Raw genomic sequence first — 144,179 nt, 5'->3', positions numbered from 1 at the left:
TGAAGGCATCAAAACTATTGGATTTCTATAGGAAAGGTACAGATTTATTCAGCATTAGGTGGGGTATAAAATCCTGATAACAGGTTATTTTTACATAAGAAGACCAATAAAATCATTGTAACAACATAAACACTAAGAGACGCTATGTATACCTCTTTACATTAGAGACCAGGTGCTGAAAGATGAGTAAAATCTCAGCAATTAGCAGAAATATAGACATGTATATGCACATAACATGCTTTTCATAATGTTTCCAGACTTCTTCAAACTACTTCACATTTTAGGATAAGTGAAATGAACAATGGACTCACATAATTAGTGCATATTAATACCTTTCAAAACTATGCTGAGCCCACTCTGGAAAATGTTCAGGACTACTACTGAGTTATGTTCTTTACTTTATTAAATTAGAACATGCTCTTTATATATTCTCTGTGCATACCAACTGGCACAAATTGATATATACAGTATATCCTTCTACATGCTTGCTGTAATTTGTTTAGCCATTGGAAAGGTCCATCCATTCTTTTTTCATATATATATATATATATATATATATATATATATATATATATATATACACTGTACAGACCAAAAGTTTGGACACCCTTCTCATTCAAGAGTTTTCTTTATTTACATGACTGAAAATTGTAGATTCACATTGATGGCATCAAAACTATGAATTAACACATGTGGAATGAAATACTTAAAAAAGTGTGAAACAACTAAAAATATGTCTTATAGCCTAGGTTCTTCTAAGTAGCCACCTTTTGCTTTGATTACTGGTTTGCACACTCTTGGCATTCTCTTGATGAGCTTCAAGAGGTAGTCACCGGGAAATGGTTTTCCAACAGTCTTGAAGGAGTTCCCAGAGATGTTTAGCACTTGTTGGCCCTTTTGCCTTCACTCTGCGGTCCAGCTCACCCCAAACCATCTCAATTGGGTTCAGCTCTGGTGACTGTGGAGGCCAGGTCATCTGGCGTAGCACCCCATCACTCTCCTTCTTAGTCATATAGCCCTTACACAGCCTGGAGGTGTGTTTGGGGTCATTGTCCTGTTGAAAAATAAATGAAGGTCCAACTAAACGCAAACCGGATGGAATAGCATGCCGCTGCAAGATGCTGTGGTAGCCATGCTGGTTTAGTATGCCTTCAATTTTGAATAAGTCCCCAACAGTGTCACCAGCAAAGCACCCCCACACCGTCACACCTCCTCCCCCATGCTTCACGTTGGGAACCAGCCATGTAGAGTCAATCCGTTCACCTTTTCTACAAAGACGCAGTGGTTAGATCCAAAGATCTCAAATTTGGACTCATCAGACCCAAGCACAGAATGTCCATTCCTTGTGTTCTTTAGCCCAAACAAGTCTCTTCTGCTTGTTGCCTGTCCTTAGCAGTGGTTTCCTAGCAGCTATTTTACCATGAAGGCCTGCTGTACAAAGTCTCCTCTTAATAGTTGTTCTAGAGATGAGAAGGTGTGTCCCAACATTTGGTCTGTACTGTACAATAGATGCATGGATCGATAGATAGATAGAGGTATAGATGAAGGGATAGATAATAGACAGAGGCATCTATATATCATAGATATATGGATAGATAGATCGATAGATAGATAGATAGAGGTACAGATGGAGGGATAGATAATAGACAGAGGGATAGATATATAATAGATACATGGATAGATAGATAGAGGTATAGATGGAGGGATAGATAATAGACAGAGGGATAGATATATAATAGATACATACAGTTAGGTCCAGAAATATTTGGACAGTGACACAAGTTTTGTTATTTTAGCTGTTTACAAAAACATGTTCAGAAATACAATTATATATATAATATGGGCTGAAAGTGCACACTCCCAGCTGCAATATGAGAGTTTTCACATCCAAATCGGAGAAAGCGTTTAGGAATCATAGCTCTGTAATGCATAGCCTCCTCTTTTTCAAGGGACCAAAAGTAATTGGACAAGGGACTCTAAGGGCTGCAATTAACTCTGAAGGCGTCTCCCTCATTAACCTGTAATCAATGAAGTAGTTGGGGTTGATTACAGGTGTGTGGTTTTGCATTTGGAAGCTGTTGCTGTGACCAGACAACATGCAGTCTAAGGAACTCTCAATTGAGGTGAAGCAGAACATCCTGAGGCTGAAAAAAAAGAAAAAATCCATCAGAGAGATAGCAGACATGCTTGGAGTAGCAAAATCTACAGTCGGGTACATTCTGAGAAAAAAGGAATTGACTGGTGAGCTTGGGAACTCAAAAAGGCCTGGGCGTCCACGGATGACAACAGTGGTGGATGATCGCCGCATACTTTCTTTGGTGAAGAAGAACCCGTTCACAACATCAACTGAAGTCCAGAACACTCTCAGTGAAGTAGGTGTATCTGTCTCTAAGTCAACAGTAAAGAGAAGACGCCATGAAAGTAAATACAAAGGGTTCACATCTAGATGCAAACCATTCATCAATTCCAAAAATAGACAGGCCAGAGTTAAATTTGCTGAAAAACACCTCATGAAGCCAGCTCAGTTCTGGAAAAGTATTCTATCGACAGATGAGACAAAGATCAACCTGTACCAGAATGATGGGAAGAAAAAAGTTTGGAGAAGAAAGGGAACGGCACATGATCCAAGGCACACCACATCCTCTGTAAAACATGGTGGAGGCAACGTGATGGCATGGGCATGCATGGCTTTCAATGGCACTGGGTCACTTGTGTTTATTGATGACATAACAGCAGACAAGAGTAGCCGGATGGATTCTGAAGTATACCGGGATATACTTTCAGCCCAGATTCAGCCAAATGCCGCAAAGTTGATCGAACGGCGCTTCATAGTACAGATGGATAATGACCCCAAGCATACAGCCAAAGCTACCCAGGAGTTCATGAGTGCAAAAAAGTGGAACATTCTGCAATGGCCAAGTCAATCACCAGATCTTAACCCAATTGAGCATGCATTTCACTTGCTCAAATACAGACTTAAGACGGAAAGACCCACAAACAAGCAAGACCTGAAGGCCTGGCAAAGCATTAAGAAGGAGGAAACCCAGTGTTTGGTGATGTCCATGGGTTCCAGACTTAAGGCAGTGATTGCCTCCAAAGGATTCGCAACAAAATATTGAAAATAAAAATATTTTGTTTGGGTTTGGTTTATTTGTCCAATTACTTTTGACCTCCTAAAATGTGGAGTGTTTGTAAAGAAATGTCTACAATTCCTACAATTTCTATCAGATATTTTTGTTCAAACCTTCAAATTAAACGTTACAATCTGCACTTGAATTCTGTTGTAGAGATTTCATTTCAAATCCAATGTGGTGGCATGCAGAGCCCAACTCGCGAAAATTGTGTCACTGTCCAAATATTTCTGGACCTAACTGTAGATAGATAGATACATGATAGATAGATACATGGATAAATAGATATATGATAGATATATAGAGGAATAGATAGATACATGGCTAAATAGATACATTATTAATAATAGATAGATACGTACATGATAGGTAGATAAATAGATATATGATTGATAGATAGATATATAGATGTTAAGTCCGGGTGGTGGAAACACTGGACCGTACACCGGATTCCCCTGGTGAGGCAGCCAGGCAGGTTACCCCGCCAGAGGGCCTTGATGCACGGCAGCCGAAGCACTCCTGGTAGCAGGACAGTCCGTATAGAGAGCTGGGAAGTAGATGTCCCTGGGAACACAGAGTTCTAGACGGTAGTCCGGGTGACGAGGCTCAGGATCCGAGGCCGGGATGTAAGGTCAGGCGGAATCCGGAACCAGCTGAGCGAGATGGCAGGTTACCAAACGGAGCCAGGGACTGGAGACTGGCGGAACTGAAGAGGTGGTGGAACATCAGCCGACAGTCACCGACAGGAGTACTGGAGTAGACGTGGTCAGGACCGGCTGGCGTGGCAGGACAGGCTCTGAGAGACATACAGGGATTAATACTACACAAAGCAATAGGGGGACCTGAACTCCTAGCTTACTAAACACGTAGAACAGGCCCCACCCACCAGGAAGGAGAATCCTCTTATATCCTGTACCTGCCTATGCAATATCTTGTTTCAGGACGCTGGCCGTTTAAGAGAGGGTCAATGACCGCGCGCGCGCCCTAATGCGCATGCGCGAGGCCCGTGTGCCAGAAGCCAGAGCAGAAAGCGGTGCAGAAGAAGCAGGAGTGCCCGGCTGTGTGTCCTGCGTCGCAGAGGGGCGATGGGAGCGGGGAGCAGGACACATGGAGGGCGCAGGCGAGGGAGAGGAAGCAGGAACCGGAGCGGTGAACAGGGGGCGCCGTCGGGGACCGGAGAGCGGGGCACGGGAACCGATGAGCGGGGCACGGGAACCGGGGAGCGTGCCACCGGGACCGGAGAGCGTGACAATAGATAGATACAGTGCTGGCCAAAAGTATTGGCACCCCTGCAATTCTGTCAGATAATACTCAGTTTCTTCTTGAAAATGATTGCAATCACAAATTCTTTGGTATTATTATCTTCATTTAATTTGTCTTCAATGAAAAAAAAAAAATTGTCCTAAAGTCAAATTGGATATAATTCCACACCAAACAAAAGAAAGGGGTGGACAAAAGTATTGGCACTGTTTGAAAAATCATGTGATGCTAATTTGTGTAATTAACAGCACCTGTAACTTACCTGTGGCACCTAACAGGTGTTGGCAATAACTAAATCACACTTGCAGCCAGTTGACATGGATTAAAGTTGACTCAACCTCTGTCCTGTGTCCTTGTGTGTACCACATTGAGCATGGAGAAAATAAAGAAGACCAAAGAACTGTGAGGACTTGAGAATTCAAATTGTGAGGAAGCATGAGCAATCTCAAGGCTACAAGTCCATCTCCAAAGACCTGACATTTCCTGTGTCTACGGTGCGCAGTGTCATCAAGAAGTTTAAAGCCCATGGCACTGTGACTAACCTCCCTAGATGTGGAAGGAAAAGAAAAATTGACGAGAGATTTCAGCGCAAGATTGTGGGGATGGTGGATAAAGAACCTCGACTAACATCCAAATAAGTTCAAGCTGCCCTGCAGTCCGAGGGTACAACAGTGTCAACCCGTACTATCCGTCGGCGTCTGAATGAAAAGGGACTGTATGGTAGGATACCCAGGAAGACCCCACTTCTTACCCCGAGACATAAAAAAGCCAGGCTGGAGTTTGCCAAAACTTACCCGAGAGAGCCTAAAACATTTTGGAAGAATGTTCTCTGGTCAGATGAGACAAAAGTAGAGCTTTTTGGGAAAAGCCATCAACATAGAGTTGCCTCTGGCACTGGACTGCTTGACCGTGTGCATGGCATTATGAAGTCTGAAGACTACCAACAAATTTTGCAGCATAATGTAGGGCCCAATGTGAGAAAGCTGGGTCTCCCTCAGAGGTCATGGGTCTTCCAGCAGGACAATGACCCAAAACACACTTCAAAAAGCACTAGAAAATGGTTTGATAGAAAGCACTGGAGACTACTAAAGTGGCCAGCAATGACTCCAGACCTGAATCCCATAGAACACCTGTGGAGAGATCTCAAAATGGCAGTTTGAAGAAGGCACCCTTCAAATCTCAGGGACCTAGAGCAGTTTGCCAAAGAAGAATGGTCTAAAATTCCAGGAGAGCATTTTAAGAAACTCATTGATGGTTACCGGAAGTGGTTGTTCGCAGTTATTTTGGCTAAAGATTGTGCAACCAAATATTAGGCTAAGGGTGCCAATACTTTTCTCTGGCCCGTTTTTAGGGTTTTGTGTGAAATGATCAATAATTTGATTTTTGTTTTTCTCTTTTGTGTTTTTTCATTGCAAGCAAAATAAATGAAGATAATAATACCAAAGAATTTGTTGATGCAATCATTTTCAAGAAGGAACTGAGTATTATCTGACAGAATTGCAGGGGTGCCAATACTTTTGGCTAGCACTGTAGATAATAGATAGATAATAGATAGAGGGATAGATATACAGTGGAACCTCAGTTTACGAGTTACTTGGTGTGCGAGTATTAGCAAAGCTTGCTGTAAATTTGTCACTCAGTTTACGAGCAATCTATGCTGTACAAGCAAATACTCACTGCACAAACTTCCAGTTCCGTACTTTAACCGCGCTCTGACCCATTCTTGCAGTCTGCACAAACACACACAAACATGCACAAACACACACAAACACACATATTATGCTCACCCTACCTTCCGTTCCCTCGCCGGCCTCCTGGTTCTTGTAGTCCGCAGGTACAGTATGTATATCCAGTAACCATCACGACGATGGAGGAACTTCCGCTGTCAGCCGCTTCTCAAAAGCAGCCAATCAGAGGCAAGCAGCTCCTGCGTATGACGTCTGCTGCTGAAGTGCTGAAAGCGGAAGCTCCGGCATTGGTCGCGATGGTTACCCAATACACATCCTGTACTTGATAGATAGATAGATAGATAATAGATACATGATAGATAGGTAAATACTGCATCTCTTTGTGGTGAAGGAAAGAGTCAGATTCATTTTTTCCCCAAAAATTATTATAAAGAAATGAGGAAAAAAAAATACAAATAAATATATAAAAACATTTTCTTTATTTTCACAATCTTGGATTTAAACCTGCAACTTTCAAACATGCGTCCCGCAGCCCTCCTAGCTTTTCTAGCTGTTGAGCCACTAGGAATGATGATGTCAGAGGGAGGAATTTCTGTAGATGAACCTACAATGCTGCCTCTTAGGCCTAAGCCACATGGCGAGAAAATTGGTGCGAGTGGAATGCGATAAAACATCGCATTCCACTCGGACCAATTTTAGCCTGTGTGTCAGCGCACATGAGCGGTTATTTTCTCAGCCCTAATCGGACCGAGAAAACAATCGCAACATGCTGCGACTGTAATGCGAGACTCTTTTCTCTTGCACCCATTTAAGTGAATAGGGTGAGAGAAAAATCACACTGCACTCGCGGTACACCGGTGTACCGTGCGTGCAGAGCGAGAATCGCAATAGCCGGCTATGGAGGAGAGAGGGAGATAAATCCCTCCCTCCTCTCCTCCGTGCCTGCCCGCCCCTCCGCAGCATTGGCCCGCCCCTCCTGAGAGCCGGCCCGCCCCCCGCAGCTGAGGTCCGCTCGCACAGTCGGACCGCAATCGCAAGGATACTAGCATGACACTCGGCTCCTGCTGTGCTGCCAGTGCGAGCCGAGTGTCATGCGAGCATCGCAGTAGTGCCCCGTGTGGCCCCGGCCTTACACAGCAGATTACACAGGACACAGAGCTCCATTGTACAGACCAGCATCTCTATCTCTTGTATTCTAGAGGGAGAGGAAAATAATTTTTTTTTCTCTTCTAATAAAATTAATAATAAAAATTAGAATAATGTCATTTTATTACTTTTTTTTTATAAAATAATAAAGGTCACAAATCAGCAAATAACATAGATATATTTGGTATCCCTGTAATCGTAACGACCTGAACAACACAGAGATCAGATTATTTAAGGGGATCGGTAAATGATGTAAAAAAATGCTGCAATTTATTATTTTTCTTTATTAAAACCCATAGAAATATAATAAAAATGTATTATTGAGGCCGTGTTCACATGAAGCGTAAATGCTGCATTTTTTCTACAGGTGTCCGCATCATGAGCGCAATAACAATCTTCTCTGATTATTGCGTGTTTGCGGTATTTTTTATGCATTGTCCTCCTTATTTGATACATGTTTGGTGCAGACGTGAATCCTGAAGCTTAAAGAGAAAAAAACCCACCAAATCCGCACAGTTCAGCAGCGTATTTCTCCGAAGATGGAGATTTCATGACGTCTCATCTACTCTGTTTGGACATTTAGTCCATGTTCACATGTAATGTAAATGCTGCATTTGTTTTCTTCTGTTTTTTTGCACATAAATTCTGCTGTGTTTAATTATCCAAGCAAAGTGGATGTGATTCCATGAAAAGACACAGCTGAACTCTGCGGTTTTGGTGCTTTTTTTTTCTCTGGAGCTAAAAAAATGCAGGAAAAAGCTTCTCAGTACAATAAAAACACTTAAAAACGCAGATTCACATCTAAACCAAAAATACATTAAATAATGGAGAAAAGGCATAAAAAATGCATCAAAAATGGATTATGTAGTTTGGTGCAGACAGCGGCAGAGAAAAAAAAAGAAACAGAATTTATGCAACGTGTGAATACGGCTTTATAGGCACAAATAAGCAATATGTCATATAGTGACACATATAAATATAATAAAATTCTGGCTGCTATGAATATGAATAAACAGTCCGGGACATCTGCTGAATGACCCTTACTGCCAAATGGGTGTGACTAGGGGTGTGGCTAGAGCATGGTCAAAAATATCCGTGGCACACTGCATGCACTGCAGACTTTGTCCCTCTTTCTTTTCTTCAAAAGTTGGGAGGTGTGCCCCTCCAGCGTTTAGTTTTTTATTTCCCCGCTGCAGTGGTGTTTTACATCTATGTCCACCGGTCATCCTCACCCCGTAGAGGCTCTTCTACTGCCACCACTCCTGTCGGTCTCCAGCAATTTGTGATCTGTCGACGACTCCAGTGTTTTTGACAGCAGAGGTCACAACTCAATACAAGTCTATGAGTGCCTCATTCTTGCTCTCATAGAGATGCACTGAGCACCTGGGATGTAACTTCTAACTTCCAGCCAAGCAGAAGTTACGGTCAGGGCCACCATCAGGGCATTACTACTGTGCCTGGTGTAGGGGGCCCGGTGAAGAGAGGGGGCCCGGCCAGGCCCGGGGTAAATACTTATCTTTATTAAGCCCCGGCAGAACAGGCCCCTTCTCTTCACCAGGCCCCAGTCACAGCAGCAGCAGTGAGGCCCAGCGGTGTCGCTTCACTTCCTGACATGACTAATTTGCCTGCGATGAGGCGGAGCATGCAAATTAGCCATGTGGTGGAGTGGAAGCAGAGCCATTGGAGCAGAGCAGGGCGCGTCATCGCTGGGTCTTGCAGCAGTGTGGTGAGGTCATCACTCTGTGACCTCATTACACTCCTGCAAGTAACAGCGGCAGAGGTGGGGAGGACGCGGCAGCCAGCGGAGACAGGTAAGCGCTGTGAGCTGAAGACATTCGCCGGGGGGGTGTGAGGTGGTGAGGTGGCCCGCCCGCTCATCTCAGCCCGGGGGATCCCGCTTATCTGAGCCCGGGGAGGCCTGCTTATCTGAGACTGGGGGGTTGGTGAGGCAGCCCACCCACTCATCTCAGGCCGGGGGGGGGGTGAGGTAGCCCACCCGCTCATCTCAGACGGGGAGGGGGATGAGGTAGTGAGGTGTCTCGCCCGGTCGCCCGCTGATTTCAGCCTGGGGGGGCCGGCTGTGATCTCAGCCCGGGGGGGGGGGCTGATCCCCGCCAGGGTCAGCTGATCTCAGACTGGGGGGGCCTGCCGAACCCAACCCCTGCCTTGCCTCAGCTAGATGCGTGGGAGGGCGCTGATTAGCATCACGGGCAGGTGAGTATAATGTGAATCATGTGTTATGTGCTGCCTGTATGTGTTATGTGCTGCCTGTATGTGTTATGTGCTGTCTGTATGTGTTATGTGCTGCCTGTACGTGTTATGTATAAGATATGTGTGTCCTGTATAGTGTGCAATATGTAGCTGTCTGTCTATGTATACTATCTGTGTATACAGTCTGTCTGTGTATACTGTGTCTGTCTGTGTATACTGTGTCTGTGTACACAGTCTGTCTGTCTGTGTACACAGTCTGTCTGTCTGTGTACACAGTCTGTCTGTCTGTGTACACAGTCTGTGTGTAATTTTCTTAGGGAAACAACTTCAAGGGTGCTAACACTTTTGACCATGACTGTATATATATCTATATATATATATATATATATATATATATATATATATATATATATATATATATATATATATAATTTTGCCAGTATGGGGCTCTGAAATTCCTAGTGGTGGCCTGGTTACAGTCACAAGATGGCGCTGTGTGGACACGGGGCTCAGTGGGTGCTCTCGTCCACTAAAACCCGCCGCCTTTAGAAACACAGCGTGGCTCAGGGCTCATCACAACTGAATGCCGGCCTCCTTAACCGTGGGCGTAACACAACTCAGACATGGCCGGCTTTAGGCATGTGCGACTTGTGCGGCCGCCGACAGCCATGCTTCAAGGGGGGCGCCGCAGAGAGGTAAGAAGTTAATTTCCTGCCTCTCTGTGCTGGCGGCCGGGCGCCTGCCTCTCTGTGCGGGTGGCTGGGTGCCTGCCTCTCTTTGCGGGCGCCGGCTGCTTGTCTGTGCGGGTGGCCAGCCGGCTGCCTGCCTCTCTTTGCGGGCGCCGGCTGCTTGTCTGTGCGGACGGGCGGCCGCCTGCCTCTCTGTGCGGGCGGCCACCTGCCTCTCTATGCGGGCGGCTGCCTGCCTCTCGGTGCGGGCACCAGACGCTTGTCTGTGCGTGCGGCCGCTTGCCTCTCTGTGCGGGCGCCGGCTGCTTGTCTGTGCGGGCGGCCGCCTGCCTCTCTGTGCGAGTGCCGGCCGCTTGCCTGTGCGGGCGGGCAGCCGACTGCCTCTCTGTGCGGGCGACCGGCTGCCCCTCTCTGCGGGTGACAGGCTGCCTCTCTCTGCGGGCGACCGGCTGCCTCTCTGCGCGGGCGACCAGCTGCCCCTCTCTGCGGGCGATTGGCTGTCCCTCTCTGCGGGCGATTGGCTGCCCCTCTCTGCGGGCGACCGGCTGCCTCTCTCTGCGGGCGACCGGCTGCCTCTCTCTGCGGGCGACCGGCTGCCTCTCTGCGCGGGCGACCAGCTGCCCCTCTCTGCGGGCGATTGGCTGTCCCTCTCTGCGGGCGATTGGCTGCCTCTCTGCGCGGGCGACCGGCTGCCCCTCTCTGCGGGCGACAGGCTGCCTCTCTGCGCGGGCGACCGGCTGCCCCTCTCTGTGGGCGATTGGCTGTCCCTCTCTGCGGGCGATTGGCTGTCCCTCTCTGCGGGCGATCGGCTGCCCCTCTCTGCGGGCGACCGGCTGCCTCTCTCTGCGGGCGACCGGCTGCCTCTCTCTGCGGGCGACCGGCTGCCTCTCTCTGCGGGCGACCGGCTGCCTCTCTCTGCGGGCGACTGGCTGCCTCTCTCTGGGGGAGGCCAGCTGCCTGCCTCTCTGTGCTGGAGTCCGGCCGGCTGGATATCTGTCTTTGCAGTCAGCGGTGGCTGTGTGGAGCAGGGCGGTATGGCTGATGTCCCAGATGCTCTGGGTTCAAATGATGGTGTCCGGGGCGGCGCGTGTGTAGATGGAGCCCTTAGCTCAAGATCTTGTCATTGCACTGAGAGCTCAATCTGCTCCGGAGACTATTTCTTTGAAGCCCGCACCGCTGACAGAGCATCTGGGACACCCGCCGCACCAGCCTGCTCCACACAGCCAGCACAGCTTCCGCTGCCAGCACAGCTTCCGCTGCCAGCACCGCCACACCGTTCCCACCGCCGTGCCTGCCTCCTGTGACTCTGCTCCCTCTCCAGTAAGACAACAATGGAGTATAAGACGGACCCCATTTTTTTACCTTTTTTTTATTTCTAAATTTGGGGTGCGTCTTATAATCCGGCACATCTTATAAAACAAAAAATATAGTATGTGCTTTTGTTACCATCAAGGATATGTGATTGTGTTCCTGGAGTGGGCATCATTTTCATGCAAGGGGTGTTGTGTGTGTGTGTGTGTGAGTCCTTACATAGTAGTATATTAATATGCACCATTACTGTAAAATGGCACCTCCTTGAAGCATAACCACATACACTCTTTGTAATAAAATGATGCCCCACTCCAGTCCATAAAAGGTAAGTCCACTACTTGGATAACCCCTTCTCATTCCCCTTGTTTGCTACAGAAAAATAAAGAAAGCTATACACCCCTCCAGTGCAGCCTCGGTTCCAGCGATGTATAAAACTGCGTTCCAGGGACATCTGTGACATTGTTATGACACACGAGCCCCAAAAGCAATCAGCGCCGGTTTCTTATGCCCACCTTTGGACATTTCGGCAGAAACTCAGTGTAGCGCTCACATCCTGCTCAAATGTCTGAAGGCGGAGAGAGAGACACTGGGCGCTGTTTGGTCAAGGGGCCTCATGGAACGCAGCTTTAGACATCGCTGGAACCAAAGCCGTACCGGAGGGGAGTATAGCTTTATTTATTTTTCTGGGGCAAATAAGGGGAATGAGAAGGAGTTGTTGACATCCCTTTTATGGATTGAAGTGGGGCATCATTTTATTACAAAGGGTGTATGTGGTTATGCTTCAACAAATGGAATGAATAGTGGTTGTCAAATTTAGTGGAAAGCCCTTTTAAAGGGGCTGTTCTTGTAGTAAATGTCTAACCTAAGGTGTAGGTTATTATAAAGAAAATATAATGCTGTTACGTAAACACCGTAAATTAAAAAAAAAAAAAAACTGTGGGAAAAATCACTCCAAAAATGTTTTTTAGTCTTACTGAAAACACAAAAATTGAATAAAAAGCCAACAAAAGTCATATGTGAAGGAATAAGCCCTAAAAGCTCTTTTGAACAAAAAAATTAAAAAAGTTACAGCTCTCAGAATATGGTGATGCAAAAAGAAATTAATTTTTGTAAAATATTGCTTTTAGTGTGCAAACGTCGCAAAGTATAAAAAATTTTATAAATCTGGTATAGTGTAATCGTTCTGACCCGAAGAATAAATCAGTCATCACTTTTATCGCATGGTGAACGGAGCAAAAAATGTTAAAGAATAAGCGAATCGCTGGTTTTTCCTCAACAATCTGAATAAATAGCAATCAAGAACTGGTATGTACCCCATAACAGTACCAAAAATCCTCCAGCTTATTGCGCAAAAAATAAGCTTCCATACAGCCCTGGTCGCTCCAAAAAGAACAAAGTCACAATATGGCGACGGAAAAACTTTTTTCTTTTTTTTTTTTTTTTTTTATAAAAAAGCATTTTCACTGTGTGATAGAAGCCTAACAATATAAATCTGGTATCAATGTAACAGCACCAACAAAGAGAATCTGTCTCCAGGCTTTTGCTACCTCACCAGAGATTACTGACTGCATCCGTTCTGACATATTCTAAGATTTAAGATTTTAGGCCTGTTTTGCATGTCAGTGAAAAACAGACGTTTTTCCCTGACGTGTTAAAAGTGCATGTGTCCATCTGTGTGCCGTGATTCACAGCACACGTGGGTTGTCAATGTGCAATCCGTGATCTGTGATACATGATAGCACATGGAGATAAACTCACCTGTCCCCGCTCCTGCTGTCCGTGGTGCTGAACTCTCCGGTACGGCTGCATCTGGCCGCCGCTGTGTCTCCCCTCTGCAAGTACTTCCGGGTCGGCTGTGCCATGCATAAATGAATATGCATGACAGTAATTAACCGGGTAGGAAGCAGCAGCCAGCAGAGGCCGTAGACAGCTGGAGAAGTTGAATGTAAAAATCACTTTATTTTCAATGTCCATGTTTTTCTGGTACATGTTTCATGGATCACACCATAGTGTGGTCTGTGGGACATCAGTGATGCCGGAAAAAGGCGGACATGTTTCTGTGCACAACAGATAGCGTGTGAGCAACAGGGAGTACCTGCCTAAAAAAGCGCTGCAAATACACCATAGCAAAGGGACATGATGCACAGCAATTTCAAAATGATTTTGCTCTGCACATGTTCCATCTTTGGTTAATTATTTTAGCTGCTGTAGGCTTCAAAAGCCATGAAACGTCTAAAAGAAGTAACCTTCTCATTTTTGGGGCGGCTAAAATTGGAAGAAGCCACTCGCTCTATATACTTAAAGGACACAGAATACCGTCATTGCATAGACACCAGAAATGAAGCCAGTAACAACGGCGCATACATAAAGACTTTCAGGATGTTTTTTGCAAATGATTTTTATTTTTTTTTTAAATAACTAAATTGTAGTATGCTTAGGGCGAGGCTTTTTTGTCATTTTACAGTACATGAAAAAAACAAACGCAGCAGAAAAGCAATACAACCGGGCACCGGGGGTCTTGTGATCTGCAGCCAATCAGCGGCTGCTTCACTATCCCTCTTTCAAAACTGTAATCCAGAAGAAGTGAGAGCTGCTGCTGTTTTATGACTTTCTCTGGATGTCAGTTTTATCTAAAGGATGAGGAGTAAACCAGCTGCTGATTGGCTGTAGGTCGCCTGTGACATGGTCTGGGGGCACCAAAGGGTAATTTGGCACAGGGCGCCATTTAGCCTAAGGCGGGCTTTGCACACTACGACATCGCAGGTGCGATGTCGGTGGGGTCAAATTGAAAATGACGTACTTCCGGCATCGCATGCAACATCGTAGTGTGTAAAGGCTCGATGATACGATTAACGAGCACAGAAGCGTCGTAATCGCATCATCGGTGCAGCGTCGGCGTAATCCATGATTACGCTGACGCGACGGTCCGATGTTGTTCCTCGCTCCTGCGGCAGCACACATCACTGTGTGTGAAGCCGCAGGAGCGAGGAACATCTCCTACCGGCGTCACTGCGGCTTCCGTAGGATATGCGGAAGGAAGGAGGTGGGCGGGATGTTTACATCCCGCTCATCTCCGCCCCTCCGCTCCTATTAGCCGCCTGCCGTGTGACGTCGCAGTGACGCTGAACGACCCGCCCCCTTAATAAGGAGGCGGGTCGCCGGCCAGAGCGACGGTCGCAGGACAGGTGAGTCCATGTGAAGCTGCCGTAGCGATAATGTTCGCTACGGCAGCTATCACAAGGATATCGCAGTTGCGACGGGGGCGGGCACTATCGCGCTCGGCATCGCAGCATCGGCCTGCGATGTCGCAGCGTGCAAAGTGCCCCTAAGGCCGGCCCTGTACTCAGACAACACAGGGTGAGGGAACCACAATAATTAGACTTTATTGGATCCCCAAACAATTAACGGCACATAAAACATAACCAGCAAAACACACAAATGTAACAGGCAACAGAGTCTCACCCTTCCGCTGGCTCACCAGGGATTTAGAATGTCCATGCGTCAGAGGTTCCAGGGCTATTTACTCCATTTACAATCCAGCAGCAGCCCGCTTTTGGCGGGCACCCACCGAGAAAGGAATAATGCCAGATTTAGGAAGCTGTCTGAGGTCTGCAAAGTCTGTAACAGGTGACTGGCCTGTCCCAACCTGAGTGTCCTCCTTAGGTAGTCCTGGTATGATGTTACAATCCTGGCAGCCGGAGTCGAAATTCCAAGGCTGTGGATATGGTCTCCAACCGGAACCGGAGTCCCTAGATTGAAGCCATAAGATATCCTGATCCTCTAGTCAGCTCCTAGGAGCTTAGATTGGATCCATCATCATCCATCAACAACCACTGGTGGCTTAAATAAATCCCTTTTATAGCCACAGCCTTCCACTTGGATACACTGCGTTCTCATTGGATTGGTTGGACAAGATTGCTTCTCCCATTGCATGAATTTCAAGCTGCATGGATAATGTTCATTTAAATGGTGTGCATAGAAAGACTGAGGATATCTACATGAAGTCTGCAAGTCACAGACTCGACAATGGCTACTAAGGTAATCACATTAGCAATACACAACTACATTACAATGGTTACTGGAAGGGTCTGGATAAACAATAGCTAAGCAAACATGAGGTAATACACAATAGAACAATACGTCTGGCTGAATGTTAAGAAACTTTAACCCATGAGAGGCATTAGGTGTCCATGTCGTCACATTCCTCCCCCTTCTTAATATTAGCCAGACATGATAGGCTTCCGATCATCCTTCTCCTCTTGTCGGGAAAGCCCATCCGCATTTCCATGGTTCTTGCCCTGTTTATGGGAGATGGAAAAATTGTAAGATTGTAATGCCAGACTCCACCTGAGCAAGCGTCCGTGTTAGGACCAGGAGGACGGGTAGGTCCAGGAGGTGGATCCACTGGGCTGAACACCTCACCGAGGGCAAGGTGCCCGGTAGCCGGAGCACTACAGGTAGCAGGACAGTCTGTTCAGAGGAGTGGAGTGAAGAAGTCCCTGGGACCACGGAGTCTCTGAAGGTAGTCCGGGTGACGGAGCTCAGGTTCGGAGGCCGAGATGATGTTAGGCAGAGTCCGGAACCAGCGGAGCGAGGACGTGGGTCACCACACGGATCCAGGGATCGGAGATGGTAGGGACTGACGGGATGGCAGGCAGTCACCGTTCGGGGTTCGGGAGTCGTCAGGACCGGTTGGCGAGACAGGGGCGACTCTACAAGACAGATAGGTAAGTATGGCACAAGACACAAGGAGACCTGACTCCTAGCTTAGCAAACACGAAGAACAGGCCCTGCCCACTTGGAAAGGATCCCCCTATATACCCTGTACCTGATTCTTCAATATCCTGTTGGAGGACACTGGCCCTTTAAGAGAGGGTCAATGACCGCGCGCGCACCCTAATGCGCATGCGCGAGGCCCGGGTGCCAGAAGCCAGAGCAGGGAGCGGTGCACAGGAGGCAGGAGTGCCGGGCTGGCTCAGCGTTACCGATGGGCGCCGGGAGCGGAGACCGGGCTGCCTGGGGACCGCAGGTGATGGGGCATGAAGGCTGTGGAGCGGGGGACCGGGAAGCCTGGCGCGGGAGCGGCGGAGCGTAACCTGAGAGCGGGGAAGCGTGGCAAGGGAGCCGGTGAGCAAGGCAGGGGAGCCGGGGAGCATGGCAGGGGAGCCGGGGAGCATGGCAGAGGAACCGGGGAGCGTGACAGTACGCCTTCCCCCACGCCCCCCTCCCCGCAACCGGGACAGGAAGGCACGAATCAGGGGAGTACCCACATTCTCCCGGGGTTCCCAGGACCTATCCTCAGGACCATACCTAGCCCAGTCCACCAGGAAGAACTGTCGGCCCCACACGGTCTTCATGGCCACAATATCCCTTACCGCATAGATGTCATCATCAGCAATAGGAGGAGGAGCAGAACTGGCAACAGCGGAGAAGGGACCAAGGACAACCGACTTGAGCAGGGAGACATGGAAGGAGTTGGGTATCCTCATCGTGTCCGGGAGCTGCAGCTTGTAGGAGACCTCATTGATCTTGCTGATGACTTTAAACGGCCCGATGTAGCGAGGACCCAGCTTGTATGATGGTAGCTTCAATCAGACGTACTTGGAAGCAAGCCAGACCAGATCTCCTGGAGAGAAACACCGAGGATCCAGACGCCTCTTGTCTGCGTGTCTCTTCATCCGCAGGGAAGCACGTCCAAGGGACGTCTTGACAGAGTCCCAAATTGTTGAAAAGTCATGGACTACGGTATCAGCAGCAGGGACATCCGAGGAAGAAGATACAGGTAATGGGATGGAAGGCTGAAGTCCGTAAACGAAATGGAAGGGAGAGCTGGAGGAGGACTCACTGACATGGTGGTTATGGAAGAATTCAGCCCAAGGAAGAAGCGTGGACCAGTCGTCGTGATGGGTATTAACGTAGTTACGCAAGAAGGAGGTCAGGATCTGATTGACTCGTTCCACTTGGCCATTTGACTGAGGATGGTAGGCTGAAGAAAAGTCCAGAGCTACTCCCAGATGTTTGCAGAGGGCCCTCCAGAAGCGGGAGGTAAACTGAGTTCCTCTGTCGGACACAATGTGTGATGGAAAGCCATGCAATCGGAAGATGTGCTGTATGTAGGCGTCAGCGAGTTCCTGGGCAGAGGGCAATCCAGCCATAGGGACGAAATGAGCCATTTTGGAGAACCGATCCACCACGACCCATATGACTGTGTGTCCGGTGGACAAGGGTAAGTCTGTAATAAAGTCCATAGCAATGTGTTGCCATGGAACGGAGGGTATTGGCAGAGGCAGAAGGCGACCATATGGCAGGTGTTTGGGCGTCTTGTTCCGGGCACAAGAGGAGCAGGCTGAGACAAAGGACGCGACGTCCGTGCGAAGGGATGGCCACCAGTAGTGACGTACAATTGTACTCCATGTTCTCTTCTGACCAGTATGGCCTGCTATTCTCGAGGCATGACCCCAATGCAACACTTTTTGTCTGTCAGTCTCAGAGACATAGGTCTTCCCGGGCGGTATCTGGGCCAGGGTGACAGGGGCCACCGGAATGATTTTACTTGGGCAGATGATGGGTTGGGATGTCTCCTCCTCCTGTTCCATGGGCACGAATGACCTGGACAAGGCATCTGCTCACACATTCTTATCCGCAGGTCGAAAATGGAGCTGAAAATCGAGCCTGGCAAAGAACAAGGACCACCTGGCTTGTCGTGGGTTCAGTCCCTGAGCAGACCGCAGGTATTCCAGGTTCTTGTGGTCCGTGCAAATTATCACGGGGTACACTGCTCCCTCCAGAAGGTAGCGCCACTCCTCCAGAGCCAGTTTGACTGCTAATAGCTCTCGGTCACCGATGGTGTAATTGCGTTCAGGCGCTGAGAAGCTCTTGGAGTAGAAACCGCAAGTAACCATCCTCCCAGAGGAGGACTTCTGCATGAGCACTGCTCCGGCTCCCGAGGAGGAGGCATCCACCTCCAAGGTGAACTGTCGGTTTAACTCAGGACGGTGGAGCACAGGAGAGGAAGCAAACGCCTGTTTCAGGGAGCCAAACGCGGCGTCGGCCGCAGGTGACCAGTCCTTTGGATTAGCCCCCTTCTTGGTCAAGGCGGAGAGAGGCGCAGTCAGGGCAGAGAAGTGAGGGATGAACTGACGGTAATAGTTCGCAAATCCAAGAAACTGTTGGATTGCCTTCAGTCCGGAAGGAGGGGGCCAGTTGAGAATGGAAGAGACCTTCTCTGGGTCCATCTGCAGACCGGTATCGGAGATTATGTAACCCAGGAAGGGAAGAGAGGACTGCTCGAAGACACACTTCTCGTACTTGGCGTACAGACGATTCTCTCTCAGTCTTTGTAGTACCAGTTGCACGTTCTCTCTGTGGGTGTGGAGGTCCGGAGAGAAGACCAGGATGTCATCCAGATACACCACCACACAGACGTAGAGAAGGTCCCGGAATACGCCGTTCACCAATTCTTGAAAGACTGCTGGTGCGTTACACAGGCCGAAGGGCATCACACAGTAGTCGTAGTGCCCATCGCGAGTATTGAATGCGATCTTCCATTCGTCCCCAGAGCGGATGCGGACCAGGTTGTAGGCACCCCGAAGATCCAACTTGGTAAACACACGAGCTCCTCTAAGCCGATCAAACAATTCGGGGATGAGTGGCAGGGGGTATTTATTCTATATGGTGATTTGGTTTAATCCCCGGTAGTCAATGCATGGGCGTAGGTCACCCTCTTTCTTCTTAACGAAGAAGAAGCCTGCTCCGGCAGGAGAGGAGGATCTCCGGATGAATCCCCTTGCCAGGTTCTCAGTGATGTAGGCAGACATGGCCCTTGTTTCAGCAGGAGACTAAGGATATATCCGTCCTCGAGGTGGTGTAGTTCCCGGGAGTAGGTCGATGGCACAGTCGTAAGGACGATGTGGCGGCAGTACCTCTGACTCCTTTTTATCAAAGACGTCCGCGTAGGACCAGTAGGCCGAAGGCAGTCCTGGTAGGGACTCCGGAACCGGAGGTCGTCGGATGGGCTCTAAGGACTTCAGGCAGTTCTCGTGGCAAGAGGAGCCCCATCGGGTAATTTCACCAGTACGCCAGCTGACCGACGGTTCGTGTGTCCGTAACCAGGGGAGTCCCAGCAGGATTTGATGAGACATGTGTGGGAGGATGTAGAGAGTGATGTTCTCGGTGTGCAGGGCACCGATACGTAGTCCTACTGGCTTGGTGATCCACGAGATGGTGTCAGTGAGGGGTCTCCCATCTACAGAGGCAATCACGAGGGGTTGGTCGAGTGGAGTAACCGGCACCTGGTACTTGTCCACCGTGGCCTGCTGGATGAAATTGCCTGCTGCCCCGGAATCGAGGTACGCCTCGGCCGTGAACCGCGTCTCTCCCGTTGTCACTTGAACGGTCCACGTAACCGGGTCTGAGAGAGTCCCAGCACCTAGGGTGGCCTCTCCTACCAACCCTAGGCTTTGGAGTTTCCCGGCCTCTCTGGACAGGAACGTAGCAGGTGTGTGCCCTCTCCGCAGTAGAAGCAGAGACCCTTAGCGAGCCATTCTGCTCGGCGTTGTTCGGACTGCCTCAGACGGTCAATCTGCATAGGTTCGTGGACAGAGACGCCAGACGATGCCGACTGAGGTACGACGGGCTTCTGCGGAGGAGAGGAATGCCGTATCGGACGTCTCTCGCGGGACACCTCTTTGGATCGTTCCTGGAATCTGAGGTCCACGCGGGTGGCTAATGCAATTAGGGCATCCAGTGTGGAAGGAACATCGTGGCCTGCCAGCTCGTCCTTAATACGACTGGAGAGTCCTTCCCAGAAGGCGGCGGTGAGGGCTTCATTGTTCCACCCCAATTCTGAGGCCAAGGTGCGAAAGCAGATGGCATACTGCCCCACCATCAGGGTCCCCTGACGTAGCCTGAGGAGTGATGAGGCGGATGCGGCGGCACGTCCGGGTTCGTTAAAGGTGGTTCTAAACGCCTGAAGGAAGTCCTGGATGTTCGCAGTTACAGGGTCCTCCTTCTCCAACAAGGGGTTCATCCAGGCCAGTGCCTCACCCTCCAGATGGGACATCACAAACGCCACCTTGGCTTGGTCGGAGGCAAACAGGTGCGGAAGCAGCTTAAAGTGGAGGGAGCACTGATTTAAGAATCCTCTGCAGGTCTTGGGATCTCCGGCATAGCGGGGTGGAGAGGCCAAGCGGAGTTTAGAAGCTTCCGAGGTAGCCGCCACGGGAACTGTGGCCGTGGCCTGTGCTGTAGAAGCCTGAGATGCCAGGGACGTGGCAGTTGCTTGCAGCGTGTTCAGGCGGGTATCCACCGAGGACATGAAGGCCAGCATGCGGGACTGGGTCTCGCGCTGTCGTCCGAGTTCCTGCTGCAAGTTGCCCAGCTGGGCCGCTAGTGCTTCGGCGGGATCCATGGCCTGTTCTTACTGTTAGGACCAGGAGGACGGGTAGGTCCAGGAGGTGGATCCACTGGGCTGAACACCTCACCGAGGGCAAGGTGCCCGGTAGCCGGAGCACTACAGGTAGCAGGACAGTCCGTTCAGAGGAGTGGAGTGAAGAAGTCCCTGGGACCACGGAGTCTCTGAAGGTAGTCCGGGTGACGGAGCTCAGGTTCGGAGGCCGAGATGATGTTAGGCAGAGTCCGGAACCAGCGGAGCGAGGAGGTGGGTCACCACACGGATCCAGGGATCGGAGATGGTAGGGACTGACGGGATGGCAGGCAGTCACCGTTCGGGGTTCGGGAGTCATCAGGACCGGTTGGCGAGACAGTGGCGACTCTACAAGACAGATAGGTAAGTATGGCACAAGATACAAGGAGGTCTGACTCCTAGCTTAGCAAACACAAAGAACAGGCCCCGCCCACTTGGAAAGGATCCCCCTATATACCCTGTACCTGATTCTTCAATATCCTGTTGGAGGACACTGGCCCTTTAAGAGAGGGTCAATGACCGCGCGCGCGCCCTAATGCGCATGCGCAAGGCCCGGGTGCCAGAAGCCAGAGCAGGGAGCGGTGCACAGGAGGCAGGAGTGCCGGGCTGGCTCAGCGTTACCGATGGGCGCCGGGAGCGGAGACCGGGCTGCCTGGGGACCGCAGGTGATGGGGCATGAAGGCTGTGGAGCGGGGGACCGGGAAGCCTGGCGCGGGAGCGGCGGAGCGTAACCTGAGAGCGGGGAAGCGTGGCAGGGGAGCCGGGGAGCATGGCAGAGGAACCGGGGAGCGTGACAGTCCGTTGTCCCCGGCAGTGCGATTTAGCCAACTCAATGGATTGTGGTCAGTGAGGACTGTGAACTAATTGCCATAGAGGTAGGGCTGCAATTTTTTCAGGGCCCAGACTATGGCCAGGCATTCTTTTTCTATAGTGGCGTAAGCCCTCTCTCGGTCCAACAGCTTCCGGGAGAGGTACGTTATCGGATGTTTCTCACCGTTGTCCCCCACTTGGCTAAATACAACTCCTAGTCCTGTGTCCGATGCGTCTGTTTGGACAATGAATCTGCGACGGAAATCAGGAGCAGTCAGGACTGGGCTTTGGGCTAGCCGGTCTTTCAATTGGAGGAACGCAGTTTCACATTCTGGGGTCCAGATAATGTTACGGGCATATCTTTTGGTTGTGAGGTCAGTGAGCGGTTTTGCTATGGTACTGTAGTTGGGGATAAACGTTCGATAGCAGTTTGCGGTTCCTAGAAACGCACAGACCTGTTTTTCATTGACCGGGCGTGGCCACTGGGTAATGGCTTCTACTTTTGCAGGTTCGGGACGAATGCACCCACTTCCCACCCGATGTCCCAGGTATAGCACTTCGGCCATCCCCATTTGGCATTTGTCAGGTCGGATGGTGAGCTGGGCTTTGGCTACCCTCTGCAGCACCTGGGACACATGCTGAAGATGCTCTTCCCAAGTGTCGCTGAAGATAGCGATGTCATCCAAATAGGTCTGGGCATACCCCTGACATCCCTCTAGTAAATGGTCTACCGTTCTCTGGAAGGTGGCTGGGGCATTTTTCATCCCAAAAGGCATGCTGGTAAACTCAAAGAGGCCAAAAGGGGTTATGAAGGCCGATTTCTCTTGAGCGTCTTTTGTGAGTGGGATCTGCCAGTATCCCTTGCTCAAATTGAGGGTAAATATAAACCGAGACCCCCTAACCTATCTAGTAGTTCATCCACCTGGGGCATGGGGTAAGCATCTGTAATCGTGACCTCATTGAGCCGTCTATAGTCCACACAGAAACGAGTACTCTTGTCCTTTTTTGGCACCAACACCACACTGGCATCCCATGGGCTATGGAAGGGAACTATGACTCCCATATTTAACATGTCATCCACCTCGGCCTTCATCATTGCCAACACAGGAGGGGTCACCCGGTAGGCGGGTTGTCTTAGTGGGGTGGCTGCCCCTGTATTGACATGATGCTGGACCAGGGGGGTTCTACCAGGCTGACTTGTGAACAGGGTTTCATATGTTCCGAGTATGTCTGATATCTGTCGCTTCTGTGATGGACAAAGCTGCTCCCCTAGTGATACATCTTTTACCCCCATTTCCCTTTTGGAGTCCACTAATAGGTCTGGGATCTGGTCCCACTCTGGATCATCTAACTCTGGACAACAAACTGCTAAATTGGTGACCTCTTGTTCCTCGTAAGCTTTTAGCCTGTTGATGTGGTAGGTACGCTCACGAACACCTGCTCGATCCAGGGCCACGGTGTAGTCAGTATTGCCACATTTCTTGGTAATGGTGAATGGACCCGCCCACATGGCTTGCAGCTTGTTTTTCCGTACCGGTACTAGTACTAGGACCTTCTGTCCACAGGCAGCAAATTCTCGGGGTTGGGCAGTGCGGTTGTAACATCGTTTTTGCCTTTCCTGAGCCACTTCTAAATTCCCGTGGGCTAACGCCATGAGGTGCCTCATCCTTTTCCTAAACTTTTGAACATAGTCCAGTATGGGAACCTCTTCTGTGGGGAAGGTGCCCTCCCAACTCTCTCGTACCAGCTCTAGGGGCCCTCGTACTTTTCGGCTGTACAGCAATTCAAAGGGAGAGAACCCAGTGGAGTCCTGCGGCACCTCCCGGTAAGCAAAAAGGAGCTGCTGCAAGTTTTTCTCCCAGTCCTCCCCCTCGGACTCCACATATCGGCTAATGAGCTGTTTGAGCGTTTTGTTGAAGCGCTCACACAATCCATTTGTTTCAGAATGGTAGGGGGTTGTGCGCATGGGGCCGACTCCATGTTTTTCCCACAGGGTGTGAATCAGTTCACTTTAGAACTGTGCCCCCTGGTCAGTCAATACTTCCTGTGGAAACCCTACCCGGCTAAAGATGTCCAGTAGAGCTTGAGCATGTGCTCTGCATCTATGGAGGTTAAGGCAACGGCTTCTGGGTAACAGGTGGCAAAGTCTGCTAGGGTGAGGATGAATCTTTTTCCACTGCAGCTGGGGATGGCTAAGAGGCCTACTATATCAATGGCAACTCTCTGGAACGGTTCTCCTATCAAGGGCATGGGTTGAAGTGGGGCACGGCATGGGGCTCCCCCCATACACTGACACACTGGGCAAGAGGCTCTGTATTTTTGCACTTCTTGAGTGACCTTTGGCCAGAAAAAACTACGCAGCAGGCGGGCCTGAGTCTTTTTGGTCCCCATGTGCCCAGCCGCAGGAACATCATGAGCTAAACGCAATAGTTGGGGTCGGTATTGCTGGGGTACCACAAGCTGATGTACACGGGTCCAGGGTTTTTCTGGGCAGGATGCGGGCTTCTCCCAATATAAGAGGCCTTTTTCCCATCTATACACCTCCCCCTGATTTCCTCCCCCAGGTTGGGCGGCCGCACTACGGATAAGCTCTAGGGTGGGATCTGACAGTTGAGCTTCCCTGAACTCCTTACGATCTATCTTTCCCCAATCAATGGCCACAGTTGGGTCTGATGTACTCACATTTGTTGGCTCTGATGAGGAGTCTGAAGATTGAGGAGGAGGGTTCTCCTCTGATGGGCTGGAAGAAAGACCTGCACCAGGATGGTGTTTGGCTTGGCTGCGGGTGATGGCGGTGACAAACTGGCTGGAAAGTCCTTGTCCTAGGTCATTTCCCAAAATTACAGGGGTGGGGAGGCCGTCCATGAGCCCTACTTCAACCTCTCCTTGGTCAGTTCCCCAGTCCAACTGCACTCGTGCCAGAGGGATGTTCGATCGCTGGCCCCCAGCAAGGGTGATGGTCACTTGGCGGCCAGGTAAATGATGTTCTGTGGGAACAATATCTGGGCTGACCAGGGTGATGGAAGATCCCGAGTCTCGAAGTCCCTGAGCCTGTATATCACCGACCTTGACCGTCTGGATGTGGGAATGGAGGTTGGCTGGTGTACGGTGTCCGGCCTGCCGTAGGGTGTGGACTGGGTAAACCACTTCCTCAGCTATTGGTGTTTCTCGGGAGTAGCATTCCTCAGGTCTCGTTGGTTCATCTCGGCATATGTTGACTGGTAGATGGGCTCCAGGCATGGGGCCCCGGTTTTGTAGACACTCTTTGGCCATGTGTCCAAGGCGCCCACACGTATAACAGCGCCATGGGTTAGACAAGTCACCCACCCTGTTGGTAAACCTTTGTCTTGTTGGGGCTTCTGTGGGGTAATGAGTTAGTCCAGCACGTGAGTCTGGGGGTTGCTTGGATCCATGGTAGAGGTACCTCCTGGATCGGTGGGCCTATTGGGCCTCCAGCTGGGTCGGTTGGCTGTAAATTCGTCAGCCGATCGTGCTGCTTGCTCTGGGGTGTCGGGCTTCCTGTCAGCTACCCTTTCTCGGATTTCCGGGTCCATCTTCTCCAGCAACTGTTCAAGCACTATCACATCCCAGAGGGCAGCAGCAGAGTGAGCAGCCTGACCATCGAGCCAGCGATTACAGTGTCGTCGGAGTTGACTGCCAAATTCGACGTACGAGACACCCTGGCGAGACATAGTCCGGAACTTAGTGCGATGTCTCTCGGGTGTTATGGTAAAAAGGGCCAACAAAGTGTCCTTAATAATTCCGTAGTCCAAGCAGTCCTGAGGCCCAAGTGATCGGACAGCCTCCTGGGCCCGGACCGGCAAGCTTGTCCACAGGTATTTGGACCACTCATCTGTGGGCACCTGGTGCATACGCATTAGCACCTCAAAGTTTTGCAAGTGTTCATCTATCTCAGTGCTGGAATCATTAAACACTGGCACATCCCTGTAGTGAAGATGACTTCCTTGGTGGTGGTCTATCCTGGAGGTAGGTGCTGATGGTAAGGAAATTGGAAATCCAAACACAAATTGCAGAACACCAGCCCTCTCTTCCCTTGAAGCTTCAGGCCCCAATGCAGTAAACAATTCTTTGACTCAGTCTGCTTGGGTTTGGTTTGTTTCCAGACTGTCACTGGATCTAGGATGAGATACAGGGTTTACCTCCTCTCATACCACAACGGCAGTGTCCTCATCATCCTCTGCATCATTCTGGGCATCCCAACAGACTAATTTCCGGATCAAGTCTGACCGAGTGTCCGTGTTCCCGTATTCAATCTTTCGCATCTGGCACAGATCCTGTAGCATCCATTTACTGCTGCGGTCGTAACTCCTCTCTGGTCCTTGTCCCATGGCTGAGCTGGTGGGGTTGGACATGGCAGCGTCTAAAACCTGAATTCCTCCCCTATGGCTTGCTGGGTATGCTTATGTGCCTCCTAGTTGTTGAGCCCTGGACGGTGGCCATGAACACCAGTCCGCTACAGCTCCCCTGGGTAAACCAGGCTGAGTAGTATCCCACTGCTGCCACCAATTGTGGAGACACGGGGCTCAGTGGGTGCTCTCGTCCACTAAAACCCGCCGCCTTTAGAAAGACAGCGTGGCTCAGGGCTCATCCCAACTGAACGCCGGCCTCCTTAACCATGGGCGTAACACTACTTAGACAACACAGGGTGAGGGAACCACAATAATTAAACTTTATTGGATCCCCAAACAATTAACGGCACATAACACATAACCAGAAAAACACACAAATGTAACAAGCAACAGAGTCTCACCCTTCCGCTGGCTCACCAGGGATTTAGAATGTCCATGCCTCAGAAGTTCCAGGGCTATTTACTCCAATCCAGCAGCACCCCGCTTCTGGCGGGCACCCACCGAGAAAGGAATAATGCCAGATTTAGGAAGCTGTCTGAGGTCTGCAAAGTCTGTAACAGGTGACTGAACTGTCCAAACCTGAGTGTCGTCCTTAGGTAGTCTTGGTATGATGTTACAATCCTGGCAGCCGGAGTCGAAATCCCTAGGCTGTGGATATGGTCTCCAACCAGAACCGGAGTCCCTAGATTGAAGCCATAAGATATCCTGATCCTCTAGTCAGCTCCTAGGAGCTTAAGGCTGCTTTACACCAGACAATCTATCATGCGATAGATCGTCGGGGTCACGGTTTTTGTGACGCACATCCGGCATCGCTGGCGATGCCGGCCTGTGTGACACCTCCTAGCGACGCAGTATCGCTCACAAATCGTGAGTCGTGTACTGCTCGCTAGGTTCCATAATATCGTTTAATTTAGTAGTTCATCGTTTCCGGGGTAGCACATGCCGCTCCGTGTGACACCCCGGGAACGATGAACAGCAGCTCACCTGCGTCACGCGGCCGCCGCCAGCTATGTGAAGGAAGGAGGTGGGCGGGATATTTACGTCCCGCTCATCTCCGCCCCTCCGCTTCCATTGGCCGGCGGCCGTGTGACGTCGCTGTGACGCCGAACGTCCCTCCCACTCCAGTAAGTGGACGTTCGCCGCCCACAGCGAGGTCGCACGAGAGGTAAGTATGTGTGACGGGTGTTACTGACTTTTGTGCGACACAGGCAACGATTTGCCCTTGACGCAAAAAGGACGGGGGCGGGTACGATCGATTGTGATATTGCACAATCGGTTGTACCGTGTAAAGCAGACTTTAGACTGGATCCATCAGCATCCATCAACAACCACTGGTGGCTTAAAGAAATCCCTTTTATAGCCACAGCCTTCCACTTGGATACACTGCGTCCTCATCGGATTGGTTGGACAAGATTGCTTCTCCAATTGGATGAATTTCAAGCTGCATGGATAATGTTCATTTAAATGGTGTGCATAGAAAGACTGAGGATATCTACATGAAGTCTGCAAGTCACAGACTCGACAATGGCTACTAAGGTAATCACATTAGCAATGCACAACTACATTACAATGGTTGTTGGAAGGGTCTGGATAAACAATAGCTAAGCAAACATGAGGTAATACACAATAGAACAATACGTCTGGCTGAATGTTAAGAAACTTTTACCCATGAGAGGCATTGGGTGTCCATGTCGTCACAGGCGCCATGGGATCAGAGCGATTATGGTAAAAGGTGAGACCTCCAGAAGGTGAGTATTATGCAGGGGGCATAGATTTAAAGCACCATTCAAGTGAGGGGGGTTATTTATTTACCAGTTGAAAGGGTTCTTTAAATCTAAGCCCCATGACTTATACTCACTCTCTGCCATCTTTATCTGTTTCAAGTGCCACTTCGATCGGTCTTGGCGATTTGTGACCTCCCTGCAGCTCTGGTGTTTCATGGAGCTGGAAGTTACAACTCCATACAGCTCTATGGGAGCCTCATTCTGGCCTTGTTCTGGCTCTCCTAGACTTCCATTGGGAGCTTGGGACATAACTTCTGACCTCTGGGCAGGAAGAAGTTATGGGCACAAAGATGGAGACGGAATACAGGTGAGTATAAGACAGGGGACTTACACTTAGGGCATGTCCGCACGGTGCATTTTTGATTTGACAAAAAAATGCATCCTCTGGCAGACTGGCAGACTTTGACAACTGTAAACACTGTGTTTGACAAAAAAATGCAATTTTGACAGTGCAGTCCCACGGCGATTCAGCTCTGCTACCTCCCTGTCCTGTCACAGCAGCACCATAGAGCATGACTGACCGTTGACAGCAGACAGAGCCGTGTGAAGAGAATGAACTCTGGTGAACCTCGAACATCAGTGCCGCAACAAAGGCAATAGTGCGGGGACTGCAGCTGTGACGTCAGAGCTTCTCCCGAGTTCATTATCATCGCACGGCTCTGTCTCTGTGTCACGGTCTGATTTGTGGTCTCAGGTGAAGGACTCACCCGTGACTGCAAATCGCCTGAGTGAGGGCACCGCTGATCACATGGCTCACTTCAGTCACTCTGGTGATTTGCTGTCACAGGTGGAGGACTCCAGCTGTGGCCACGGGTAACCTGAGTCACATCACCACTGATAGCGCGGCTCACTTCAGTTGCTGAGTGGAGCTCACAGCTAGCGGTTGTGCTCTATGGCCGTTCACTGTCAGATGTAGCAGTACTGGAAGCGTCGTGGGACCTCGTGTGGATTACTTCGGACCTGGAAGGTTGTGAAGTGGTTAATAAAGTGGTGAAAGAGGGTGTTTTTTTGTATTTTATTTCAAATAAAGGATTTTTTGGTGTTCGTGTTTATTTACTTTCACTTACAGATTAGTGATGGGGGGGTGTCTCATAGACGCCTGCCATCACTAAGCTAGGACTTAGTGGCATCTATGGGCGGCCATTAACTCCTTATTACACTGATTGCCACCAAACCAGGGCATTCAGGATGAGCCAGGTAAAGTCCTGGGATTGTCGCATCTAATGGATGCGGCAATTCCGAGCAGCTGTTGGCTGATATTTTTAGGCTGGGGGACTCCCAATAACGTGGGTCTCCCCAGTCTGAGCATACCAGCCCTCAGATGTGTGGCTTTATCTTGGATGGGTATCAAAACTGGGGGGGACCGCACGTCATTTTGTTTTAATTATTTATTTATTGTACTGCACGATATAGACCCACCCACCGGCGGCTGTGATTGGTTGCAGTCTGATAGCTGTCACTCAGCGTGGGGGGCGTGTCTGACTGCAACCAATCATAGGCACTGGTGGGCGGGAAAGCAGTGAGTGTGAGATAAGCCTAATGAGCGAGTGAAGTGAATATGAGATGAGGCTTATGAGCGGCCAGCACTTTCAGAAGCAGGAGAGGCCGTGGGAGCAGTGTGACAGCCGCGCCGGTAATCGGTGAGAATGAAGGAGAGATGGGGAGAGGAAGAGACCGTCAGAGAGACCGACAGAGAGAGAGTCCGACAGAAAAGCCGATAGAGAGAGAGAGAGACCTGCGTTTTTGTTGACAAAAACGGATCCAAAATGCAGTGCAAGCGCACAGTTAAATATTTTGGTTGCGTTTCGACACACCTAATTCATTTCAATGGGTGGAAAATGCAACCAAAACGCAAAGAAGAAGTGACATGCTGCTTTTTTTTATGCAACAGTTTTGAGAAACATTTGCCAAACAAAGTGCTGCTTAAAAAAAAAGCAACGTGCGCATGGAATTTTCTGATTTATCATAGACTTTGCTAGGGAAGTGTGGCGCCCTGGACAAGCCGGTCGTCACAGGTACTGCAACAACACACCCAACACCCCGGCTAGGCATACCGAAGTCAGACAAAAATCCTTGTTGCCTCCCTCCAGGGGCTGATGTCCACACCAGGGGGTGGAGCCAGGCGGTTGGCCCCACCCACCGAGGAGTTCACAGTCCTGGAGGCGGGAAAAGGCAGTCAGATCACTTTTTGGAGTGAAAGAGGGAAGTGGTAGTAGAGGAGACTGACCGTGTCCGGATGCGTGGCCCGGGCACATACAGCAAGGTTGGCAGACGGTGGTGACTGTCTGCAGGCGAGGCAGATTGACGTGAACCGTAAGGACCGGGGATGGGCGGTGGCCCGCCGGTACCGGATCGGGGAGCGAAGAGAAGCCAGCACCATTCGGCAGGGCCTACGGACCCCGACCAGGCTTGGAGTCACCGTAAAACCGGTCAAATCCGTTAGCGAAGGGAACCTCCGGGGTTTCCCAGCAGTCAAGACCCGATTGAAGGCAACAGCTCAAACCGTGAAGGGAAATACAGTCACTGCCAAGGCTACAGTTCCCAGGGCCAGAGCCTGCGGGCAAAAGGGGCTCCCTCAGCATCCATCCAAGCTGGGGAGCGGGTTACCGGTGGGAAGCCACCAGAACCGAGAACACAACACAGGTGCAGGGAAAGGCAGTCACCGCCAACCTACCGGGAGAAGAACCACCGCAGCCGTCTGTGGGACCCGTTCATCCAGCCGTTTGTTTTACCGGAGACTTTGTATTCATCATTGGCTGAGTGAGTACCACTGTGCCATGCGGCACCGCGCTGCCCCCGCGACCCTGCACCTCACCAGGTCCCGTAACCCACCTGCCATCCTCCCCTCACTGGGCCCCGGGACAACCAACCCCCCTACCCACGGAGGGGAAAAACAATATCCCAGCTGCTCCCTGTCATCGCTCCCGGGATCCCCGTCCAGAGCAGCGGTGGTGTCACAACCTCACCACAACCGTGGGTGGCGTCACGGACAATAAATCCCCAAAATCATTCCCCTTTTCACTCACGGGCGAGGAGCGCCGCTCGAGTCCCCGGGATCCGGCCCACCGCTCGAGCTACCACCGAGCAGCAGCAGCAGTAGCCGGACCCGAGCAGTGGGTGAGCGCAGCGTCCCCTCCTCCGCCCGCGACAACTTGGCGTCACGAACAGGATCTTACCGCTCTGCCGTCTGGTAGAGGTGCGCCTTGTGACTGCCGGAGGTGTCCGGCCGAAAAATTTGAGAAGCCGCCATTTTCAGCGCGAAAAATCCCCGCTCGAGCGTCTCCTCGATCAGTGGAGGCGCGAAAGCCGAAACCCCGCCCCTGTAGAGGAGGAGCCGGAAAAAGACCAGGGGGGACGGAAACAAGATGTCCGCGCCTGACGGAGCCGCTGGAGGAGCGGCGGTCGCAGTCGCAGCGGCACCCATGGATGGGAATGGGCGCGCCCAGGTCCCGGCCGCACTGGCGGGGGGTGCCGCGGTCCCAGCTCTTGCTCAGGTGATGCCGTTCTCCTTGCCCTATGTGCCCGGAGCTACCTGGCTGCCGCAGTACGATGGGAAGCCTGACGCGATGCAGGTCTTCCGGAAGAAACTTAGCCCGCTATTAGAACTGTACCCCCTGACTGATAAGCAACAGGCAGCAATAGTGCTTGGGCAGCTAACCGGCGCGGCTGAGCAGGAGGCGGAGACCTGGGCCGAGGGGGACCGGGCCTCTGTAGCCACCAACTTTGAGAAGCTGCAGACTGCCTTTGAGACCCGTACCGAAGCCGAGCTGCGGATGCAGTTTTATCAATGCCGGCAACGGCCCGCGGATAGCAATCGGGACTACGCCTTGCGTCTGCAAACCGCCCTCCGCACACTAAAGCGGGTAGACACCATTAATGATGCGGACAGCAACAAAATGTTAGTTGAGCAGTTTGTGCAGGGGATGAGGTCCTCGGAGGACCGCAAACAACTCCGGCTGTGGGCCCTAGAACACCCTGATGTGGACTTTGCCGTGTTAAAGGAACGGGCCATTAAAGCGCTGCAGCCCCCAGCATCGGAAGTCCTTGAGACAGCCCCGAGGACGTCCCCTGGATGCAGCGGAGAAGGGCCAATGACTCACGGTATGGACCTCCGATTTGTTACAGGTGCAGCAAGCCCGGCCACTACTCCCGACGGTGTCCGTTAAACGAGCAACCCCTGGGGCCACGGGCCAAGCCTCAGGAGTAGAACCCAGTGGCCCCCCCGACTGGCGGGACCGGTAAATCGGAGCCCGGCCCATCATCCCCCTGGCAGTGGACAGCATCCCGCTGATGGCTCTCCTGGACACTGGATCTCAGGTAACCACAATACCATACACACTGTATCAACGATATTGGGGGAAGGACGAACTATCCCCCCCATATGGCAGCATGACACTGATTGCCGCTGATGGACTCCCATTGACCCAAGTGGGGTACAAACAAGTGGCCATGACTGTGGTACGAGCTGAACTGCAACACCAGGGGTTGATTGTGATAATGAATGAACCCAGTGATCATAACCCAAAAGTAGTGCTAGGGACTAATGTGATGGAGCACTGTATGAGTGAGGTGCTGACCCTACTGCAGCAGCTGGTCGCCAAAGCGGCGGGGAGCCGACAGAGAGCTGTGCAGCGTGAGATCCGGGCCCTGATGTATTGCCAGCATGTGAACTCGACAGGAGGAGAGATTGGAGGAGTGAGAGTGATGGATGCGGCCACTTTGCTTGTGCCCCCCAGGAGTGAGATGATGATTTGGTGTAGGGCAGCGGTAGGACCCCAAGGGCCAGACTACCCCGCCATGGTAGAGCCCATGCCCTCCGAACACTGGCCCACAGTAATGGCCGCCCGAGGGGTGGTAGACGTCAAGAAAGGGAGAGTGCCCGTAAGGGTGTTGAATTGTGGGGAGGAAGAGGTTAGGCTTCCCCGGTACGCTACCCTTGCCAAGTTGCTCACTCTAGATCCCCACACCATCCATGAGGCCATCCCCCCGATCTCACCGCCTACCGCCAGTTCTCACCCATCCCTGGGGAAGTTAGACGAGTGGTGTCGAGAGCTACACATCGGCACTGATGATACCCCCACACATCACAAGGAAGGGGTATACCGGGTGGTACAGGAGTATGAGCGGGTTTTTAGCAAACATCCTCTAGATTTTGGGCAGATTAAAGGGGTCCAACACCACATCCCTACCGGTGAACACCCCCCTATTAAAGAGAGATACAGGCCTATTCCCCCTGCACACTACCAATGCGCCAAAGACATGTTGAGGAACATGAAGGAGGCGGGGGTTATTAGGGACAGCTGTAGTCCCTGGGCCGCCCCGTTGGTGCTGGTTAAGAAGAAGGATGGCACCATGCGGATGTGTGTGGATTACCGGAAGATTAACCAGATAACACATAAGGATGCATACCCTCTGCCCCGTATTGAAGAGTCCCAGGCCGCGCTGAGAACCGCTACCTACTTCTCTACCCTTGACCTCACCAGTGGGTACTGGCAGGTGGCCGTGGCACCTGAAGACCGAGAGAAGACTGCCTTCGCCACTCCTATGGGACTCTGTGAGTTCAACAGCATGCCGTTCGGGCTGTGCAATGCCCCCGGAACCTTCCAACGGCTGATGGAATGCTGTCTGGGGCACCTAAATTTCGAGACTGTCTTGCTGTACTTAGATGATGTGATTGTGTACTTACAGACGTATGAAGCCCACCTGGATCACCTAGCCGAGGTGTTCGCGTCCCTTGCCAAGTATGGGATGAAGTTGAAACCCTCAAAGTGTCATCTGCTGAAGCCCAGAGTGCCGTACCTTGGACATGTGGTAGGTGCGGAAGGTGTCGCCCCCGACCCCGAGAAGATCACTGCCATCCAAGACTGGCCGAGACCGACCATAGTGAGGGAAGTGAGGCAGTTCCTGGGCCTGGTGGGATATTACCGTCGCTTCATTAAGGGGTACACGAAACTGGCTGCCCCCATGCAAGACCTCCTCGTGGGACAGACCAAGGATGGTAGACCCCTAGGAGCCCCATTGGTGTGGGAAGAAAAGCATGAAGAATCCTTCCGCCAGCTGAGAGCGGCTCTGACCGGGGAGGAAATCCTAGCATACCCCGACTACAGCCGTCCATTCATCCTCTACACCGATGCCAGCAATGTGGGCTTGGGGGCTGTTCTATCCCAGGTCCAAGACGGAAGGGAGAAGGTGATTGCTTATGCTAGCCGAAAACTCCGACCGACTGAGAGGAATCCGGAGAACTACAGCTCTTTTAAGCTTGAGCTCTTAGCACTGGTGTGGGCTATCACCGAGCGGTTCCGCCATTACCTGGCAGCAGCCAAGTTCACCGCTTGCACGGACAATAACCCGCTAACCCATATAGATACAGCCAAGCTGGGCGCGCTGGAGCAGCGGTGGGTGGCCAGGTTAGCCAACTACGATTTCACCATCAAGTACCGGGCCGGCCGTACCAATGTTAATGCCGATGCACTCTCCCGGATGCCCCACCTGTCAGAAGAGGGGCCAGAGGATGATGACTTCGAAGAGATCGAGTTGCCTGCGTTTCACGGGCCACTAGCTGAGAAGGTGCATGTCCATCAACAACGGGTGAACCTAGACCCGCTGCCCAGCCAGGAGTGGCAAGAAGCTCAGGACAAGGCACCTGCTGTCCGTCTGGTCAAGACCCTGGTGGAACAGAGTTCTGCTGGGATAGACTCTGCTGCCCTTGCCGAAGCCCAACGTCTGTGGCGAGAACGGACCCGGCTGTACCTACACCAGGGGAAATTGTATCGTGAGCTGATTAACTCGAAGACCCACGAGAAGGTTCGCCAGCTAGTGATTCCCCAGGCTAATGTACCCACCCTCTTGCAGGCCTACCATGATGGTGCTGGGCACTTCGGGTGGAAGAAGCTGGAGATGTTGTTGAGGGAACGGTTCTATTGGAGTGGAATGCGGGAATCTGTGGAGGCCTGGTGCCGAGAATGCGGCCCCTGCGCATTGAGAAGGAAGGACGAGGCCAGCCAGAAGGCACCCCTACACCCGATCATTACGCATCAACCGCTGGAGCTGGTTGCCCTCGACCATGTGAAGCTCACCCCTAGCCGAAGTGGGTACATGTACGCTCTGACCATTGTAGACCACTATTCAAGGTTCATGGTGGTTGTCCCAGTTAAGGACTTAACCGGCATTACCACCGCTAGAGCGTTCCAGGCTTATTTCTGTCGACCACATGGGTACCCCGAGAGAGTGCTTACCGACCAGGGTCCGGCCTTTGAAGCGGAGGTATTCCAAGAATTCTGCCAGTTGTACGGCTGCAAGAAAATCCGGACCACGCCTTACCATGCCCAAACCAATGACATGTGTGAAAAGATGAACCACTTGGTCCTGGGCCTCCTCAAGATGTTACCATTGGAAGAGCGGAACCTGTGGCCGGAGAAGCTACCTGACCTGGTCGATATGTATAATAACATCCCTTCCAGCTCCACGAAATGTACTCCAGCATACCTGATGAGAGCTCGCCCCGGCAGGCTACCAGTGGACTTAGAAATGGGGTTGGAAGCCCCAGAAGCACTCCCTTCGACAGCTGGATGGGACACCCGGCGGAGAGCACAGTACCGACAGGTCCAAGAATATGTTGAAAAGAACTTGTGCCGGAGTCGGGGACAGCAGGAACAGTGCTTCAACAAAAAGGCGCCTGCCAGTCCCTTCCAGCCTGGGGATGTGGTACTAAAGCGGAAAAGAAGGACCCACAAGCTGGATGATCAATGGGAAAGGACCCCGTATGTTGTACAGCCCACTGGATGGGAGAATGGGAAGGCCTACCAGATCAGCCGTGACCAGGGGAGGACTTTGGCCACGGTTTCCCGGGACCATCTAAAGCAATGGCCACCACCATTGAGGGAAGCAGCTGAAGCTCCAGTCCCCCAACCGGCGGAGAAAGAAAAAGAGGTGATCCATACCATGATGGGTGATTTCCCGGCAGACTGGCCTACGCAGAATGGCGCGGTGATTCTTCCAGTGATACTGTTCCCACAAGCCGTGGATGAAGAAATGATGGAAGTTATCGACCATGAGCCAGTGCCCAGGGATGTACCTGTACCCAACTCCCCTACGCCTCCGCCTGCCCCACACGATAGCAGGGAGGAGGAACAAGTTGTTCCCTCTGCCCCACTGCCTGCCACCACTGACACCAGGCCCCGAAGGTCCACCCATCCCAACCTAGGTAGACCCCCACTTAGGTACCGGGAAACTACTCTTTAAAGGGGGCATTGTGTGTTGAGTGTAGAGTTAAGAAAGTTTGAATGATAAGATGGATCAACCGAAGTTTACCTGATTGGAACCGTGATTAAACCGGCCGTTGTCAGCAACTAGTCCCCGAAGTGACCTCCTGCAACCGTTGCGTAAGGGACTTCTTATGGACAAGCCCGAGAACTTGCAGGGCAACCACAAATTGGTGGGATGTAAATAATGTTTGGCTTGAAACCGTTGCCGCCTCCGGAGAGGCTGATTTGGGAGGATGGGCCTGGAGGAAAGGGATGGCCCAGGCCCGCCACTACCGTAACCGGTGGTGATCCTCCGGGGGTTCAGGGGTCCCCATGGACACGGGTCCCCTGAAAGAGACAGAACCCGCTCGGGCAACTTGGTGCTGGACTGGGGTCAAGGGGTGCTGCCCGCTTCTTAGGGGCAGCATCAGGGCCAGGTTGTTTGGGTGGAAGAAGAGCGGAAGCCGTACCGTTATAAAATGTTTGTGATGTTTTTACATGTTTTTACCATTTTTCTATCTTTTGCAGTTAACAAAAATAAAACCGGTGATGGACGGGCAGCCCGCGGACGGTCTGCATTTTACTAAGGGGGAATGTGGCGCCCTGGACAAGCCAGGTCGTCACAGGTACTGCAACAACACACCCCACACCCCGGCTAGGCACACCGAAGTCAGACAAAAATCCTTGTTGCCTCCCTCCAGGGGCTGATGTCCACACCAGGGGGTGGAGCCAGGCAGTTGGCCCCACCCACCGAGGAGTTCACAGTCCTGGAGGCGGGAAAAGGCAGTCAGATCACTTTTTGGAGTGAAAGAGGGAAGTGGTAGTAGAGGAGACTGACCGTGTCCGGATGCGTGGCCCGGGCGGCACATACAGCAAGGTTGGCAGACGGTGGTGACCGTCTGCAGGCGAGGCAGATTGACGTGAACCGTAAGGACCGGGGACGGGTGGTGGCCCGCCGGTACCGGATCGGGGAGCGAAGAGAAGCCAGCACCATTCGGCAGGGCCTACGGACCCCAACCAGGCTTGGAGTCGCCGTAAAACCGGTCAAATCCGTTAGCGAAGGGAACCTCCGGGGTTTCCCAGCAGTCAAGACCCGATTGAAGGCAACAGCTCAAACTGTGAAGGGAAATACAGTCACCGCCAAGGCTACAGTTCCCAGGGCCAGAGCCTGCGGGCAAAAGGGGCTCCCTCAGCATCCATCCAAGCTGGGGAGCGGGTTACCGGTGGGAAGCCACCAGAACCGAGAACACAACACAGGTGCAGGGAAAGTCAGTCACCGCCAACCTACCGGGAGAAGAACCACCGCAGTCGTCTGTGGGACCCGTTCATCCAGCCGTTTGTTTTACCGGAGACTTTGTATTCATCATTGGCTGAGTGAGTACCACTGTGCCGTGCAGCACCACGCTGCCCCCGCGACCCTGCACCTCACCAGGTCCCGTAACCCACCTGCCATCCTCCCCTCACCGGACAACCAACCCCCCTACCCACGGAGGGGAAAAACAACATCCCAGCTGCTCCCTGTCATCGCTCCCGGGATCCCCGTCCAGAGCAGCGGTGGTGTCACAACCTCACCACAACCGTGGGTGGCGTCACGGACAATAAATCCCCAAAATCATTCCCCTTTTCACTCACGGGCGAGAAGCACCGCTCGAGTCCCCGGGATCCGACCCACCGCTCGAGCCACCACTGAGCAGCAGCAGCAGTAGCCGGACCCGAGCAGTGGGTGAGCGCAGCATCCCCTCCTCCGCCCGCGACAGAAGCAAAACGCATGCATTTTGTCAATGACACAATCCAGTTTAAAACGCAAGGAAAACGCAAGAAAAAAAGCACACGTGCGCATATGGCCTTAAAACACCACTCCAGCGTTGAAAACCCCCTTCACTGGATTAGTGCTTTAAGATGGAGATCGATCACATGAGCAGTGTAGAAGGGCCACATTGTCAGACTAGCCTCATCAAAGCTGTGTAGAGGGACCACATTGTCAGACTAGCCTCAGCGAAGCAGTTTAGAGGGGCCACATTGTCAGACTAGCCTCAGTGAAGCAGTGTAGAGGGGCCACATTGTCAGACTAGCCTCAGTGAAGCCGTGTAGAGGGGCCACATTGTCAGACTAGCGTCTGTGAAGCAGTGTAGAGGAGCCACATCGTCAGACTAGCCTCAGTGAAGCAGTGTGGAGGGGCCACATCGTCAGACTAGCCTCAGTGGAGCAGAGTAGAGGGGCCACATTGTCAGACTAGCCTCTGTGAAGCAGTGTAGAGGGGCCACATCGTCAGACTAGCCTCAGTGAAGCAGTGTAGAGGGGCCACATCGTCAGACTAGCCTCAGTGAAGCAGTGTAGAGGGGCCACATTGTCAGACTAGTCTCAACGAATCGCACATCAGGTGTGTACTCCTACAGATGGGTATATGCTCCATTTCTTCAATCATTTTATAAAACTTTATTAACTGTTTGTTTTTTCTCTTTGGCTGCTGAGTTATCCATTACTTTATTGTTTTATTACTTTATTGGGTAGAATTGCACATTGTTTGCTATGTATGTTTATTTTTAACAATGATCTGCAACACAGCAACTGAGCTGGACTATTAATACCCATTATAATCAACTTTATGTACTACACAAATTATATCTCCCTTCTGCTTTCCTGCTATAGCCATATTTATGTTTATGCCCTTATACATGTTCCATGCCAGTGATGTCTATTGTCTCCTTGTTTAAGCTTTTATCAATATAACTAGCTGTAGTACCCGGGCGTTGCCCGGGATAGTAACTGTCTCTCTGTCTCTCTCCCAGTCTCTGTCTGTGTGTCGCTGTCTGCCTGTCTCTCTGTCTGTGCCTTTCTTTGTCTGTCTGTGTCTATGTCTCTGTCTGTCTGTTTCTATCTCTCTGTCTGTGTTTGTATCACTCTGTTGCCATCTCTGTGTCTATCTGTCTCTCTCTATCTCTGTGTCTGTCTCTATGTGTGTCTGTCTGTCTCTCTCTTTCCACGTCTGTCTCTTTCCCCGTCTGTTTTTGTTTGTCTCTCTCCAGGTCTGTCTTTTTCCAGGGCTGTCTCTTTCCAGGGCTGTCTCTTTCCACGGCTGTCTCTTTGTCCGGCTGTCTCTTTGTCCGGCTGTCTCTTTGCCCGGCTGTCTCGTTACCCGGCTGTCTCTTTGCCCGGCTGTCTCTTTCCAGGGGTGTCTCTTTTGAGACAAGACTGGTGGTAGCGCTCACCTCTTCTTCTCCTAATAAGCTGTTTTCCAGATGTCCCAAACAATCAAAAAGGGGATTCATCTGAGAAAATGACTTTATCCCAGTCCTCAGCAGTCCACTCCCTGTACCTTTTGCAGAATATCAGTCGGTCCCTGATGTTTTTTCTGGAGAGAAGTGGCTTCTTTGCTGCCCTCCTTGAAACCAGGCCTTGATAAAGCAGTCCCCGCCTCACAGTGTGTGCAGAAGCACTCACACCAGCCTGCTGCCATTGCTGAGCTAGCTCGGCACTGCTGGTAGTCCGATCCCGCAGCTGATACAGTTTTAAGATACGGTCCTGGCATTTGCTGGTCCTTCTTGGGCGCCCTGGAAGCCTTTTTGGCAACAATGGAAGCTCTCTCCTTGAAGTTTTTGATGATGCGATAGATTGTTGACTGAGGTGCAATCTTTGTAGCTGCGATACTCTTCCCTGTTAGGCCATTTTTGTGCAGAGCAATGATGGCTGCACATGTTTCTTTAGCGATAAACAGGGTTAACTAAAGAGAAACAATGATACCAAGCACCAGCCTCCTTTTAAAGTGTCCAGTGGTGTCATTCTTACTTAATCATGACTGATTGATCGCCAGCCCTGTCCTCATCAACACCCACACCTGTGTTAATGGAACAATCACTAAAACAATGTTAGCTGCTCCTTTTAAGGCAGGAATGCAATGATGTTGAAATGTGTTTTGGGGGTTAAAGTTCATTTTCTTAGCCAATATTGACTTTGCAAGTAATTGCTGTTAAGCTGATCACTCTTTATGACATTCTGGAGTATATGCAAATTGCCATTAAAAAAACTTTAGCAGTAGACTTTGTAAAAATTAATATTTGTAGTATTCTCAAAACTTTTGGCCATGACTGTACACTCAGGGCCGCCATCAGGGCATTACTGCTGAGACTGGTGTAGGGGGCCCGGTGAAGAGGAGGGGCCTGGCTGAGCAAGGGACAAATTAATTACTTAGTTTATTAAGCCCCGGGCCAGCCGGGCCCCCACCCCATTTCACCGGGCTTCCCCCTAGTCACAGCCATAGCTGAGGATCCGGCCGTGTTGCTTTTGCCACTATACACGTGGCTAATTTGCATCGCATGCAAATTAGCCACGTGTGCTGGAGATACCGGATATGCAGCTGCATACCCGGTATCTAGGGGGGGCTGGTGCTGCATCTACCCAGGGCGCAATTGTGAGGGGGGCGCTGTCGGGCTGCCTGATGCGGCAGTGTAAAGTCTGCCCGGGGGTACGTTTGCCGCTCTGTAGAGGGAGCCGGTTATTCTCTGAGCGCGGCTGTCACGCTGACAACCGCACTCATAGAATCTGCAGCGCACGGCTCCCACTGCTCAATTGTCCTTGTATCTGTCAGACACGAGGACAATTGATGACCCAGAAGTCAAAGCCAGTGTTAGAGTGACGGCTGTCATGTGACCAGGTCAGCTGATCACACTGCTGACCCGGAAGTCAGGGCCGCAGCGCAGAGGTGGCAGAGAGCTCTGATAAGTGCTCCAGTGGAGCTGAAGACATGGAAGAGAAACAGTATGGGGTGAGAGGGGGGTATCTATGTAAACAGGTCCCTCCCCCACCCTCTCTCCACCATACTATCTATGGACAAAGTATGGTCAGAAGAGAGGATGGGGAGGGACAAATTTCTTTGGACACGGTATGGGGAGAGAGAGGATAAGGAGTCATGCATGGGGAGAGAGAGGATGAGGAATAATGCATGAGGAGAGAGGATGAGGGTTGGTGCGTAGGGGGAGAGAAGATGAGGGGTGGTGCGTGGGGGGAGAGAAGATGAGGAGTGGTGCGTGGGGGTAGAGAGGATGAGGGGTGATGCGTGGGGGGAGAGAGGATGAGGGGTGTCGCGTGGGGGAGAGAGGATGAGGGGTGTTGCGTGGGGGAGAGAGGATGAGGGGTGATGCGTGAGGGGAGAGAGGATGAGGGGTGATGTATGGGGAGAGAGAAGATGAAGGGTGATGTATGGGGAGAGAGAAGATGTGGAGCGAACTGGAAATAAATTTTGAGGACACAGAATAAAGAGTGACATAATATGAGGAGCAAGTGGCCAGGATGGGGAGTGAGGGGAAAAGTATATTGACACACAGGAGGTAGTGCGGAGACAGTAAAGGCCCTGTCACACACAGAGAAAAATGGCAGGTCTGTGGTTGCAGTGAAATTATGGACAATCAGTGCCAGGTTTGTGGCTGTGTACAAATGGAATAATATGTCCATGATTTCACTGCAACCACAGATCTGCCAAAGATTTATCTGTGTGTGACGGGGCCTTAAGGGATGAGAAGAATGTGAGGGGGCACAGAATAGAGGCTGGGTAGTGGAGGGGGGCGGTATTGAGAAGTGGCAGAATGGAAGGACAGTGGGAAGCCATAGCAAGGAGGGGGAGTGTGATGAGGGCACAGTATAAAGACTGGGCAGTATAAGGAGACACAGTGTAAAGGACAGTGTGAAGAGTAGGCTCAGTATGGAAAGAGAGGCAGTGTGGAGGGCATGTGCCATAAGAGGGACAGTGTGGGGTCATATTTTGTACAGAGAACACAATAAGAGGGGCCATTATTTATTATGGGGCACAGTGTAGGGCAGATATTTTTAAATAGGAGTATTATAATCATTCTGCTATTTTTAGGGGCATCGTGTCGGTATGTGCTGCAGAAGATTGGAGAAGATGGAAGTCTACAGAGACGAGATGTGAATGTGAAAAGTCATCATGGCGTTAGGACAAGATAAAGACTAGAAAGAAATGACTCAGACAACGTTATCTATAAGGTACCTGAATGTAAATATTTATTTGTGATACTGACTGTGTATCATCATTAGGCCTGGGTCCCACTTGTGCATTGCTTCTTATGAGATCAATAGGACCCCCACTGATCAGCTGCTCTTGGTGCAGGTGGGCAGAAATGCTTATTTCTGGATGTGGTCCGTCCTCTGATAGTGTCCGCGGCCGGGTACTGCACATCCGCCTCATTGATTTTAATAGTAGGCTGCTGCCACTATCAGAAGACAGAGCAGATCTGGAACTGAGCACTTCTGGCCACCACTGGCAAGGCACCTAGAACAGGCAATTGGCTGGGGTGCCAGATCCCGACCAATCAGACATTGGTGATCTATCCTAAGGAGACAGATAATCGCTTTGTGAGCCGAAGACAGGAGCAGGACGATCGCCGGGGGTGGTGGAGGGGCCCCGTCCCCACCTTGCTTCAGCTGGATGTGCCTTGGAGGGCGCATATCCAGTTGAAATGCATCGTGGCTCAGAGGACGCCGCACGACGTGGGAGCCGGGGAGGGTGAGTAAAATGTTTGGTATTTTTTTATTTTCTTTTTGCAGCATATATGCCAGGAGGGGCTAAGAAAGGGGACATAAACCAGGATAAGTACATATATACCAGAATGTACAAAGGAGGGGGATATAAATATATATACCTGGAGGCCCCCAGGATGGGCCATATATTCCAGGATGGGGACAAATAAACCAGGATGGGGATATTATATCGAGGGGAAGTGTGTGTGTGGGTGATATTATATATAGAGGCAGGGTGTGTGGGAGAGATATTCTACACAGGGGTAGAGTATATGTGGGGATATTATACATAGGAGCAGTGTTTGGAGAGGAGGTATAGAGCGTGTATTATGGAGCGGGGCTGTGTCGAGGGTGTTATGGAGTGGGACGGTGTAGAGGGTGTATTATGGAGAGAAGCGGTGTAGAACAAGTATTATTGAGTAAGGAGGTGTAGAGCGTGTATTATGGAAAGAGGCGGTGTAGGTGATGTGTTATGGTGCTATGGAGAGGAGCGATGTAGAAGGTGCACTATGGAGAGGGGCAGGCGATGTAGAGGGTATATTATTACTCTTCTGAGGGAAATACTTCATTTTCTGGAACAACTTCAAGGGTGCTAAGACTTTTGGCCATGACTGTCCGTATGTATATATATATATATAGTGTGTGTGTGTTTTTCCAAGAGTGGTGGCGGACTGTGGAAGGTTTGCGAGGTGGAGGCGGAACCGGGGAGGAGCCTGGGTGGAGTCTCAGGGGGGTCCCATAATTTTGCCAGTATGGGGCCCTGAAATTCCTAGTAGCGGCCCTGCATACTCTGAACTTTATATATTAGATTGATAAAGGATATACTTTGTCTGGTGTTTGTTGTCTCTTATATTTAGAAATAACCTTTTAAGATTGAGATACATCACATCTGGAGTGTGTAGTGAAGCAGCGTTATAGGACTGAACCAATACCAATGGTGGAAGTAGAACTTGGGGGGGGATTATCATCTGGGACACTTGTCATATATTTCGAATGTATGTGCTATAAATATTTCATGGATTCAGAAGCCTCTTTCAGGACTTGTTCCTATCAGGGAAATAAGGTGGTCACCCCCCACATTTATACCTTTAGAAAGGCGTCTACTGCAATCTGAGGCAGAGAAATGACACACCTCGTAACTTTCACAGACGAGAAAGACAAAAAAGAGACACTCTGAAATGCTAACGTATGAAAACCATGAATGTAAGAATATAGATATGCATTACTGCTAAAGGAAATCGAAGAAAAAATTGAGATATTTATCATACAAAAATGGCCATTTTTGTATGCTAAGTATCTCAATTTTTTTTCTTAATTTCCTTTAGCAGTAATGCATGTCTATATTTTTACATTCATGGTTTTCATGCTTTAGCATTTCAGAGCGTAAGTGTCTCTTTTTTGTCATTTTAAGTCATGTTACATTGCAGTTTTGGGAGTGCCGTCAGCCTTTTTGTCTAGATTAATGGGGGTCATGCCTTTTTGTATGCTAAATAACCTAATTTTTCCTTAAATTTCCTTTAGCAGTAATGCATGTCTATATTCTTACATTCATGGTTTGCATGCTTTAGCATTTCAGAGTGCAACTGTCTCTTTTAATGTCATGTTCAGTTATGCACCTGTTCACATTGCAGTTTTGGGAGTAATGTCAATCTTTTTGTCTAGTTTCACAGATGAGAAAGTGGGACAAACCACGCTGCATATTTTGATCACTCCCCAAACCACACTCTTCCCATTTCTTTCTATTCTGGCAGGAGATGTCAGAGGATGGTGGTGTAGCACCCACGGGGCAAGGGGTTAACTTTACTCGTTGCCTACTTGGTGATGTCGGGTCTGGAGATGTCACAGGTTGCCCTACCCGGCTTTGTGGCCCTGAGGTGTACAATAAACTAGGGGGTGATAATGGTGGTTTGATTTTGTGACTCTACCTGCGGTATGCAGCTGCTGCTGCTGTCACTGTCCCCCAGGGATGATGGTTGTAGCAGCTAAGATGTTTCAGCTCTCCAGAGGTGAAGCGGGCTCCGGGAGGATAATGAGGGTGGTAGTCTAGGGTGTTGTACACTGGGGAGCGAGGCTGAGGACACCGACAGTAACTGGATGACACAGGCTGGTAGTTTCCTTTACCTTTTACTGGTCAGTTGTTATGGTCCCAGGTTACAGTGGTCCGGTCAGCCGGGAAGCAGTGAGAAATCCCTTCTCTGCCAAGCACGTTAAGAGGCCTTCCTTAGTGCACTCTGACTGTGGGTCGCTGTGGCCTGAAGCAGCACAGTGTCCCTCTTCCTGAATGTGATTTTCCTTGTCCCATGTGGTGGGCAGCGCGAGCTGGATGTAGGGCCTGCCAGTATTTCAGCGCCCTGGGCTCTATTATGCTACTATGCCTTGGGAGCCTCTATTGGAACAGGTGGTGTGGAATCTCCTGTCCTCCGGGTTTGCTGCTGGGCCATTAGTACCCAACAGTCGAGGACCCCGGTGTCCTGATTCAGTGCTCTGTCCTGGAAAGCTTGAGCCAGCTCTCTTACAGCGACCGCTCTCTTTCACTGCTACTAGAGTTCTGAGTTTTCTCTCCCTGTTCCTCTCTCTAACCCCTCCCCAGCCCAGAATGTACAGGGAAGCTCGCCCCAAACAGAACTTGAGCTCCCTCTTCTGGCCTGGATTAGGAAGTGTTGTGTGTGTGATTGTACCTGGTATAGAGGTCTCCCCGCTGCTTCCAGGCATAGCATTGCCCCCCAGTGAGGAGAACAACGCCTCTATGACTCCCATGACCAGTAGGGTGCCACATTCCCCCTTGGTTAAATTCAGTACTCTGAGACTGAGGAAACATTTAAAAGAGAAAAACGAAGTACAAGAAATTACAATTAATACAGTTTACATACACTGTGTGCAGAATTATTAGGCAAATTGATTTTAGAGGATTTTTTTTATTATTGATCAACAACTATGTTCTCAATCAACGCAAAAGACTCATAAATATCAAAGCTTAATATTTTAGGAAGTTGAAGTTTTTTTTTTTTATTTGGCTATCTTAGGAGGATATCTGTTTGTGCAGGTAACTATTACTGTGCAGAATTATTAGGCAACTTAATAAAAACCAAATATATCCCGATCTCACTTGTTTATTTTCACCAGGTAAATCAATATAAATACACAAAATTTAGAAATAAACATTTCTGACATGCAAAAACAAAACCCCCAAAAAATTAGTGACCAATATAGCCACCTTTCTTTATGATGACACTTAATAGCCTACCATCCATAGATTCTGTCAGTTGTTTGATCTGTTTACGATCAACATTGCGTGCAGCAGCCACCACAGCCTCCCAGACTACTGTTTCTCTCCCTGTACATCTTATATTTTATGAGGGACCACAGGTTCTCTATGGGGTTCAGATCAGGTGAACAAGGGGGCCCTGTCATTATTTTTTCATCTTTTAGATCTTTACTGGCCAGCCAAACTGTGGAGTAGTTGAGTTGGATGCATGTGATGGAGCATTGTCCTGCATGAAAATCATGTTTTTCTTGAACAATACCGAATTCTTCCTGTACCACTGCTTGAAGAAGTTGTCTTCCAGAAACTGGCAGTAGGTCTGAGAGTTGAGCTTCACTCCACTCAACGCGACAAGGTCCCACAAGTTCATCTTTGATGTTACCAGCCCAAACCAATACCCCACCTCCATCTTGCTGGCGTCTGAGTCGGAGTGGAGCTCTCTGCCCTTTACTGATCCAGCCTCTGGCCCATCCATGTGGCCCATCAAGAGTCACTCTCATTTCATCAGTCCATAAAACCTTTGAAAAATCAGTCCTAAGATATTTCTTGATCAAGAATAATGTCTGGAACACCATTCTAAGTCTGAACTGGGTGCAAAAAACCTACACTATATGGAGAGAAGGTATGCACACCAGTGACTATGTAAGGGGAATATATGAAAAGCAGAAACTGCTGTGTGAATACTGACATGAAAAATCCAATAGCTATATGTATGAGGGAAAGTATGAAAAATGGAATCTGCATTACTGCCATGAACATATGGATAAAGAGAAATGTAGCTATTGAATTGATTAATGCAACAGAGCCCCAACACTACGCCAAAGTATTTCTCTATGTTGGGGTCCCTAGCTAGTGTGTGCCCTCTCATGCAGTTAAAAAACTTACTGTGTATGGGAAGCTGAGACCCAGGCTATATATGCGTATAATGTGGACTGGCAATTGGTGTGGGTGGGGCTGGGTTCACAAACAAAAAACTACAAATCAATCAAGAAATAACGTCTTTAACACCATTCTAAGTCTGAATTGGGTGCAAAAAACCTAAAAAATCTACACTATATAGAGAGAAGGTATGCACACCAGTGACTATGTAAGGGGAATATATGAAAAGCAGAAACTGCTGTGTGAATATTGACATGAAAAATACAATAGCTATATGTAAGAGTAAAAGTATGAAAAATGGAATCTGCATTACTGCCATGAACATATGAATAAAGAGAAATTTAGCTATTGAATTGATCAATGCAACAGAGCCCCAACACTACGCCAAAGTATTTCTCTATGTTGGGGTCCCTAGCTAGTGTGTGTCATTTCATGCAGTTAAAAAACTTACCGTGTATGGAAAGCTGAGACCCAGGCTATATATGCATATAATGTGGACTGGCAATAGGTGTGGGTGGGGCCGGGTTCACAAACGAAAAACTACAAATCAATCAAGAAATAATGTCTGGAACACCATTCTAAGTCTGAACTAGGTGAAAAAAAACTAAAAAATCTACACTATATGGAGAGAAGGTATGCACACCAGTGACTCTGTAAGGGGAATATATACCGTGTTTCCCCGAAAGTAAGACAGTGTCTTACATTCTTTTTACCCCCAAAAGTGCCACTATGTCTTACTTTCGGGGTATGTCTTATATTGGGCAAAATAAGCATTAAAATATACTCCTTTATTATTAGACCTAAAAAGAGCAACGTTAATTACTCTAGTACAATCAAGTCAAATTCAAAAAGCCATCACTATCTAAGGTGAAAACACCATGGCCACATAGGTTAGCCAAATAAGGACATACCCGCAAGGGGTTCTGTCTAGTGATGGCCACAAGGAAAAACAAACACAAGAAAAAAACCAAACAAACAAAACCAAAGAGTGATGTTGCTATAAGCAAAGGACAATGGTCCAATTGACAAAAAACACAACATAAGAAATAATACCTAAAAAAACAAATCAATATGCACTCATCTCACTGACAGTGGTCAGTCATACATATACGTAAATATGCAATAGACTTTTAGGTATTATAAAAGGAATGGTCTCACCCAGTCCCTTTTCATGTGAGGTCATGCAGTCTCTTGATCCTGAGCAGTAGAGTCGTCCACAATATACTGACCCTACCACTCCTTGGATACAAAAAAATAATAACTGCTGCCCCAAGCTTCCGTCCTCACAAGGACGGACCACAACTAGGTCTCAAGCTGGACCCCTATGCTGACCCTGATGACATCCCGACATCCCGACGCGTTTCGTCACTCAGACTCCTCAGGGGACATAATAATTGTCAGTCAGGTCCTTGCTGCCAGCCCTCACCAAATCATAGTGTCAGAGATTCTGGCGTGGCCAAAACTGGGGTCATTTAAACATATGAGTCATATCGTTACTCCAATCAGGAGGTACAGCTCACCTGATGTTTATTTAGTAGAGATAATGTGGATCCTACCATGTGGGTTTCAATTCAACATGTGTGGTTATGCCTCCTAAATGATGTCACATGCGTTCCACCAAGGTAACGCCCATGACTTCCAGGAGTGCTGATCCAATCAACACCCCGATAGATGTGCCACTCAGTCCGATTCCTTCCGGTGTGCATTTCACCCATAGAAATATAGACGATCATTGGGGGTGCACATCCGGAGATCCCCCCCGCGTCACTTCCGGCCGGTCACATTAATCACCCCAAGCGGGGAAACAAATCCTAAATGCACCGGCACTGGAGGGGAGGGACTTCCTATTACCCAGGATCATGTGGCCGGAAGTGCGCATCAGAGCTACAGCGCGCATCACTTCCTGCCCCGCGTCTAGTATAGAGGAGGAGGAACCTCCCATTATCCAGGGTCATATGACCGGAGGTGCGCGTCAGAGCTACAACGCGCATCACCTCCTGCCCTGTGTGTCAATCAGGAGTATGCAGGAAACGATCATACGCATACCGGAAACCGGGGGGAACCATTATATCCACGGAGCATATATTTTTTTGTTCCCCATTTAAACTCAGATTCACAGCCCAAGTAAGAGAAGATGTATCAGAACACGGAGATGCACACTCTGAATAGAGCGAGCATATCTCTCAGTCTCCCGGGTCCTGATTTAAATAGCCCGATATCCATAAATGCAGCGATAACCAAAGACACATGTTACTTTCAACCAGTGTATTGTCATCGACACATCATATCAAATGTATAGATGAAAATAAAGCCCAACAAAGGTATGACCAAGGTGGGAGGAGAAAATCACTCCTCTCCAGGCATATCAAAAATGGGGAGGGTTTGCATTTAATAAAGATAAAACTCAGTACCGAGTCCTATACACAACGGAATGTATTCCCGAATAGCAAAAACCCTTCCCCCAGCCTGGGCTCCAAAAAGGGTAACCCCACCAACATGTATCTGATATAGCTCCATTAATCCGGTCGCAGCACATAACATCGGACTACTGAAGAGGACACCTTTAAGAGATTATATCCAATGAACAAGCACATCAACCACACAGGTTTAAAAAAACAAATCAAACCCTTCAAGACTAATAAGGTCCACACAGTGTTGTTCCTTTACCACAATCGTACGTAGCTGCATAATTGACGGTACATACGCAAATTTTGCGATAAATGACTTTAGGACATAACATAATGCCATGACCTAAATGGTAAATGAAGTGGGCAAATACGATAATTCATCCCAAAATTCCATTTAGTGGGCACTAAAAGGGTATGAGGAAATTATAGAAGGCAGGGATACACCATCCGTAGGAGACTAAATAAAACTGTTGAAAAGTAGCTGCTCATTTAGACCCTTGGGGGAGAGGGTTTCTAGTTGGAAAATCCACCTTGTCTCTCTTTGCAAGATGAATCTATCCCAATCCCCTCCTCTTTTGGGTCTCAGGACCTTGTCAATTCCAATAAACCTCAGGACACGTACATCTCCACCATGTTTTTCGGAGATGTGCCTGGCCACCGCAGTGTCCCTGCGATGTTCCATGTCACCGAGATGTTCACCTATCCTCCGTCTGAACTCACGAATAGTTTTCCCGACATATTCGAGGCCACAGACACAGTCAATCTTGTAGATGACCCCCTGTGTACGGCAGTTGATAAAATGCCGGATAACATACTCTCTGGAGTTTACATTGCTTCTGAACGTCTTAGTGGTCTGAATCACAGGACACGCAATGCAACCTGAACATTTGAAACATCCCTTAACTCCTCTTGTCAGCCAATTGTCCTCGATTGACCGCACAAAATGGCTATGGACCAGCCGGTCCGAAAGGGATTTCCCTCTCCTATATGTAATCTGTGGTCTCGTCGGGAGAATTGGACACAAATCCCTGTCCATTTGTAAAATGGCCCAATGTTTACCCAGTATGCGGCGTACACTCCCCGCACCATTGTCAAATGTAGTTATAAATCTTGTTATTCCATCCTGGGTCTCCACTTTCTTTTTAGGGATCAGAAGTTCAGTTCTTGGTCTCTCCTTAGCTACCTCGTAAGCTCTCTTAATAATGGTCTTTGGGTACCCCCTCTCCTGGAACTTGGCTCCCAAGTCACCTGCCTGCGCCTGGAAATCTCCTTCTCTGGAACAATTTCTTCTAATCCGAAGAAATTGTCCCTTCGGAATGCCCCTTTTTAGATGTTTCGGATGACTGCTGTCCCACCGAAGTAGGGAATTAGAAGCTGTCGGTTTATAATAGGTGCAAGTCTGTAAATTTCCTACAGCATCTTTCCGAATCAATACATCCAGGAAGGGGAGGGAGCCACCCTCCTCAAAGGCCGATGTAATCTTTAGACCAATATTGTTCATATCTAGGCCCGCTACATAGTTAGACAAATCATCCCTTGCACCATTCCACACCACCAGGATGTCATCTATGTAGCGGGCCCAGATCTCGAAGTGTTGTGTAACCTCCTCTGTCTCATGTGTAAAAATCATCGTCTCCTCCCACCAGCCCAGGAGCAAGTTGGCATATGATGGGGCACAGGGGCTCCCCATCGCGGTGCCCCTGAGCTGGTGGTAGAAACGGCCATCGAAGAGGAAGACATTCTTGGTCAAACAAAAATTGAGGAGTCTCAAAACAAAGTCACTATGTTGTTGATATTGAATGCCCCTTGTCGAGAGAAAATATCTCACCGCCTCCATCCCTTTTTCATGCGGGATGGAGGAATAGAGAGCCTCAACATCAATGCTAGCGAGAGTAGCGTTAGGTTGAACAGTGATACCCTCTAACTTGCGTAGAAGGTCTGGTGTGTCCTGAACATGAGATTGTAGGGCCAAAACAAAAGGCCTCAAGATTTTGTCGAGGTAAATTCCACAATTCTGGGTGAGGCTATTAATCCCTGACACAATCGGTCTCCCTCTCAGGGGGTCCAGTCCCTTATGGATTTTAGGGAGACAATAAAAGGTTGCCATGACAGGGATTTTTTGGAACAGAAACTCGTATTCCGACTTGTCAATGACTCCCAGTGACAACCCCTCATCCAGAATTATTCTCAACTCTTCCATATAGGTCTTAGTGGGGTTCCCTGGGAGAACCTCATAGGCATCCTTATCACTCAGTAATCCAAAGCAGAGATCAACATATCTGTCCTTGTCCATGACGACCACATTGCCACCCTTATCCGAGGGTTTTATGACAATGTGGTCGTCGCCCTCCAAATTTTTCAGGGCCTGGATCTCCAAGCTATCCAAATTATATTTAGAGAAGGTACCAGTCACAGAATGACTCCTAAGTTCATTTGTTACCAACTGCTCAAAAATATCTATTGCTGATAAATCACCAGCAACCGGTGGAATCTTGGAGCTTTTATTTTTGAGCTTTGTAAAGGGGCCGAGGCCCCTCAAATTGGGGTCTTCATCCTCCAAACTACTCAGGACTCTTACATCCGGAAGTAAATCAGACGGGATGTCCAGATCTTGACAGACCCTGGCATCCTGCCTGAGGAAATGCTTCCTCCACCTCAACTTTCTGAGAAACAAATTGAGGTCTTTAATAGACTCAAACAAATCAAAATTGGAGGTTGGCACAAATGATAACCCCCTTTTTAATAAATCAATTTCTGTTGGACTAAGTATCTTTTTGGACAGATTGATAATCTCTATGTTGGGTGTCATTTGCCCCTGTGGAATTGCCGGTTTCTGAGAAAATGGGGTTCAAACGGGTGAGTGGGGGATGTAAAATCCACCCTTTCCCCAGATTTATAGCCACCCCTACCTCTACCTCTGCCTTTGTTTTTATTTTTCCTGGACTTCCTAAAGCCCTCGGTATCGGAAGTTTCAGTATCCGTGGAGGATGGTACTGTGGGAGGGATATCTGGGCCTGGTTGATTATTAAAGACCTGGTAGGCCCGATTATCTTTAAAGTCCAGAATATCCCTATTATACTGTTTATGTTTTCGTTCCTTTAGGTGATATTGGAACCTTTCCAGGCTATCCTGTAGTTTCTTTTCTTTATTAGTAAAATCTGGCTCACCAGAATACTTCTTGGTGACTTCAATAGATTCCTTAAGTTTAGTATTCAACTGAGAGAGAGTGGCCCTCTCCTCCTCCAACATAATCTGCATAAGTCTCAGGGAGCTATTAGTGGCCTCTCTCTCCCAGTTGGCAATAAAGGAAGCACTTTTATACCGTGGCCCAACCGACAGTTGAATTCTAAGGCCCCTTGGGACTATTCCAGCCTTAATATAGCTCTCCAGGGACTGAACCTCCCACCATGAGGCAATTTGGTCCCTATACACCTGGGTTAATTCATTAAAGCCTGCCCCATAGGAAGGTATATATTTCTTCTGTGTGAGCTCTTTATCTGAAAAGACATTTCTAGCCTCAACCAACCATTCATCAGTATTTAGACCAGTAGAAAGTAACCCTGCCATCATAAGTAGTAAATCAGCAATCCCAAATTGTTAGTGTGCAAAATAAGCATTAAAATATACTCCTTTATTATTAGACCTAAAAAGAGCAACGTTAATTACTCTAGTACAATCAAGTCAAATTCAAAAAGCCATCACTATCTAAGGTGAAAACACCATGGCCACATAGGTTAGCCAAATAAGGACATACCCGCAAGGGGTTCTGTCTAGTGATGGCCACAAGGAAAAACAAACACAAGAAAAAAACCAAACAAACAAAACCAAAGAGTGATGTTGCTATAAGCAAAGGACAATGGTCCTTGGTTATCGCTGCATTTATGGATATCGGGCTATTTAAATCAGGACCCGGGAGACTGAGAGATATGCTCGCTCTATTCAGAGCGTGCGTCTCTGTGTTCTGATACATCTTCTCTTACTTGGGCTGTGAATCTGAGTTTAAATGGGGAACAAAAAAATATATGCTCCGTGGATATAATGGTTCCCCCCGATTTCCGGTATGCGTATGATCGTTTCCTGCATACTCCTGATTGACACACAGGGCAGGAGGTGATGCGCGTTGTAGCTCTGACGCGCACCTCCGGTCATATGACCCTGGATAATGGGAGGTTCCTCCTCCTCTATACTAGACGCGGGGCAGGAAGTGATGCGCGCTGTAGCTCTGACGCGCACTTCCGGCCACATGATCCTGGGTAATAGGAAGTCCCTCCCCTCCAGTGCCAGTGCATTTAGGATTTGTTTCCCCGCTTGGGGTGATTAATGTGACCGGCCGGAAGTGACGCGGGGGGGATCTCCGGATGTGCACCCCCAATGATCGTCTATATTTCTATGGGTGAAATGCACACCGGAAGGAATCGGACTGAGTGGCACATCTATCGGGGTGTTGATTGGATCAGCACTTCTGGATGTCATGGGCGTTACCTTGGTGGAACGCATGTGACATCATTTAGGACGCATAACCACACATGTTGAATTGAAACCCACATGGCAGGATCCACATTATCTCTACTAAATAAACATCAGGTGAGCTGTACCTCCTGATTGGAGTAACGATATGACTCATATGTTTAAATGACCCCAGTTTTGGCCACGCCAGAATCTCTGACACTATGATTTGGTGAGGGCTGGCAGCAAGGACCTGACTGACAATTATTATGTCCCCTGAGGAGTCTGAGTGACGAAACGCGTCGGGATGTCGGGATGTCATCAGGGTCAGCATAGGGGTCCAGCTTGAGACCTAGTTGTGGTCCGTCCTTGTGAGGACGGAAGCTTGGGGCAGCAGTTATTATTTTTTTGTATCCAAGGAGTGGTAGGGTCAGTATATGGTGGACGACTCTACTGCTCAGGATCAAGAGACTGCATGACCTCACATGAAAAGGGACTGGGTGAGACCATTCCTTTTATAATACCTAAAAGTCTATTGCATATTTACGTATATGTATGACTGACCACTGTCAGTGAGATGAGTGCATATTGATTTGTTTTTTTTAGGTATTATTTCTTATGTTGTGTTTTTTGTCAATTGGACCATTGTCCTTTGCTTATAGCAACATCACTCTTTGGTTTTGTTTGTTTGTTTTTTTTCTTGTGTTTGTTTTTCCTTGTGGCCATCACTAGACAGAATCCCTTGCGGGTAAGTCCTTATTTGGCTAACCTATGTGGCCATGGTGTTTTCACCTTAGATAGTGATGGCTTTTTGAATTTGACTTGATTGTACTAGAGTAATTAACGTTGCTCTTTTTAGATCTAATAATAAAGGAGTATATTTTAATGCTTATTTTGCACCCTAACAATTTGGGATTGCTGATTTACTATGTCTTATATTGGAAAAAATCCCACAGCAATCGCAGCAAGTCTCCATGCAATGTACCGTATGGGGACTTGCCGCGATTGCGCCCTAAGTGTACCGCAAGTTAAGGAAACTTAACCACCAGCGGCTGCACATGAGGGCACTGAGGTTGCGTGATTTGTATGTTGTCCATGGTCCTGATGGACCACGGACAACATTACTGCAACATTTCAACATTTCTCGGTAGCCGAGCGTTCAGCTGAGCGCCCGACCGCCGGCATGTGTCAGCTCTCAGCTGAGCGCTAAGCCGCCGGCATGTCAGGGCGCTCAGCTGAGCACTTTGCCACCGGCATGTCAGGGCTCTCAGCTGAGAGCTGTCACATGCCGGCGGCATGTCAGGGCGCTCAGCTGAGCGCTCGGCCGCCGGCATGTCAGGGCTCTCAGCTGAGAGCTGTCACATGCCGGCGGCATGTCAGGGCGCTCAGCTGAACGCTCGGCCGCCAGCATGTTAGGGCGCTCAGCTGAGCGCTTTGCCGCCGGCAAGTCAGGGCGCTCAGCTGAGCGCTTTGCCGCTGGCAAGTCAGGGCGCTCAGCTGAGCGCTTTGCCGCCGGCATGTCAGGGCTCTCAGCTGAGAGCTGTCACATGCCGGCGGCATGTCAGGGCTCTCAGCTGAGCGCTCGGCCGCTGTAACTGTACTGTAAAGAAGAAAAAAAATAAATAAATACATTTTTACTACGTCTTACTTTCGGGGTACGTCTTACATTAGCCGACCCCCCCAAAACCCCCACTACGTCTTACTATCGGGGGTGTCTTACTATCGGGGAAACACGGTAGTGTAGATTTTGCATTGATCAATTCAATAGCTAAATTTCTCTTTATTCATATGTTCATGGCAGTAATGCAGATTCAATTTTTCATACTTTCACTCTTACATATAGCTATTGTATTTTTCATGTCAGTATTCACACAGCAGTTTCTGCTTTTCATATATTCCCCTTACAAAGTCACTGGTGTGCATACCTTCTCTCCATATAGTGTAGATTTTTTAGTTTTTTTGCACCTAGTTCAGACTTAGAATGGTGTTCCACACGTTATTTCTTGATTGATTTGTAGTTTTTCGTTTGTAAACCCGGCCCCACCGACACCTATTGCCAGTCCACATTATACGCATATATAGCCTAGGTCTCAGCTTCCCATACACGGTAAGTTTTTTAACTGCATGAGAGGACACACACTAGGGACCCCAATGTAGATAAATACTTTGGCGTAGTGTTGGGGCTCTATTGCATTGATCAATTCAATAGCTAAATTTCTCTTTATTCATATGTTCATTGCAGTAATGCAGATTCCATTTTTCATACTTTCACTCTTACATATAGCTATTGGATTTTTCATGTCAGTATTCACACAGCAGTTTCTGCTGTTCATATATTCCCCTTACATAGTCACTGGTGTGCATACCTTCTCTCCATATAGTTAAGATATTTCTTGGCCCAGTTTTGACATTTTATTGTGTGCAGTGAGTGGCCCAGTGGGTCCACTCCCAGCTCGCACTCCCAAGCATTACAGTTTGCACAGGCTATGGATTCTGCTGGCTCCAGTGCTTGCTGCCCTGCTTACTGGTCTGCAGCATGAGGTGGTCCAGCAGTGAAAACAACAGGTCTGGATTCTGACCAATCTGCAGTTTCTGTATACTCATTTACAAGCCTTTTCTTTACCTGCCTTGGTACTGCCTACAGTTCCTACTTCGGCAACAATTCCGGCTCCAAGCCCTGGCTCTCATCTGTCTACTCCTCCTCGGATTGACGGTGACCCCTACCTATGCAGGGGCTTCATCAACCAGTGCTCCTTACACTTCATACTCTTCTCACATCAGTTCACCTCGGATCGAGCCAAAGTGGTGTTTATGATGTTGCACCTGTCTGGAGAGACTCTTGCTTGGATCATTCCACTGTGGGAGAGGAATGATCCTATCATCCAGAACAGCCAATATTTTTGGAAGCATTCTGCAAGGTGTTTGATGAACTGGGTTGAGTCACCTCTACTGCTTCCTTACTCCCTAGACACTGCCAATGGAGTCTCACCATAGGCCAGTATGCTGTCTTCGAACTGGGCTGGAGTAACAAAGCACAGGTATATTCTGGGAAGAATTGTCTGGTAGGATTAAAGATGAGCTAGCTAGTCGAGATGTGCCCCCTTCTCTGGACGATCTAGTGTCGATATCTACATCAATCTCCTGATCCAAAAACGATCCAGAGAGGTGAACTGAGAGAGGAGGTTGTTGCGCCTGGATCCTTACTTCTAGAGACCCATCATGTTGTGACCTGCGGTCTCCGCGACTTGTTTTGAGCCCTTGGAGGTGGATTAAGTACATACGGCAAAGCCCCGCAATGAGGTACGTTGCAACTCAGACAGGTTCTACTCACCTGATTCACTTCTGTCCAAGGACGCTGGGAAACTGCCCAGCCTAAGGTCAGTAGGAGAAGCTACCATAAGTGAGAGCAAGTTCTTTCCATCAGTATATATAATCTTGACAGTAACTAGTGGCAACACCCAAGTTACTGAATAAGTCCAACTGAACTCTGGTTCTGCCGGGAATTTCATACAGTCGGCCATTGTGAATCAATATTGGATTCCCGTCCATCAGCTTTAAACTCCCATTGAGTGTCATTCGTGGATGGGAGGTCTCTGTCCCAGGCTATCCAGCTCATCACCGAGCAAGTTGAACTTCTGGTGGGAATGCTGCACTTGGAGAGAATTGCATTCCACATACTGCCAGGAATGTTGGATTGGCTTCAGAAGCATGAACTGGTTTTACACTGCAGATCCGGAGATGTCCTCAGGAAGGGTCACTTTTGTCATGAAAGATGTCTTATCTCTGTTCAACCTGCTCAGTCGCCTCAAATCTTTTGGGTCTGCCATACACTTACTGCGGAAGTCTTCAACAAGAAGGAGGCTTAGACTGTGCCACCACATAGGCTATATAATTGCGCTCTCTACATTCTTCCTGGTTCAATTCGTCACTGTAGCCGTATCTATCATCTGACCCAAACCATATCCGAATACATTAAGGAGAATCTGGCAAGGGGATTTATCCAAAAGTCTTCCTCACCGACCGGAGCAGGATTCCATAAAGAAAAAGGACGGCTTTCTTCGGCCATCTATTGATTATAGAGGTCTCAACTCAATCACGGTCAATTGGGATGAGCTGGGTAAAGTGCCGGAATTCTCACATCTAATATACAGTGGTGAAATAAAATATTTAGTCAGCCACCAATTGTGAAAGTTCTCCCACTTAAAAAGATGAGAGAGGCCTGTTATTGACATCATAGGTAGACCACAACTATGAGAGACAAAATGAGAAAGAAAAAACAAAAATAAACCAGAAAATCCTCTTGTCTGATTTGGCATTTTTTTTTTTGCAAATTATGGTGGAAAATAAGTATTTAGTCACCTACAAAAATGAAAGATTTCTGGCTTTCACAGACCTGTAACTTTTTCTTTAAGAGGCTCCTCTGTCCTCCACTCATTACCTGTAGTAATGGCACTTGTTTGAACTTGTTATCAGTATAAAAGACACCTGTCCACAAACTTAAACAGTCACACTCCAAACTCCACTATGGTGAAGACCAAAGAGCTTTCGAAGCACACCAAAAACAAAAATGTAGCCCTGCACCAGGCTGGTAAGACTGAATCTACAATAGGCAAGCAGCTTGGTGTGATAAAAACAACTGTGGGAGCAATAATAAGGAAATGGAAGACATACAAGACCACTGATAATCTCCCTCAATCTGGTGCTCCACACAAGATCTCACCCTGTGGGGTCAAAATGATCACAAGAATGGTGAGCAAAAATCCCAGAACCACAAGGGGGGACTTAGTGAATGACCTGCATAGAGCTGGGACCACCGTAACAAATGCTACCATCAGTAACACATTACGCTGCCAGGGACTCAGATCCTGCAGTGCCAGACATGTCCCCCTGCTTACGCCAGTACATGTCCGGGCCCATCTGAAGCTTGCTAGAGAGCATTTGGATTATCTAGAAGAATATTGGGAGAATGTCTTATAGTCTGATGAAACTAAAGTAGAACTGTTTAGTATAAACACAACTTGTCATGTTTGGAGGAGACAGAATGCTGAGTTGCATCCAAAGAACACCATACCTACTGTGAAGCATGGGGGTGGCAACATTATGCTTTGGGGATGTTTCTCTGCAAAGGGACCAGGACGACTGATCCATTTACATGTATCATGATATTTTGAGCGCAAACCTCCTTCCATCAAGAGCATTGAAGATGAAACGTGGCTGTATCTTTCAGCATGATAATGATCCCAAGCACACCGCCAGGGAAACAAAGGAGTGGCATCGTAAGAAGCATATGGAGGTCCTGGAGTGGACTAGCCAGTCTCCAGATCTCAGACCCATAAAAAATCTTTGGAGGAAGTTGAAAGTCCATGTTGGCCAGTGACAGGCTCAAAACATCACTGCTTTAGAGGAGATCTGCATGGAGGAATAGGCCAACATACTACCAACAGTGTGTGCTAACCTTGTGAAGACTTACAGAAAATGTTTGACCTTTGTCATTGCCAACAAAGAATATGTAACAAAATATTTAGATATACTTTTGTTATTGACCAAATACTTATTTTCCACCATAATTTGCAAAAAAAAATTGCCAAATCGGAGAAGGTGATTTTCTGGATTTGTTTTTTCATTTTGTCTATCATAGTTGTGGTCTATCTATGATGTCAATTACAGGCCTCTCTCACCTTTTTAAGGGGGAGAACTTGCACAATTGGTGGCTGACTAAATACTTTTTTCCCCACCGTATGCGACAATTGTAGGCACCTGCTATTTTTAGACTGTGGGGACCCAATAACCAAGGGCCTCCCCAGCCTTAGTATAGCAGCCCATAGCTGTCTGCTTTATCTTGGCTCAGTATCAAAATTGGGGAGGACCGTATGTCATTTTTTAAAATTATTTATTTAAATAGTAAAAAAAAACTGCATGGGATCCGTTGTATTTTGATACACAGCCAAGATTCTGATCCAAAAACAATCCAGAAAGGTGAACCGAGAGAGGAGGTTGTTGCGCCTTGTTCCTTACATCTAGAGGCCCATCGTGTCGTGAACTGCGGTCTTCAGACTTATTCCGAGTCCTTGGAATTGGATTAAGTTTATCCGGCAAGCATCTTCAATAAAATGGCGCCGGAGATTGCAGTGTGCGCATGCGCGGACTCCGGGAACGATTTTAATGAAGAGATAATTACTGTGGCAAAGCGCACGTGCTGCCAACAACAGCCACACAGCACAATATTCAAATAAAGAAAAGGGAGCAAGCAAGGAGGACACTGTAGGAGGAATAAACGCTGAAGACCCGACCCATAAAGGCCCGCCACCGTTGCACCCGTTAATTAAAGTGCAGTGCATTTCTGCAAATTTGATTAAAGATATTTGATTCAACCAAGCATCCCATCTTTCTACAACAGGTATGCTTGGATACAGCATCTTAGTGCAGCAGGAATGGCACTGCATTTACTTTATATAGCAAAATCCTGGTGGTTGGATCTCTTTAAACTTGTGCTCTTTATGTGATTTTTTGTCTGGTGGTCGGTCCAATCAGTGACTGACAGCTGTCTATGTATAGTATGCATAAAGACATATCTGTCAATCACTGATAGAATTGGCTACTGTACCAAAAATCACAGATACACCATGTGCAGAATTATTAGGCAAGTTGTATTTTAGGGGATTTTTTTATTATTGATCAACAACTATGTTTTCAATCAACCAAAAAGACTCATAAATATCAAAGCTTAATATTTTTGGAAGTTGGAGTGGGTTTGGCTATCTTGGGAGGAAATTTGTTTGTGCAGGTAACTATTACTGTGCAGAATTATTAGGCAACTTTATAAAAACCAAATATATTTCCATCTCACTCTTTTATTTTCACCAGGTAAACCAATATAACTGCACACAATTTAGAAATAAACATTTCTGACATGCAAAAACAAAACCTCAAAAAATTAGTGACCAATATAGCCACCTTTCTTTATGATGACACTCAACAGCCTACCATCCATAGATTCTGTCAGTTGCTTGATCTGTTTACAATCAACATTGGGTGCATTAGCCACCATAGCCTCCCAGACACTGTTCTGAGAGGTGTACTGTTTTCCCTCCCTGTAGATCTCACATTTTATGAGGGACCACAGGTTCTCTATGGGTTTCAGATCAGGTGAACAAGGGAGCCATGTCATTATTTATTCATCTTTTAGACCTTCCCTGGCCAGCTACGCTGTGGAGTAGTTGGATGCATGTGACAGAGCATCGTCCAGTATGAAAATCATGTTTTTCTTGAACGATAATGACTTCTTCCTGTACCACTGCTTGAAGAAGTTGTCTTCCAGAAACCGGCAGTAGGTCTGGGAGTTGAGCTTCACTCCATCCTCAACCCGAAAAAGTCCCACAAGTTCATCTTTGATGATACCAGCCCATACCAGTACCCCACCTCCACCTTGCTGGCATCTGAGTTGGAGTGGAGCTCTCTGCCCTTTACTGATCCAGCCTCTGGCCCATCTGTTGTGAATGTTAGTTATGTCTTGGCTGCTGGGAGGCTCCCTCTGGTGGCCAGGAAGGGTTTGGACAGAGATCAGGTGTGTTGTGCAGTGGGTGTTTCCTTTCCTAACTCTCTGCTTATTTAAGTCCTGGTCTGATTGCAGGCTGTTGCCAGATGTCAGTTGTTCTTTGTATCTCTAGCCTGCTTAATCCTGCTCTACATCACATCCACTCCAGATAAGTTCTTGCTCTTTATTTATTGCCTGGTTCTTTTGCCTATTTGGGTTTGTCATTTGTTGTGGTTGCTTTCAGTTTATTTCCTTCCAGGGATTTTCCCCCTCAGTGGATTGTTGAGGAACTCCCTGCAGTTCTGTGTGGAGTATAGCTCCTTTGGGTCCATGTGTTTATGGCTTGTTGAATTTGTTATAATTCTTCTTTTCTGTTCATTGGTATGACAAGGGCACCTAGCATAGGACGGAGTTCAGATCGAGCGATCTGAGGGCCTTTTTGTACTATCAGGAAGTTGGTATTTTGCAGGGTTTTTCTCTGGCTACCATCAGTCCCTTTCCTGTCCTTTCCTATTTTAGTCAGCGGGGGCCTCACCTTTTGCTAATCCTGTCATCTACCTGTGTATTGTGTTTTTCCTATATCACCGCAGTCTTTGAATGTGGGGGGCTTGCTATTCTTGTCTATTTTCTGAGGCAGAGAGTTATTCATCTTTACTACCTTTAGGATAGTTAGTTCTCCGGCTGGGTTCGCGGTGCACAGGATGTTAGTTCACCCCTCGGCTACTTCTAGTTGTGTTGGTTAGTAAGGGGATGGCGGCCAGATTAGTTGCCAATGCTCTTGTCACCTTTTTGCCAATGATTTGTGGTGATCTTCCATGGTTCCGGATCATAACACCCATCCATCTGGCCCATCAAGAGTCACTCTCATTTCATCAGTCCATAAAACCTGTGAAAAATCAGTCTTAAGATATTTCTTGGCCCAATCTTGATGCTTTATCTTATGTTTCTTATTCAAAGGTGGTAGTTTTTCAGCCTTCCTTACCTTGGCCATGTCCCTGAGTATGGCCCACCTTGTGCTTTTTAATACACCAGCTCTGAAATATGGCCAAAGTGATGGCAAATGGCATCTTGGCAGCTTCACGCTTGATTTTCCTCAATTCATGGGCAGTTATTTTGTGCCTTTTTTTGCCCAACATGCTTCTTGTGACCCTGTTGGCTATTTGACATGAAACGCTTGATTGTTCGGTAATCACGCTTCAAAAGTTTGGCAATTTCAAGACTGCTGCATCCCTCTGCAAGACCTCTCACAATTTTGGACTTTTCAGAGCCCGTCAAATCTCTCTTCTGACCCATTTTGCTAAAGGAAAGGAAGTTGCCTAATAATTAAGCACACCTTATATAGGGTGTTGATGTCATTACACCACACCCCTCCTCATTACAGAGATGCACATCACCTGATTTACTTAATTGGTAGTTGGCTCTCAAGCCTATACAGCTTGGAGTAGCACAACATGTATAAAAAGTATCATGTGATCAAAATACTCATTTGCCTAATAATTCTGCACACAGTGTAGAACACAAGTTTGAATACTGAAAACATATTAGACTGAATCTTTTCTCACAAAACTATGCATCAAGCTATTCAATTAACCCTCTCCACCCCCCCAATCATCCCCCCTCTATAGCATGATGCCTGCAGATTGGAATGCATTGTCATGGTACCAGGATCCCTTTAAGTCTTATTAGTATGTGGGGGGTACAATGAGGGGCATTGTGAATGTAGAAGAGCACACAATAGATTTGTATGTGGGTACAAAGGAGGGACATTAAAATTGTGTGGGGGCACAAAAGTGAGACATTAAAGGGAACCTGTCAGGTCCAATATGCACCCAGAGCCACGAGCAGTTCTGGGTGCATATATAATCCCTGCCTATCCGTCCCTGTATACACTAGCATAGATAAAGAGATCTTTAGAAAAAGTATTTCTAAAGATCTGTTACCATATGCTAATCAGCGAGTGCACTAGTCCCCTAAGCATTAGTTCCCCAGTCAGTTGCCCCTCATTAGCATGTTAGTGCACCCCCTGTGGGTGTGTTATCATGCTAATGAATGTGTAGTATCACAGGATGATCTCACTCGCCTCCCTGCCGCCATCACGTCCGATGCTTCATTTCGGCTCAGTGCGTATGACCCCGGAGTTTGGGTCATGCGCAGTACTTCAGTTTGAAGCCAGGACGTGTGCACCCAGCTTCATAGTGCACATGACCCAAACTCTGGGGTCATGCGCACTGAGCCGAAGTCCAGTGTCGGGCGGCAATGGCAGCGGAGAGGCGAGTGAGATCATTCTGTGACGCTGCGTATTCACTAGCATGATAGCACACCCACAAGGACGAACTAACATGCCAATGGGGCCGACTAGCCAGGGGATATAACGCCCAGTGGACTATTTCCCAGGCTCATTAGTATACGATAAAAGATCTTTAGAAATACTTTTTCGAAAGATCTCTTTATGTATGCTTGTGTATACAGGGACGGTAAAGCAGGGATTAGCAATATGCACCCAGAACTGCTTGTGGTTCTATGTGCATATTGGACCTGACAGGTTCACTTTAATGTATGAATGCATAAAAGGGTATCACCAGCAGCTAATTTAGTACATTTGGAAAAATCAGCTACATACACATAGTTTGCGGTGTAGAATCCCGCTGACAGATTCTGTGACGCCCTGGGCAAGCCAGGGGTCACAGGTCACAACATCACATGCACCCCACATTCCCTGCAGGTACACCAAGCTAACCCAAAATCCTTGTTGCCTTCCTCCAGGGGCTGATGTCCACACCAGGGGGTGGGCCAGGTGGTTGGCTCCGCCCACCGAGGAGTTCACAGCCCTGGAGGTGGGAAAACCAGGCAGAACAGTGAAGCTAGGGAGGTGAAAGTAGAAGGAGGTGAAGTGGTAGAGGAGCTTAGGAGAGAAGCTGAAGTAAAGTGAAAAGAAACAGTTCTGTAAAGCCTGAAGTTGGTCCGGGTGTGTGCCCCGGACTGTGACAGCAAGGTCAGCAGACGGCGGTGATAGTCTGCAGGGGGACTGCTCGGAGGTTGCTGGAAGGACCGCGGACGGGTGGTGACCCGGCGGTACTGGAGCAGTATACGAAGAACAGTCAGCACCAGGGCAGGGGCCTTTCGGATCCCGGCAAGGCTAGGAGTCGCCATAATTTGCCAAATCTGTCAGTGAAGGGGACGTCTGTCTCCTAACAACCAAGTCCCGATTGAAGGCAACAGCCCGACCGTGAAGGGGAGACACCGCCACCGCCAGGGCACCAGTTTCCCAGGGCCAGCGCCTGCGGGCAAGAGTAGAGCTCCTTCGGCCCAGCTTGAAGCCGAGGAGTGGGTAACCGGTGGGAACCCATCGCTACCAAAAGGACTTTACATAGGTGCAGGGAAGAGACCGTCACCGCTAACTGCAGGGAACATCAGCACCGTGAACCGTCCAAGGGACCCGTCCAACCAGCCGTTTGTTTACCGTAACTGTGTCGTGTTTACTGGCTGAGTGAGTACCTCCGTGCCGTGCGGCACAGCGCTGTCCCTGCGCCCCTGCACCTCCACAGGCCCCATCCCCGCCTGTCCACCATCCCAATCCCATCACCGGGCCCCGGGAGCACCACAACCCCTACCCACGGAGGGCACATCAACAACTGGCTGCTCCATACCATCACTCCCGGGCTCCCCATACAGAGCAGCGGTGGTGTTAACAAATCACCATAACCGTGGGTGGCGTCACGGACAATAAACTATCCCAAAACTCCAATTCCCCTTTTCACTCACGGGCGAGGAGCGCCGCTCGAGTCCCCGGGATCCGGCCCATCGCTCAAGCCACCGAGCAGCGGCAGGCCGCAGCAGCCGCGGCAGCCGGACCCGAGCAGAGGGAGAGCGCGGCGTCCCCTCCTCTGCCCGCGACAACTTGGCATCACAAACAGGATTGTACCGCTCTGCCGTTGGGTAGAGGTGCGCCTTGTGACCGCCGGAGGTATCCGGCTGAAAAATTTCAGAAGTCGCCATCTTTGGCGCGAAAAGTCCCCGCTCGAGCGTCTTCTCGAGTAGCAGAGGCGCGAAGGCCAAAACCCCGCCCCAATAGAGGAGGGGCCGGAAAGAGGCTGAAGGAGACGGAATGGCGACTGGTCGCAAGTAGCCGCGGGTATAAAAGCAGAGACGCCAGGACTCTGCAGCAATACTGGGTTCCTGGAAGGCACGATTGCTAAGATGTACAGCCCAACTCCCAACGAGGAAGCCCCCGCGCCCGGCACGGCGACGTGGTTGAGGGACCGGACCGTCCCGCTGAGTAACCGTCTGCAGGCCCACATGCAACTCCTCCTGGAGGAGTGGGAGACCGACATGGAGGACGTGGTGGCAGCTATGCGGAGACGCGAGGTGGAAGAGGATTTGGAGGAGCGGGTAAGAGACCCACGGCCCTGTATTCCCGAGGGATCGGCCATTGAAGCTGAGGGGCCCGGCCTGCCTCCGCTCACCCTGCCTCTCGCCCCGCTACCCGCGTTAGCTGCTGCCGCCCCACCACTAGGCCCGCTACCTGCCCAACTGGTAGCGATACCCTGCCAATCCGCCCCGGCGGACCAACCGGCTGCAGACACTCAGGACGTTCCCGAATCGTTCCCGGGGGAACCGCTGGAACCGCGGCCCTGTAATGAAAATGTGCCAGAAGCCCCGGCAGTGATTGTGCCAGACTCCGAGCCCGGGACCGTGGCATGGATGAAAGCCCAGGTGATTCAATTCCACCAACGTCAGCAGGATCAGATCTTCAGGATGATGGAGCAGTGGACCAACGAGGTGGAGATGCTGATTGCAACCGCCCCGATGTACGGAGGGGGAACAGATGTAGCAGAACCGACTGGTGACCCACGTCCCTATGTCCTACCAGGACCGGCCGCTGCGGCTGAGGGGCCCGGCCTAGTCTCGACCTATGCATCACCCTTGCCGTTACTTCTGGGGCGCCTCAGTGTAAACTCGCCTGACCTGCTGCCCCGTGCTGCTGCAGAGGGATCTGATGTGCTGGATGCTGGAGGCCAGGAGGCTGCAGCAGCTGGCGGTAACCCGCCTGGCGCAGGAACAAGAGATGATGACTCCGGCCCAAGCCCCGGGTCCGCTGCTGAGTTTGAAGAGGCAAGTGAGCGTTCCCGCTATGTAGGAGACCCCGTGGTTTTCCATACCCCGCGTACCGGTGGAAATGGGTACCGGGTACCCCTGTCACAGCAGGCATGTCAGTGCATGTTTGATATGCTGGTGGCAGAGGATGGGTCCGCCTCAGCAGAAGAATCTGAGTAAGGCAGCGGAGCACCGTTGCACAGTCCCCGTTGGGACCACCAGTGTGTTTGTTTGAAAGTTTAAAGTGATGATAAGTAAATGGAACCGAACAGTCATCTGATTAACCGTGATTTGCAACCGGCCGTGGCCGGCACCGTTGTCCCCGTGGGGACCGTTTGAAAAGAGTTTGCATGAGGAACTGCTCATGGACAAGCCCGTGAACTTGCAGGACAACCACAAACGTTAAGTGGCTTGTAAATAAGTTGTGTTACCGTTACCATTTCTGCAATTGCCACCTCCGGAGAGGCAGGTTGGAGGGAGGGCCCACAGCAGAGCAGGCTGGGGCCCAGCCACCACCGGAACCGGTGGCTACCCTCTGGAGGGGAAGGACAGATCCCGTTCGGGTAACTTGTGCTGGACTGGGGTCAAGGGGTGCTGCCTGGGCTTTAGGGGCAGCATCAGGGCCAGGTTGCTTGGGTGGGAGAGAGCGGAAACCGTAACCGTACACCGTTTGAAACCGTTTAAGAAATGTGCCTCCCGATGTGGGATGATGTCATAACTTGTAAATATGTTACCGTTTTCCTATCTTTTCAGAAAAACAAAAAGGAAAATAAAACCGGTGTTGGACGGGCAGCCCGAGGACGGTCTGCGTTTTGCTAAGGGTGAATGTGACGCCCTGGGCAAGCCAGGGGTCACAGGTCACACCATCACATGCACCCCACATTCCCTGCAGGTACACCAAGCTAACCCAAAATCCTTGTTGCCTTCCTCCAGGGGCTGATGTCCACACCAGGGGGTGGGCCAGACGGTTGGCTCTGCCCACCGAGGAGTTCACAGCCCTGGAGGCAGGAAAACAAGGCAGAACAGTGAAGCTAGGGAGGTGAAAGTAGAAGGAGGTGAAGAGGTAGAGGAGCTTAGGAGAGAAGCTGAAGTAAAGTGAAAAGAAACAGTTCTGTAAAGCCTGAATTTGGTCCGGGTGTGTGCCCCGGACTGTGACAGCAAGGTCAGCAGACGGCGGTGATAGTCTGCAGGGGGACTGCTCGGAGGTTGCTGGAAGGACCGCGGACGGGTGGTGACCCGGCGGTACTGGAGCAGTATACGAAGAACAGTCAGCACCAGGGCAGGGGCCTTTCGGATCCCGGCAAGGCTAGGAGTCGCCATAATTTGCCAAATCTGTCAGTGAAGGGGACGTCTGTCTCCTAACAACCAAGTCCCGATTGAAGTCAACAGCCCGACCGTGAAGGGGAGACACCGCCACCGCCAGGGCACCAGTTTCCCAGGGCCAGCGCCTGCGGACAAGAGTAGAGCTCCTTCGGCCCAGCTTGAAGCCGAGGAGTGGGTAACCGGTGGGAACCCATCGCTACCAAAAGGACTTTACATAGGTGCAGGGAAGAGACCGTCACCGCTAACTGCAGGGAACATCAGCACCGTGAACCGTCCAAGGGACCCGTCCAACCAGCCGTTTGTTTACCGTGAACTGTGTCGTGTTTACTGGCTGAGTGAGTACCTCCGTGCCGTGCGGCACAGCGCTGTCCCTGCGCCCCTTCACCTCCACAGGCCCCATCCCCGCCTGTCCACCATCCCAATCCCATCACCGGGCCCCGGGAGCACCACAACCCCTACCCACGGAGGGCACATCAACAACTGGCTGCTCCATACCATCACTCCCGGGCTCCCCATACAGAGCAGCGGTGGTGTTAACAAATCACCACAACCGTGGGTGGCGTCATGGACAATAAACTATCCCAAAACTCCAATTCCCCTTTTCACTCACGGGCGAGGAGCGCCGCTCGAGTCCCCGGGATCCGGCCCATCGCTCGAGCCACCGAGCAGCGGCAGGCCGCAGCAGCCGCGGCAGCCGGACCCGAGCAGAGGGAGAGCGCGGCGTCCCCTCCTCCTCCCGCAACAATTCTCTATAAGAAAAAACACAGTACTACCGGTAGGACCAATATTACCACCATTGTCCAGAAGATACCAGTTATAATAGGTGCTCTGCAGACCATATAAGGGTATGCAAAAAATGGATGCAATGTAATGTACAGACAACTTTGGCTCATTGCTTTTTCCACATTCTCCCCACTTTTCCCTCACTTGCACACAAATTCTATTAATGTCCTTCTAGCTAGCTAGTTGTCAGGTCCCATTCGTCCACTCTCCGTTACCTTCACACGTGCCTACTTTCCTGTACCTTTTCCCTGTACCTGTCGTACCCTCCGTATCCTCCTGCATCGGCTATCCTGTCGGCCTCAGCCGTCCCAGCTACACCTGTTAGCGCTAGAGACTCTGCCTATCCATACCTGAGCCTGTTCCTGCCCCGGGAGTCAGCTGTCACAGTCTTGGACACTGCCCTGGGAGTGGTACCTGGCGTCTACCCAGTAGGCACTTAGTCAAGCCCTTCCCACGTCAGGGTAAGCCCACATTTCCCCTGTTGTCCAGTGGATCCCCTCCCCGGCATGCGTTACAGCTGTACTGTGTACTGTTAACTTTCTGAAGTTACTTTACGAATAAAGAGTGGCATACATATTTTCCTTGTACTCTAGAGAAGTATTGACTTGGGCAGCATCCCTGTGGGAACAGGATGTCTCTATCATGTACTCACTGTCATCCTTTCCTTTGCCCTTCTGTTTCTGAAGAGCCACATCAAGTTAATTCTGCTGTTAATCCCTTCTTAGAGAAAAGTCTCTTACTCTGTAGGACAGAATGCTATCCAGTTTCGCAGCCCGACATCTGAGGTGGCTTGAAGTAATGTGTAGAGATGAGCGAACCGGTCCCGGTTCGTCTCGAGGTCGGTTCGCCGAACGGAGGTCCCGTTCGAGTTCGGCTCGTCGAACGTTCGACGAACCGAACTCGAACTGCATAGGAAACAATGGCAGGCAATCACAAACACATAAAAACACCTAGAAAACACCCTCAAAGGTGTCCAAAAGGTGACAAACAACTCACAACACAACAAAAACACATGGGAAAGTGACAAGGACATATACTCATGCAAAAACAAAACAGCTGGACAAGGAAAAAGAGGAGGACACACAGATATAGGCATGGCACGCCCTTCTAAAATCATGTAAAACACCGCAAGGTGACTCCAAGCGTAGTCTCCCTTTTTTTCCAAAAATTGGGCCCCACACACACCCACCCATTCAGTGGCAGCACTTGTGCCCTAGTTGTACACTTCACAGCTAGATTTGCATCAAGCACATTCAAAAATACGCCATACTTAACCGTCCCTAGGATGACTCCGGGGTAGGTAGCAAAGTCTTTGCTGAACCATGACTTGTTCATCTTGGCTCCTTTTAAAAAACACAGCAAGCAAGGGTTACTCCAAGCGGAGTCTCCCTTTTTTCCAAAAATTGGGCCCCACACACACCCACCCCTTCAGTGGCAGCAGTTGTGCCCCAGTTGTACAATTCACAGCTAGATTTGCATCAAGCACATTCAAAAATACGCCATTCTTATCCGTCCCCAGGATGACACCGGGGTAGGTAGCAAAGTCTTTCCTGATCCCAGCTCTGTTCATCTTGGCTTCTTTTAAAAACACAGCAAGCAAGGGTTACTCCAAGCGGAGTCTCCCTTTTTTCCAAAAATTGGGCCACACAGACACCCCATCAGTGGCAGCACTTGTGCCCTAGTTGCAAACATGATGTTTTGATTTGCATCAAGCACATTCAAAAATACGGCCTAATTTAATTACCCGTCCCCAGGATGACACCAGGGTAGGTAGCAAAGTCTTTCCTGATCCCAGCTCTGTTCATCTTGGCTTCTTTTAAAAACACAGCAAGCAAGGGTTACTCCAAGCGGAGTCTCCCTTTTTTCCAAAAATTGGGCCCCACACACACCCACCCCTTCAGTGGCAGCAGTTGTGCCCCAGTTGTACAATTCACAGCTAGATTTGCATCAAGCACATTCAAAAATACGCCATTCTTATCCGTCCCCAGGATGACACCGGGGTAGGTAGCAAAGTCTTTCCTGATCCCAGCTCTGTTCATCTTGGATCATTTTTAAAAAACACAGCAAGCAAGGGTTACTCCAAGCGGAGTCTCCCTTTTTTCCAAAAATTGGGCCCCACACACACCCACCCCTTCAGTGGCAGCAGTTGTGCCCCAGTTGTACAATTCACAGCTAGATTTGCATCAAGCACATTCAAAAATACACCATTCTTATCCGTCCCCAGGATGACACCGGGGTAGGTAGCAAAGTCTTTCCTGACCCCAGCTCTGTTCATCTTGGATCATTTTTAAAATACACAGCAAGCAAGGGTTACTCCAAGCGGAGTCTCCCTTTTTTCCAAAAATTGGGCCACACAGACACCCCATCAGTGGCAGCACTTGTGCCCTAGTTGCAAACATGATGTTTTGATTTGCATCAAGCACATTCAAAAATACGGCCTAATTAACCGTCCCCAGGATGACACCAGGGTAGGTAGCAAAGTCTTTCCTGATCCCAGCTCTGTTCATCTTGGCTTCTTTTAAAAACAATGTAAGCAAGGGTTACTCCAAGCGGAGTCTCCCTTTTTTCCAAAAATTGGGCCCCACACACACCCACCCCTTTGCCCTTCTGTTTCTGAAGAGCCACATCAAGTTAATTCTGCTGTTAATCCCTTCTTAGAGAAAAGTCTCTTACTCTGTAGGACAGAATGCTATCCAGTTTCGCAGCCCGACATCTGAGGTGGCTTGAAGTAATGAGTAGAGATGAGCGAACCGGTCCCGGTTCGGCTCGAGGTCGGTTCGCCGAACGGAGGTCCCGTTCGAGTTCGGCTCGTCGAACGTGCCCCTTCAGTGGCAGCAGTTGTGCCCCAGTTGTACAATTCACAGCTAGATTTGCATCAAGCACATTCAAAAATACAGTCAGGGCCAGAAATATTTGGACAGTGACACAAGTTTTGTTATTTTAGCTGTTTACAAAAACATGTTCAGAAATACAATTATATATATAATATGGGCTGAAAGTGCACACTCCCAGCTGCAATATGAGAGTTTTCACATCCAAATCGGAGAAAGGGTTTAGGAATCATAGCTCTGTAATGCATAGCCTCCTCTTTTTCAAGGGACCAAAAGTAATTGGACAAGGGACTCTAAGGGCTGCAATTAACTCTGAAGGCATCTCCCTCGTTAACCTGTAATCAATGAAGTAGTTAAAAGGTCTGGGGTTGATTACAGGTGTGTGGTTTTGCATTTGGAAGCTGTTGCTGTGACCAGACAACATGCGGTCTAAGGAACTCTCAATTGAGGTGAAGCAGAACATCCTGAGGCTGAAAAAAAAGAAAAAATCCATCAGAGAGATAGCAGACATGCTTGGAGTAGCAAAATCAACAGTCGGGTACATTCTGAGAAAAAAGGAATTGACTGGTGAGCTTGGGAACTCAAAAAGGCCTGGGCGTCCACGGATGACAACAGTGGTGGATGATCGCCGCATACTTTCTTTGGTGAAGAAGAACCCGTTCACAACATCAACTGAAGTCCAGAACACTCTCAGTGAAGTAGGTGTATCTGTCTCTAAGTCAACAGTAAAGAGAAGACTCCATGAAAGTAAATACAAAGGGTTCACATCTAGATGCAAACCATTCATCAATTCCAAAAATAGACAGGCCAGAGTTAAATTTGCTGAAAAACACCTCATGAAGCCAGCTCAGTTCTGGAAAAGTATTCTATGGACAGATGAGACAAAGATCAACCTGTACCAGAATGATGGGAAGAAAAAAGTTTGGAGAAGAAAGGGAACGGCACATGATCCAAGGCACACCACATCCTCTGTAAAACATGGTGGAGGCAACGTGATGGCATGGGCATGCATGGCTTTCAATGGCACTGGGTCACTTGTGTTTATTGATGACATAACAGCAGACAAGAGTAGCCGGATGAATTCTGAAGTGTACCGGGATATACTTTCAGCCCAGATTCAGCCAAATGCCGCAAAGTTGATCGGACGGCGCTTCATAGTACAGATAGACAATGACCCCAAGCATACAGCCAAAGCTACCCAGGAGTTCATGAGTGCAAAAAAGTGGAACATTCTGCAATGGCCAAGTCAATCACCAGATCTTAACCCAATTGAGCATGCATTTCACTTGCTCAAATCCAGACTTAAGATGGAAAGACCCACAAACAAGCAAGACCTGAAGGCTGCGGCTGTAAAGGCCTGGCAAAGCATTAAGAAGGAGGACACCCAGCGTTTGGTGATGTCCATGGGTTCCAGACTTAAGACAGTGATTGCCTCCAAAGGATTCGCAACAAAATATTGAAAATAAAAATATTTTGTTTGGGTTTGGTTTATTTGTCCAATTACTTTTGACCTCCTAAAATGTGGAGTGTTTGTAAAGAAATGTGTACAATTCCTACAATTTCTATCAGATATTTTTGTTCAAACCTTCAAATTAAACGTTACAATCTGCACTTGAATTCTGTTGTAGAGATTTCAATTCAAATCCAATGTGGTGGCATGCAGAGCCCAACTCGCGAAAATTGTGTCACTGTCCAAATATTTCTGGACCTAACTGTATGCCATTCTTATCCGTCCCCAGGATGACACCGGGGTAGGTAGCAAAGTCTTTCCTGATCCCAGCTCTGTTCATCTTGGCTTCTTTTAAAAACACAGCAAGCAAGGGTTACTCCAAGCGGAGTCTCCCTTTTTTCCAAAAATTGGGCCCCACACACACCCACCCCTTCAGTGGCAGCAGTTGTGCCCCAGTTGTACAATTCACAGCTAGATTTGCATCAAGCACATTTAAAAATACGCCATTCTTATCCGTCCCCAGGATGACACCGGGGTAGGTAGCAAAGTCTTTCCTGATCCCAGCTCTGTTCATCTTGGATCATTTTTAAAAAACACAGCAAGCAAGGGTTACTCCAAGCGGAGTCTCCCTTTTTTCCAAAAATTGGGCCCCACACACACCCACCCCTTCAGTGGCAGCAGTTGTGCCCCAGTTGTACAATTCACAGCTAGATTTGCATCAAGCACATTCAAAAATACACCATTCTTATCCGTCCCCAGGATGACACCGGGGTAGGTAGCAAAGTCTTCCCTGACCCCAGCTCTGTTCATCTTGGATCATTTTTAAAAAACACAGCAAGCAAGGGTTACTCCAAGCGGAGTCTCCCTTTTTTCCAAAAATTGGGCCACACAGACACCCCATCAGTGGCAGCACTTGTGCCCTAGTTGCAAACATGATGTTTTGATTTGCATCAAGCACATTCAAAAATACGGCCTAATTAACCGTCCTCAGGATGACACCAGGGTAGGTAGCAAAGTCTTTCCTGATCCCAGCTCTGTTCATCTTGGCTTCTTTTAAAAACACAGCAAGCAAGGGTTACTCCAAGCGGAGTGTCCCTTTTTTCCAAAAATTGGGCCCCACACACACCCACCCCTTCAGTGGCAGCAGTTGTGCCCCAGTTGTACAATTCACAGCTAGATTTGCATCAAGCACATTCAAAAATACGCCATTCTTATCCGTCCCCAGGATGACACCGGGGTAGGTAGCAAAGTCTTTCCTGATCCCAGCTCTGTTCATCTTGGCTTCTTTTAAAAACAATGTAAGCAAGGGTTACTCCAAGCGGAGTCTCCCTTTTTTCCAAAAATTGGGCCACACAGACACCCCATCAGTGGCAGCACTTGTGCCCTAGTTGCAAACATGATGTTTTGATTTGCATCAAGCACATTCAAAAATACGGCCTAATTAACCGTCCCCAGGATGACACCAGGGTAGGTAGCAAAGTCTTTCCTGATCCTAGCTCTGTTCATCTTGGCTTCTTTTAAAAACACAGCAAGCAAGGGTTACTCCAAGCGGAGTCTCCCTTTTTTCCAAAAATTGGGCCACACACACACCCACCCCTTCAGTGGCAGCAGTTGTGCCCCAGTTGTACAATTCACAGCTAGATTTGCATCAAGCACATTCAAAAATACGCCATTCTTATCCGTCCCCAGGATGACACCGGGGTAGGTAGCAAAGTCTTTCCTGATCCCAGCTCTGTTCATCTTGGCTTCTTTTAAAAACACAGCAAGCAAGGGTTACTCCAAGCGGAGTCTCCCTTTTTTCCAAAAATTGGGCCCCACACACACCCACCCCTTCAGTGGCAGCAGTTGTGCCCCAGTTGTACAATTCACAGCTAGATTTGCATCAAGCACATTCAAAAATACGCCATTCTTATCCGTCCCCAGGATGACACCGGGGTAGGTAGCAAAGTCTTTCCTGACCCCAGCTCTGTTCATCTTGGATCATTTTTAAAAAACACAGCAAGCAAGGGTTACTCCAAGCGGAGTCTCCCTTTTTTCCAAAAATTGGGCCACACAGACACCCACCCCTTCAGTGGCAGCAATTGTGCCCCAGTTGTACAATTCACAGCTAGATTTGCATCAAGCACATTCAAAAATACGCCATTCTTATCCGTCCCCAGGATGACACCGGGGTAGGTAGCAAAGTCTTTCCTGATCCCAGCTCTGTTCATCTTGGCTTCTTTTAAAAACAATGTAAGCAAGGGTTACTCCAAGCGGAGTCTCCCTTTTTTCCAAAAATTGGGCCACACAGACACCCCATCAGTGGCAGCACTTGTGCCCTAGTTGCAAACATGATGTTTTGATTTGCATCAAGCACATTCAAAAATACGGCCTAATTAACCGTCCCCAGGATGACACCAGGGTAGGTAGCAAAGTCTTTCCTGATCCCAGCTCTGTTCATCTTGGCTTCTTTTAAAAACAATGTAAGCAAGGGTTACTCCAAGCGGAGTCTCCCTTTTTTCCAAAAATTGGGCCACACACACACCCACCCCTTCAGTGGCAGCAGTTGTGCCCCAGTTGTACAATTCACAGCTAGATTTGCATCAAGCACATTCAAAAATACGCCATTCTTATCCGTCCCCAGGATGACACCGGGGTAGGTAGCAAAGTCTTTCCTGATCCCAGCTCTGTTCATCTTGGCTTCTTTTAAAAACACAGCAAGCAAGGGTTACTCCAAGCGGAGTCTCCCTTTTTTCCAAAAATTGGGCCACACACACACCCACCCCTTCAGTGGCAGCAGTTGTGCCCCAGTTGTACAATTCACAGCTAGATTTGCATCAAGCACATTCAAAAATACGCCATTCTTATCCGTCCCCAGGATGACACCGGGGTAGGTAGCAAAGTCTTTCCTGACCCCAGCTCTGTTCATCTTGGATCATTTTTAAAAAACACAGCAAGCAAGGGTTACTCCAAGCGGAGTCTCCCTTTTTTCCAAAAATTGGGCCCCACACACACCCACCCCTTCAGTGGCAGCAGTTGTGCCCCAGTTGTACAATTCACAGCTAGATTTGCATCAAGCACATTCAAAAATACGCCATTCTTATCCGTCCCCAGGATGACACCGGGGTAGGTAGCAAAGTCTTTCCTGATCCCAGCTCTGTTCATCTTGGCTTCTTTTAAAAACAATGTAAGCAAGGGTTACTCCAAGCGGAGTCTCCCTTTTTTCCAAAAATTGGGCCACACACACACCCACCCATTCAGTGGCAGCACTTGTGCCCTAGTTGTACACTTCACAGCTAGATTTGCATCAAGCACATTCCAAATCCACAAGCATTTACTCTCCCCAGGATGACACAGGGGTAGTAAATTCCTTCTGGATCCATGACTTGTTCATTTTGATGAACGTCAGTCTGTCCACATTGTCACTGGACAGACGCGTGCGCTTATCTGTCAGCACACACCCAGCAGCACTGAAGACACGTTCAGAGACAACGCTGGCAGCTGGACACGACAAAATCTCCAAGGCGTAACTGGATAGCTCTGGCCATTTTTCTAGATTTGAAGCCCAAAAGGAGCAAGGCTCCATTTGCAAAGTCATGGCATCGATGTTCATTTGGAGATACTCCTGTATCATCCTCTCCAGCCGTTGACTATGTGTCAGACTTGTTGTCTCTGGTGGCCTTGCAAAGGAGGGTCTAAAAAAATTATGAAAAGATTCCATAAAATTGCTGTTACCAGCACCAGATACGGTCCTACTGGTACGGGTATACTGTTGAAGATGACGAGACCGTCGCATGTTTGTCAAGTTACAACTGGGAGATTCACTCCCTGCACCTGCACGGTTGTTTGGTGGAAAAGCCGATCTAAGATCGAGTAACAGCTTCTGCTGATACTCCTGCATACGTGCGTCCCTTTCTATGGCTGGAATTATATCACAAAATTTGGACTTGTACCGGGGATCTAATAGTGTGGCAAGCCAGTAGTCATCATCACTTCTAATTTTGACAATACGAGGGTCATGTTGGAGGTAGTGCAACAAGAAGGCACTCATGTGTCTTGCGCAGCCATGCGGACCAAGTCCACGCTGTGTTTGTGGCATAGAGGTGCTAACCGTTCTTTCTTCCTCTGACATCTCCCCCCAACCTCTTTCAACTGAAATTTGACCAAGGTCTCCCTCATCTGCTGAGTCTTCCATGTCCATGGACAGTTCGTCCTCCATTTCTTCATGTTCTCCTGCACCTTCCTCAACATCTCGCCTGCTACCATGCGCCCTTGTTGATCCCTGTCCCCCATGGTCCCATGCCTGGCGCCTTGGTGATGATGAACGTCTGGACCTTGGTGATGTTGTTGTGTCTTGCGCATATGAATCCTCCTGTAGTTCATCCCCTTCCTGTTGTCCCACCCCCTGACTCCGAATAGTGTTTAGCGTGTGCTCCAGCATGTAAATGACTGGAATCGTCATGCTGATAATGGCATTGTCAGCGCTAATCATATTCGTCGCCATGTCGAAACTGTGCAGAAGGGTGCATAGGTCCTTGATCTGAGACCACTCCATCAGGGTGATCTGCCCCACCTCTGCATCTCGTTGGCCCAGGCTATACGTCATGACGTATTGCACCAGGGCTCGGCGGTGCTGCCACAGTCGCTGTAACATGTGGAGAGTTGAATTCCAGCGTGTCGCCACATCGCATTTCAGGCGATGAACCGGCAGGCCGAAAGACTTCTGGAGCGATGCAAGTCGCTCAGCTGCGGCGCTTGAACGGCGGAAGTGAGCAGACAGTTTTCGTGCCCTGTTCAGAAGGCCATCTAGGCCGGGATATTGTGTTAAAAATTGCTGGACGACAAGGTTCAACACGTGAGCCATACAAGGTACGTGTGTCACCTTGCCCAGGCGAAGGGCCGCACCCAGGTTTGCAGCATTGTCGCACACGGCCTTACCAGGCTGCAGGTTGAGTGGAGACAACCATTTATTAAACTCGGACCGCAGAGCTGACCACAACTCCTCAGCTGTGTGACTCTTATTCCCAAGACATGTCAAGCTAAAGACCGCCTGATGCCGTTGCGCTCTGCTGCCAGCATAGTAATGAGGGGTGCGTGATTCCTTCTGCGCAGTGAGAACGCTGGTGGCTTGACCAGGCAGGCTTGGGGCGGAGGTGGAGGAGCCAGATGAGGTGGAGGATGCAGAAGCAGTGGCGGAACTTGGACAGACAGAGGATTGACACACAAGTCGTGGGGACGGCAAGACTTGTGCAGCAGACCCTTCACCATCTATCACCATAGTTACCCAGTGCCCAGTCAGCGACATGTAACGTCCCTGTCCATGCTTACTGGTCCAAGTATCGGTGGTGAAATGCACCCGTTGACACACAGAGTTTCTCAAGGAAGCGGTGATGTTGTGTGCGACATGCTGGTGTAGCGCGGGCACACCTTTCTTAGAGAAGTAGTGGCGACTAGGCATCTGGTACTGGGGCACAGCGACAGACATAAGGTCTCTAAAATCCTGTGTGTCCACTAGGCGGAAAGGCAGCATTTCGGTAGCCAACAGCTTACAGAGGGATAGAGTCAACCTCTTAGCTTTGTCATGGGTCGCAGGAAGTGGCCTTTTATTTGACCACATCTGAGGGACAGAGATCTGGCTGCTGTGTGTAGACGGTGTTGAGTAGGGTGTCCCTGGAAAAATGCAGGTTTGTGAGGAAAGTGCAGGCGGAGACATGATGTTGTCTTCATCCAACGTTGGTGCTATCGATGTCTGAGAGAGCTGTACACACTCACTTGTTTCCCCTTCCAAACCAACTGAAGACCTACCAAGCAAACTGCCTGTTGCGGTTACAGTGGTGGAAGTTGTGGGTGGAAAAACAGGTGTGACTGCTGTCCCCACAGTCCTAGAAGATGACGAGCGCGCGGATGCACTGGAAGGGGCAGGCGGTGGATGGTTCGCTCCGCTAGGCCGCATTGCAGCATGGTGAGCTTCCCACCGGGCCATATGATATTTATTCATGTGACGATTCATGGAAGAAGTTGTCAAACTGCTGAGGTTTTGACCTCTACTAAGAGAACCATGACAAATTTTACAGATCACATAATTTGGGCGATCTTTTTCTATGTCAAAAAAGGACCAGGCTAGGCAAGGCTTAGAGGCCATGCGACCTGTTGATCCACCCCGAATAATGCTCAGAGGCAGAGTGGTGGCTGAGGATGCAGTTGTAGACGTGCTACCAGTACTCCGACTGTGTCCAGGAAGGCGCAAGGTAACTTCGTCATCAGTTGCATCCTCCTCCACCACCTCTGTTGACCTCCTCGAGTGCCTGACTGTGGGTTGACAGTAGGTGGGATCTAGAACTTCATCATCAATTGTTGTGTTTGCACTCCCCTCCCCCTCAGACCGAGCCTCTTCTTGCCCTGACCGAATATATAAGTTGTCATCCCAATCGGGTATCTGCGTCTCATCTTCATCAGTATGTTCCTCATTGTCTATAACCACAGGTGTTACAGTTTGTGACAAAGGGTCAACATTATGCTCAGAAACTTGGTCCTCACGGCCTGAATCAGAGTCACAAAGGTTCTGGGCATCACTGCAGACCATTTCCTGTTCTGTACCCACTGTAGCTTGGGAGCAGACCTCTGATTCCCAGGCTATAGTGTGACTGAACAGCTCTGCAGACTCAGCCATCTCAGTTCCACCATACTGTGCAGGGCTGATGGAGACTTCAGAGCTGGGAGAAAGCAAGTTTGATTGGGATGACAACTCAGAGGACTGGTGTTTTTTGGATGCGGTACTTGAAGTGGCTGAGAGGGCACTTGTTGGACCACTTGAGATCCATTCAAGCATTTTCCTTTTTTGGCCATCATCTACCTTTGTTCCTGTTGTTCGTGTCCGTAAAAAAGGGAGCACATCGGATTGTCCACGGTAAGTAGTAGACATCTTACTTTTGCTGGTAGATGGTCTATCTTCAGCAGATGATAATGGAGCTTTGCCACCTTCCCCACTGACAAAACCTTTTTTGCCTTTTCCACCACGCCTCTTCCCCTTTCCAGCAGCATCTGTCATTTTGCCACTCATGTTGATTGCGACAAGATTGTGCACTGAAAATGTGGTAGTAAAAATTGAGAGGTGGTGTAGATTGCAGTGGTGGTCTAGCTTTATTAACAGCAGAATAATAAAGAATAAATATCCCTGACAATGCAACTACGGCCCTTAAACTGGCAGCAAAAATTGCTAGTATAATGGCTTAGTTATAATGAGTTGGAGTGTGCAATGCAGGTAGAGGTGCTGCAAATGTCTTTGCACTAGTGTGACTAGACAACTGTCCAATAGCCACGTTTAGGATGCCACTAGGTACACTGAGTGTTTGCTAGTATAATGGCTTAGTTATAATGAGTTGGAGTGTGCAATGCAGGTAGAGGTGCTGCAAATGTCTTTGCACTAGTGTGACTAGACAACAGTCCAATAGCCACGTTTAGGATGCCACTAGGTACACTGAGTGTTTGCTAGTATAATGGCTTAGTTATAATGAGTTGGAGTGTGCAATGCAGGCAGAGGTGCTGCAAATGTCTTTGCACTAGTGGGATTATAGCAAAGTCCAATAGCCACGTTTAGGATGCCACTAGGTACACTGAGTGTTTGCTAGTATAATAACTTAGTTATAATGAGTTGGAGTGTACAATGCAGGTAGAGGTGCTGCAAATGTCTTTGCACTAGTGTGACTAGACAACAGTCCAATAGCCACGTTTAGGATGCCACTAGGTACACTGAGTGTTTGCTAGTATAATTGCTTAGTTATAATGAGTTGGAGTGTGCAATGCAGGCAGAGGTGCTGCAAATGTCTTTGCACTAGTGGGACTATAGCAAAGTCCAATAGCCACGTTTAGGATGCCACTAGGTACACTGAGTGTTTGCTAGTATAATGGCTTAGTTATAATGAGTTGGAGTGTGCAATGCAGGCAGAGGTGCTGCAAATGTCTTTGCACTAGTGGGACTATAGCAAAGTCCAATAGCCACGTTTAGGATGCCACTAGGTACACTGGGTGTTTGCTAGTATAATGGCTTAGTTATAAGGAGTTGGAGTGTGCAATGCAGGCAGAGGTGCTGCAAATGTCTTTGCACTAGTGTGACTAGACAACAGTCCAGTAGCCACGTTTAGGATGCCACTAGGTACACTGAGTGTTTGCTAGTATAATGGCTTAGTTATAATGAGTTGGAGTGTGCAATGCAGGTAGAGGTGCTGCAAATGTCTTTGCACTAGTGTGACTAGACAACAGTCCAATAGCCACGTTTAGGATGCCACTAGGTACACTGAGTGTTTGCTAGTATAATGGCTTAGTTATAATGAGTTGGAGTGTGCAATGCAGGCAGAGGTGCTGCAAATGTCTTTGCACTAGTGGGACTACAGCAAAGTCCAATAGCCACGTTTAGGATGCCACTAGGTACACTGAGTGTTTGCTAGTATAATGGCTTAGTTATAATGAGTTGGAGTGTGCAATGCAGGTAGAGGTGCTGCAAATGTCTTTGCACTAGTGTGACTAAACAACAGTCCAATAGCCACGTTTAGGATGCCACTAGGTACACTGAGTGTTTGCTAGTATAATGGCTTAGTTATAATGAGTTGGAGTGTGCAATGCAGGCAGAGGTGCTGCAAATGTCTTTGCACTAGTGTGACTAGACAACAGTCCAATAGCCACATTTAGGATGCCACTAGGTACACTGAGTGTTTGCTAGTATAATGGCTTAGTTATAATGAGTTGGAGTGTGCAATGCAGGCAGAGGTGCTGCAAATGTATTTGCACTAGTGTGACTAGACAACAGTCCAATAGCCACGTTTAGGATGCCACTAGGTACACTGAGTGTTTGCTAGTATAATGGCTTAGTTATAATGAGTTGGAGTGTGCAATGCAGGTAGAGGTGCTGCAAATGTCTTTGCACTAGTGTGACTAGACAACAGTCCAATAGCCACGTTTAGGATGCCACTAGGTACACTGAGTGTTTGCTAGTATAATGGCTTAGTTATAATGAGTTGGAGTGTGCAATGCAGGCAGAGGTGCTGCAAATGTCTTTGCACTAGTGGGACTACAGCAAAGTCCAATAGCCACGTTTAGGATGCCACTAGGTACACTGAGTGTTTGCTAGTATAATGGCTTAGTTATAATGAGTTGGAGTGTGCAATGCAGGTAGAGGTGCTGCAAATGTCTTTGCACTAGTGTGACTAAACAACAGTCCAATAGCCACGTTTAGGATGCCACTAGGTACACTGAGTGTTTGCTAGTATAATGGCTTAGTTATAATGAGTTGGAGTGTGCAATGCAGGCAGAGGTGCTGCAAATGTCTTTGCACTAGTGGGACTATAGCAAAGTCCAATAGCCACGTTTAGGATGCCACTAAGTACACTGAGTGTTTGCTAGTATAATGGCTTAGTTATAATGAGTTGGAGTGTGCAATGCAGGCAGAGGTGCTGCAAATGTCTTTGCACTAGTGTGACTAGACAACAGTCCAATAGCCACGTTTAGGATGCCACTAGGTACACTGAGTGTTTGCTAGTATAATGGCTTAGTTATAATGAGTTGGAGTGTGCAATGCAGGTAGAGGTGCTGCAAATGTCTTTGCACTAGTGTGACTAGACAACAGTCCAATAGCCACGTTTAGGATGCCACTAGGTACACTGAGTGTTTGCTAGTATAATGGCTTAGTTATAATGAGTTGGAGTGTGCAATGCAGGCAGAGGTGCTGCAAATGTCTTTGCACTAGTGGGACTATAGCAAAGTCCAATAGCCACGTTTAGGATGCCACTAGGTACACTGAGTGTTTGCTAGTATAATGGCTTAGTTATAATGAGTTGGAGTGTGCAATGCAGGTAGAGGTGCTGCAAATGTCTTTGCACTAGTGTGACTAGACAACAGTCCAATAGCCACGTTTAGGATGCCACTAGGTACACTGAGTGTTTGCTAGTATAATGGCTTAGTTATAATGAGTTGGAGTGTGCAATGCAGGCAGAGGTGCTGCAAATGTCTTTGCACTAGTGTGACTAGACAACAGTCCAATAGCCACGTTTAGGATGCCACTAGGTACACTGAGTGTTTGCTAGTATAATGGCTTAGTTATAATGAGTTGGAGTGTGCAATGCATGTAGAGGTGCTGCAAATGTCTTTGCACTAGTGGGACTACAGCAAAGTCCAATAGCCACGTTTAGGATGCCACTAGGTACACTGAGTGTTTGCTAGTATAATGGCTTAGTTATAATGAGTTGGAGTGTGCAATGCAGGCAGAGGTGCTGCAAATGTCTTTGCACTAGTGTGACTAGACAACAGTCCAATAGCCACATTTAGGATGCCACTAGGTACACTGAGTGTTTGCTAGTATAATGGCTTAGTTATAATGAGTTGGAGTGTGCAATGCAGGCAGAGGTGCTGCAAATGTATTTGCACTAGTGTGACTAGACAACAGTCCAATAGCCACGTTTAGGATGCCACTAGGTACACTGAGTGTTTGCTAGTATAATGGCTTAGTTATAATGAGTTGGAGTGTGCAATGCAGGTAGAGGTGCTGCAAATGTCTTTGCACTAGTGTGACTAGACAACAGTCCAATAGCCACGTTTAGGATGCCACTAGGTACACTGAGTGTTTGCTAGTATAATGGCTTAGTTATAATGAGTTGGAGTGTGCAATGCAGGCAGAGGTGCTGCAAATGTCTTTGCACTAGTGGGACTACAGCAAAGTCCAATAGCCACGTTTAGGATGCCACTAGGTACACTGAGTGTTTGCTAGTATAATGGCTTAGTTATAATGAGTTGGAGTGTGCAATGCAGGTAGAGGTGCTGCAAATGTCTTTGCACTAGTGTGACTAAACAACAGTCCAATAGCCACGTTTAGGATGCCACTAGGTACACTGAGTGTTTGCTAGTATAATGGCTTAGTTATAATGAGTTGGAGTGTGCAATGCAGGCAGAGGTGCTGCAAATGTCTTTGCACTAGTGGGACTATAGCAAAGTCCAATAGCCACGTTTAGGATGCCACTAAGTACACTGAGTGTTTGCTAGTATAATGGCTTAGTTATAATGAGTTGGAGTGTGCAATGCAGGCAGAGGTGCTGCAAATGTCTTTGCACTAGTGTGACTAGACAACAGTCCAATAGCCACGTTTAGGATGCCACTAGGTACACTGAGTGTTTGCTAGTATAATGGCTTAGTTATAATGAGTTGGAGTGTGCAATGCAGGTAGAGGTGCTGCAAATGTCTTTGCACTAGTGTGACTAGACAACAGTCCAATAGCCACGTTTAGGATGCCACTAGGTACACTGAGTGTTTGCTAGTATAATGGCTTAGTTATAATGAGTTGGAGTGTGCAATGCAGGCAGAGGTGCTGCAAATGTCTTTGCACTAGTGGGACTATAGCAAAGTCCAATAGCCACGTTTAGGATGCCACTAGGTACACTGAGTGTTTGCTAGTATAATGGCTTAGTTATAATGAGTTGGAGTGTGCAATGCAGGTAGAGGTGCTGCAAATGTCTTTGCACTAGTGTGACTAGACAACAGTCCAATAGCCACGTTTAGGATGCCACTAGGTACACTGAGTGTTTGCTAGTATAATGGCTTAGTTATAATGAGTTGGAGTGTGCAATGCAGGCAGAGGTGCTGCAAATGTCTTTGCACTAGTGTGACTAGACAACAGTCCAATAGCCACGTTTAGGATGCCACTAGGTACACTGAGTGTTTGCTAGTATAATGGCTTAGTTATAATGAGTTGGAGTGTGCAATGCAGGTAGAGGTGCTGCAAATGTCTTTGCACTAGTGGGACTACAGCAAAGTCCAATAGCCACGTTTAGGATGCCACTAGGTACACTGAGTGTTTGCTAGTATAATGGCTTAGTTATAATGAGTTGGAGTGTGCAATGCAGGTAGAGGTGCTGCAAATGTCTTTGCACTAGTGTGACTAAACAACAGTCCAATAGCCACCTTTAGGATGCCACTAGGTACACTGAGTGTTTGCTAGTATAATGGCTTAGTTATAATGAGTTGGAGTGTGCAATGCAGGCAGAGGTGCTGCAAATGTCTTTGCACTAGTGGGACTATAGCAAAGTCCAATAGCCACGTTTAGGATGCCACTAGGTACACTGAGTGTTTGCTAGTATAATGACTTAGTTATAATGAGTTGGAGTGTGCAATGCAGGCAGAGGTGCTGCAAATGTCTTTGCACTAGTGTGACTAGACAACAGTCCAAAAGCCACGTTTAGGATGCCACTAGGTACACTGAGTGTTTGCTAGTATAATGGCTTAGTTATAATGAGTTGGAGTGTGCAATGTAGGTAGAGGTGCTGCAAATGTCTTTGCACTAGTGTGACTAGACAACAGTCCAATAGCCACGTTTAGGATGCCACTAGGTACACTGAGTGTTTGCTAGTATAATGGCTTAGTTATAATGAGTTGGAGTGTGCAATGCAGGCAGAGGTGCTGCAAATGTCTTTGCACTAGTGGGACTATAGCAAAGTCCAATAGCCACGTTTAGGATGCCACTAGGTACACTGAGTGTTTGCTAGTATAATGGCTTAGTTATAATGAGTTGGAGTGTGCAATGCAGGCAGAGGTGCTGCAAATGTCTTTGCACTAGTGGGACTATAGCAAAGTCCAATAGCCACGTTTAGGATGCCACTAGGTACACTGAGTGTTTGCTAGTATAATGGCTTAGTTATAATGAGTTGGAGTGTGCAATGCAGGTAGAGGTGCTGCAAATGTCTTTGCACTAGTGTGACTGGACAACAGTCCAATAGCCACGTTTAGGATGCCACTAGGTACACTGAGTGTTTGCTAGTATAATGGCTTAGTTATAATGAGTTGGAGTGTGCAATGCAGGTAGAGGTGCTGCAAATGTCTTTGCACTAGTGTGACTAAACAACAGTCCAATAGCCACGTTTAGGATGCCACTAGGTACACTGAGTGTTTGCTAGTATAATGGCTTAGTTATAATGAGTTGGATTGTGCAATGCAGGCAGAGGTGCTGCAAATGTCTTTGCACTAGTGGGACTATAGCAAAGTCCAATAGCCACGTTTAGGATGCCACTAGGTACACTGAGTGTTTGCTAGTATAATGGCTTAGTTATAATGAGTTGGAGTGTGCAATGCAGGTAGAGGTGCTGCAAATGTCTTTGCACTAGTGTGACTAGACAACAGTCCAATAGCCACGTTTAGGATGCCACTAGGTACACTGAGTGTTTGCTAGTATAATGGCTTAGTTATAATGAGTTGGAGTGTGCAATGCAGGCAGAGGTGCTGCAAATGTCTTTGCACTAGTGGGACTATAGCAAAGTCCAATAGCCACGTTTAGGATGCCACTAGGTACACTGAGTGTTTGCTAGTATAATGGCTTAGTTATAATGAGTTGGAGTGTGCAGTGCAGGTAGAGGTGCTGCAAATGTCTTTGCACTAGTGTGACTAGACAACAGTCCAATAGCCACGTTTAGGATGCCACTAGGTACACTGAGTGTTTGCTAGTATAATGGCTTAGTTATAATGAGTTGGAGTGTACAATGCAGGCAGAGGTGCTGCAAATGTCTTTGCACTAGTGGGACTATAGCAAAGTCCAATAGCCACGTTTAGGATGCCACTAGGTACACTGAGTGTTTGCTAGTATAATGGCTTAGTTATAATGAGTTGGAGTGTGCAATGCAGGTAGAGGTGCTGCAAATGTCTTTGCACTAGTGTGACTAGACAACAGTCCAATAGCCACGTTTAGGATGGCACTAGGTACACTGAGTGTTTGCTAGTATAATGGCTTAGTTATAATGAGTTGGAGTGTGCAGAGGACAGGAGGGTACAGTGCCAGGATTGTGGGGCTCTGGGTAGAGGAAAGGAAGCCTGCCTTTCTATTCCCTCCTAATGGGGAAATGCAGCAACGAAATCCCTGACCTTAGCTACACAGACGCTGTCGCTGTTTTCAGGACCTGTCACCTATGGCTCTGACCCTGCCGGTACGAGCCCTTAAAAGGACTGATGGAAAGTGCTATCCCTATGCTGTCCAGCGCTGTGTATGGAGCGCATACAGCTGTATCAGCGATAGGACTCAGGACGGAGCTGCGCCAGTGATGTCTGACACCAAGGACGCAGAAGAGATAATGGCGTCCTGGAGGAAAATGTCCGGTTTTATAATGCAGGGACATGTGACATGGACATCCTATCACACATGCCGTTGCTTCTCTGGCTAAAAGTCCACTTAGCTGTGTGTGTGTCTGGGATTGGCTGACATGCTGGCCCGCCCCACAAGACGCGCGCGCTTAGGGAAGGAAGACAAGGGAAAAAAAAAATTATACAAACAGCAGTGATCTGAAGGCGCTGTTCACGCACACTATACACTGAAATTTCATAATAGTGTGAGTCACAGAGTGACTTACACTATTACAGCGGAAAGCCAGCTAGGAATTAGCTTTTTTTTTTGCTGTTAGAACCGTTCTCGAACGTTTCTAGAACTATCGAGCTTTTGCAAAAAGCTCGAGTTCTAGTTCGATCTAGAACAGGCCCCAAAATCACTCGAGCCTAGAACTGGAGAACCTCGAACCGCGAACCGCGCTCAACTCTAGTAATGAGGTCCTATAAGCAACGTTAATCCCAGGTTTGTCAAACTAGCTAAAAAATGAGTTAACTGAAAGGAAACTGCAAACATCCTTTGAAGATCTGGTCTTTATTTTCACTAGGTTGGATCTGCGACATTTTGTCTATAGTGCGTAGTGCGTGGTCATTTTGGGCTGTCTCTGATTAACAGCCAAACAGGTAAAAATGGAGTCATCACCTAAGGGTTAACAATTAGTGATGAGCGAGTACTAAAAAGCTCGGGTGCTCGAAGCTCGGGCCGAGCCTCCCAAGATACTCGTGTACTCGGCCCGAGCACCGAGCCCAATGTTATCCTATGGGAGACCCGAGTATTTCTGTGAAATGACCCCCCGGCAGCATGTAGAAACCCTAAAAATGTCACAAAAGTCTCAGAAGAGTGCTCAAATGACATGGCATCAGCATGGGGAAGACCCCTTGAAGCATTTATCACTCAAAAGTCACAGCTGTGAACAATTTTGTCCAAGTTTTACGCCATTTTTACGGACTCACCAGAAAACCTTCCAAAATGACACCAAAATGAATTTTCATGGCGGAAATGTTAAGGGCACATACCCAATAGTGAGATAGAGCTGGTGTATGTTACTTTTTGAGATTAATACATGAAAGATTTTACGTGAAAACCTTGTGTGGCACTCCGATGTCCAAAACGCACGTTTTGTGCTTTTTACTAACGATGTCGGTCATTTTTTTTTTTCATTCTATCTCCCGTCGGTCTGTCTCTCTCTGTCTTGTCTGTCCCCCTCTCACAGTCTGTCGGTCAGTTCCCCCCCTCTCTCTTACTTACCGTTCCCCGATCACTGCCGCGGCGCTGCACGGCTGTTCAAACTCCGGTGGCTTTTCCTCTTTTGAAAAAGCCGGCCGCTCATTAATCAATCTCGTATTCTCTGCTTTCCTGCTTTTCGGAGCCTATGATTGGTTGCAGTGAGACACGCTCCCACACTGAGTGACAGCTGTCTCACTGCACCCAATCACAGCAGCCGGTGTGTGTATACTGTGCAGTGAAATAAATAATTAAATAATTAAAAAAAACGGCGTGCGGTCCCCCCAATTTTAATACCAGCCAGATAAAGCCATACGGCTGAAGGCTGGTATTCTCAGGATGGGGAGCTCCACGTTATGGGGAGCCCCCCACCCTAACAATATCAGTCAGCAGCCGCCCAGAATTGCCGCATACATTATATGCGACAGTTCTGGGACTGTACCCGGCTCTTCCCGATTTACCCTAGTGCGTTGGCAAATCGGGGTAATAAGGAGTTAATGGCAGCCCATAGCTGCCACTAAATCCTAGATTAATCATGTCAGGTGTCTCCCCGAGATTCCTTCCATGATTAATCTGTAAATTACAGTTAAAAAACACGCACACCCGAAAAATCCTTTATTAGAAATAAAAAACACTAACAAAGTCCCTCATTACCAATTTATTAACCCCGACAAACCCTCCATGTCCGGCGTACTCCACGGACTCCGGCGTCGCGTCCAGCTCTGCTGCATGGAAGTGACAGGAGCTGCAGAATACACCGCCGCTCCGGTCACCTCCACGCAGCTAATGAGATGAGTATAGCGATCAGCTGAGCTGTCACTGAGGTTACCTGGATCCAGCGGTGGATGCAGCGGTGGCCGCGGGTAACCTCAGTGACAGCTCAGCTGATCGCGCTACTCACCGCCGCTCCAGTCAGCTCCATGCACACACTGAGGTGAGTATAGCGATCAGCTGCTGTCACTGAGGTTAATCGCGGCCACCGCTGGATCCAGCGGTGGCCGGGTGTTACCTGACTGACAGCAGCTGATCGCGCTATTCCCTTCATTAGCTGCGTGGAGGTGACCGGAGCGGCGGTGTCTTCTGCAGCTCCTGTCACTTCCATGCAGCAGAGCTGGACGCGACGCCGGAGTCCGTGGAGTACGCCGGACATGGAGGGTTTGTCGGGGTTAATAAATTGGTAATGAGGGACTTTGTTAGTGTTTTTTATTTCTAATAAAGGATTTTTCGGGTGTGTGTGTTTTTTAACTGTAATTTACAGATTAATCATGGAAGGAATCTCGGGGAGACGCCTGACATGATTAATCTAGGATTTAGTGGCAGCTATGGGCTGCCATTAACTCCTTATTACCCCGATTTGCCAACGCACTAGGGTAAATCGGGAAGAGCCGGGTACAGCCCCAGAACTGTCGCATATAATGTATGCGGCAATTCTGGGCAGCTGCTGACTGATATTGTTAGGGTGGGGGGCTCCCCATAACGTGGAGCTCCCCATCCTGAGAATACCAGCCTTCAGCTGTATGGCTTTATCTGGCTGGTATTAAAATTGGGGGGACCGCACGCCGTTTTTTTAAATTATTTATTTTACTGCACAGTATAGACCCGCCCACCGGCTGCTGTGATTGGGTGCAGTGTGACACCTGTCACTCAGCGTGGGGGCGTGTCTCACTGCAACCAATCATAGGCGCCTGTGGGCGTGGAAAGCAGGGAATATGAGATGGCTGTGTACAGAGCACAGCGCGCCCGCCGGTATAAAGGCTCGGTCACGCTGTGCGGGCCGGCCAATCACTGCAATTCCACAACTAACAGGGCTGTGGCATTGCAGTGGTCTGCCAGCCAATCCCTGCATGAGGGCTGGCTCTCAAAAGAGCGCCAACATGCAGGGATGAAGACCACGAGTAAAGCACGAGTATTGCAAAATTACTCGGTACCCGCCGAGTAGCCCGAGTACAGTGATACTCGTGCGAGTACCGAGTAGTAACAAGCATACTCGCTCATCACTATTAACAATTCTCCACTACAGATACATTTATAATGCCAATTTTACTTTCTTTCAGGTCCACGTAGTTTTCTGGACACGTGCTTGTGGACTCCAGAGCTGCATAAAATGTCATTGATTTTTCTATGGCCACAAGGCTGAATCTAAATCCCCAAGAAAGTAAGAAAGTGTTACTCCAAAAGGGAATTCTTCATTTTAAGGCCTTTTCTTCTTTGGCTCTTCGCCTGATTAACACCTCACTGCGGATCGGACTTTTGTGGATGAAGAAGCATTCACCCATAACTGATTGGTGCACCTACCATATCATCCTTTCATTGGATGCTGATTTTGAAAAGTCTTCAGTTTTGAATGAATGGGAGTAACATTGTTCACATTAGAATGGTGTATTAAGTATTTTATTGATATTCCAATACCCATTAGTAAATGGAGGAGCAATGTTTTCAAATTTTTAAAATTATCTAATAAGATTTTTTCACTGCTGATTTTATCACTTACTTATTGTTCATGATTGATCCATGTCTCTTCTTTCATTAGTAAATGTAATTGTGAGGATTTTCTTTTGTAGAGTACATCACATTATTCCGCAGCAGTAGATGAATATTTTGGATGGTTTTCTTTCCCTTTTGTGGCTTCTGTAAATTTCCCTTTCCAACCTCTATTTTGATATGGTATGACTCTTCGTGTGATAGAACAGTTGTTCTACATGCCATGAGCCAGTGAGATGTCTCACTCTCATGCCAACTAAAAAAATGCTTTGGCCTCCTAGTTGTCTGCAATTCTATGTTTTCCACTGCATTGATTTTGTAGTCACTAGGAGGAGGTAGGAGGAAGGGGAGTGTGAATATTTTGAGAGCTTGCAGGTAAGGAGTCCTAGGAAGACTTGGTTCTATAAGATAAGTTACAGTGTCTCATATATTAAGTAAGCTTAGAAATGTTGAACAGATTAATATGCATTTTTGTGGGAAATTATACAATATAACTTGTATATTATTCATAGAATCCTTGCTCATTCTGGGCCCACTCCCCCTGACGAAGGCTTTTCATGCCGAAACGGCCGACGGGTGGACGCTGGCACCCGGTCTCCCGGATCTCCCCTGGTATGTATGATCCATGATGGGCATTTGCCCTTTGGACCTCATGTGACCTTTTGGCTTTGGGTGTTGTATATATCAGCCACTGCTACTCCTTATTAAACACAATTCTGGTTTATTTAGTTCTATTAACTTTGGTATATTTACCTGTGATCCTGTTGGCTGTTCTCACCCATGCTTGATAACATCGACATTTATGTCTATACTAGGTATAGGTTCACCATCTCTCTATACTGTGTATATGCATCTATCACTTTTTATTGACTCAGTGAACGATCACTCTGTTTTGATCTGGGAATCCCTGATGTCAGCGCTCCTCTTGCTATTGTGCCGCTCACCAAATACCCTAATAAAGATTCACTTTTGCAATTGGGCTTTTTTGGTCGTCTTTTTTCTCTCTCTGCCTTTGTCATTCTGGGCTTTATAGTTAAAGGAGTGGTCCTAACATGCTGCCCATTGATTGCGTAATGTTTTCAAACTGACAGATTTTCAAGCACTACCAACTCATACCAACAATATATGTACACATACGTAAAGGAAATCTTGTTTCAAAGCATATGGATCCAAAATGTATTTTGAGCACTACACATCATATGTGAGTCAATAAGTGTGACACCATTTCATCCTTTCTGTCACAAACCGAGTCGGGAAGGGGGAGGGGTACTCAAGATCCATCCACTCGGTCTTGGACCTGTCAATCTGTGATGAAACTGCACCTCGCAGCTCCACCCTGACTCCTCTAATACGACGGAGCCACATTATACGACCTCATCACTTACGCCAACACGTGATGTTAAGCACCCCCAAGGGGTATGCAATATCCGCTTGGCGTAGTGTAACACTGACACCTCCTGTCCACGCGGGCACAAGGAGGTACGGGGAGGGAGACAGAGAAGGCTGTACACACCTCTGGTATGGAACCCAGCTCTCTTACAACCCCAACAGGCCAAAAGATCCTCTTAATTAGCCCCAGTGAAACAGGACTCTCTCAGCTAGTTCAGTATGGTAGTCTGCCAACAGTTTCTCATGAGATATAAGCTTGGTCTGTTAGTAGGACTAAATTGGGCCAGAAACCAGACCAGGAAGGGTTTAATATTAAACGAAGCTAACAGACATGGAGTTTGGGGATCGAGATAAAAGAAACACCTCAAGATTAAATTATATATTTAATCATCTTAAGGGCACACTAGATAACACACTATATATAAGATGAGATTTACACATATTATGTCAGAAGTAGTTACAGATAATTTATAGTTGCAAACAGATACACAGATGGATCAGTTACCTTGTTCCTTTATCATTAGGACTGGTGCTAGCTGGCACAGGGAAGACGCTGTGGAGCCACTGGTTCTCTTGCCTCCCATGTAATGCCCCCCTTGTGACCTAAGACTGGGCTGAGCATCAGCTGTGCTTTCAGTTTTCAGAAAGATATGAATTGGCAGTTTTCCCCATATTTTCCCCTTGAGTGTCCCACGCGGAAGATATGACCATCATATTTCTAGTTATGATTTGATCTATATATGGATAGGAAAGAAGAGGTCCTTATTGTCTTCATACGGCCAGTTATTAATTATTGTCTGCACCACACATCTCACAATTTAAGGAAAATATGTATGACATGTGTCTTGATGTCAGGAAGCTGGAAATATGCCTGATTTATTTATGGGAGTGATGCGCTCCCCAATATTGTAGCTCTTATACTGGGGCTTCAAACTCTGAACAATCTTGTTTTAAGCTGCTTGTGAAACTTGTATTTACCTGCCCACCTTAGCTAAATTACTCTTTACATGATGGGGCCTGATTCTACTCAAAAACTCTTCCTGAGTCTTGATTAACTTTTGTCACCCTGCCATTTGATCCTTGTGGGAGAGCAGGATGTGTGTTAATGGAATGTGACAGCTGACTGACATGTATGAATGTCATACTCCTCACAATATTCCTCACAATTCCTCACACTTTCACTGTTGCAAATTATATTATTCAGTACTATATAAAAGTTTAGGCAGGTGTTGAATAATTGCTGTAGAGTAAGAATGCTTTCAAAAATAGAAGTGTTAGTAGTTTATTTTTATCAAATAGCAAAATGCAAAGTGAATGAATAAGTGAGAGATCTAAACCAAATCAATATTTGAATATTTGGTGTAATCTTCATTTGCCTTCAAAAAGGCATCAATTCTTCTAAGTACAATGACACACAGTCACTAGGTACAATGGCACACGACTGCACATGTCGGTTAATGTAATCAGCCGACATGTGCCTCTAAAAGAGATCCACCTGTGCCTGTTAATTAGTTAAATCCCGCTGTCAATCTCCAACAGCAGGATTTAATGCACACCAGTTGGAGAGCGTCAGTCTCTCTCCCATCGGCGACCTCGTGACATGATCTCGAGGCACTGATGGCTTGTCTAGACAGCCAGCTGTCACCTGATGACCTCTGAGTCTGTCATGGTGTACTTCCTGTGAAGGCTGGCTAAGTGCTGGTGTTCATAGGAAGGCAGATTTGTGCTGTACAGAGAGGTGCTGATGCCCTGCTCTGTACAGCACAAGTGATCGTAAGATCGCAGATTCAAGTCACCTAAGCAGACTAGTAAAAAGTGGGAAAAAAAAAGATTTTAAAAATCTGAAAAACAAAACCTCACAAAAGTTCAATTCACCCCTCTTTTGCTCCATTGAAAATAAAATGCAATTAAAAATATACATATTTGGAATCGCCGTTTTCAGAAACGCCCAATCTATTAAAATATAACATAAATTAATCTGATCAGTAAAGGGGGTAATGAGAACTAAAATCAAAATGCCAGAATTATGTTTTTTTGTTGCTGCAACATTGCAATAAAATGCACTAAGAGGTGATCAAAACATCACATCTAAAAAATGGTATTTATAAAAATGTTAGCGTAGGGGGCAAATTTTGTTTTCCTACTTCTTTTTTAATGATGCTTTATTTAGAATCCCAGTGTATGCTGGGATAATCAAAGTATACTGTTTGGGCTCACAGCAGGGCTTGGAAGGCAAGGAGCACCATTTAACTTTTGGAACACAACATTGTCTGAAATCGTTAGCGGATGCCATGTTGCATTTGCAGAGCCCCTGATGAGCCTAAATAGTGGAAAGACACCAAAAGTTGACCCTATTTTGGACATTAGACCCCTCAAGGAATTTATCTTGATGTGTGGAGAGCACCTTAAACCCCCAGGTGCTTCACAGAATTTTAGAATGTTGAACCGTGAAAATGAAAAAATTAATTTTTCGAACAAACATTTTGCTTTACCCCCAATTTTTCATTTTCACAAGGGTAACAGGAGAAAATAGAACATATAATTTATTGTGTAATTGTTCTTGAATATGACAATGACCCATATGTTGGAGAAAACTACTGTTTGAGCACATGACAGGGCTCGGAAGGGAAGGAACGCCGTTTTAACTGGGCTAGATTGCAGACACCACATTTGAAGAGCCCCCTGACAAAACAGCAGAAACCCTCACAATTGGCCCCATTTTGGAAACTACACTTCTCGAGGAATAAATATAGGGTTGTAGTGAGTATTTTTAAAATGTTGCTGATTGTACAAAAAAATTACTATTTTATCCAATAAAATGTTGCTTTGGTCCCAAGTTTTTAATTTTCAAAAGGGGTGATAGGAGAAAATGAACATTACAATTATACAATTTCTCTTGAGTACTCCAATACTCCTTATGTGGTGAAAAACTACTTTTGAAGCACAATGCAAAGCTCAGCAGGGAAGGTGCACAACATTGGAGTTCAGATTTTAATAGTGTGTGAGTGCCATGTCACATTGGCAGAGCCCTTAAGGTGCCAGAGCAGCAGAGCCCCCAATAACTCACACCATTTTAAAACTACACACCTCAATTACCGTAATTTATCCAGGGGGTGCAGTGAGTATATTAACACTACAAGTGCTTCACAGAATGTTATACTATTGGGTGGTGAAGAAAAAATAAGGTTTTTTTGCTAAAATGTTGTTTTAGCCCTAAATTTTTAATTTTTAAAAGAGTTATTAGGAAAGAATTGACATCACAGTTTATTGTGCAATGTCTCCTCAGTACACCAGTACTCCACATGCAGTAAGGCATTACTTTTCAGGCATAGTGCAAAGCTCAGAAGGGAAGAAGTGCCTTATTATAGTGCATATTTTGCTGTTATGATTTGCAGGTGCCATGCCACATTAGCAAAGCCTCTAAAGTGCCAGAGCAGCAGAATCCCCCAGAAGTGACCCTATTTTTCAAACTACACCTTTCAGTAAATTGTTTTAGCTCAAAATTTTATTTTTTCACAAGAAGAAGTAGGTAAAAATTGCATCAAAGTTTGTTAATCAATTTCTGCTGAATGTGGCAATACTTCATATGTGGCTCTATAGTACTGTTTAGCCACATGGCAAGGCTCGGAAGGGAAGGAGGACTATTTGACTTATGGATTGTAGATTTTCCTAGAATTGTTTGCAGACTCTATTTGCAGAGAACCTAAGTGCCAGAAGAGAAAAAATCTCCCTCACGTGTCCTCTAGGAATTTATCTACAAGTGTAGTGACAATTTTGACACCATAGGTGATTTCCAGAAATGAGCAGGGAATGTTGCAGAATGAAAATTTTAAGTATGCGTTTGTAGTGCCCACACATTGTAATGCCTGTACATTGTAGTGCCCGTACATTGTGCCAAGCTTGTGCTTCAGGAGACAAGACATGCACCCAGTAATTAAGTGTTCTCTACTAGCTACTGTAACTACTGTATTGAGAAACATGTGAATGCTAACTGCATTTTAGGCACACTGTCGGACTCAGAAGGAAGGGGCGTTTTGGATTTGGCTACATTTATTTTGGGTCCATGGTCTATGTGCTACCAGCACCATAGAAGCCTTCTGTATTTCCTTTAACAGACGATGGGGCTGAAACTTGTTTTGTTTTTTTTGTGTAGAATGAGCTGAATTTTACATTTTGGATCACATTTATCCTGTGCTTTAGGCTGAACACTAACCTTGGGGGTTTATATCTAAATTTCCAAATAAGGGGATGAAACCTCCGACAGATCCATTCATTATAATGAGGCAGGCAGAGTTACTTTGGACTCTGTGTGACCTCTATTCAGCGGTGGCAGTCTTTTCAGAAGTGCACAGAACTGTCGCCCAGCACATATACTGTATTTGAAAACTTGAAAAGAAGAACACCACTGGATCATAGGCCGCATACAGTCCACAGTGTCTGTTTCTTGCGTTGGCGTTCCATCTGATCACATGTTTCAGAGATTTACACATAAATACCGATGTAAGTGCTCAGCGTAGAGTGCAGGATAAATGTGAGCCAAGCCTTACTGCGATCTCTAAGAGGTAGAATGAACAAATCAGTAGTTCATGAATTTATTTGATTTGGTTTTTTTTTACTTTGTACACTGTGTGGATAGGACAGCTTTATTCTTTGGGTCAGTGCAATTACAGTAATACCAGATTTATATTGGGTTTTTATGTCTAATATCACACGCTAAAACAATGCTTTAAAAAGAGCAATTCTGGAATTGTTTTTTTGGGGGGGTTTCTATCTCTTTGTTTCGTAAAAGTGATGTTTGCTTTATCGCAGCGTTTTGGATGCATTTTAAATGCATTTTGAATGCAGAATAGATGCATTTGTGACAGTACATTTCCACTCGGCTCTGCTACATCCCCATAGAGGACAGCTGGCTGCGAGACAGAGCCGCGCGATCAGAATGAACTCGGATGAACTTCACCCGACTTCATTGTCATCGCGCAACTCTGTCTGTGTGCCGCAGCCTTATTTGTGGTCACCGGTGAGCTTGACCAGTGATGCAAATCCCCTGAGTGACTGAAGTGAGTCATGAGATTAGCGGTGCCATCACTCAGGTTACCTGCGGCCAGCTGGTGTCCTCCGCCCGATCACCGCAAATCACCGGAGTGAGGGCACCACTGATCGCAGGGCTCACTTCAGTCACTCGGGCGACTTGCTGTCACAGTTGGAGAACTCCAGCTATGGCCGCCCGTGGGTCACCTGACTGACTGAAGTGAGCCGTGCGATCAGCGGTGCCGTCACTCAGGTTACCCATGGCCACAGCTGTAGTCCTCCACCTGAGACAGTTGGAGGATCCAGCTGTGGCCACGGGTAACCTGAGTGATGTCATCGCTGACAGCGCGACTCACTTCAGTTGCTCCATGGAACTGACAGCGAGCGGTCATGCTCTACGGCCGCTCCTGTCAGCTTACGATGTAGCAGAGCTGGATGCGTCGTGGGACCTCGTGTGGATTGTGTTGGCCCTGGAAGGGTGTTTGAGGATTTTAATAAAAGGGTGAAAGAGAGTGATTTTTTTTTTGTCTTTTATTCCTAATAAAAGATTTTTTGGGTGTATGTGTTTATTTTCTTTAACTTACAGATTAATCATGGGGGGTGTCTCATAGACACCTGCCATGATTAATCTAGGACTTAATGGCAGCTATGGGCTGCCATTAGCTCCTTATTACCATGATTGCCACCGCAGCAGGGCAATTCGGGATGAGCCGGGTAAAATCCCAGGACTGTTGCATCTAATGGATGCAGCAAGCTGCTGGCTGATATTTTTAGGCTGGGAGCTTCCCATAACATGGGGCTCCCTATCCTTAGAATACCAGCCTTCAGCCGTGTGGCTTTACCTTGGCTAGTATCAAAATTGGGGGGGACTGCACGTCGTTTTTTTTTAAATTATGTATTTATTTATTTTACTGCCCGATAAAGACTCGCCCACTGGCAGCTGTGATTGGTTGCAGTGAGACAGCTGTCACACAGCACGGGGGCTCGTCTTAGTGCAAGCAATCATAAGTACTGGTGGGCAGGGAAAGCAGTGAATACGAGATGGAATAATGAGCAGCCGGCATTTTCAATAGCAGAAGAAGCCGCCTGAGCAGTGTGACAGCTGTGCAGCGCTGCACTGGTTATCGGTGATTGGTGAGTATCAAAGAGAGAGGGAGAGACCGACTGACCAACAGAGAGAGAGAGACTGACATCGACAGAAAGAGAGAGAGAGACCGACCGACAGACAAAGTGAGATCGACATCGATTACAATGGGTGGAAAATGCAACCAAAACGCACAAAAGAAGTGACATGCTGCTTTTTTAAACACATCGATTTTGTAAAAAATTTGGCATCCAAAACGCTGCGTTTCAAAACACAACATGCGCATGGAATTTGCTTAATTGTCTTAGACTTTGCTGGGGACGCAGAATGCATGCGTTTATGCTGCAGTTTAAAACTCTGCGTAAAAGCATGAAAAAATGCAACGTGCACACAAACTAAGGGTCTGAAAAGTTTTGAAACGCAGCGTTTTTTATACCAAATTTTTGACAAAATTAATGCGTTCTAAGGCCCTGTGTGCACGTTGTGTTTTTTTCATCAGTTTACGCACCATTTTTAAATGCAGCGTAAATGCATGAGTTCTGCATCCCCAGCAAAGTCCATGACAATTTGAAAATTCCATGAGCACGTTGTTTTTAAAACGCAGCGTTTTGGATGCTAAATTTCTGACAAAATCGATGCGTTCTAAAAAGCAACATGTCACTTATTTTGTGCGTTCTGGATGCGTTTCACTCTTTGTCTGTGGGAGAGCAAGCATCCAGAACGCATCCATTCTGCATTCAAAATGGATCCAAAACGCAGCGGTTTGCCGGCGTTTTGAAACGCATGTGCAGTGACAAAACGCCGCGTTTTCTTTGTCATGCCAGAACACAACATGCACACATACCCTTATTCAGGGCTGGCATCAGCACCTGGGAAACCCGGTCAAATGTGGGGCTCTGGGCTGCCGGGGAGGCCCAATCGCGGAGACAGGGGTGGTGTACAGCTACTCAGGAGGGCCCGGTGCCCGCGCTGTCACTAGCCAAGAATCAGTATCCATTTAGCCGATGGGCTAAGAACAATCAAAATTTGATAAGAATACAGCAAGTGTTAATGCAAGCCCATGCCGTTGATCATATACTCAGGCACAATGTTCCCAGTGTAGCACAGGGTGGATACTGATTCTTGTGTCCCCAGTACACAGGGTAACTGTTGCACATACAGTAAATCTAAAAAGAGATGCATATAATGCCCAGCTATTATTAAAATTACTGCTGTGGTCTGTGTAGGCTATATATGGTGTTTATATAAATAATAAATTGAGCCCAATATAGTCGATTATTGTTTGGACGGTTGCCCTGTGGGACTGGGTTACACAGCCATATATGTGCTGATGTGACATATAATAACCCTATGCCATCTATAATATAGCTGGTTGACCTTTGGCAGATATTCAGCAGGTACTGCGTGATTGTATGCTTAATTTTGTTGTTTATTGACTTTTATTGCTGTGCCTCCATCTCTTGTTCCTTAAAGATTAATATGCATAAACTTATGTAATAAATACCTTTGCAATAGGAATTGGGATTGTGTTCGCCTGTTTCTTGCTCTTCTCTTGACTGTGCTATATGGGGCTGTATACTACATGAAAGTGCCTAATACTATCTGGGTCTGTACTGTGCTATATGGGTCTGTATACTACATGAAGGTGCTTAATACTATCTGGATCTGTACTGTGCTATATGGGGCTGTATACTACATGAAGGTACATAATGCTATCTGGGTCTGTACTGTGCTATATGGGGCTGTATACTACATGAAGGTGCCTAATACTATCTGTGTCTGTACTGTACTATATACAGGCTGTACACTACATGAGGGTGCCTAATGCTATCGGGGTCTGTGTGAAGCCCTGGACTAGCCAGGTAGTCACAGATAGACCCCCTGCACAAACACTAGCCCCTAATAAGGTGACAGCAGCCAACCTACAAAACCCTTGTCGCCTCTCTCAGTGTTCAATGGTCACACCAGGGGGCGGAGCCAGGCAGTTGGACGCCCCTAGGATTCCAGAGACCCTGAGACAGGAAACACAAAGTCAGTTTAGTTTAAGTTGTCAGTACAGTGGAGTTGAAGTTCAAGTGCAGCAGACCTGAGGCGTCAGGTCTGCAGCAACAACACTGACCGGTTCACAGTGTCATAGCCCTGGTACCGTGGCAAAGAGGCAGGCGGTGGTTGCTACCTGCAGGAGCCGGGAAGACGGCTGGTGGAACCGTAAGGGACTGGGACAGGGTAGTGGCCCGCCGGCACCGAACGGGGGAGCCAACTGGAAACCAGAGCACCAGGAGGGGTACTCAGACCCAGAACGAGGTCCAGAAGCCACTGGACCACATCGAGTTCACTGATTGAGGTCTGGACCTTAGGTCCTTTCCCGTCCCAAGACCCGAAAGACGGCAACAGCCCACCGAGGGGGATAGAAAGCCACCGCACAGGCAGAGAGATCCCACGGGCCAGCGCCTGCGGGCAAACGGGTTCCCCAACACACATCAAGCCGGGGAGCGGACAACCGTTGCTGAAGCATAGGCAGTCAAGTTCTACTAAAGAGGTACAGGAGAAAGGCGGGAACCACCAACCTGAGAAAGGGGCAAAGCGCAGCCGGGTGCGGGCACCAACCACCATCCTTTTTGGTTTACCAGAGACTCCGGTGTATCTGTCACAGTGAGTACAACAGTGCCCTCGGGCCGCGCACCGCACCACACCATCTTGCCTGCACATCACAACCACCGGGCCCCGGGTCCATCACCCCCTGCCCACAGAGGGTCAACACCAGGCTGCATAGCATCGTCCCCGGGAGCCTAGTTAACGTCAGCGGTGGTGTCCACATTCACCACAACCCGTGGGTGGCGTCACAAACTTACATCCCTAAACGCCGTGAACCTTCCCCACCGAAATCCCTACACGTAGCGCCAACCCCCTTTCAGAGCGACGTGACCCCCGGGTTCGGGAGGAGCTTGAGCCACCCACCGACGAGCATGGATCCGAGCACGGCAGCCGGCCGAGCCCCGAGGCGTCACGAAAAGGATTGAACCCATCCACTTACCGGTGGAAGTGCGCCTTGAAGCAGAAGTCAGCGGTGACCCGTTGAAAAATTTCAGAATCCGCCATCTTGTCACTATCCCTTGGCGCGAAGTTTCCCGCCAGGCTCGTCTTCCCTGCGAAAAGAGCGCGAGACTGGAAGCCCCGCCCCCTGGGAACAGAGCAGTGCAGAAGTTTTGTGCAGCTGAAAAGTGAAGCTGAACAGAAAGAAAGCGGAGTTCCCCAAAAAGACCAAAAGGGAGAAGCGGAAAGATGTCTGCGCCCAATCTTGATGGCGGAGTGGCGTCTGCATTGCGCTATATAGGGGCTGTATACTGCATGAAGGTGCCTAATGCTATCTGGGTCTGCACTGTGCTATATAGGGGATGTATACTACATGAGGGTGCCTAATGCTATATGGGTTTGCATTGTGCTATATGGGGACTGCTTAATGTTATATGGGGTTGCATAGTGCCATATATGGGGGCTGCATAGTGCCATATTGGGGCTGCATAGTGCCATATGGGGGCTGTATAATGCCATAGGGGGGCTGCATAATGCCATATGGGGACTGCATAATGCCATATGGGAGCTGCATAATGCCATATGGGGGCTGCATAATGCCATATGGGGGCTCCATAATGCGATATGGGGGCTGGCCAAGCCAGGTCGTCACAGGTACTACACCAACACACCCTACACCCCGGCTAGGCACACCGAAGCCAAACACAAATCCTTGTTGCCTTCCTCCAGGGGCTGATGTTCACACCAGGGGGTGGGCCAGGCAGTTGGTCCCGCCCACCGAGGAGTTCACAGTCCTGGAGGCGGGAAAAGTAGAGAGATCAGTTTTTGAGAGTGAAGTGGTAGGAGAGGAGACTGACCGTGTCCGGGTGTGTGGCCCGGGAACTCAGCAAGGTTGGCAGACGGTGGTGACCGTCTGCAGGAGAGGCTGATTGGAGTGAACCGTACGGACCGGGGACGGGCGGTGGCCCGCCGGTACCGGATCGGGGAGTGAAGAGAAGCCAGCACCATTCGGCAGGGCCTACGGACCCCGACCAGGCTAGGAGTCGCCGTAAAACCGTTCAAATCCGTTAGCGAAGGGAACCTCCGGGGTTTCCCAGCAGCCAAGACCCGATTGAAGGCAACAGCTCACACCGTAGAGGGAAACACAGTCACCGCCAAGGCTACAGTTCCCAGGGCCAGAGCCTGCGGGCAAAAGGGGCTCCCTCAGCATCCATCAAAGCTGGGGAGCGGGTTACCGGTGGGAAGCCATTGGAACCGCAAACACAACATAGGTATTAAACAAAGAAACCTGCGGCACATTAAATAGCAAGACAGGGTCAACCACAATACAATGAAAGGTGTTGAACCCATACCACTCCAATAATCATAGAAAAAATGTAGGACAAAGGAGTTTTAAAGGTGAAAAAGTTAAAAGGTAATTTTTATTGAGACAATATGTTAAAAAGGGAATTTTTACATTTCCATATGACACAACAAGAATGTAGTTATAAATAAAAAATGAAACCAGTACAAAGAGGTAGTACAGTGGGTAAGCAGGGCAAAAGTGACCTAAAATGCGCCCAATATCGGGTGACCTAAGAATAATCGCCGAATAAACGCCTACCAATGAAGGTCAGAAATAATACCTCGGGCGCCTGGTGCACAAAGCCTGCGGGTGGGAGCGATGGGTAGGCAAGCGGTAGTGACCGGAGATACGCCCTGTACCTGGAAGCCTGAAAGTATTCGCCGGGTGAGCGGCTAACATGGGGTCAGCGGTAATACCTGGGGCGCCGGTACACACAGCCTACAGATGGAAGTGCTCTGCGTGGAGGACCCGACGTACGTTTCACAAAGGATTATGGTCGCTTATTCATGGGTAAGTTCACATGTGTTTGCAGGACCTTTTTGTATCTATGGTGACGGTCACATGATCGTTACCATATCCAATGGAAATGGACAGCCGCGGCGCATGTGCAGGCGCGTCACCGCATCACATACACCCCGAGCGGCGTCAGAGACCACGTGTGCCCCCGGAGACCCACAGGTAACCATGGGAACCGCAACGCACACGGAGATCATATAGACGCCGCAAGGGGGCAGGAGGGGGTGACGCGACTGAGCATGCGCACATCCAAATCCACCACACATAACAGAAGACCATGAAAGATAACACATGCCATATGTATAAGAAATAAGAAAAAAGAAAAAATCACAAATATACACTTTAAATCACATATATAGTTTCTTGTAATGGCCAGAATCGTATTGTAAAGATCCAAGAATATGGTTTCTGTTGATGTTCAGAGACGGTCACAACGTGGTTGTAAAAATTGACACTGTCAATTGGTTGGATGGATATTCGAAAGCGGGTCCATGGAGAAAAATAGGCTCAATGATTTTTAAGGATGTCCATCAACAGATAATTTTAGCTACTGCAATGCACAAATAAGCAGAAGTACAATCAGCAAAATGAAAAAATAGAAAAATATTTTTAAAAACATAAAAATTATAAAACACAACAGAGCACCCACAATCACATGTTGATGATGCAACAATTTATAAGAAAGGGGAAAAACTCAAATTTTCATTGAGTCCCCTAGGACTCAAAGTATCAAGTGCCACAATCCATTTTACCTCCCTCTGAGCCAATGTTTTTTTCATATTACCGCCTCTGATGCCCCCATGTATCAGATCGATCCCAAGAAATCTCAGGGATCGGGCGTCACAGTCATGATAATGCCGAAAATGTCGGGGTAAAGTTTTCAAAGAGGCCACATTCACCACCGTCCTCGCTGCGCAAATGTCCCTCACGTGCTCACGAATCCTCACTCGGAATTCCCTTGAGGTGAGGCCGATGTAAATTTTTGAACATCCACATGTGGCATAATAAATGACATAGGAACTGCCACATGAAATGTATTCATTGATATGAAAAGTCCGCGTCCCGTCACTGGATTTAAATGTAGAACACCGAGAGACATTTGCGCACGCAAGGCAATGGCCACAAGGATATGACCCCCTGATTGGACGATTATGTCCAAATAAGCCCCCAACCTTGGGGACATAATGACTCTGGACGAGCAAATCCCTGAGATTCTTAGATCGTCTAGGGGTCATCAGTGGGCGTTCAGAAAGACAGGAAGACAAACCCATTTCAGACTTGAGAATAGACCAATGCTTAGTCATTATTTTACGCATGGTATCCCATTCAGAATTAAAAGTGGAAATAAAGCGAACTGGTTCGCCTCTCGCATTGGCTATTCTACTGTTGGATTTTTGTAACAATTGGCCTCGAGGAGTTTCCTTAGCTCTGTTATAGCCTTTCTTGATTGAACGATGGCTATACCCCCTCTGAAAGAACCTGTCACGTACAGTTAGGTCCAGAAATATTTGGACAGTGACACAATTTTCGCGAGTTGGGCTCTGCATGCCACCACATTGGATTTGAAATGAAACCTCTACAACAGAATTCAAGTGCAGATTGTAACGTTTAATTTGAAGGTTTGAACAAAAATATCTGATAGAAATTGTAGGAATTGTACACATTTCTTTACAAACACTCCACATTTTAGGAGGTCAAAAGTAATTGGACAAATAAACCAAACCCAAACAAAATATTTTTATTTTCAATATTTTGTTGCGAATCCTTTGGAGGCAATCACTGTCTTAAGTCTGGAACCCATGGACATCACCAAACGCTGGGTTTCCTCCTTCTTAATGCTTTGCCAGGCCTTTACAGCCGCAGCCTTCAGGTCTTGCTTGTTTGTGGGTCTTTCCGTCTTAAGTCTGGATTTGAGCAAGTGAAATGCATGCTCAATTGGGTTAAGATCTGGTGATTGACTTGGCCATTGCAGAATGTTCCACTTTTTTACACTCATGAACTCCTGGGTAGCTTTGGCTGTATGCTTGGGGTCATTGTCCATCTGTACTATGAAGCGCCGTCTGATCAACTTTGCGGCATTTGGCTGAATCTGGGCTGAAAGTATATCCCGGTACACTTCAGAATTCATCCGGCTACTCTTGTCTGCTGTTATGTCATCAATAAACACAAGTGACCCAGTGCCATTGAAAGCCATGCATGCCCATGCCATCACGTTGCCTCCACCATGTTTTACAGAGGATGTGGTGTGCTTTGGATCATGTGACGTTCCCTTTCTTCTCCAAACTTTTTTCTTCCCATCATTCTGGTACAGGTTGATCTTGGTCTCATCTGTCCATAGAATACTTTTCCAGAACTGAGCTGGCTTCATGAGGTGTTTTTCAGCAAATTTAACTCTGGCCTGTCTATTTTTGGAATTGATGAATGGTTTGCATCTAGATGTGAATAGGATAACTGAAGTGAGCACTAATATATATATATGAGTGCAAGCCAAAAATACATACTATATATAAGAATAAGGCTGCACATCAAACTTAGATAATGGTATAATGCCTCAAGCATATGGAAAAATATTGGAATATACAATGAAAAATGCTACTTGCTAATTTGAACATGTGAATAATGAATTGCATACCTGCTATGAATATTAGGAAAAAGGAGATATTTAGCAATCGCATTGATCAATGTAACTGAGCCCCAAGGCCTCGTCAAGGCATATCTCTATATTGGGGTCCCTAGCTCTGTGACCCTAACTGTGTGTCATCTCATTGCAATTAAAAACTGCTATGGGTGGAGAGGGGTAACTAAGGACTTTCTTATATAGGAGATGGAAAAAACATGGCCGAAAGGGGCGGAGCTGTGTTCACATTCAGAAAAAAAACTACATATAACTGAATAGGATAACTGAAGTGAGCACTAATATATATATATATGAGTGCAAGCCAAAAATACATACTATATATAAGAATAAGGCTGCACATCAAACTTAGATAATGGTATAATGCCTCAAGCATATGGAAAAATATTGGAATATACAATGAAAAATGCTACTTGCTAATTTGAACATGTGAATAATGAATTGCATACCTGCTATGAATATTAGGAAAAAGGAGATATTTAGCAATCGCATTGATCAATGTAACTGAGCCCCAAGGCCTCGTCAAGGCATATCTCTATATTGGGGTCCCTAGCTCTGTGACCCTAACTGTGTGTCATCTCATTGCAATTAAAAACTGCTATGGGTGGAGAGGGGTAACTAAGGACTTTCTTATATAGGAGATGGAAAAAACATGGCCGAAAGGGGCGGGGCTGTGTTCACATTCAGAAAAAAAACTACATATAACTGAATAGGATAACTGAAGTGAGCACTAATATATATATATATGAGTGCAAGCCAAAAATACATACTATATATAAGAATAAGGCTGCACATCAAACTTAGATAATGGTATAATGCCTCAAGCATATGGAAAAATATTGGAATATACAATGAAAAATGCTACTTGCTAATTTGAACATGTGAATAATGAATTGCATACCTGCTATGAATATTAGGAAAAAGGAGATATTTAGCAATCGCATTGATCAATGTAACTGAGCCCCAAGGCCTCGTCAAGGCATATCTCTATATTGGGGTCCCTAGCTCTGTGACCCTAACTGTGTGTCATCTCATTGCAATTAAAAACTGCTATGGGTGGAGAGGGGTAACTAAGGACTTTCTTATATAGGAGATGGAAAAAACATGGCCGAAAGGGGCGGAGCTGTGTTCACATTCAGAAAAAAAACTACATATAACTGAATAGGATAACTGAAGTGAGCACTAATATATATATATGAGTGCAAGCCAAAAATACATACTATATATAAGAATAAGGCTGCACATCAAACTTAGATAATGGTATAATGCCTCAAGCATATGGAAAAATATTGGAATATACAATGAAAAATGCTACTTGCTAATTTGAACATGTGAATAATGAATTGCATACCTGCTATGAATATTAGGAAAAAGGAGATATTTAGCAATCGCATTGATAAATGTAACTGAGCCCCAAGGCCTCGTCAAGGCATATCTCTATATTGGGGTCCCTAGCTCTGTGACCCTAACAGAGCTAGGGACCCCAATATAGAGATATGCCTTGACGAGGCCTTGGGGCTCAGTTACATTGATCAATGCGATTGCTAAATATCTCCTTTTTCCTAATATTCATAGCAGGTATGCAATTCATTATTCACATGTTCAAATTAGCAAGTAGCATTTTTCATTGTATATTCCAATATTTTTCCATATGCTTGAGGCATTATACCATTATCTAAGTTTGATGTGCAGCCTTATTCTTATATATACTATGTATTTTTGGCTTGCACTCATATATATATATTAGTGCTCACATCAGTTATCCTATTCAGTTATATGTAGTTTTTTTTCTGAATGTGAACACAGCTCCGCCCCTTTCGGCCATGTTTTTTCCATCTCCTATATAAGAAAGTCCTTAGTTACCCCTCTCCACCCATAGCAGTTTTTAATTGCAATGAGATGACACACAGTTAGGGTCACAGAGCTAGGGACCCCAATATAGAGATATGCCTTGACGAGGCCTTGGGGCTCAGTTACATTGATCAATGCGATTGCTAAATATCTCCTTTTTCCTAATATTCATAGCAGGTATGCAATTCATTATTCACATGTTCAAATTAGCAAGTAGCATTTTTCATTGTATATTCCAATATTTTTCCATATGCTTGAGGCATTATACCATTATCTAAGTTTGATGTGCAGCCTTATTCTTATATATAGTATGTATTTTTGGCTTGCACTCATATATATATATTAGTGCTCACTTCAGTTATCCTATTCAGTTATATGTAGTTTTTTTTCTGAATGTGAACACAGCTCCGCCCCTTTCGGCCATGTTTTTTCCATCTCCTATATAAGAAAGTCCTTAGTTACCCCTCTCCACGCATAGCAGTTTTTAATTGCAATGAGATGACACACAGTTAGGGTCACAGAGCTAGGGACCCCAATATAGAGATATGCCTTGACGAGGCCTTGGGGCTCAGTTACATTGATCAATGCGATTGCTAAATATCTCCTTTTTCCTAATATTCATAGCAGGTATGCAATTCATTATTCACATGTTCAAATTAGCAAGTAGCATTTTTCATTGTATATTCCAATATTTTTCCATATGCTTGAGGCATTATACCATTATCTAAGTTTGATGTGCAGCCTTATTCTTATATATAGTATGTATTTTTGGCTTGCACTCATATATATATATTAGTGCTCACTTCAGTTATCCTATTCAGTTATATGTAGTTTTTTTTCTGAATGTGAACACAGCTCCGCCCCTTTCGGCCATGTTTTTTCCATCTCCTATATAAGAAAGTCCTTAGTTACCCCTCTCCACCCATAGCAGTTTTTAATTGCAATGAGATGACACACAGTTAGGGTCACAGAGCTAGGGACCCCAATATAGAGATATGCCTTGACGAGGCCTTGGGGCTCAGTTACATTGATCAATGCGATTGCTAAATATCTCCTTTTTCCTAATATTCATAGCAGGTATGCAATTCATTATTCACATGTTCAAATTAGCAAGTAGCATTTTTCATTGTATATTCCAATATTTTTCCATATGCTTGAGGCATTATACCATTATCTAAGTTTGATGTGCAGCCTTATTCTTATATATAGTATGTATTTTTGGCTTGCACTCATATATATATATATATTAGTGCTCACTTCAGTTATCCTATTCAGTTATATGTAGTTTTTTTTCTGAATGTGAACACAGCTCCGCCCCTTTCGGCCATGTTTTTTCCATCTCCTATATAAGAAAGTCCTTAGTTACCCCTCTCCACCCATAGCAGTTTTTAATTGCAATGAGATGACACACAGTTAGGGTCACAGAGCTAGGGACCCCAATATAGAGATATGCCTTGACGAGGCCTTGGGGCTCAGTTACATTGATCAATGCGATTGCTAAATATCTCCTTTTTCCTAATATTCATAGCAGGTATGCAATTCATTATTCACATGTTCAAATTAGCAAGTAGCATTTTTCATTGTATATTCCAATATTTTTCCATATGCTTGAGGCATTATACCATTATCTAAGTTTGATGTGCAGCCTTATTCTTATATATAGTATGTATTTTTGGCTTGCACTCATATATATATATTAGTGCTCACTTCAGTTATCCTATTCAGTTATATGTAGTTTTTTTTCTGAATGTGAACACAGCTCCGCCCCTTTCGGCCATGTTTTTTCCATCTCCTATATAAGAAAGTCCTTAGTTACCCCTCTCCACCCATAGCAGTTTTTAATTGCAATGAGATGACACACAGTTAGGGTCACAGAGCTAGGGACCCCAATATAGAGATATGCCTTGACGAGGCCTTGGGGCTCAGTTACATTGATCAATGCGATTGCTAAATATCTCCTTTTTCCTAATATTCATAGCAGGTATGCAATTCATTATTCACATGTTCAAATTAGCAAGTAGCATTTTTCATTGTATATTCCAATATTTTTCCATATGCTTGAGGCATTATACCATTATCTAAGTTTGATGTGCAGCCTTATTCTTATATATAGTATGTATTTTTGGCTTGCACTCATATATATATATTAGTGCTCACTTCAGTTATCCTATTCAGTTATATGTAGTTTTTTTTCTGAATGTGAACACAGCTCCGCCCCTTTCGGCCATGTTTTTTCCATCTCCTATATAAGAAAGTCCTTAGTTACCCCTCTCCACCCATAGCAGTTTTTAATTGCAATGAGATGACACACAGTTAGGGTCACAGAGCTAGGGACCCCAATATAGAGATATGCCTTGACGAGGCCTTGGGGCTCAGTTACATTGATCAATGCGATTGCTAAATATCTCCTTTTTCCTAATATTCATAGCAGGTATGCAATTCATTATTCACATGTTCAAATTAGCAAGTAGCATTTTTCATTGTATATTCCAATATTTTTCCATATGCTTGAGGCATTATACCATTATCTAAGTTTGATGTGCAGCCTTATTCTTATATATAGTATGTATTTTTGGCTTGCACTCATATATATATTAGTGCTCACTTCAGTTATCCTATTCAGTTATATGTAGTTTTTTTTTCTGAATGTGAACACAGCTCCGCCCCTTTCGGCCATGTTTTTTCCATCTCCTATATAAGAAAGTCCTTAGTTACCCCTCTCCACCCATAGCAGTTTTTAATTGCAATGAGATGACACACAGTTAGGGTCACAGAGCTAGGGACCCCAATATAGAGATATGCCTTGACGAGGCCTTGGGGCTCAGTTACATTGATCAATGCGATTGCTAAATATCTCCTTTTTCCTAATATTCATAGCAGGTATGCAATTCATTATTCACATGTTCAAATTAGCAAGTAGCATTTTTCATTGTATATTCCAATATTTTTCCATATGCTTGAGGCATTATACCATTATCTAAGTTTGATGTGCAGCCTTATTCTTATATATAGTATGTATTTTTGGCTTGCACTCATATATATATATTAGTGCTCACTTCAGTTATCCTATTCAGTTATATGTAGTTTTTTTTTCTGAATGTGAACACAGCTCCGCCCCTTTCGGCCATGTTTTTTCCATCTCCTATATAAGAAAGTCCTTAGTTACCCCTCTCCACCCATAGCAGTTTTTAATTGCAATGAGATGACACACAGTTAGGGTCACAGAGCTAGGGACCCCAATATAGAGATATGCCTTGACGAGGCCTTGGGGCTCAGTTACATTGATCAATGCGATTGCTAAATATCTCCTTTTTCCTAATATTCATAGCAGGTATGCAATTCATTATTCACATGTTCAAATTAGCAAGTAGCATTTTTCATTGTATATTCCAATATTTTTCCATATGCTTGAGGCATTATACCATTATCTAAGTTTGATGTGCAGCCTTATTCTTATATATAGTATGTATTTTTGGCTTGCACTCATATATATATATTAGTGCTCACTTCATTTATCCTATTCAGTTATATGTAGTTTTTTTTCTGAATGTGAACACAGCTCCGCCCCTTTCGGCCATGTTTTTTTCATCTCCTATATAAGAAAGTCCTTAGTTACCCCTCTCCACCCATAGCAGTTTTTAATTGCAATGAGATGACACACAGTTAGGGTCACAGAGCTAGGGACCCCAATATAGAGATATGCCTTGACGAGGCCTTGGAGCTCAGTTACATTGATCAATGCGATTGCTAAATATCTCCTTTTTCCTAATATTCATAGCAGGTATGCAATTCATTATTCACATGTTCAAATTAGCAAGTAGCATTTTTCATTGTATATTCCAATATTTTTCCATATGCTTGAGGCATTATACCATTATCTAAGTTTGATGTGCAGCCTTATTCTTATATATAGTATGTATTTTTGGCTTGCACTCATATATATATATTAGTGCTCACTTCAGTTATCCTATTCAGTTATATGTAGTTTTTGTTTCTGAATGTGAACACAGCTCCGCCCCTTTCGGCCATGTTTTTTCCATCTCCTATATAAGAAAGTCCTTAGTTACCCCTCTCCACCCATAGCAGTTTTTAATTGCAATGAGATGACACACAGTTAGGGTCACAGAGCTAGGGACCCCAATATAGAGATATGCCTTGACGAGGCCTTGGGGCTCAGTTACATTGATCAATGCGATTGCTAAATATCTCCTTTTTCCTAATATTCATAGCAGGTATGCAATTCATTATTCACATGTTCAAATTAGCAAGTAGCATTTTTCATTGTATATTCCAATATTTTTCCATATGCTTGAGGCATTATACCATTATCTAAGTTTGATGTGCAGCCTTATTCTTATATATAGTATGTATTTTTGGCTTGCACTCATATATATATATTAGTGCTCACTTCAGTTATCCTATTCAGTTATATGTAGTTTTTTTTTCTGAATGTGAACACAGCTCCGCCCCTTTCGGCCATGTTTTTTCCATCTCCTATATAAGAAAGTCCTTAGTTACCCCTCTCCACCCATAGCAGTTTTTAATTGCAATGAGATGACACACAGTTAGGGTCACAGAGCTAGGGACCCCAATATAGAGATATGCCTTGACGAGGCCTTGGGGCTCAGTTACATTGATCAATGCGATTGCTAAATATCTCCTTTTTCCTAATATTCATAGCAGGTATGCAATTCATTATTCACATGTTCAAATTAGCAAGTAGCATTTTTCATTGTATATTCCAATATTTTTCCATATGCTTGAGGCATTATACCATTATCTAAGTTTGATGTGCAGCCTTATTCTTATATATAGTATGTATTTTTGGCTTGCACTCATATATATATATTAGTGCTCACTTCAGTTATCCTATTCAGTTATATGTAGTTTTTTTTCTGAATGTGAACACAGCTCCGCCCCTTTCGGCCATGTTTTTTTCATCTCCTATATAAGAAAGTCCTTAGTTACCCCTCTCCACCCATAGCAGTTTTTAATTGCAATGAGATGACACACAGTTAGGGTCACAGAGCTAGGGACCCCAATATAGAGATATGCCTTGACGAGGCCTTGGAGCTCAGTTACATTGATCAATGCGATTGCTAAATATCTCCTTTTTCCTAATATTCATAGCAGGTATGCAATTCATTATTCACATGTTCAAATTAGCAAGTAGCATTTTTCATTGTATATTCCAATATTTTTCCATATGCTTGAGGCATTATACCATTATCTAAGTTTGATGTGCAGCCTTATTCTTATATATTGCATCTAGATGTGAACCCTTTGTATTTACTTTCATGGAGTCTTCTCTTTACTGTTGACTTAGAGACAGATACACCTACTTCACTGAGAGTGTTTTGGACTTCAGTTGATGTTGTGAACGGGTTCTTCTTCACCAAAGAAAGTATGCGGCGATCATTCACCACTGTTGTCATCCGTGGATGCCCAGGCCTTTTTGAGTTCCCAAGCTCACCAGTCAATTCCTTTTTTCTCAGAATGTACCCGACTGTTGATTTTGCTACTCCAAGCATGTCTGCTATCTCTCTGATGGATTTTTTCTTTTTTTTCAGCCTCAGGATGTTCTGCTTCACCTCAATTGAGAGTTCCTTAGACCGCATGTTGTCTGGTCACAGCAACAGCTTCCAAATGCAAAACCACACACCTGTAATCAACCCCAGACCTTTTAACTACTTCATTGATTACAGGTTAATGAGGGAGACACCTTCAGAGTTAATTGCAGCCCTTAGAGTCCCTTGTCCAATTACTTTTGGTCCCTTGAAAAAGAGGAGGCTATGCATTACAGAGCTATGATTCATAAACCCTTTCTCCGATTTGGATGTGAAAACTCTCATATTGCAGCTGGGAGTGTGCACTTTCAGCCCATATTATATATATAATTGTATTTCTGAACATGTTTTTGTAAACAGCTAAAATAACAAAACTTGTGTCACTGTCCAAATATTTCTGGACCTAACTGTAAGTCACCTGCCTGTCCCTCAAATTTCTCCTCTGTGGAGCAGATCCGTTTTACCCTAAGAAACTGACCGACCAGGATGGCTTGGATGGTAGAGATGTTATGAGCAGAAGAGGCATGCAGTAAAGAATTCAGTGCCGTCTCCTTTCTATAGACATCAGTCTGGAGACGGCGTGAAGAATCCACCTCCAGACTGATGTCCAAGAAATCAATCTTCTGTTTGCTGATTTTATATGATAATTTTATGTTTTTTGTATTATTATTAAGAGAGTCCATGAACGATCTGAGCTCCTCCACTGAGCCCTGCAAGAAAAAAAGTAAGTAATCTATATAGCAGAGCCACATATGCACATGGTGCGCAGCCTCAGCGCCCCCACATGCAAACACCTCCCTCTCCCAATACCCCAGGAAGAGATTTGCGTATGAAGGCGCACAGGCCGTGCCCATGGCTGTGCCCCGCCTCTGAAGATAGAAAAAATCTTTAAAAGTAAAAAAATTATGTGTCAGGACAAAGTGGAGGAGCTCTAAGATCAATTCACATAAATCGCCATCCCGGTCGCTGCTCCTCAGGTAAAAACGGACCGCCTCTAAACCTGCATCATGACTGATGCAGGTGTAGAGGGACTCCACATCGGCTGTGACAATAATCATATCGTCATCCACAAGGACACCGTCAACCCTATTCAAGACATCCGTCGTGTCACGGACAAATGATGGTAATGTCTCCACCAATGGTTTCAAGTAAAAATCTATGAATTTGCATATAGGTTCACATAAACCATCATTGCCGGACATGATCGGACGTCCCGGGGGGGTCAAGGGGGTCCTTGTGGATCTTGGGTAGAAGGTACAATGTGGGTATCTTGGGGGACAAGACGGTGATTTAAATTATCTGTTGATGGACATCCTTAAAAATCATTGAGCCTATTTTACTCCATGGACCCGCTTTCGAATATCCATCCAACCAATTGACAGTGTCAATTTTTACAACCACGTTGTGACCGTCTCTGAACATCAACAGAAACCATATTCTTGGATCTTTACAATACGATTCTGGCCATTATAAGAAACTATATATGTGATTTAAAGTGTATATTTGTGATTTTTTCTTTTTTCTTATTTCTTATACATATGGCATGTGTTATCTTTCATGGTCTTCTGTTATGTGTGGTGGATTTGGATGTGCGCATGCTCAGTCGCGTCACCCCCTCCTGCCCCCTCGCGGCGTCTATATGATCTCCGTGTGCGTTGCGGTTCCCATGGTTACCTGTGGGTCTCCGGGGGCACACATGGTCTCTGACGCCGCTCGGGGTGTATGTGATGCGGTGACGCGCCTGCACATGCGCCGCGGCTGTCCATTTCCATTGGATATGGTAACGATCATGTGACCGTCACCATAGATACAAAAAGGTCCTGCAAACACATGTGAACTTACCCATGAATAAGCGACCATAATCCTTTGTGAAATGTACGTCGGGTCCTCCACGCGGAGCACTTCCATCTGTAGGCTGTGTGTACCGGCGCCCCAGGTATTACCGCAACCCCATGTTAGCCGCTCACCCGGCGAATACTTTCAGGCTTCCAGGTACAGGGCGTATCTCCGGTCACTACCGCTTGCCTACCCATCGCTCCCACCCGCAGGCTTTGTGCACCAGGCGCCCAAGGTATTATTTCTGACCTTCATTGGTAGCCGTTTATTCGGTGATTATTCTTAGGTCACCCGATATTGGGCGCATTTTAGGTCACTTTTGCCCTGCTTACCCACTGTACTACCTCTTTGTACTGGTTTCATTTTTTATTTATAACTAAATTCTTGTTGTGTCATATGGAAATGTAAAAATTCCCTTTTTAACATATTGTCTCAATAAAAATTACCTTTTAACTTTTTCACCTTTAAAACTCCTTTGTCCTCCATTTTTTCAAACACAACATAGGTGCAGGGAAAGGCAGTCACCATCAACCTGCCGGGAAGAGAACAGCCGCAGCCGCCTGTGGGACCCGTCCATCCAGCCGTTTGTTTGACCAGAGACTCTGTGTGGATTACTGGCTGAGTGAGTACCACCGTGCCGTACGGCACAGCGCTGCTCCCGCGACTCTGCACCTCACCAGGCCCCGTAACCCGCCTGTCATCCCTAAAACCCTCACCGGGCCCCAGGACAACCAATCCCCCTTCCCACGGAGGGGAGAAACAACATCCAAGGTGTTCCCTGTCATCGCTCCCGGGATCCCCGTCCAGAGCAGCGGTGGTGTCACAACCTCACCACAACCGTGGGTGGCGTCACGGACAATATCCCCAAACCACACACCAACCCCCCTTTCACTCACGGGCGAGGAACGCCACTCGAGTCCCCGGGATCCGGCACATTGCTCGAGCCACCACCGAGCAGCAGCAGCAGCAGCCGGACCCGAGCAGTGGGTGAGCGCAGCGTCCCCTCCTCCGCCCGCGACAACTTGGCGTCACGAACAGGATCTTACCGCTCTGCCGTCTGGTAGAGGTGCGCCTTGTGACTGCCGGAGGTGTCCGGCCGAAAATTTTGAGAAGCCGCCATTTTGGGCGCGAATAATCCCCGCTCGAGCGTCTCCTCGAGCAGTGGAGGCTCGAAAGCCAAAACCCCGCCCCTGTAGAGGAGGAGCCGGAAAAAAGGCTAAGGGGGATGCGGATGGAGAAATGGCGGCATCCTCGAACTGGAGCACGGGAGTACCCGCCACCGGGGCGTCTAAGCTCTGGGGGAACCGAGGAGGAGTAGCCTTTGAAGACTGCGGCCCGGGTGAGCTCCCCGCCGGGACCGCTGCGTGGCTGGAGCGGGAGCTGGGCCGGTTCTGCTTGAAGGTGAGGGCGCAGAGCCTGCAGCAGCTGCTGGATTGGAAGGCGGAGATGCGCAGAATGGTTGCCGAAGTGGGGGCCCGTGAGCAAGGGGCCGGTGCAGCCGTGCTGCGTCGCGATCAGTCCACCCAAACTCCAGAACCAGCATTGATTGCGTGGGAGCCGGGGGCCAGCACAGCAGCCGGAGGTCCAGAGAGAATGCCGCTGATGGAGGAGGGGGTCCCGAGCACGCTGCCCCCGCCACTGCTCCTACCGGCCGTCAGTGGTTCTGGACTGAACTGCCTATGGAAGGATGGAAGGAGAACCCAATGTACCGCCCGGTCCCCGAGTGAGCCGAACCCCTGCGGTGGTAGCCGCTTAAAAGTCAGCGGAGCCCCGCTGCAAGTTGTCCCCGTTGGGACCACCTGTGCTGTAGAAAGTTTGAATGATAAGAGAAAATGATTAACCGAAGAAGTTCACCTGATTTACTACTTTGATTGAACCGGTCGTTGCCGGCACTGTTGTCCCCGTGGGGACTGTCCTTAAACCATGCGTAGAAACTGCTACCGACAAGCCCGAGAACTTGCAGGGCAACCACAAACTCAGTAGCATGTAAATAAATATGTTTGTTCGCTTGAAACCGTTACCGCCTCCGGAGAGGCTGATTTGGGAGGATGGGCCTGGAGGAAAGGGATGGCCCAGGCCCGCCACTACCGTAACCGGTGGCAATCCTCCGGGGGGTTCAGGGGTCCCCTTGGACGCGGGTCCCCTGAAAGAGACAGAAACCGCTCAGCCAACTTGGTGCTGGACTGGGGTCAAGGGGTGCTGCCCACTTCTTAGGGGCAGCATCAGGGCCAAGTTGTTTGGGTGGGAGAAGAGCGGAAGCCGTACCATTGAAAATGTTGATGATGTTTTATATGTGATTTTACCGTTTTTTATTCTTTTTCAGTTGTGAAAATAAAACCGGTGATGGACGGGCAGCCCGCGGACGGTCTGCATTTTACTAAGGGGGAATGTGGCGCCCTGGCCAAGCCAGGTCGTCACAGATACTACACCAACACACCCTAAACCCCGGCTAGGCACACCGAAGCCAAACACAAATCCTTGTTGCCTTCCTCCAGGGGCTGATGTTCACACCAGGGGGTGGGCCAGGCGGTTCACAGTCCTGGAGGCGGGAAAAGTAGAGAGATCAGTTTTTGAGAGTGAAGTGGTAGGAGAGGAGACTAACCGTGTCCGGATGTGTGGCCCGGGCACTCAGCAAGGTTGGTAGACGTGGTGACCGTCTGCAGGAGAGGCTGATTGGAGTGAACCGTACGGACCGGGGACGGGCGGTGGCCCACCGGTACCGGATCGGGGAGTGAAGAGAAGCCAGCACCATTCGGCAGGGCCTATGGACCCAGACCAGGCTAGGAGTCGCCGCAGAACCGGTCAAATCCGTTACCAAAGGGAACCTCCGGGGTTTCCCAGCAGCCAAGACCCGATTGAAGGCAACAGCTCACACCGTAGAGGGAAACAGTCACCGCCAAGGCTACAGTTCCCAGGGCCAGAGCCTGCGGGCAAAAGGGGCTCCCTCAGCATCCATCCAAGCTGGGGAGCGGGTTACCGGTGGGAAGCCATTGGAACCGCAAACACAACATAGGTGCAGGGAAAGGCTGTCACCATCAACCTGCCGGGAAGAGAACAGCCGCAGCCGCCTATGGGACCCGTCCATCCAGCCGTTTGTTTGACCAGAGACTCTGTGTGGATTACTGGCTGAGTGAGTACCACCGTGCCGTACGGCACAGCGCTGCTCCCGCGACTCTGCACCTCACCAGGCCCCGTAACCCGCCTGTCATCCCTAAAACCCTCACCGGGCCCCGGGACAACCAATCCCCCTAACCACGGAGGGGAGAAACAACATCCAAGCTGCTCCCTGTCATCGCTCCCGGGATCCCCGTCCAGAGCAGCGGTGGTGTCAGAGCCTCAACACAACCGTGGGTTGCGTCACGGACAACATCCCCAAACCACACACCAACCCCCCTTTCACTCACGGGCGAGGAACGCCGCTCGAGTCCCCGGGATCCGGCACACCGCTCGAGCCACCACCGAGCAGCAGCAGCAGCCGGACCCGAGCAGTGGGTGAGCGCAGCGTCCCCTACTCCGCCCGCGACACAACCCCTGACTTAAAGTACCGTGGTATTCATCCAGGGAAGTCACAGCTGCCTTTTCTCCCCTTTCTGGCCCGTTTGCTGGCAGTGTGGACCAAGGTGGATAGCTCTGGCTCAATCCTCCTTATGGGCCCCCTCGTTGCTGCTGATGCTCGGACTCTGTTTTGGTTGGTGTGGGACTTGTTGTCCACCCCACCGGCAGGTTTAGCAGACCACTAAATGGATGTCTGGCTCTAGGGACCTGTTCCCCGTGCGTGCTTCATTACCAGAAGTCCCCGTACTGAACTGCCTGTTCTCTCTCTTCTGCAGGAGTCTTTCAGGCTGACTGTGTAGCAATGTACTCCCCCGCCAGTGGCCACTACACGTGCAGGGTCTGACTAGTGTGTTCGCCCTCCTGCGTCTGCACTTCAGACTCGGCTACCTCCAGCTCCTGTTCCCTTGACTGCCACTGCAACAACTAGTTTCCAGCTTCTCTACCGCACCACTAGCTGAGATGTGGAGGTCATGCCCCCTCCTGGGTCTGCCCAGGGGTCCCCTCTAAGGTGTGTGTAAGACCTGGTTACTATGTGTCTGTGCGTACACAATCTTCTCAGCCTTTAGGATTACCTGTTTGCACTCACCCAGCATGGGTGCAGTACTCAGTGGCGCCTGATCAAGTCAGGGGCGCCACATTCACGTATGCCTGTATGTGTATGTATCTGTGCATGTCTACGTGGGGATGGGGCCCACTGAGACTCTTTCGTCAAGGGCGCACAAAAACCTGGAGCCGGCCCTGCCCTTATTCATCATCTTCAGCACTTAGGCTATGTGCGCACGTTGCGTACAGTCACTGCAGAATTTTCTGCAGCGATCTGAAGAGCACACGTGCGCTTCAAATCGCTGCAGAAAATGTCCGTAGTGAAAAAAAAAAAAGCCGATTCCATACGCTCTGCCTGCAGCTCCTGCCATAGACAGTGCAGGAGCTGCCGGCAAAGCGCACGGAAGAAGTGACATGTCACTTCTTAGAACGCGCGTTTCTGGCAGCAGCCGAAGCGCTGCGCTCTAAAACGCCACGTGCGCACGGTCCCTGCACAATCTCCATAGATTATGCATGACACGCAGGACGTATGCAGTTACGCTGCGCTTCAAAGCGTAGCGTAACTGCATGTATTTACGCAACGTGCGCACATAGCCTTACTGTCAGCTTCTACATTATAGTTTCAGAAAAAATAGTTGTGTCCTCTCCTGCCCTCTGGTGGAAGCAGGAGTGCCCTACACTCCAACTACAGAGGGGATTTTTTTTGCTCTGTAAACCCAATATGTACTGTGAACAATATTAAAACAAACATATAAAAAGCATTTACTTCTGACAGATGCTATCTATCAGACATCTGTCCGTTGACTCACTGCCAATAAGCTATTTATAAAAGTAGACTAGAAGGTGGCCCGATTCTAACGTATCGGGTAGTCTAGAATGTGTATGTAGGTTAGCAGATTGAATAATAATATAATCAGTAAGTCTTGAATAATGATGGTTCATTTTTTGCTCATTGGTCTCCTGCTGTGCAGCACACATCGGCGTGTTTGACAGTGGGAGACCAATGATCTGAATGGGCAGGGAGCCGGGGTAAGCTAGTAACCATGGTACACATTGGGTAACTAAGCAAAGAGGTTTCTATTGTTACCCGATGTGTACCATTGTTGCCAGCCTACGCCGGCTCCGGCACACGTGTGCCAGGAGCCGGGGTAAGCTAGTGGTTTCAAACATCCGGCTTTTCTCCACTTTGTCGGATCCGGCGCGCTGCCGTAGGCTGGTTTCAGACGTCCGTGTTTTAGGTACAGTTAGGTCCAGAAATATTTGGACAGTGACACAATTTTCGCGAGTTGGGCTCTGCATGCCACCACATTGGATTTGAAATGAAACCTCTACAACAGAATTCAAGTGCAGATTGTAACGTTTAATTTGAAGGTTTGAACAAAAATATCTGATAGAAATTGTAGGAATTGTACACATTTCTTTACAAACACTCCACATTTTAGGAGGTCAAAAGTAATTGGACAAATAAACCAAACCCAAACAAAATATTTTTATTTTCAATATTTTGTTGCGAATCCTTTGGAGGCAATCACTGCCTTAAGTCTGGAACCCATGGACATCACCAAACGCTGGGTTTCCTCCTTCTTAATGCTTTGCCAGGCCTTTACAGCCGCAGATTTCAGGTCTTGCTTGTTTGTGGGTCTTTCCGTCTTAAGTCTGGATTTGAGCAAGTGAAATGCATGCTCAATTGGGTTAAGATCTGGTGATTGACTTGGCCATTGCAGAATGTTCCACTTTTTTGCACTCATGAACTCCTGGGTAGCTTTGGCTGTATGCTTGGGGTCATTGTCCATCTGTACTATGAAGCGCCGTCCGATCAACTTTGCGGCATTTGGCTGAATCTGGGCTGAAAGTATATCCTGGTACACTTCAGAATTCATCCGGCTACTCTTGTCTGCTGTTATGTCATCAATAAACACAAGTGACCCAGTGCCATTGAAAGCCATGCATGCCCATGCCATCACATTGCCTCCACCATGTTTTACAGAGGATGTGGTGTGCCTTGTTTCATGTGCCGTTTCCTTTCTTCTCCAAACTTTTTTCTTCCCATCATTCTGGTACAGGTTGATCTTTGTCTCATGTGTCCATAGAATACTTTTCCAGAACTGAGCTGGCTTCATGAGGTGTTTTTCAGCAAATTTAACTCTGGCCTGTCTATTTTTGGAATTGATGAATGGTTTGCATCTAGATGTGAACCCTTTGTATTTACTTTCATGGAGTCTTCTCTTTACTGTTGACTTAGAGACAGATATACCTACTTCACTGAGAGTGTTCTGGACTTCAGTTGATGTTGTGAACGGGTTCTTCTTCACCAAAGAAAGTATGCGGCGATCATCCACCACTGTTGTCATCCGTGGACGCCCAGGCCTTTTTGAGTTCCCAAGCTCACCAGTCAATTCCTTTTTTCTCAGAATGTACCCGACTGTTGATTTTGCTACTCCAAGCATGTCTGCTATCTCTCTGATGGATTTTTTCTTTTTTTTCAGCCTCAGGATGTTCTGCTTCACCTCAATTGAGAGTTCCTTAGACCGCATGTTGTCTGGTCACAGCAACAGCTTCCAAATGCAAAACCACACACCTGTAATCAACCCCAGACCTTTTAACTACTTCATTGATTACAGGTTAACGAGGGAGATGCCTTCAGAGTTAATTGCAGCCCTTATAGTCCCTTGTCCAATTACTTTTGGTCCCTTGAAAAAGAGGAGGCTATGCATTACAGAGCTATGATTCCTAAACCCTTTCTCCGATTTGGATGTGAAAACTCTCATATTGCAGCTGGGAGTGTGTACTTTCAGCCCATATTATATATATAATTGTATTTCTGAACATGTTTTTGTAAACAGCTAAAATAACAAAACTTGTGTCACTGTCCAAATATTTCTGGACCTAACTGTACATGTGACATCCGTTTTTAACACGGATGTCACACGTACCCATGTTATTCTATGATGTGCCTAATACGTCCGTATTTGCACACGGACCGTGTGACTTTTCATTACCCCGCACGCACACACGCAGGCATCTCCGGCAGCACGGATGTCACACGGATCGCACAATGATGTGATCCGTGTGCCATCAGTGTAAAACATACCGGAGAAAATATGGGTCTTTTTAATAAAAATATTTTCTATATTTACTTCTCTCCAGCAATGCTGTCTCCGGCTCTGCTACCTCCCTCTCCTTATCGCCGCTCATTATACTCAATGAATATTCAGTGCCCTGTGGAGCTGGAAGCGAGAACAGCGCTGGTGACTTCAGTGCGTCTGTGTGTGTGTCTATCTGCTATGTGTGTGTGCTCAGTGTGTGTGTGTGTGTGTGTAGTCCGCTCCCCGGTGGATGGATGCCGGGGGAGCCTGTTTTCCCGCAGGCGCTGGCCCTTGGGTCTCTAGCCTTAGGCGGTAGCTGTATACCCTCACGACGGTGTGGGCGGTTACCTTCTATCGGGTCTTTGGTTGTTAGGAAACCCCTGGGGTTCTGGTCACATTCGGATTTGACTATTGCCGGCGGCTCCAAGCCTGGTCGGGGTCCGATGGCCCTGCCTGTGTGTGCTGGCTTCACTTCGCTCCCCGGTCGGTACCGGCGGGCCAACGCCCGACCCCGGTCCTATGGTTCCGCATTGCTTCACCACTCCTGCAGACGGCCACCACCGTCTGCCAACCTTGCTGTCAGTGCCTGGGCCACAAACCCAGACACCCCAGTGTTTACTCCTTTCACTTACACCTCCTGGACTAAACTGTTCTTTTTCCCGCCTCCAGGCCTGTGAACTCCTTGGTGGGTGGGGCCAACCGCTTGGCTCCGCCCCACCTGGTGTGGACATCAGACACTGGAGGGAGGCAACAAGGGTTTTGTGTTTGGCTGGTGTCCCTGTCTAATAGGGGTGGGGGTGTTTGTGTGATATATGTGACGACCTGGCTAGTCCAGGGCGCCACATTCCCCCTTGGTGAAATGCAGACCGTCCGCGGGCTGCCCATCCATCACCGGTTTTATTTTTTTTTCAAAAACTGTAAAGACATAAATAACATGTAAACATTTCAAACATAAGCATTTTTCTGGGGACACTTAAACGTTGCACATATAAACAAAAACATTTTTAATACTGACGGACGGATGTCTTCCGCTCTCCCACCCAAGCAACCTAGCCCTGATGCTGCCCCTAAGAAGTGGGCAGCACCCCTTGACCCCAGTCCAGGTTCAGGCTGCCCGAGCGGGAACGGGTATGGCTACTCGCACCCGGCTGTCACTTCAGGGGACCCCACGTCCTTGGGGGACCCCTGACCCCTGGAGGATGGCCACCGGTCCTGGTGATGGCCGGGCCCCAGCCTGCTCTGCTGCGGGCCCTTCCTCCAATCTGCCTCTCCGGAGACGGCAACAGTTTCCATCCCATACAAGTTATTTACATGCCCACCAGTTCGTGGGTGGCCTGCCAGTTCTCGGCCATGTCCATGAGTAGTTCCTCATGCAGGTTGTAAAACTCAGAGAGTCCCTCCGGGGACAATTTGCCGGCAACGGCCGGGATAATTAGGTAGACAATCAGATGAAGATCACGGTTTATTAATGTCATTCATTTAAACTGCTGAGGGTCCCAACGGGGGACAACTGCTTGCAACGGCGGACCGCTGCCACTATTGCTCACTTCCGTACTCCTCACCCGGCTCCAGGTGAAGAAGCACGGGTTCCAGACCCTCCAACGCACGGCAGGCGCGACGAAGAAGAGCTGCCCGGTATCCATTATTTCCGCTCCGAGGGATGTAAGTGGCCTCCATGTCATACAAGCCGAAGACTCCCTCTTCCTCCAAGACAGGCTCTGTGTCAGCCCCCGAGCCGCTGTCATCTGACTCCAGGGGGTTAATGGTGGGACCTGGCAGGTCGGTAACGGTTTCCAGTTGAGCCCAGACTCGTGGCTCCTCAGTGGCAAGTGACCTGTCATTGGCTGGGGTATGGAGGTCTGCCATCGGTTCTTCTAAGTGACCCGCTCCAGCTGTTGATTGGCTGGCTAACTTTCGGGCCTCTGGGCCCTGGCGGGGCAACACGGACTCCGCCACCTCCATCAGGGATGGCGGTCTGAGCGGGGTTGTATGGGCGGTCAGCACAGGCGATTGGTCGGGCCCTGCTGGGGCCAGGGGTAGACCGAGTCCTTCAGCCGCAGCGGCCGGTCCTCTAGGGACATAAGGGTGTGGGTCTCTCACCAGCTCCTCTAGCATGGTCTCTATTTCATGCGCCCGCACGACCGCGGCCAGCTCCTCCATCTCAGCGGTCCAGCGATCTAGCAGGTCCCGTACTTGGGCCCGGTTACGGCAGCACAACAGCATCACTTGGGTGTTCAGCCAAGCCGCCGTCCCGGGGGCAGGCTCCGGAGACTCAGGCCTCTCAGATGGTTCGGACATGTTGCAAGCTGTTTCCAGCAACTGGTTTTGTTTGCAGAGTCCTGGCGTCTTTTATAGCCTTGGCTACATTAGGCAGATACACACCCGCCCCCCCTTGGTTCTCTTAAGCACTTCCGTTTGTTGGAGGCGGGGCTTCGCTTTCGCGCCTTCCCTGCTCATAGAAGACTCTCAAGCGGGAGATTTTTGCGCCAAGATTGCGGCGCCTCAAAATTTTCGGCTGGACACCGTCGGCGGAGATCACAAGGCGCACTTCTACTGGTAAGTAGAGGGGTTCAATCCTGTTCGTGACGCCAAGTTGTCGCGGGCGGGGAGGACGCCGCCGCTGCTGCGCGGTCGCTAACGCTCGGGTCCGGCGCTGCTGCGGCTGCTGCTGCTCGGTGGCTCAAGCGGTGGGCCGGATCCGGGGACTTGAGCGGCGCTCCTCGCCCGTGAGTGAAAGGGGTGGTTGGTTTGGGGGATTTAGTCCGTGACGCCACCCACGGGTCGTGGTGAAGATGGGCACCACCGCTGCTGGTGACGGGGGTCCCGGGAGCGATGGTAGGGAGCAGCTGGGATGTTGTTTTCCCCCTCCGTGGGTAGGGGTCGGTGGTCCCGGGGCCCGGTGATGTGACGGGGAGGCTGGGTTGGTGAGGTGCAGGGTTGCAGGGACAGCGCGGCACGGTGCCAGATGGCACGGGTGTACTCACTCAGTAAGAGATGCACTAAGTCCTCGGAAACCAAACGGCTGGATGGACGGGTCCCGCAGCCGGCTGCAGTGTCTCTCCCCGGACAGGTGATGGCGGCTGTCTTTCCCTGCACCTTGATGTTCTTAGTTGACTACTATGGATCCCCAACGGTAGTCCGCTCCCCGGTGGATGGATGCCGGAGGAGCCCGTTTGCCCGCAGGCGCTGGCCCTTGGGTCTCTAGCCTTAGGCGGTAGCTGTATACCCTCACGACGGTGTGGGTGGTTGCCTTCTATCGGGTCTTTGGTTGTTAGGAAACCCCTGGGGTTCCGGTCACATTCGGATTTGTGTTTGGCTGGTGTCCCTGTCTAATGGGGATGGGGGTGTTTGTGTGTTATCTGTGACGACCTGGCTAGTCCAGGGCGCCACACTTGGAGTATCCATGTGTGTCTGCTATGTGTGTATATGTGCTCAGTGTGTGTGTGTGTGTGTATACATGCATGTGCGCTATGTGTGTATGCGCTCGGTGTATCCATGTGTGTCTGCTATGTGTGTGTGTCTGTCTGCTATGTGTGTGCTCAGTGTGTGTGGGTGTGCTCAGTGTGTGTTTGTGTGTACATGCATGTGCGCTATGTGTGTATACATGCATGTGCGCTATGTGTGTTGCGCTCGGTGTATCCTTGTGTGTCTGCTATGTGTGTATATGTGCTCAGTGTGTGTGTGTGTGTGTCTGTGTGTTGATAGGCGTTCAGGAGCGGGAGGCAGCAGAGCCGGAGAAAGCAGTTAATATGAAAATATTTTTATTTCACAGACCCGTGTTTTCTCCGGTACCTGTCACACGCATGCAAACACAGATATCACACATATGTCACACGTATGACCATAACCATGCCTGTGACTGGTACCTGATTAAACACGGACGTCTGAAAGCAGCCATACACTGTGTACAGTACAGTGGCTACGCCGCAACTTCCTGGACACATGCTCCGGTCACATGACAACACGTGATTGGAGCTTATCGCGCGGCCACTGTAGTGTACACAGTGCACTGGAGCGCGCCGGATCCGACAAAGTGGAGAAAAGGTAAGTAACTATTCTGTCAGAGTTCCAGGATTTCCAGTTTTCTTTTGAAGGATCTTGCCCTTTGTTAACATGGAGTTTTCTGTTCTGTTGCCCTACTTCCTGTTCATCTGTTTAAAAGCCCGCCCCTAAGCTTAGTCTGGTTGCCTGAGTATACTGCTTCCTGTGTACTCCTGCCCGGCTGCTCTTGGTTCCTGATTGATATTTGGATCCTGTGGAAAACACCCGACACCGGCTCTGGACTTCACCTGGTCTCATCAAGCTGTGCCCGGACTCTGTCTGCTGTCTCTTGTCGGCACTTCTGCCCGGTTCCTTCCGTTTCATATCCACCCTAGGACTCGCATCACGTACGGACATTTTTGGACTATACCTGTTGCTCTTTCGTGTCCTGGCTGCTGCGCATTTAGGCCTTCTGGGGTGATCGCCAGATAGTCCCTGTATAGGGGTTCGCTCCTGGTGGTCTCCCTGGGGGAGTCCGGTGTGTGGTCCCGGGAATTCCCCTTTGCTCCGACCCTGGCAGGTATTTACAGTGTTTATGTTCTGTTTTGTGTACATATTGTTGGTTGCATATTATAAACGTCTTTGCACCAAGAACCCGTCTCTGGTTATCATTGCCCTAACGCAATCGAAATCCTCAGTTCATACAATAGTATTACATTCTACTCAGGCCTATAAGAGGATTTCGCTGGGGCAATGACTGAGACACGAGTAGATCAGCTTTTCTCCATGATTAACTCCTTGCAGCAGGAGATGGAGGCGGTGCAAACTAAGCTTAGAGATGTGGAGGTACAGCTGGGCCATGATCACCAGGTACTGGGTCCGGCTATTCAGGATTTTCAAATCAGAGTGAAGGCTCAGGAAGCCACCCCCGCTACGTCCGTATCAGCTCCCGGTATGCCTAGGTTACCCCCATTTCGTTTCAGTGGTGATCGAAGTCAGTTCTGTGGGTTTGTTAACCAGTGTTTACTATTTTTTGATGTAAATGCTGATTACCGATCTGACCGGTCAAAAGTGTTATGTATAATCATGTTGTTAACCTCACGAGCACTGGCTTGGGCTTATCCTATGATAGAGAATCGTGATATCCGTTTAAATAACCTGGATGACTTTTTAACAGCAATGGCGCAAATGTTTGATCCTAATCGCCGTGCTACCGCTGAATCGGCTCTGCTTTCCTTACGTCAGGGAAAGCGGTCTGTTGTCGAATACGCCACTGAGTTCAAAAGGTTAGTGGTAGACACCGACTGGGGAAATAATGTGCTATTATCAGTGTTCAGAAAGGGTTTGTCCGGTACCATCATGCGGTATTTCCCTCGACATTGATGTCAACTTCACCTAAGGACCCAGAAGGGAAATACACCCATTGCTCGCTTCCCATTCAGATCCGGTGGGAGGGACAGTTAATTCCTACATCTGCTATGATAGACTCTGGGGCAGGGGGAAATTTCATGAACTCTTCTTTTGCCAGGAAACACGGTATCCAGACTCAACAAAGATCTTCACCAGTTACCATGGAGACGGTAGACGGTTCTCCATTAGTTTCCAGACCAGTTGATCGGGAGACAGTACCCCTTGAATGTGTGATGAAACCAGGTCAGCAGGAGACCCTTGTTTTCATGTTAATTTCTTCTCCCCATTTTCCGATAATTTTAGGAATTCCTTGGCTGTGGTCTACAAATCCAGTCATCGATTGGGAGACTAAAGAAATATCCTTCCCACCCCAGAGTGGTCCGACCATTAGTCCAACTGTACCGGTTCCAGTAACACCGAATGTGGAGGGCACTGTACAGGTACCTGTTCTACCCCCGGTTTATAATGACTTTGCTGATATATGCGACAAAAGAAAAGCAGATCGGCTTCCCCCGCATAGACCGTATGATTGTCCCATAGACTTACTCCCAGGGGCAGATCCCGTTTGGTCATGTCTACCCGTTGGCGGCACCTGAGTTACAAGCACTAAAAGATTACATCGATGAAAGCCTAGCCAAGGGATTTATTCGACCTTCTACCTCACCAGCAGGGGCACCCATCTTTTTCGTGAAAAAGAGAGGGGACTCTGAGACCTTGTATCGACTACCGGGAACTAAATAAGATAACCATCCGGAACCGGTATCCGTTACTGTTGATTCCCGAACTATTGGAGAGAGTACAACAGGCCAAAATATTTACTAAATTGGATCTCCGTGGGGCATATAATCTACTCTGCATACGTCCCGGGGACGAGTGGAAAACAGCGTTCAGATGTCGGTATGGACATTATGAGTATCTAGTGATGCCTTTTGGACTTTGTAACGCTCCAGCGGCTTTCCAACACCTAGTCAACGATATATTTAGGGATATAATGGACCAGTTCATGGTGATTTACCTGGATGATAGTTTGATCTTTTCTGATTCCCTACAGGAACCCCAGGAGCACATCAAGACAGTACTTACCCGTCTGAGGGATAACCACCTGTATATCAAACTGGAGAAGTGCGAATTCCATTGCTCAAAGATACAATTTTTAGGATATGTCATCTCTCCTCAGGGACTGAACATGGAGTCTGGCAAGATACGGGCAATTCTAGACTGGCCGGAACCGGGAAACATCAAGGAGGTACAACGCTTTGTCGGTTTTGCTAACTTTTACAGACGCTTTATCCGTAACTTTTCAGAGATCGTCCGTCCTATCACTCTGTTAACCAAAAAAGGGCAGAAGTTTGTGTGGTCCGCCCAGGCCCAGGAAGCTTTCAATCATCTCAAGGTTTGTTTTACCTCAGCACCAATACTAATACACCCGAATCCCGCACTCCCTTTTATTGTGGAAGTCGATTCTTCCGATTATGCATTAGGGGCTATCCTTTCACAAAGGACTGGGGACAAGAGTCTCTTGCACCCGTGTGCTTTCTTCTCTCGCCGGTTGTCCCCTGCAGAAAAGAACTATGACATTGCGGACAAGGAATTGTTGGCGATTATTTCTGCTTTTAAGGAATGGAGACACCACTTACAGGGAGCAACGCAACAAGTGATAGTTCTCACAGACCATCGTAACCTAGAATTCCTTAAATCTGCCAGGTGCCTGTCTCCACGGCAAGCCTGTTGGAGCCTGTTCCTTAACCAGTTTAATTTTATCATTACATACCGTCCAGGGTCACGTAATGGGAAAGCCGATGCCTTGTCCCGAATCCACGCCATGGACTCCGTGCCTGGAACCCCGTCTCAGACCGTTTTATCAGATGCCAATTTTGTTGGAGTAATCCGGGACCAGGACTTGTGGAAGGACATCAAGCTGGCCTATGATGGTGACGTATTTCTTGCTGCCCCCCCGAATGATGTGACTCTTGTCCTTCGGAATGGTGTGTGGTTGAGAGAGCGACGTATTTATGTCCCGGAGGCCGTAAGACTTCGGGTTCTCAAGTTGGTCCATGACTCTGTGTTGGCAGGTCATAGGGGGGTACAGAAGACGCAGGAATTTCTGAGTCGTTTTTTCTGGTGGCCTACCTGTTTAAAGGATGTGAAAGACTATGTCCACTCATGTGTGGTTTGTGCCTGGTGCAAGGTCCCTCGTGTGGCTCCTACGGGACTCCTTCAACCGTTACCCGTACCATCTCGCCCTTGGGGATCCATCTCAATGGATTTTATTGTGGAGTTGCCCGTCTCAGACGGTAACAATACCATTTTGGTGGTGGTGGATCGGTTGACAAAGGCTGCTCACTTTATTCCATGTACCGGTCTTCTCTCAGCCGCAGAGACAGTGGATTTGGTTATCCAGAATATATTTCGATTGTGTGCAGTTCACGTCTAAGTTCTGGAAATGGTTTTGTTCGGCACTCCATATTGATGTCTGTTTGTCTTCTGCATACCATCCCCAGACAAATGGGCAAACCGAACGGACTAATCAAACCCTGGAGCAGTACCTACGATGTTATGTCAGCCATCTGCAGGACGATTGGTTGCAGCTGCTTCCTTTGGCGGAGTTCTCGTATAACACTCAGAGCAGCTCCACTAAGGTAACGCCCTTTTTCGCTAACTTGGGTTACCATCCGAATATTTTGCCTAGGTCACCGGTGGAAGTTTCGGTGCCAGCGGTGGAGGACAGATTGACGGAGCTACGACGGAATCTGGAGGTTTTAAAGGACTCTTTGGCTTCGGCTCAGGAGCGTTACAAGAAGTCGGCAGACACTCACCGGAAACAGACACCCATGTATAAGGTAGGGGACTCGGTGTGGTTATCCACCAAGAATCTGAAACTAGGTGTTCCTTCGCAGAAGCTGGGGCAGAAATTCATTGGTCCGTTCAAGATCACCGGGATAGTGAGCTCTGTGGCCTGTCGGCTGAGGTTGCCGCACAATTTAAAGGTACACCCGGTCTTTCACGTTTCTCTGCTAAAACCAGTTTCCCCTAATACGTTTTATGGTCGTATCGTGCCTCCTCCTCCGCCGGTGATGGTTGATGGCCAGGAGCAGTTCGTGGTTGAGGACATTATTGACTCCCGGCTCCATCGGCATCGGCTTCATTATCTGGATCCTGTGGAAAACACCCGACACCGGCTCTGGACTTCACCTGGTCTCATCAAGCTGTGCCCGGACTCCGTCTGCCGTCTCTGGTCAGCACTTCTGCCCGGTTCCTTCCGTTTCATATCCACCCTAGGACTCACATCACGTATGGACATTTTTGGACTATACCTGTTGCCCTTTCGTGTCCCGGCTGCTGCGCATTTAGGCCTTCTGGGGTGATCGCTAGACAGTCCCTGTATAGGGGTTCGCTCCTGGTGGTCTCCCTGGGGAAGTCCGGTGCGTGGTCCCAGGAATTCCCCTTTGCTCCGACCCTGGCAGGTATTTACTGTGTTTATGTTCTGTTTTGTGTACATATTGTTGGTTGCATATTATAAACGTCTTTGCACCAAGAACCCGTCTCTGGTTATCATTGCCCTAACGCAATCGAAATACTCAGTTCATACAATAGTATTACATATTCAAAGCGACAGTGCTGACGTGTGCCGGGAGCCGGGGTAAGCTAGTAGCCATGTTACAAATCGGGTAACTAAGGAAAGCAGTTTCTATAGTTACCCGATGTGTACCATGATTGCCAGCCTACGCCGGGGTAAGCTAGTGGTTTCACACATCCGGCTTTTCTCTACTTTGTCTTGCTGGTGTGGGCTTCCGGGGGTGCAGTAGTCACCTGGGAGTCGGGGCTCTGTGTGGGTTTGGGGAATGTGTGCGTGCAGGGGGCCGGGGCGAGCGGCCAATCAGTGCGGGGGGCGGAGCCTGGCAGAGTGGCCAGTCCGTGCGGGGGGGCGGAGGCGAGGCGAGCGGCCAATGCGACGGTTGTCACTGTAACGACATAATTTTGGAGACAGACAGAATAAGGCAATTATATATATATCTGTAGTTACCAAGTGTTTGTGTAGGGGCTGTACATGTTCTGGTTGTGGCGGGGGGGGGGTGAAAGCTGTGTGTGTGTGTGTGTGGCAGGACCTTGATGCTCTCACCTCGGGGCGAGCGGCCAATCCGTGCGGGGGGGCGGAGCCGAGGAGAGCGGCCAATCCGTGTGGGCGGGGCCATGGTGAAGCCGAGCGGCCAATCCGTGTGGGGGGCGGGGCCATGGAGAACCCAGCAGCCAATCCGCTGTTTGTCACCGTAAGGACATGGCCAATCCGTGCGGGGGGGGCCGAACCGGAGCTGAGGAGTGCGGCCAATCCGTGCGGGGGGAGGAGCCGATGCGAGCGGCCAATCCGTGAGGCCGAGCGGCCAATCCGTGCGGGGGCGCGGGGCCATGGCAAATCCGTGAAGCAGAGCGGCAAATCCGTGAAGCAGAGAAGCCAATCCGTGCGGGGGGCGGGGCCATGGTGAGCCCAGCGGCCAATCCGCTGTTTGTCACCGCAAGGACATGGACAATCCGTGCGGGGGGAGGAGCCGAGACGAGTGGCCAATCCGTGGGGGGCGGGGCCATGGCAAGCCCAACAGCCAATCCGCTGTTTGTCACCGTAAGGACATGTCACGGTAAGGACACAATTTTGGAGCCAGACAGACAGACAGAATAAGGCAATTATATATATATATATAGATAGATACATTTTTTTAACTGGATAACTGTGGCATGTGGACAATTTTTAAATCCATTTCTTTGTAATGCATTCTACCTGTGCATCTGGTGTAGGGTTTCACTCACGTAGGCATTACTGTATCTATTGGGCAGCGTTCGCACTGGCAACATTTTTAGTCCAACATGGCAAGGTTTATTATACTCCAGCAGGTACACTAACAATACTCTGGCAGGTATACTTTCATACAGTATAATGGCCCCCACGCCTCTTCACACTGTATAATGGCCCCTACTAGACCTTTAAATAGTTTAATAGCCACCGCACAGTGATAGACCCCACACAAACCTTCACACTGTATAATTGCTTCCATACAATATAATGGTCCTCAAATAGCTGTCCATAAATTATAATAGCTTTCTCATAGCCCTCCAAATATTATTGTTCTTACATAGCCCTCCAAATAGTATAATTGCTTCCAAATAACCCCTCCAAATATTCTAATAGCTTCCATATAGTATAATTGCCCCATCGTCCTCAATATAGTATTCAGCACCCCCCCCCATAGTCCTCCATATAGTATAATTGCCCCACATACAGTATATTATAAAACACTCACATAGTCCTCATATATTATAATGCACCATAGTCCCCCAAAGTCATCCATATATTATAATGCACTCCATAGTCCTCCATGTATTATAATGCACACCTCATAGTCCTTCATATATTGTATTGCACACCTCAGTCATCCATATATTGTAATGCATCCCCCATATAATTCTCTATACCAAAGGTCTCAAACACATGGCCCGCGGGCCGTATGCGACCCCTGAGGCTGCTTGTTGCGGCCCGCAGACCCCCCCGACGATCGCGGCCCTATGCTGTAGGTCGGCGCTGGCAGACTTTACTACAGTTGAATCATTTGTGGTACAGCGCAGAGGAGCTCTCTGCTCTATTCCAATGGCTGCCGCCTGCCAATCAGATACGAGGAGGTGACGTCGCTCTGACGTCACCTCCTTGTATCTGATTGGCGGGCGGCAGCTCTTGGACAGCTCCTCTGCGCGTTACCGCAAATGAGTCAACTGTAGTAAAGTCCTGCCGGCACCGACCTACAGTATAGGGTCACGATCATCAAGGGCCACAACAAGCAAGTAAGGTACGTTCCCAAGATGCGGCGGGTCGTTATCTGCAGGGCTGCAAGTCTCCTCAGCGGCCTGTGCCACAATCAGGGTTCAGTGCACTGCAGTCTCCTCACTGTGTTTTTCCTAGGGAGGATGCATGCGGCTCCGCAGCAAAGATCTGACATGCTGCGGTCTCTGAAAGCTGCACCGCAGGTCAGTGTTTGTTTCGGGCTGCACACGTGCAGTGGGATGGGATTTCTAGAAATGCCATCCACTGTGCATGTACTGTACATCAGGGTTTTGGTCACAGCTGAAACACGCTGCCTCCAAAACACTGCACAATACTACAAGGATGGGCACAATACTACAGGGCACAATACTACTGGGCACAATACTACAAGTCTGGGCACAATACTACTGGGCTCAATACTACAAGTCTGGGCACAATACTACAGGGCACAATACTACAAGTCTGGGCACAATACTACAAGGATGAGCACAATACTACAGGGCACAAGGATGAGCACAATACTGCAGGGCACAATACTACAAGAATGGACACAATACTACAGGGCACAAGGATGGGGACAATACTGTTGGGCACTATACTACAAGGATGAGCACAATACTACAGGGCACAATACTACAAGGATGAGCACAATACCACTAGGCACAATACCACAAGGATGAGCACAATACTACTTGGCACAATACTAATGGGCAAAATACCAATACGGATGAGCACTGTACTACAGGGCACACGGGTGGGGGACATTACTACAAGATGTTGGCTAAGATTACTATATGCTGCTAATTGTGAAACAATATCACAAAAAGGTGATAAAATGTAAAAAAAAATTTAAAATCAAGCATGAACATTTTTTTGCCATTAAAATTGCTTTTTTATATATACTTAACCAAACAAAGTGCAGGTTTGTTATAATAAACAAGAAAAAAATGTTCTAAAAAGTAATCCAAAGATGTATAGAAAAAAAACATGGATTCATTAAAAAAAGTCACTTTATCCTGCAAAGAATGCAGCCCCTCTCAATTTTTTTTCTATATGCAGCGCATACACCCAGCTGAGTTTGAGACCCCCTGCTCTATACATTATTATTTATAACACCGTTTCCAGCGTCCCTCCACCGTCCTGCCCTCCTCCCCCAGTGCGGACACCAGCAAACTCGTCTTCCTGGTCACTCCCACGCCATGTATTTTAGGAGCAGGGAAAAAAAGGGAAAAAATGCACGGTTTCGCTGCGCTGCTCAGAAAGGTAGTGATGAGGTTATTTGGGATGTAGATTTATTAATTATTTACATGCCACTACGCGTTTTGGGGGTACAACCTCCCCCTTAGGTAGCTACCTGAGGAAGGGGGAGGTTGTACCCCCGAAACGCGTAGTGGCATGTAAATTAATAAATCTACATCCCAAATAACCTCATCACTACCTTTCTGAGCAGCACAGAGAAACCGTGCTTTTTTTCCCCTTTTTCTTCTCCCTGCATCATTATCTCCCTATGGGAGCTCACAGGGCTGCTGCAGCCAGAACCAGGATCGTACTATCCGTTTGAATCTAACACCAGGGGCTGGGGAATCACCGCATCTGTGATCACGGGACCGTCCGACCCGGAGGAGGAGCTGCTATCAGACGCCGGTCCGGCGGCTGCACACTGCATGTGGAAACCCCGATCGTGTGAGCAGAGTCCTGCGGAGTCAGGAGGACGGGATCCCTGCTGACAAAGAGGGGTGAACTTGTGATCCCCCTTCAATACCACTAACAGTGTTGTACCTGACGTACAACACTATCAGGTGAGTGTGCACCTCACATTGTACATACCTCGGTACATTAAGATCCCACACAGGAGCGCCCTCTCTCTCCTTATGTATTTTAGGAGTGCACATAGGGTGCATGCGCTCGCAACTATTCTTGAACGGCCAGCATGCCTGGAAGTGCACTAGGTATTTAAGGCATCCTCCCCATCCTTAAAAAAATCAAAAAAGGTCAATAGATATTACAGATAGCTTTTATTAAGGACACAATATACACAATACAGTTGGACACATATATACAGATTATTTAAGTTAGTATATAATCAACTGATCCATGTTTGCAAATGGAGGTATGTATGGAAAGCAAAATTGTTATTGGTGACAGTCAATAAATTGTGCTAATAATACTATTATATATCATACATATATTAGAGAAATGGCTTAATTAAGTATAAGTGTGCACAATAGTAATGCATGTACCAAACTATCTCCCTACAGCTGTGTGAAGTGCAATAAAATACATAACTGCAGATAAATCATACAAGTTACCACATTTGAAATAGATGGTGTGAACACACACCTTCACATGATATAGGAAGCTGTAACATGAAACAATGTAGGATTAATTCTCAGAGGTCCAGAAGGAAGTGTGGTGCCCACCTCGACGCACGTTTCGGCGTACCTTCATTAGGGGGTGGAGAGTGGAGGAATAAATCAGTGAAGGTAACCAATTAAAGAGAGACCTAATGTATGTTGATGCATGCGTAAGCTGGTGTTTCTGGATGCACTCCGCCCGCCAGCTGCGTTATTGTTTTGTGTTTGTGACACGGCGAGGCATGGAGAGACACAGGAGGTGGATGGCCGGCTACACGCTTAATCCAGTGGGTATACCTAATCATATTATAACACGGTGCCATATCGAATTTGACCAGCAGTAAACCATACAAAGGTAAAGGCTGGGAAACTGAAATAACAATATAGGGCGCAATAATGAAAAGAAACCACAAGATGGTGATAAAAAAATATATATATTTGCAATGGAAGAGGCGCCTTAGAAGGCTGGGGCCACACAGCAAATAAAATCGGACAACTGAATTGCGATAAAAAAATCACATTCCACTTAGACCAATGTTACTGTATGAGACTCTTTTGATCTGCAATTTTTTTCTCAGGCAGAATCCCACTGAAAAAACAATTGCAGCGAGTGTCAGTGAGAGATGTATCACTCACACCCATGCAAGTCTATGGGTCCGAATGAAACATCGGACTGCACTTGGATGCCAACTGAGTGCAGTGCGATATACACATAGAAAGGAATAACTCCGGCACACTGTATGTTTCCCAAAGAGAAAAAGATGGACACAAGAAAGTTGATTTCAAATCCTTTTCTTTTATTCAATGTGAAAAAGTGAAGAAGTGCTGTACAAAACAAAAGGTCCGCCAGGAACAACATTTCGGCCAATAGGCCTTCTTCAGGTCGACCGTGCGTCCTGCACACACTGCACCAGAGGCACAGGCTTGCCAGTTTCCTGGATTTTGACAGCCAGATTCCCTGGACCTTTTCCTAAGCTAATCCCTAGACACTTCTGACTTTCCATTTATTCCTGGACCTTACAGCGCCCCCTTCTGACTCTGAGTTCTGGTAAATCACCTCTCAGGTCTCATTTCTACAGCCTCTAGACAACCTACCTTTCCGTGTGCAGTCTCCTACTATAACACACAGGGACTCGTGTTCAAACCATATGTGCGGATATCATTTGAACCTTCCCTTACTAATAGTACCATGTGATGACACTACCACTTCCCTACAAGTGCAGTTCCTTCATGTCACAGCTTATACGCTGTTCGTGATTACGCATACTCTTTGTGCAGGTGGTAAGCACATATATACATTCTGCTTGCTGATCTCCAGTGATTCCTGTCCATTCTAGTCTGTCCGACCTGAGGAAGGCCTCTTGGCCGAAACATTGTTCCTGGCGGACCTTTTGTTTTGTACAGCACTTCTTCACTTTTTCACATTGAATAAAAGAAAAGGATTTGAAATCAACTTTCTTGTGTCCATCTTTTTCTCTTTGGGAAACATACACAGTGTGCCGGAGTTATTCCTTTCTGTATTGACGCTTTTTCTCCTGAGCACCTGTGCAAGGTGATGCGAGGTCTTTCTCTCTTTTTTTTCTATATATACATAGGCTGACAATGGAGGAGATGGAGAGATCACTCTCTCCCTCTCCTCCGCAGCTGTGATGCAATCACAAGATCGGGTCACAGTATGACACACGGCACGATACACAGCTGCTCACTCTCGCAGCAGAGTCTGAGCCAAGGGTCATTATCATATTGAATCCAATGTTCTTGCATCGGATGCTATATGCTTCTATGGCCCCAGCCAAAAAACATATTTATGAACTTGAGATCAATCTTAGTGGAGAAATGACAAAAGGGGTTAAAAGTAGTGATGTGTGATCATGCTTGGTACTCGAAACGCTCAATCAAGTATTTTTGTACTCGGGTGCCATGATTGAGTCCCTGTCCCGCATGTTTTGCAGCTTTCTCTCAGCCACTAAACATGCGGGCACTGCTTGTCAATCATAGTAATGCCGTAGCCATGTTGGCTACTAGCATTACTGTGATTGGTCAGCCACATAGCAATATCGCTATGCCTGGGATGCCTGGGTTTTAGTCAGATGTGTTTGGTGGGTTTTGTTTTTTATTATTTTAATCGCCTATTTTTTTAGTTCATTAGGTTACCATATATTCGGGTTAATTTCACCAATGGAGTGTGCTGCTTCTACATGTCCTGAGAAGGTTTCGTGTGATGACCGTTGATGTCTAGGGGAAGGAGCTACTCTCTCAAGCCGTCCGAAAGGATTATTAAATATAATGTATCATATGAAAAATTGTTATGGAGTAGTGTGCTCTTTAGTCATGTCATATTGATTGTGTGTTATAATGGGGGGTTTTGTCAAGAATTTGTAAATCTATCTATTTATGATGGTATAATAATATGATCTTCTCTTATCTAAAGATGTGCCTTTGACTGTATAGGTCTCTATCATATTTATTGTGTGTTATAATGGGGTGTTTTGTTATAACTTGGAAAGCTATATATGATTGCATAATAACATGATTCCCTCCTATCTAATGATGTGCCTGTTTGCAGTCGATTGCATAGTTTCCCTGACAATAGTTTTTGAATGATCGAAATCTTCCTGTTGTGTATGTTATGTTCTAAGTATCACAGATTACCCAGTGCGCATGACTTTTTTGCTGCCGACTGACCGTCACACATCGCGTCAGATAGCGTGGTGTGGTTGCCATGACTCACCATCATGTGGGTCATGACGTCACAGTCACGTGATCGCGATCCGTGGGAGGTCCCTTTACAAGCGTCCGTAGCAACTGCAGTCATGCGCCGACAATGGGATTAATCTGTTTCCTGCTCTGACGTTTGAATGCAATCAGAGTTTGGCACCTCTCATTGGTTATCTGATGTTTATAATCTGCCCGCCCCTCACCTCTGACACGCTCCTTGAGAAAGCTGTTTGTGAAACACGTGTCGGAGTGCGAGGGTCACGGCAGGATACTTCCCAGTCAGGTGATGTAATATTATGATACTATTATGGTTATTGTCAGCCTAATCTCTATTTGAGTATGGACTTATATGGACTGTGTGGTCATTATCACAGATGGTTTGCTGTTGTATACTGCATTTTCTAAGTGTCATAGATCTTATGCAATCTATGGACCTAGGCAGGCTCTGCTGATACCACCATGTGCGTTTATTGGTAATTTACACTGCATTTAGTGGAATTAATTCCTGTTTGGGGAACCTCCATACTCTTTTATTTATTTATTCTCATGAGTACAGATTATTTATGGGGGAACCCTGCATGGAAAAATTTATGCACTGCAGATGAAAAAACGCAGGTGGAGCCGCAGAGTCTGTATGTGGTCCATATGATATATGATACTTGCACCAAAATTACATATGTGGGAATTTTGCAGTAATGAATATGCTATATTTGTATCAATACAGTTATGATCACTAGGTCCATTTGTTAGTCCATTTAATATTCGGTTTTTTGGCTGTAATCACATATACATTCACCTGCTTGGGTTACTAATATAGGGATCTAATCATTTTCCTGTCCGTGTCTCTCTTCTATACGGTACCTTTTTGCTAAAATATTTTTAAAAAATATGTTTAAATAAAGATTGGTTTTATTGAAAAATGGCGTTACTCCTTTAATTTGGGCATCTAGGGATGTCCAATAAATGTGTAAAAACCAAGGGTCATTATCATATTGAATCCAATGTTCTTGCATCGGATGCTATATGCTTCTATGGCCCCAGCCAAAAAACATATTTATGAACTTGAGATCAATCTTAGTGGAGAAATGACAAAAGGGGTTAAAAGTAGTGATGTGTGATCATGCTTGGTACTCGAAACGCTCAATCAAGAATTTTTGTTCTCGGGTGCCATGATTGAGTCCCTGTCCCGCATGTTTTGCAGCTTTCTCTCAGCCACTAAACATGCGGGCACTGCTTGTCAATCATAGTAATGCCGTAGCCATGTTGGCTACTAGCATTACTGTGATTGGTCAGCCACATAGCAATATCGCTCCATATAAGACCCAGGTGATGCCATGCTTGCCGCACTGTACCTGGAAATAGTGTAGGCACTAGGGAGAGATTCTGCTGGAGAATTGACAGTGTGTTATATTGTCACAGGACCTGCTGCTGCAACATTAAACCAATAGCCCTTTTCAGGGCTAATTGAAATACATTATATTCTTTAATAATATCACTCTCATTCTTCATTTAGTGTAGGGTGAACTTCTGGAGTAGGTATAGTGTGTGTGAGTGAGGCCTCTAGGTGGGGATTCTAGCCTTACAGACCGTGCTACTGCTGCTACTTAAAAAAAATATATTCTATTCTCTAATAATACCACTCTTAGCATTTAGTGTAGTGCAAGCTGCTGGATTAGGGATAGTGTATTAAGGGGGCTTTACACGCAACGACATCGCTAACGAGATGTTGTTCGGGTCACGGAATTCGTGACACACATCCGGCCTCGTTAGCGACGTCGTTGCGTGTAATACCTACGAGCGAGTGTTAACGATCAGAATTACTCACCTAATCGTTGATCGTTGACACGTCGTTCATTTCCCAAATGTCGTTGCTGGTTCAGGACACAGGTTGTTGGTCGTTCCTGAGGCAGCACACATTGCTGTGTGTGACACCCCAGGAACGATGAACAACACTGTACCTGTGTCCTCAGGCAACGAGGTGGGCGTGTCTTTCATGCGGCTGCTCTCCGCCCCTACGCTTCTATTGGACGCCTGCCGTGTGACGTCACTGTGACGGCACACGAACCACCCCCCCCTTAGAAAAGAGGCTGTTCGCCGGCCACAGTGACGTCGCTAGGAAGGTAAGTCCGTGTGATGGGGCATAGCGATATTGTGCGCCACGGGCAGCGATTTGCCCGTGATGCACAAACGCTAGCGATGTCGCTGCGTGTAAAGTGGCCTTTAGAGCTCTGTAGGCAAAGATTCTAGCCTTACAGACCTTGTTGCTGACACCTAAAACATCTATTCTATTCTCTAATAATATTGCTCTTAATCTACAATTAGTTTTGGATGAGGTTCTGGAGTAGGAATAGTGTATTAGAGGTCTGTAGGCAGGTATTCTAGCCTTACAGACCATGTTTGCGAATACCAAAAAAATCTATTCTATTCTCTAATAATACCGTTCTTCATTTAGTGTCAGGTGAGATTCTGACTGCAGATCCTTTCCCACTTTGAGAGTCATGAATTAAGAGTGTGTTCAAAATTGAACCAAAAATGGAATCAGAGTGTCGCCTGTACATCTGTTGCTCGCTTTATTACCATCGCTCCTAGTCGACTGGGTAGACCAAATGCCTTGGTCCACAATCAGTGATTGCAGTTGACACCACTGCCTCTTCCCTTTTGCTACGTCCTGGTCAATTTGCTGTCCAGGATGTAGACGCAGACTTCTGAAGTGAATCTGTCTTTGCACATTTGCAAACACTATCAGCAAACATGTCCACTTCCTTGTAACGCAGAAATATGCAGCCACCCACCCACCCATCCACAAGGTCAAACAATAAAAGGACACATTTCTACACTGCTTCCCCTGGAAATGTTGCTAATTAGGCTTGTGGAAACTGAAGCTTTCTGCAACCTCATGGTGGCGGCTGTCTCTCGGTACTCGGTCTTCAGCCGTCACTTTTTCTCAAGGTGTGCCATCCCCACTTACGCAGTTAATGGGAAGGACCACTGACACATGGACAAGTGCTTGTGCCCGGTTATGCTACATTTCCCTGATGGCACACTGGGTGAACCTTGAGAAGGCATGAACCGAGTTGGAGCCTAGAACGGCACATGTGCTACCTAAATCTAGAATTACGGGCCCTAGTTCCATCAGTGTTTCCTCCACCACCTATCGCAGTTCCTGCACCCCCTCTTCTCCTCCTCATCCTCCATCTCCGAATTTTCGTCCCTATCAGCTGGAAGCTGGAAACACTGCAGCACTGCCTCAGTGAGGTGGTAATAGGCTGTGTTGAAACTCATATCTTTAGACGACAAACAGTAAACCGCTGCAGAGTTGTTGAAAGCTTTAACCTACCAGACAGAACTTTGTCTCTCTCCACTGACCCTCCAACCAGGAATGGTCGTGCGCGATAATGGCTGCGAGTGCGGCCATTTCTGTAAGTCAACTACAGCTGCCGCCAGTCTGGCAGTGCTGCAGCAGTGATTACAAGTATCAGCTCATCGACTGATTTGTGACCTGCCCACACGCTGGAACTCAACATTACATATGTTGGCAAGGCATTGTGATCAGCAGAGGGCTGTAGTTGAATACCATCTCCAACATGTACATCGGTATTCCACTCAGCCTCTGTACATAGCCACCGACGAGTGGCCATGAATGTCTGACATCTGTACAATTCTACAAAACTTTAAACAATCAACCCAGAGAGTGAGTGCCAATGACGCCATAATCAGTGTAATCATCCCGCTTCTGTGTCTACTGAAACACTTGCTGTTCACAATGAAAGCAGAAGCTTTGTGTGCGGAACATGTGAAGATAGAGGAGGAAAATACACAGGGTGATACTACCCAGCCAGGTCTCATCTCATCTTCCCAATTTGGACTGAGTGATAATGAGGAAGAGGAGGCAGAACAGTAGATGGTTGCCTACACTACAGAGGGAACTACCCAGAACAGCTTTATCCTGCTGGTGGTGACAAGGAAGTGTTGCCTGTTGGGAGTTTGGCACATATGGCAGACTTTATGATCCACTGCCTTTCCGTGAACCTCACATTATACGCATTTTGGCCAACAATGATTACTGATTGTACAAGCTTCTCGACCCACACTACAAGGAGAATGTTACATCTCTCTTTCCTACGACTGAGAGGGCTACTAAAATAGTGCAATACCAGAAGGCCATAGTTTAAGGGGGGCTTTGCACACTACAACATCGCAGGTGCGATGTCGGTGGGGTCAAATCGAAAGTGACGCACATCCGGCGTCGCAGTCGATATCGTAGTGTGCAAATCCTTTTTGATACTATTAACGAGCGCAAAAGCGTCGTTATCGTATCATCAGTGTAGGGTCCGACATTTCCATAATGCCGGTGCAGCGACAGGTACGATGTTATTTCTCGTTCCTGCGGCCGCACACATCGCTGTGTATGAAGCCGCAAGAGCAAGGAACATCTCCTACCTGCGTCCTGGCTGCAATGTGGAAGGACGGAGGTGGGCGGGATGTTTACATCCTGCTCATCTCCGCCCCTCCGCTTCTATTGGCCGCCTGCCGCGTGACATCGCTTTGATGCCGCACAACCCGCCCCCTTAGGAAGGAGGCGGATCGCCGGCCAGAGCAACATCGCAGGGCAGGTAAGTGCGTGTGAAGCTGGCGTAGCGATAATGTTCGCTACGGCAGCAATCACAAGATATCGCAGCTGCGACGGCGGCGGGGACTATCGCGCTCGACATCACAGCATCGGCTTGCGATGTCGCAGCGTGCAAAGTACCCCTAACAATTAGTCAAAACATTCTCACTTGACAATGCTAGCAGCAGCGTTCATAGTTCTTTGGACAACCAAGGAGTACAGAGCATTTAGACACACAGCATGACCAACAGAGACAGGGAAACACTATCAAGAGTTTGGGACAGTTTCATTACACACTCCCAGTGCCCAGGCCCCAATGTGTGGGGTACTCTGGCAAAGAGGGGAAACTTTATGAAGATGGTGAAGGTTTATCTAGCCGATCATAGAACCATCATATGTGATTCATCAGTGCTGTACAACTACATCTATTGGATATCCAAGCTGGACACATAGTTACGTAGGTTGAAAAAAGACCTAGGTCCATCTAATTCAACCTTCCTCCACCAATTATATATTTTGTCATTAAATCACTTATAACCAACAATGTTGTGTGTATTGAGGAAATCATCCAGCCCTTTTTTAAAAGCTGTTATAGTATCTGCCATTACTACTTCTTGTGGTAGGGCATTCCACAATCTGACTACTCTAACTGTAAAGAACCCTTTCCTATTTAGCTGCCGGAATCGCTTTTCTTCCACTAGCAGTAAGTGCCCCCTGGTCTTTAGCATTGTCTTTGGAAGTAAAAAGTCATGTGCCAGTCCTTTTATTGACTATACATGTATTTATTCATATAAATGAGATATCCTCTGAGACGTCTTTTTTCTAAGCTAAACAAATCTAACTTTTTCAACCTTTCAACATATGGGAGGCCTTCCATTACTTGTAGTAGTCTAGTTAAAGGATAAAGGCCTTTACCACTGATGAAGCTATCCAAGCGACACACGTTGAGTCGGGTTGTATGGTGCCCTATTTGCCATGTGTTGAATACCTTTGCTATGCATTTACTGTCTCATTTGAAGTAAATCTGTCTTTATGGGATTTTCTAATTAATTGTGGGTGGTTTTCGAAAATGCCATATATTGCATGATGATTGTCCTTATATACATTTTACCATTACTTTATTTTCATGGTGTTGGTGTTTTGTAACTACAGTGCTGGCCAAAAGTATTGGCCCCCTGCAATTCTGTCAGATAATACTCAGTTTCTTCATGAAAATGATTGCTACCACAAATTCTTTGGTATTATTATCTTCATTTATTTTGCTTGCAATGAAAAAACACAAAAGAGAATGAAACAAAAATCAAATCATTGATCATTTCACACAAAACTCCAAAAATGGGCCAGACAAAAGTTTTGGCACCCTTAGCCTAATACTTGGTTGCACAACCTTTATGCCTGCTTTACACGAGTCGACCG

Source organism: Anomaloglossus baeobatrachus, chromosome 4 (assembly GCF_048569485.1).
Source record: "Anomaloglossus baeobatrachus isolate aAnoBae1 chromosome 4, aAnoBae1.hap1, whole genome shotgun sequence".
NCBI lineage: Eukaryota > Metazoa > Chordata > Amphibia > Anura > Aromobatidae > Anomaloglossus > Anomaloglossus baeobatrachus.
Note: the sequence above shows the minus strand (reverse complement) of the source record.